Source organism: Talpa europaea, assembly GCF_964194135.1.
Source record: "Talpa europaea genome assembly, chromosome: 3".
In the NCBI taxonomy this organism is placed as follows: domain Eukaryota; kingdom Metazoa; phylum Chordata; class Mammalia; order Eulipotyphla; family Talpidae; genus Talpa; species Talpa europaea.
Genome location: NC_140069.1, coordinates 142,034,202 through 142,154,736, shown reverse-complemented (window position 1 = coordinate 142,154,736; position 120,535 = coordinate 142,034,202). Strand labels below are relative to the sequence as shown.

The following is a 120,535-nucleotide window of genomic DNA, read 5'->3' as shown; positions in this document are numbered from 1 at the left end:
CAGAGGCAGAGTGGGGAGCAGAACAAGCAGATCTACTGAAATACGCCGCTGAGGGGAGCAGCGGGTGAAACAGGAGAGGTCTGCTGCACCATGTGGGTCAGCTCCTTGGCCGGGGATCGAACTCAGGCCTTGGCTGTGATAGCACTGAGATTTTAACCCATAGGCCACCAGAGAGGCCCCAGTTGTAATTTTTAAATAGTCATTACAATGACCCATCTGTGGACAAAAGAAGCAGAGGAAACTTAGACTCTAATTTTTTTAATCTCATGAAATCCCTTCTGTGTTCATCAGAGAAAAATCTAATAGTGGTGATAACCACCGTCTCTGCCACCCTCGTGACTTGCTAGATGCTTTGTGTGGGCTGCCCCTGCAGATGTTTACAGCCACCCTGTCAGATATGTGTTGTTATTACTATTCCCATTTCACAGGTGAGGAAACAGATTTCGAGAAGTTAAGCAACTTGCCCAATGTCACACATTTGACCAATAGTAGAATTAGGATTTAAACCCAAGTCAGATTGGACTCCAATGTCCAGTAGGTCCTTTCATTCCACCATGCTGTCCCCCAAGGAGAACATAAAGTGATTTCTTTCAAACGGTGGTTTTCCATGTTTGTGGTTTGCAACAGGCAGATGACATTTATATCTTGTTCTAGCAAGTTTGTATGACCAGCCAAGGGCAGTAGCCAAGACGCCCTCACTCAGTGTTTGTCTTTCTTGTTCAGGGTCAAGGTGAAAGGTACGGGGGCTGGAGAAGACCCTCGAAGGCAGCCATTTAAATCCTCCATTCCTTTCCGAGAGGCTGATCAGGACTCACCCTCCAGAAGAAGCCCCATAGAAAGCCTCCACAGCCTGATGCTGGAGCCGAGAGTGGACTGTTTCTCGAAGAACATGTTCAGCTCAAACATGATCATCAGCGACCCAGCTTCAGAGCTCAGTGCAAAAGAAGCCAGCAGGGCTGGGAGGAAGCAGCTCGGGGGTCTTCCAAACCCCTGCCCGCCTGCACGAGGTGGGGCCCGGCACAAGTCCCTCAGCATAAAGGACAAGATATCGGAATGGGAAGGGAAAAGGGAGTGGCCGGCTCCTGCGGCTGGCAGGAAAGCGGACGGGCCAGAGGCCTACCTGCCGGCCTGTGTGATGGAGAGAAGGAGGAGCGACGGGGGGAGGACTCGGGTCGCAGAGGCGCAGAATGGAAGCAGGCCAGAAACAGAGAGCCCGGAGAAGGAGAGGAACAAAGGGGTGCTGAGAGTTGGGGGCCAGGATGCGGAGCGGAGGCAGGACCTCAGCCAGCCAGACAGGGAGCTGGCTTCAAGCATGGCCGGGTGCCCCAGGCTCGGCAAACAGCGCCTTCAGCACGACAGCCTTTCCGTGCAGAAGCAGGTCAAGAAACTGGAGCAGGCGCTGAAGGACGGCTCGGCAGGGCTGGATCCCCAGTTACCGGGGACCTGTTACTCCCCACACTGCCTGCCGGACAAGACAGAGGAGGGGCCCTCCCTTTTTGAGACCCGTGGGGCCGGAAGCGGCTCAGAATTCAGGAGCCACCCCTGGGACCTGGAGGCCAGGGCGCCCGCCCAGGAGGCTGTGGAGGAGAGGAAAGGCTGGTGCTGGAGGCCCAGCGACCAGGGCCTGGATGGCGTGTGCCGGGGCTCGGAGGGCAATCCCCCAAAACCCTTCATCAACCCCCTGCCCAAACCCCGGAGAACGTTCAAACACGATGGAGAAGGGGACAAGGATGGGAACCCAGGCATGAGGTTCAGGAAAGAGAAACGGAACCTGCCTCCTCTGCCCTCCTTGCCACCCCCGCCCCTGCCCTCATCTCCGCCCCCCTCGTCTGTGAACAGAAGACTGTGGAACGGGAGGCCCAAGCCCAGTGCCGACCACAGGTAGGTGACCCGTGGCTGCACGCTGCCCGGCAGCCGGCTGTCCTCCCCGTCTCGGATTTATCAATCTGAGAGCTGGGGTACAGACCAGAGGTGCGGGGGGTGAGAGGACTCACCAGAGACAGAGTGGGGAGCAAAACAGGCAGATCCACTGAAATACACTGCTGAGGGGAGCAGCGGGCGAGTCAGGAGAGGTCTGTTGTGCCATGTGGGTAGCTCCCTGGCCGGCCGGGAATCGAACTCATGCTGCAGAAGCTGCAGATAGTTTCACAGTGCTGTGCTCAACCCCTTGCACCACCAGGGAGGCCCAAGGTGGCTTATTGATTAAACCTGGAAATTTGAGAGCTGATGATGCCCTGTCCTCAAAAGAGTATTTGCTTTTTAAGAGTTGCCTTTAGGAGGTGATAAGTGCTTGTCATTCAGATGAAACCCATAGTTGCATGGAAACTTGTGTTGACACTGGCAAGCCCTGATGGTGCTAATTGATTGAGGCCCCTTCTGCCACCTCCCCTGACTAGCAGGTGGTGCTTTTGGAATCTTTCTTGCCTCTTCCTGTGGTGTTTTTCTTGGGATGGGCTCTTGAAGCACACTGCCTGGGGCTGCCGGGCCCTGTCACCCTCTGTCTGTGTGACTTTCAACAAGTCGCTTAACTTCTCAAAGCCTCCGTTTCCTTTTTAATGTATAGGCGTGTAGTTACATAGCTGCACACCCTATTTTATAATACCAAAACCATACCTTTGATAATAGAGCATGGGAGTGCCTGGAAATAAAATCTGTGCTTTGGAAGGAATTTATTTTCTGCCTTGAAATCTAATTTCTTGTCCACGCCTATCATGTGCTAATTGGTTTGACACTCACTTGTCTGGAAATCAGTTTTAGAGCAAAACTCCTCAAAACGCTTGTCTGTACTTATTGTCATCATTTCTTCTTTTCCTTGACTATGGCTCGACTTTGCCCCTTATCCTGGAACTGCCCTTGAACTGTCCTTGACCAAGGCCACCCACCACCTCCATCCTGCCAAATCCAATCGCCAGTTCCCTCTCCTTTTCTTACTTGACCTCTTGGAATTTGAAGAACAAGTTGACTCCCTCCATCTCGAAACACTGTCTGCACTTGGCTTCTAGGACACCTCCTTTCCTGGTCGTTCTCTTCCCTGTTTGCTCCTCCTTGGTTCCATTCTCCTCTCTCTCCATGTGCAGACAACAGCCTCCTCCCCAGTCCATCCCTGTCCCGGGATCAGAGCAGGTTCTTTTCCATCTCCATTCACTCGCCAAATGAGCTGCTCCAGTCCCGGGACTCTAAATCTCAGTTACATGCTCTGGAACCCCAAATCTGTATGTCTGGTCCTAACTCCCTCTCCCAGGTTCAAGTTTGTATCACCATCTCCTGCCTGGGTCTCCATCTGGTTATCTGATAGTTTGAACTTGACATGTTGAAACCTAAACTATCAACCCAGGTCACCACGAACTCTTTCCTCCCAATATATTCAGGAATTACCATCGTATTAAATGGCGCTGCCCTTCATTTTGCTGAGACCAGAAACCTAGGGGTTATCTCTGATTCCTGTCCTTTTCACTGCCCCCCCCCCCACCATCTGATTCCACCTAAGCCCTTTGTTTCTAGTTTTAAACATGATCTTGAATCTGACTATATCTCTTCCACTGCTACCACTTTAGCCGTGTTGAACCCACTCCCTACCCCCAGTGTATTCTTTCCCTAGCAGCCAGAGGAGTCTTCTAGAAATATAGATCCTATCCTGTCAATATGGCCTGTCAGGTAGTGTTCCTTTGCCTGCAAAAAATCATCATTTCCTATATTCTCTTCTAGGGAGAAAGTTGCATGTTATAGAATTGTATATGCAGATAAATTATAACCTTCTAGATAGGCAATTGTGCTATGTATACTGTTTTTTACTTAGTACATCGAGATCTTTCAATGTTACCTTTTTTTCTGCTTTCCTTTTTTAACTGCCACTTTCTCTACATTATGTGGATAAACCACATTTTATTTAGCATTCCTCTACCAATGGATGCTTAAATTACATCCAGTTTACAAATAATGCTATGATGAGTAGTCTGTAGCTTTCAAGAAGACTCTAGAAGTAGAACACTTACTAGTTCTGTTGCTAGCTATGTGACATTGGATAAGCTACTGAATTGGCGTTGGTTTCATTTTGCTTATTTGCAAAATGGTGGTAATTATAGTAACCACTTTATAGGTTTGTGAATATGATTTTAAATATAGGTTATACATAAGTTCAAAAAGAGCGCAGCTATATTGTAAATGCTCAATAAATGTTAACTATAATTTTATTTTCTTGCTCTATTCTGTTTTATTAATTATAGTATCTATTTCTTTCTAATTCCAAACCATTTCAATTATTTTTAACCTCATGTTTTACTATCTAATAGAGTTACAGAAATTTCTTATTGTTGCTAATAATCACAGTTAATTCTCAGTCACTTTATTCTCTTGGACATCTTACATATACTATCATATACACATTTTAAAAATGACCTTCTGAGCTCCTTTTTAATAATTGTAAACCCCTTATTTATTTATTTCCATATTATTTTCCTTTTTCAAAAATGTCTTCACTATTCTTTCATGTACTTTTCCAAATGCTCTATATGTCACTAACAAAATTTTATACACATTTAACATGTGTTAATCCAACTTTTCTTTTTTTTTAAAGAGGCATGCATTATTTATTTATTTATTTGTTTGTTTGTTTATTTGTTTGTTTATACAAGCACTGGGTACAGTCAGAAGCGCGGGAGGGTGAGAGAATTCACCAGAGCCAGAGCGGGGAGCAGAGCAGGCAGAAGGACCGAAGTACACTGCTGAGGGGAGCAGCGGGCGGCAGGAGAGGTCTGCGCGCCATGTGGGACCCTCCTCCGGTGGCCGGGGAGCAGCCGGGGATCGAACCGGCGCCGCAGAGGCCGCGCACAGCTTCGCAACCCAGCGCTCAACCGCTGCGCCACCGGGGAGGCCCTAATCCAACTTCTAATCCAAGTTCTATATATTTGCTAAATTTATTCTTTTGTAATTATTAATATGACCTTTTTTTCTCATTATATGATCCTTGTATTTAATTTATTCTTGTATATTATCCTTTTAAGACTCCTTAAAGAACTGTCTTACTGTTTCTAATAGTTTATCAGTTGGTTCTCTTGAAGTTTCTATGTGCACAACCATAATATCTGTAAAGAATTATCACTTTACTTTTTCCCTTTTTAGCTTATACCTCCAAATTCTTTGGCTTACCAAATCACACTGGAAAATACTTTCAGGACAGTGGTAAATGATACTGCCAGCAGCATCGGGCAGCCTTACCAGTCCTGACTTTCCTAGGTGTCCCACTCCCAAGCGCTGTTATTTGAGATATGATTTTGTTACCAAGGGGATATTTGTTTATTTTTTTTCCAGTAGTCATACTCATTTATTTATTTATTTATTACTACGTTTTACAAATTAGGATTGCGTGCTAGAGGGTTTTTTTTTTTTTAAAGAATTATTCCTTTATTGTAAGATTTATTTTATTTATTTTTTGCATAGAACTGGGATGTAGGCCAGAGGTGCAGGGGATGAGAAGATTCACCAGAGACAGGATGGGGAGCAGAACAGGCAGATCCACTGAAATACACTGCTGAGGGGAGCAGCGGGCGAAACAGGAGAGGTCTGTGCCATGTGGATCAGCTCCCTGGCTGGGGATCCAACTCAGTCTGTCACGGTGGTTAACACTGAGACACTGAGACTCACTCAGCCCCTAGGCCACCATGGAGGCCCTTTTTTTTTCAGCAGGTGGGGAGAGGAAATATTAGATTTTGTCAAATTTTCAGCAACCATGTATGGTCCAATGGTTCTGCTTTGATCTCTTAAAAGTGAATTTGTTCCCTAATTATTAACCCATCTATACATTTTTGGAATGGACTCCCAATTGTTCCTGGTTTATTATTCTTTTACTGCACTGCTGAATTCTCTTTGCTAGTATTTTATTTATATATTTGTCTCAGTATTGCCTACATGGGACTGGCCTATGAGGACTTTATTCTACTAGCTTTATCAGACTCTGGTGTCAGAGTCATGTGAGTTCTATGGAAGAATCCAGAGGCTTCCTTCTTCAGGTTCTGAGGAAGTTTGATTCCATCTTTGACTCTAAATCCTTTTCCAAACCAATGCCAGAGCCCAGGTGCCTAAATGCGCTCGTGACTTTTCTGCTCTGTGCCCAGAGCTTCGGCAGAGCAGCCTCCACGCCCTCTCTGGGCTGTTCCTCCAGAGAGGCTCCTCTCCCAGCATGGTTCTGGGAGATTGGAGTTTCATGTCTGTGTCATCACTGACAGAGAAGACAGTCCAACCTGGTAAAAACAGTTTTCCCCATTATCTTTTTCTCTCCAGGCTGCCATTTGCTCTTTTCAGCCTTCCAGTGTTTTCTTTATAAAACAGCTAAAGATACTTATTTTCAATCCAGAGGTGAATATTTTCTTGGCCAGTTTGAATATGGTTGCATCAGCTGTGTTTTAAGAATTTGGCTTTGCCTTTTCTTTCTGTTGAAAATAGTTCAGTGGGGGTGATTAGGGCAAGATGTTCACTTTGTCCTCTTAGGACAAGCTCGTTCTTGTGGGCCTATCTCTTGAAAAGAAAAGAAAAGGCTCAACTCTGGATCTGGCAGACTGACTGCCCTCTCTGAGGCAGGAAAGCCAAGCCAAGGCTGAAGAAAGAAAAGATTAAGGACTCTGAGGTTAGGAAGGTTTCAAGTTACATGGCCAGGCTGTGCGCTTTAGAGGACACGCTCCCCGGTTTCCACCCGCCAGAGTCCAGCCACGGATTCGGGTCCTCACTTGGAGAAAACGCGTTTTCTTGCTATGCTTATAGGTCCCCCTTTTCTCTCTCCTCTCTGCTTCCTCCTCCTTTCTTCCCTTTTCCGTCTTCATTTCTCTAAAGCCCCAGGAAATGAAATACAAGGACTTAGGTCTTCAATCCTAAAATGGAAAATGAGAAACCCTCAGATGTCGGGAAATTCCAAAGATAAGGCTCCTCCGGCAGCATCAGCTTCGGGCCTGTCTGTTCTATGGCGGACGTTTCATAGCTTTGGCAGGAGCGCCTCAGGGCCGACATTGAACATGGAAAGTTCCTGCTTTTTTAGGGGTAAGCAGCAGAATTCACATGTGTCTGTACATCCAAAATGCTTTCACTTGAATTCAGATTTTTTATTTGCGTTTAATTGGATCAGCTGACAGCGTTTTTAGTTTTTTATGAAACCGAATAACTACATTGACCAAAATTTCAACTTTTTCGCTGATTGTTTTGGCATTGTATAGATTCGACCTCTCTTTGGGGCGTTAGTGTGAGGCTGCAGGACTTGCTGAGGGCACGCAGCCTCTGTCATTCTGCCAGATCACGCTGGGCTGTCATGGATTCCGTCATCTCCATCTTCTGTGTGACGGATCGGGGTCCCCCAGAGCCCTGGCCGGCAGCAGCCCACAGCTGCACTCAGTTTTGTGGTTAAAGTGAAGCACCGGCCAGGCTGTGATCTGTCCCTGTCATTCTGAGTTGTCTTGGTCCACACGACCCCATGGGGCTGCTCTGAGTACTGTGCCTACAAGCTGAATGTTCAAGATCTTCAAAGGGCAGATTGTTGGATTAATTTGGGAGCTAGAGCCAAAGCTACTTTGAAAGTGTCTGAGGAGCTTGAGTTTGTACAATCATTTATTTCAGTAACAGCTGCTTTGGAAAAAAGAAGAGCCGAGTAGGGAGAAAGGAGGCTGCTCTTCAATATAAAAGAGCAATTGTTAAATCTTACTGCTCTTTGGAAGATGGAAATAGTTGGATTTCAGACACAGGGGTGGATAGAGATCGTTTTTCCTCTGACATTTCTGTTTTGTTTTGACGCCAAACGTGGGTAGTCGTGGTGCTCCAGGAAGAGATACTCAACAACAGAGACTCTATGGAGGTGGAGGTGGGTGCGGGCAGCGGGGCACCGCACCCCTGGTTTCTGTCCAGGAGTCGCGTTCTCAGTGGTGGCCAGGTCCAGGGTGTCCAAGGCTGTCTAATTCTGAGCTGAAAATAATTCTGGGAGAAATGTGTTCAAAACAATTGACTAAGAATTGTCAATTCTTAGCAGCTCTAAGAATTCAGCTGCTTTTTTTTTTTTTAAGATTTATTTACGCATGCAAGAACTGGGGTACAAGCCAGAGGTGCAGGGTGTGAGAGGATTCATCAGAGACAGAGTGGGGAACAGAACAGGCAGATTGACTGAAATCTACTGCTGAGGGGAGCAGCAGGGAGATAGGAGAGGTCTGCTGTGCCATGTGAGTAGCTCCCTGGCCGGGGATCGAACTCGTACTGCAGTGGCTATGGATAACTTCATAGTGCTGTGTCTTACCCCCTTACACCACCAGGGAGGCCCTGGTTTTCTTTTGTTTGTTTGTTTGTTCGTTTGTTTTAAAGGGCATCTTAATTTAAACAATTATTTTCTTTTTTTAAAAAAAGATTTATTTATTTATGCATACAAGAGCTGGGGTACAGGCCTGAGGTGTGGGGGGTGTGTGAGAGGATTCACCAGAAACAGAGTAGGGAACAGAACAGACAGATTGAGCGAAGTACAGTGCTGAGGGGAGCAGCGAGTGAGTCAGTAGAGGTCTGCTGTGCCATGTGAGTTGCTCCCTGGTCGGCCGGGGGATCCAGCTCGTGCTACAGAGGCTGCAGAAGTCATAGGTTGCGTCTTAACCCCTTGTGCCACCAGGGAGGCCCGCTTTTTTTTTTTTTTTTTTTTAATGCTAAAGTTGAGATCAGGTATGAGCAATCAATGGTTGTCAAAGCTTGTAAAATTTTCACACACTTTTTCAGCCAACACACATTTACCACGTACCTGTGTAGTGTAGACGTAGGACTATGGTTGTGAAGGAGACAGACTGAGGCCCTGTGGGGAAACTATTTCACTGTAACTGTGCTCAGTGCTGGGAGAAGCTCAGAGTGCAGCTGGAATGTTCCACGGGGCTCTCTAGCCGGTCACTGAAACAGGGCCAGCTCAGCCAGGAAGTCACCATCAGAGGGAGGCCTGAGGTTCCTGGGGAAGGAGAGAGCAGAGATGGGTGTTCAGTGGGCCTGAGCCAGGAGGTGAAACCTTGGGCAAAATGACTGTAGCAGCAGGTGCACCTGAGGCAGAGGTGTAGCCAGAGGGGTCAGAAAGGCTGCAAGCTGAGACCTAGAGTTCCTGAATAGCCAGCCCTGGAAGAACCCTTAGACCAGATAGGATCTCAGCCTGCTCACCTAAGAGAAACAGGACACATTTGAAGGTTTTTGAAAAGACAAACAGGCTTCAATTGCCATTTTAGGAGCTCACCTCTGAAGCAGCATGGAGATTGGAGGGTGATCAGGAGACAGGGTGGGTAGGGAGAGGAGTGTGGGAGGTGGAGGGAGAGGAATAGGCATTGGGGTGACCCTGTGGGGTGGCAGTGGGGGTTGAGAGGTGGGTAGATTCCAAGAACACTTTGCAGGTAGAACTCTTGAAATGGTTCTACTTGGGCGGGAGGAACAGGGAGATTTGGACAGAACCTGCAGGCTTCAGGCATAAACATTTGGATGTCTGGTCATCTGGCCTTTGCTCAGATGACTGTGCTGGAGGAGAAGCTGAGGTGGCAGAGAAATGTGAGTTTAATTTTGAACTTGTCAATACTGAGGTTCCTGGGAATCAGCCAGACAGAAACAGGGAATAAATCTTAAGTCAGAATTTCATTTACAAAAATAGGGAAACATCACAAATAACATACACAATAATACTTGGAATTAGAGTATTTGGCACTGGTTGTAGAAATTTGGCTAAAACAGAATTATAACCCACTTCAGCAAACTTCAATAGACTGCACAGAACATTCCACCATCTGTACAATGAAGATATATTCAAATTACATAGCAATTTGAGGGCTCAGGAAACAAACTCTGGTTGAGAGGAGGTTACACCCCTTCACCATGCTGTGGGATCCTTGAAGGCAGGGACTTCTTGCCTTTGTATCACCCACTGTGAGCCCAGCTCAGCCCCTAGGGGTGCTTAGGAAACTCCGAGGCTGGATATGCAATGAATCTGGAAATGCTGAAATGGCAGGGAAGCCAATTTGAATGTGGTTATCATTCACCCTTTGAAATTGCCATTCTATCCAAGGTCATATGTAAATAAAGGTATTAAAACTTTTTCCAAGTTAAAAAAATATTTGTATAGGAAAGACCTGCTAAGCAGTCGTATGAGTCATTTAACTGTGTTTCTCCTCTCTGAGGAGGCTGAGCAGCTACTTGAGTCCCAGAACCAGAGGGTCAGCTTGTGCAGAACAGTTCTAGAAGCAACCCTGAGGAGAAACGCACAGCCAGTGCTTACAATTGTGGTACCAGCCCGTGGTGAGACGTCAGCCTTGGTCGCTGGAATTCTCTTTTCCCGGTGGCTCTAGAAACTGGGCAAGTTAAAATGTCTGGTTGCCCCTGGATCGTGTGTGGAGCACAGTTTCATGGCATGAAAAAGTTTCTTTGTCCTTTGGGCTTCTTGCCTGGGAATTAGTCACCTGAAAGCCAAGACTTTAATACAGAATTGGAGTTGTTATTCCAGAAGCCTGTCCATGAATTCTCTTGTAAATTAAATAAGAGTTTTGCATTGCACGGGGCTTCTCAAACCATCTGGAGGACTGTGTGTTTCTAATCCTTTGCTGAGCAATACATTTGTAAAACATAACAAAAAAGAAAGACCAGAGAGATTAAATTAACAATTTGCAAGCCTCGGGTTGTATTAGTTGCTTGAAACATTTCTAAACACCTCCAGTGTCTGCTCACATGTCATCCAGGACCTGTGACATTCACCCCACACCCCAGCCTGCAGGTGGCACTTGGGGCCCTGCTGCCAGACAATGTAGAAAGCAGGTGGTGTCATGTAGAGAAAGGACTGAAAGTGGTTAGTTTTTTTTTAAAAAAAGATTTATTTATTTATGCATACAAGAACTGGGGTACAGGCCAGAGGTGTGAGGGGTGAGAGACAGAGACAGAGTGGGGAGCAGAACAGGCAGATTGACCAAAATACACTGCTGAGGGGAACAGTGGGCGAGACAGGAAAGGTCTGCTGCGCCATGTGGGTAGCTCCCTGGCCCGGGATGGAACTCGTGCTGCAGTGGCTGTGGATAGCTTCATAGTGCTGCGTCTTAACCCCTTGCGCCACCAGGGAGACCCCCCTGAAAGTGGTTAGGTTTTACCAGAATGTCCCAGCAACCCACAGAGGGCGATTTTAGAAAACATTTGGGCACGGACTGCAGGCGGGAGGCTCAGGGAAGTGGTGAGCCCTACCACGCCAGTCTCTGTGCCTCCTCCCCACTCCCCAGGTTAAACTTGTGGGCCAGGAAGGTGAGAAACAGTAGAACTAGAAGGATTTTCGAGATAGAGGAACCCGGGCATGTATAAAGAAAGAGGGAAAGAAGATAACGGTGCTGGAAAGAGGGAAAATGCCAGAAGTGTCGTGTCGGGCAACACCACACTGGCAAAGAAACGGGCATCATGGAGCAAGCTGCATAATGCAGGATGCTGCTGAAGAGCAAGATCCTGGCCTTTTCATAGAAGAATCATACAGCATCAGTTATGTGGGGGTAGGAGGACAAGGAGAAAAAGATGGATGAAACTACAGAATGTGCTTTTGTCATCCAGGGCTTTGGGGGGACATGAGTCTGCTGACCAGATGATTGTTATCTGCTTGATGACCAAGTGTTGTCATCGAAACCAGACCCCACACTCCCGGCCAATGTTCTAATCTTAGCAACCAAGCTTTCCACTGATCAGCTTCTGGGGTCCCTTGTCATACAAAGGTCCTCAGCCCCCCTGGTGATCCTGGTCATACCCCGTGATGCAGAGCCTTCCCAGCGTGATCCAGCTTTGTGCTCTTGATTGATTTGACAGGCACCTTGCAAGGTTTGGCTCCTATGACTGATGGACCAGTTTCTGAAGGGCACTTCTGACCTTTGCACAGGAATGCAGAGCTGTGGGTAACAAGGAATGGTGGCCAAACAGGCCGCCTAAGTCTAGCAGACCCACACAGAAGTACCCAAACTGGCAAAGCAGGCAGATGACTGGACTGCTTCCTCCATCTCTCGCAAGGCACTTCCCACCCCTGCTACCTGGTCTTGCTCAGTGTCTGTCTGTCTGTGTCTTCAAACACATCCACTCTCTGTGGCCAGAGGGCCTCCACACACACCCTTCCCTCTTTCTTGAAATGCTCTTCCCACTGCTTCCATCTCACTTGGATAAATGATGTTCTCAGTGCAGCCTTCCCAGGTGGTGTCCCCCTGGATGGTCTTGCTTGTCGCCACCCCTTCTTTCCATTCAGTGGGCGTCACACAAATAGGTTATGATTCTATTTGTGCGCGAGCTGGCGGATGTGTGTCTGCTGGAATAGCAGTTCTTGGAGGAAGGGGGTACCGACTGTTTTGGTCCCCCATTCGCTACGGAAACCTGAGCAGTACGTGTTGGTTGTGAGCAGGCGCTCTTGGCCTCGCTCGTGGCGCTGTGACAGCGCTGGCAGGAGCGGGCATTTGTTGACAGCAGGTGCCAGCGGCTTCACAAACATTCTCTTTCTGTTCCTTGGACAATCCTGTGAGATAAGGACTGTTTTACACGGCAGGGCCCTGAGTTTCAGCCCACTTAAGTGGTTTGTCCAAGGTCAAAGGCTGATGTCAGCATCCAAATGTGTCTAATCCCAGGGCACCTTCCCCAGGGTTGTGAGTGTTCGGAAGTGTGGCTGGAGAAGCAAAGACGTGGTGCGTTCTAAGGAGCTACCCGCGATGTGCCATCTCGCTACACAGAACTTTGTGCTAGACGCCTGCGCAGAGACAAGAGGAGCCTGGTCCCTGGGCCAGAGGCAGCTGTGGTCACCTGGACCCCAAACAAGGAGGGCCAGCTCAGGGGATGTGTCCTTTTTAACGTGGGGGGGTCTGCATGCTCCCTGAATCCTATTCAAGGAAGGCTCAGGTGTGCTCAGCAGAAATTCCTGACAGTCTACTTGGAGGGTAGAAGGTGACCCCATGGAGCCAGAGTGGGCAGGGCTATTGGGCTTTTAAAGGGGTGGGGGACTTTTATAGAGTCGGGGTTCCTATGGAAGGCTGGCAGAGAGAGGAACCTGTGAGGTGTTCTGTGTGTTTCACTCTGTGACCCACCTCATGACCTCCCCAATGTTCAGTAAAGTCACCAAATCAGGGAGACCTGAGGTGACTGTGTGTGTGTGTGTGTGTGTGTGTGTGTGTTGGAGAAGGGGCTGGACTTTGTATCAGCACCAACTCTAGCAGAGCAAGGCTCTCCCATGTGGATGTAGGGGTGCGGTGGGGGTGCTGGGAAGCCACAGAGCGAGCCAGGTCACGCGGGGACCCAGTCTCAGTTGAGCAGATCTCTGAGGAGCGGGTGGGGTGTCTCATTCAGCTCGCCTCTGGGTTTCTTGCTGCTCTTAACCACGTGGTAAAGGCGAGGGAGGCGCCCAGGCCTCCAGTCAGCTCTGAAATGGTTGCCACTGCTTCTTTCTAATGACCTAATGTAAGCCCTGTTGACATCATAGAACACTGGAAACAGACGGAAAAGTGAAAGCGAAGAGGTGCTTGCAGCCGCCCCAGCGTCCTCTGTCATCTGCAGAGACAGCAGCTGCAGATTTCGTTTCCTTCCCTCCTTTCTCTCTTCTGTGTGTGAATGTGCTCACAACGTTGGGATGTAGTTCACATGTACACGTTCCCATCGTTGCTGAACATAGTAGCACAGACATGTCTCGCAAGTAAAAGCCATGTCTCACATTTGAGGATTTTCACACCTTGCAAGAAACAGTAGATTTCAATAATAAACATTTTTGCTTAAAAAAAAAAACAAAAACAAACATTTGGGCTGTGTATTCTCCGAACTAACCTTCTTTGATTCAAATGCCTGGATTTTTTTCTCGTGCAACCCAGAAAGTCCTATGAGTTTGAAGACTTGCTGCAGTCCTCGTCCGAGAGCAGCAGGGTGGACTGGTACGCGCAGACCAAGCTGGGGCTCACACGCACTTTATCGGAAGAGAACGTCTACGAGGACATCCTAGGTGAGAGGCGTGGTGTGTCAGTCTGTCTGTGGGAGGGGAGAGGACATGGTGCTGGCGGCTTGAAGCACACGTGCTGAGACATACTTGTTCTCGAATGAGAGAGCAGGGCAGGTGGGTGGGTGGGAGAGTGACCCGTGGTGGCAGAGAAGATGGGTAGGAGGTGAGGGGGGACTGACTCTTGGCTTTGCTGCTGGCCAGCTGCACGACATGGAGCTGGTGACTTCATTTCTCTGAACTTCCTTTCTCCCACCTGTGGATTAAGAAGAATAATAGCTACCTCCCAGGGTTGTTTGAGGGTTGGAGAAGACAGAAGTAAAGCACCTGGCTCGTAACAAATGCTCGGTGCATCGGGAGGCTCACTGCATGCAAGGTCGAAGACTACCACACCCTTTGGAAACTGCAGGAGGGTAGCAGCAAACGTCAAAATTCAGACTACAACGAACATCTCTTGTTTAAAAAGTAGCTGCAGCCAGCTCGCAGATTCCAAAGGGTGGCTCGGATGCAGTGTGTTTGCATTTGTGTTTGGTGAGTGACATAATCTCCAGGGAAGTTCATAGGTTTCAGTGAAGTGTGAGCTCAGACCGGTGTCTGCCTGTGTTGGAGCTAGGGGAATGGCGAGTTGGGGGGTTGAGAAAGGGGTGAGAGGGGCAAACCCACATGTCCACATGCAAGGGACCAGTAGGGCAGATATGCACATACATCCGTGCACGTGAACGTCAGTCCCACAACCTCCACGGCACCAGGAGACACGAGACTGAGGAGAGGCCTGTGCTTGAGCTGAGCTGTTGAATTGCACCATAGACTGTTCACACGGCAGTAACCAGGTTGCTGGCGTTGCGTCCCTGCCAAAGCAGGTTTCCCAGATCCAGAGTGGATGTGGGACGTGACTTCTCTCAGCCAGGTGTGCTGCCCAGGAGGCTCTCAGTACAGGGAACAGAGACCTGGCTGAACAAGGAAGAGACTTAGTTAGCTCATGGGACCAGGATGGCTTTGTCTCCTAAGTTTCTTATGTCTCACGTTTGCTCCATTCTCAGCAGGGTGCCCATGACCCCACAATGGCTGCCAATGGCTCCCTGGAATGTGCCCCTCCCTGGGGGACAGGGGACCCTGTGTCCTGTGGGTCCCTGCCAGACTCCCAAGGCCCACTCTGACCACAGCGCTCTCCACAGCTTGTTCACCTTGCGCAACAGCACGCCCTGCAGTGACTGGCTTAGCTTGGGAGCTCCCCCCCCCCCCCCCCCCCCCCCCCCCCCGCACAACTGGTCACCACGGAGGCAGGGATTCAGAATACTTTGATTGGCTGAAGCCCTACCAGGGGGAGCGCAGCGAAACTTGCATGTCTGAGAGTAGGGCCACCGGGGTTACCCCAGTAAAAATCAAGACCTGTGACTAAGAGGAAGGGGGTGAGAGCAAGGAAAAGGCCAAGATGTTGGGTATAGATCCCGCGGAAAAGCTCCTCAGTGTCCCTAATTCCTGATCCACTCTCTCTGACCGCAGATCCGCCAATGAAGGAAAACCCTTATGAGGACATTGAGTTACACGGTCGCTGCCTGGGGAAGAAGTGTGTCCTGAACTTTCCTAGTTCTCCCACCTCTTCTATCCCTGACACATCCACCAAGGTATGAACCCTGGGAGCAGTGAGAGAGAGGGGGACCCTGTGCACCCTGGCCTAGAGCAGTCTGGGTTCTGGGCTCCACTGACTCCCACCTTCGTGCCTCGAGTCCTCCTGGAACCCCCTGGGCTCAATAAACTTCCTCCAACATCGTTTTAGCTTCTGCATCAGAAACCTCCCCAAACTGGGTGGTTAAGAAAAATACCCTTTCATAAGCTCTAAGATATAAGACCGAAAGGCACAATTCAGAACCAGTGTTTTTATAGGATTCCATCATTTGTGGGTTTGTAAAAGAAAGACTTTTATACACACACATGTGTAAACATTCATATGTTTGTGTCTGTGGAAAAATACCTCTGTGAGGATATTGGGGGACGAGTAAGTGGGACCTTTGTGGAGTTGTCTGAGGGTCTGAGTACGTGGCGGTCAGGGTTGAAGACTGACATTTGTAACAGAATGTCCCATTGGATTTTACTACTATGTCCATTTAGAAAATATAACTGCGTTTAGGACATGATTAGTTCAACCCACTGCCTGCAGGACTGAGTTCACATTCCTTAGCTTGCCACTCAGTAGCCTTCTGATCTCTGCACACCCATTCCTACCTAATTTCCCACAGTTCCTCTGGCTCCCCTCCAGCCAGAGCCTACAGCTGCCCTTTGGATGTTATAGGCCCAGGATCAGCACACCTTTCCTCTAAAAGGCCAGTGAGTAACTATATAATCTCTGTTGTAACTAACTACTCTGGGCAAAACAGCCATTAACAACACAGACAAATGCATGAAATGAGAATGTTATAAAGAAAAAAAAAGAATGTTATAATAAATCTGTTTAGGGACACTGACATTTGAATTTTATAAAATTGTCATGTGCTGTGAAATATGAATAGCCTTGTTTCAGCCACGTAAAAAATGTTCTTAGCTCTTGGCTTCCTCATCAAAAGGTGGTGGGCCAGATGTAGCCCCTGGGCCATGATTTGCCCTCTCCTATGCTAAGTTATTTCTGCCTCTGCCCTAGGCTTTGCCTGGACCTTCCTCTCCCATCCTTCCAGGCCCAGCTCAGTCATCCTTCCTCAGGGAGTTTCTAGGTCAGCCCGTCACCTCCACTTTCTATAATACTTGGTGGGCTAAGCTTTCATTTCACACCTAATTGGATATACTGCCTTATGACAGCTCCATGAAAATTTGAATTTTGATTTAAGTCATGTGGCATATCTAAAAAAAATATCCCCAGGGCCTCCCTGGTAGTCTAGGGGTTAAGTCTCAGCACTATCACCACAGGGAGCTGACCCACATATGGCACTGCAGACCTCTCCTGTCTTGTCCACTACTCCCCTCAGCAGTGTATTTCAGAAGATCCACCTGTTCTGCTCCCTACTCTGTCTCTGGTGAGTCTTCTACCCACAACCATCCCCGCACTGCACCTCTGGCCTACACCCCAGTTCTTCTACGCAAAAATTAAAAAAAAAATTAATTACATTTTTAAAAATTTAATTTTAAATTTCTGAAGGTTCAAAAGTATATATAGGTGACCCTTCAACCAGGGGGTTTGAATGATAATGGTCCACTTACACATGTTGTTTTTTTTCCTATCCTTGGGTTCCCCGGTCACAGACTCAGCCAACCAGGTGATGCTTGATTGACTGCCTGGATTTGGAACCTGAGTATTCAGGGCTGATTATAAGTTATACCAAATTTTCGCCTCTATGCAGGTAGTCAGCACCCCAATCCCACTGTTCAAGGGTGAAGTACTGTCTTTTGTTTCTCCCACTAGTAGTTATACAATATTTAGTTGTTGATGAAATGAAATGCAGGGAAGCCAGGCTCCTGGTGTCAGTTTAAATCCCCGGGGAAGGATCTGTCTGCAGCCAGGAGGACATGGTCTCCCTCTCTGGGATCCCTTGCAAGGTCAGCGTTGGCTGGTAGGCGGGCTGTCTTTGTGCTTGATGAAGAGTTGCAAAGGGAAATCTTCCTGCAGCGGCCTTCCTGAAGGTGTTGAAGATAGAACCTTCATGAAGGATTGTTCTTACTGACTCAAATCAATTGCTACAGTACTTGTCCAACCCATCAACTGCTGTTTTCTCCTCCTATGGAAAAGCATGTTATCATGAATGATCCATGGCAACCGACAATTAGCAGTTTCTACTTGCCTTGGAAAGGTGTTCATTGTGTTTCCATTGTCAGATGGAGGTCTTTAACTTTTAGGCAATCTTTCAAGAAGGAAGGCTGTCACGCCTGTCTGTCCCCTTCACATCCTCCGCCCGCCCTGCTCTTACTTCTTTCTGGGAGGACAGTGCATTGCCTCTTAGGAACAATGAAAACCAGCTGCCCAGAGCAGTGCTGGGTGCTCCTCCCTAATACCAGAAAATAAGACTTACCAGCCCTTTTCTCCCTCCTTCCTGCCAAGAGAGAAAACCCAGATCCTTTGTTCCCCAAACAGCCAAACACAGTAGGCAATCGTGTCGACGAGAACTTGAGTCCAAAGGTAGCATCCTGCAGGGTTGTCCAGCTGCCCACGCCCATGTCCGATTGCCGCTGACACTTGTAGGCCATTTGCCTTTGCAGATGGTCAGCAGGACTGCCCATGCTCATGCCTCTGCTCTCCCACATCTGGATGTCTGGCTCGTGCCCCTGTTCTGGGGGACAGCTGCAGACTGTCCCACTTCCTCCATTTAGCTCATCAAATATTCATAGAGAATCTGCCCCATCTGGGCTGCATCTGGACCAAAGCCCTTATTGAAGCAGCCCCTCGTGGCGACCTCCTCTTCCGGCCACAGCAAGGCCCTGTGCCGTCTTCTGGGGTGTTCATTTATTAGACTGTGCCTGGTCCCGGTAGACAGGTGAGGGCCGGTGGACAGATTTTCCTCAGAAAGGAGCAGGTGCTGATGCTTACAAACGCACCACACACGCGCCTGAGGGGCTTTACTTGTGTGTTTGCTGCAGACAGAGAATTATACTTTTTAATGTTTTTAAGAAACATACCTTATATTTTAAAACAGAACATTCTCACTATTAAAATTTTCTTTTAAAGCAAAACATTGAAGAAAATGAAACTCATCCATAATTAGGGGGTTTTCCTTTTTCTTTATGATCACCTGTGTTTTTTCTTTTTTTTTTTTTTTAAAGATTTATTTATTTATTTATGCAAGCACTGGGTACAGTCAGAAGCGCAGGAGGGTAAGAGAATTTACTGAGCCAGAGCGGGGAGCAGAGCAGGCAGAAGGACCGAAGTACACTGCTGAGGGGAGCAGCGGGCGGCAGGAGAGGTCTGCGCGCCATGTGGGACCCTCCTCTGGTGGCCGGGGAGCAGCCGGGGATCGAACTGGTGCTGCAGAGGCTGCGGGGAGCTTTGCAACCCAGCGCTCAACCGCTGTGCCACCGGGGAGGCCCCCACCTGTGTTTTTTCTTTTTCTAATAATGCCCAAACATTCACAAAGCTGAAAATAATTACTCTCTGGCCTTTAAGAAAAAGCTTTCTGACCCCTTAAGCCCATGATTTGCACCCTCACTGCCAAGACCTCCTAAGGATGATTCGATGTCTTCCGTCTGCTTCCCAGCCCTCTCTCCAAGTTACAAAGATGCTCCTGGTCTGGTCTCGCTTCCTCACCTCCCCACCTGTCCCCAGAGTGTGCTCTTCACCTGCTCACCTCTCCCCCGGAGCACACCCGGTCTTCTCTTTCATCAGCCCCAGCCCCTCACACAAGCTCCCTAGACATTTGGTGGCTTATTTTGGGTGCTCTAGGACACCCGCCGAGCGCCGTTCTCCAGCTTTGTGAATGTCCGGGCATTGTAGGCCATCCTGTTTCTGTCACAACCACTCGACTCTGGGCATAGTAGCTCAAAGGCCGAGACAGCGACGAAGAGGAGTTGTGGCTGGATTCCGTCAGGTGACCCGCAGCAGGTTACCTGACCTGTCCTATAGTTTAAAGAGGAGGTCACCCCAGGACCCGATGGAGGATGGAGGGTAGCTGCACTGTGGTCCAGAAAACTCTCTGAGCAAAAGCTCAGAAAGTCTCCCCTGACAAGCCTGGAGTAAAGCGCCCAGTGATCCCACTCAGCCTCCACTGGTCTCCACTTGCTTTAGAAAGGGCTGTGCTGTGTCTTGCTTGCTTGCTGCTTTTCTTTCTTCTCAAACCTTTTCACAAGTAACATCTTCGGGTGCACACTCACAATCTAAATCTCTAATAAAAACAAATACCAGCTTGTTGCCAACAAGTGGATATGCGATTCCAAGGCAGCGAAGGAATTAGGGCCATTTCCTTGGAATTCATTGCAGATGGAATTTTCCACAGTTGGACAAGTGTTTATGGGGAGCCCTTATGGGTGTAGCTAACTCCACACACCCCAGATCCCGGGCCAGCTGCGCGGCTCATTTTCTTACTCCTGATCACTGGGATCACGCCATCACTCCCCACCTGGACCCCTCCATTCATTTACCCTTTTCTCCTTTCCCCTCACAGCAGTCATTGTCCAAACCTGCTTTTTTCCGGCAAAATTCCGAGAGGAGGAACTTCAAACTGCTGGACACTAGGAAGCTGAGTCGGGATGGAACTGGGTCACCTTCTAAAACCAGCCCCCCCTCCACCCCCAGCAGCCCTGATGACACTTTCTTTAATCTTGGAGACCCACAGAATGGCAGGAAGAAGAGAAAGATACCCAAGGTAACAAGCTTCATGCTCACCTGTGCTACCTTCCCTCAGAGGAAGGCTCAGAGGGGTCTGGCAGAGAGCAAATCACTGGGCCTTTCTACCCACTGTGTCACAGGCCAGGGGAACTTGGTGAAGTCAGCAGGCTGGGGTGCCAGGGCCTCTGTCATAATCATTCTGGCAGACCGGTCGCCTTCCTCTTAGCCATTCCTCTCTAGGCTTTAGCTGCCCTCCAGATCACGCATATGTGTCTCCAGTGCCCAGCCTCAAAAGCCCACTGCACCCTCCCTCCTGTCCTCGCACGGCAGAGCTCTGTATCCTGTGCTGACCCAGACTCTGTCAAGGTCAAGGTGGCACCGTGTGGAGCCTGTGCACTAAGGCAGCCCTCATCAGAAGGACAGAGATTGTCTATAGTTTTCATCCCATTCTTCAAAGTGGCTCTGGGCCTAGAAGTCCAGCCAGGGGGAACTCAGAATTTTTCTGCTCTTGAAAGGCCTGGGTGGGCCGGAAAGGCCTGGTAGATGGCCCCAGGTTTCAGCCACATGATGGCTGTGCTAGAAGAGGCCTCTACATAGGGAAGTGACTTCTGGGCCCCAGAGAAGTCGCCAGCCTGGAGTGAGTGGGCCTCTGCAGAAAGGACAGAGTCCTGGGTGCAGGGACTGAAGGTGGCTTCACCTTAGGGCTGCTTAGACATTCTTTGGCATGGATCCCACCCAAGGAGTCCTGCCTGGGAACTTTCTGTAGTGGGGAGAGGACAGAAATGCAATTCCAAACCACGGTGACATCACAGTACTAGAGGGAGAGCCAGCATCCCACCCTGCGCTGGTCTGCCTCCCAGCTAGACGCGATGTTGCATTTCAGCCACGCACCCGTACGTCAGTGGGGCTGGCAGTCTCCATTAGTGTCCTTGCAGCTACATTCCTGTCTGGCAGAAAAGAATGATTGAAAGATGCCAGCAGGGCTTTGGGGAGCATCTCCCCCCTCCCGTGTCCCTGGCCCTCCGTCACCCTGGGAGATGGCCAGCCAAGGAGGCCCAGCTGCACACGGGTGGGGCTGCTCACGCTGGCGCCTCTCCTCCGGTGTCTGGCAGCTGGTGGTGCGCATCAATGCCATCTACGAGGCCCGGAGAGGGAAGAAACGGGTGAAGAGGCTGTCGCAGTCCACAGAGAGCAACTCGGGAAAAGGTAGGACCCACCGCCGGGCCTCCTCCCCCAAGGATGCCTCCTGCCTCTTTGTGGGTGGCTCGCAAGGAGGAGTACAAGTGGGTGCTTGATGAATGTCTCCCCGGGACTGACCGCCGAGGAGCCCGGGGCTCAGCCCTGAGGCGCGTCCTCTCTCCATGCCCAGCCGACAAGCAGGGTCAGTGCTGCGTGCTCTGACCGGTCCCGAGGCCTGTTCGTGGCGTCTCTGGCTGTGCTGTTTGATGTCCGTGCTAGAACTAGGGCTGAGTCAGTTTGGAAATCTGTTTAACCAGGCGGGCACAGACATCATTGAGCCGTTCCCTTTATTTATTTATTTATTTATTTTTAAACTGTTGTGGGTGTTTTTTTTTTTTTTTTTTAAAGATTTATTTATTTATTTATTTATACAAGCACTGGGTACAGTCAGAAGCGCGGGAGGGTGAGAGAATTCACCAGAGCCAGAGCGGGGAGCAGAGCAGGCAGAAGGACCAAAGTACACTGCTGAGGGGAGCAGCTGACAGCAGAAAAGGTCTGCGCGCCATGTGGGACCCTTGCCCGGTGGCCGGGGATCGAACCGGTGCTGCAGAGGCTGCGGGCAGCTTCGCAACCCAGCGCTCAACCGCTGCGCCACTGGGGAGGCCCTAGCCATTCCCTTTAAAGAAGCAAGAAGAAAGCCCTCTCTCTGAGCTGTCTTGGACTTGTGCTACCACATATAAAAAGTTTCCTTGGGCCTCCCTGGTGGCGTAAGGGGTTAAGTCTCTGCACTATGAAGCTATCCGCAGCCACTGCAGCACAGGTTCGATCCCCAACTAGGGAGCTACCCACATGGCGCAGCAGACCTCTCCTGTCTCGTCCGCTGCTCCTCTCAGCAGTGTATTTCAGTAGCTCTGTCTGTTCTGTTCCCCACTCCAGCTCTTGTATGCATAAATTTAAAAAAAAAAGTTTCCTGCATCAGAAGAATTCACATTTACAACTTTCTGCCTTTTTTTGGTCTAGTGACAGATGAGAACAGCGAGTCTGACAGTGACACCGAGGAGAAGCTGAAAGGTGAGGGGAGCCGTGGCTGTGCGGGGTGCGGGCGGGTGACTAGAATGCTGCCCACCTCGAGGGACCAGGCAGAATGTCTTTGTGTGAGCTTGTCTGAGCTTGTCGGGAGAGGTGTGAGTGTCTGTCTGTGGGGACAGTGGCATCCACAGGGTGCTCAGAGGAGGTCAGCTGCGTGCCTGGCCAGAATGGGCCTCTGTCACCAAGTCCCTGACTCCAGAGAGCCAGGGCGGCCCCAACAGCAGGGCCCCCGTTTCCAGGTCTTTCCATTATGTCCTAGGTGTTTCCACACCTGTAGAAGGCTCAGCGCTACTGGGACTCCAGAGGCCTGGGGCACTTGACCCCCTTCTGTTAAAATTGCCATGTGATCACGAGAAAATCACTTAACCTTTCAGGACCGCTACTTTTTCATCTGTCGTATGAGGTCGTTGAAGCACCTGGACCTGTGCGTCCCGACTGGGTGATCTGAGTCTGGGCTTCAGTGGGCCTCCTGCCCCGTCAGCCAGCAGATCCATGGCGGAGCAGAGGCCCCACATTCCAGGCCCCTGCACCCCAGTTAGCCTGGTGGCATGTCAAATCTTGCTCTTCCCAGAATTTTGGCAAGGATCCCCAAAAGAAGAGTTTTGTATTAATTTACTAAATGTGGGAACACATTTTTAGATTAGAAAAAGTGCTGAAGCTGAGAATCACGCGCCCTCGTGCAGCGTTGTGCAGGTCCCCCACGTCAGGCTCTCTCTCTCGCCAGCTCACAGCCAACGCCTGGTCAACGTGAAGTCCCGCCTCAAGCAGACCCCGAGATACCCATCCCTTGACCGGGAGCTCGTCGAGTACCAGGAGAGGCAGCTCTTTGAATACTTCGTGGTCGTGTCATTGCACAAGAAGCAGGCCGGGGCCGCCTACGTGCCGGAGCTCACCCAGCAGTTCCCTCTGAAGGTACTGGCGGGCCTGGCCTCTGCAGCCTCCCACCCCATGGTTCCCCACAGGCACTCTCCAGAGGCTTAGACAGCCACATTAAAAGATTTTTTTGAGGGGAAAGTTGCATAATCACTGTTAAAAAGGGAACTAATCCAGAAACATATAAAGACACCTATAATGGCCCTCCACAGAGACCATCACTGTTAGTGTGCTGTTGTGTTTTCTTCCACTCTTTTCTCAGTGTCTTTTTCTTACAACACTGGGATTGTATGTTATTTAATTTTGTGTCATGTTTGCTAAATCTATCATTATTTGCAAATAGTTGACATAAACTCTGAAGCATCATCTTTTAAATGACATAATGCTCTGTTAGCTGGGTAGACCCCAATCGATTTAACCATTGGAAACGTAGCTTGCGGCCAGTGTTTCTTCATGAATTTTTAACATTGTGGTCATCATTCTGTACCTGCTTTTTTGCATGTCCAGCTATTTATATCTCTTTGCCTTCACTCACTTTCTTGGTCAGACCCTTTCCTCCTCCTTTCTTCTTTCTAACTTTTTCTTGAGCTTCACCCCACTCCTGTAGTCTCTTAGTCAAGGTTGACACACCACATGTAAGAGATCATGTCAGCCATGTTCCCTTAAAACGTGTGATGCCTCAGTTACCCTTATGACAATTCACGGACCCTGGGATCTTTCTAGCCATCTGTGGTTGGTTGTATTTGTGAGAGAGATCCCCGCGTACCACTGTTGTCAATGTGCTCAGGTGCATACAAAAACACGTGTGTACACATGTGCCTCGGTCACGCCTGTGTTGACAGCACAGGTGCTCATCTGTGTGGGTCGTACTGGTGATCTTGGGACCAGTGGATGCATCCAAATGGTGACTAGGCCACATGAAAGTGTTGGGACTTGCGTCCCTATCAGACCCACTCTTCAGTTCTCCAATGCTGTTTCCACTTTGGAGAAATGTGTTTGTTTCTTCCCTGTGTGTTCTTTACAGTTTGGGGTCCTTCACTCTGTGGTGAGTAATGACCCTCCCAACAACTACAGCCAGCTAGTGTTTACTGCTCTTCAAGGCTGTCCAAGGGCCCTTCAAAATTATTGCTTTGGCCACAGTCAGAGCTGATGAATCATCAACTCAAAGACTGTTTCAAGACCAGTTGGAATCTTCTAGGTCATGAGTGGAAGAGAGAGGCGTTATATAGAAAAGAAACCACTTATTCTGAAGAGGAAAAGCTGAGGAATAATTAATGATTGGCTTAGAGTCTATAAAGGGAGACGGTGTTTCAGTCATCAATTCATTGAGTTGTCTCAACCAGTAATATTGGTAGCAGTTTCATTAAATTAGTTTTCCTAGGGGGCTCATGCTAGAAGTAGGTTTTCAAGTTGAAAACAATCAGGCAGGTGCTCTGTTCCTTTGAATGTTTTCTTCAGAGACCTCCTTTCTCTGACTGTAGACCTCACAAACTATCTGCCAGTTAATAGCAGAGGCTTAGCGTCCTCCCTGGTGGTCCAGAGTTTAAAGTTTCAGCACTATGAAGCTATCCTCAGCCACTGCAGCATGAGTTTGATCCCTGGCCAGGGAGCTGACCCACATGGCGCAGCAGACCTCTCCTGTCTCCCCGCTGCTCCCCTCAGCAGTGTATTTCAGTAGATCTGACTGTTCTGCTCCCCACTCTGTCTCTGGTAAATCCTCTCACACACACCCCCCGCACCTCTGGCCTGTACCCCAGTTTTTGTATGCGTAAATAAATAATTCTTTAAAATTTTTTTTTAAGAAGCAGAGGTTCAAAGATAGGTTATTAGAAAGAGTGAGACATCAATGGAAAACATTGAAACCATTAAAAACAGAATTTAAATTAGACGTTACTGTTTCCCAACTTCACAAGTTCAGACTCCACTTGCTTCAAATTGGTGATACTTCAAACTACTGAAGGTAACTTTGGCATAATTTATTTTCATTTAATAATTTAAATAAGAAATTTAACCTAGAAACCTATCAACATCAACAACAAAATGTCACCCCTTCTGCCCAACACTTTGGAAGTATTGATTTGTAAGCAAACTGTGCTAAGTATAAATTACTGGCTTTTGTTTCCCAGACTTATACATAGAGCGCCAGCCCCACCCCCTCAGAGAGCAGAATCACCCTCCTGCCCTTTCTCGGTACACAATCCATGTCAGTACAGTATGCTTCCCGGAGGGGTACTTTTAACAAGCCCAGATTCCTGTTCACCCACAAAGTAAGCAAACTTAGGGCTTTGACTATAATCTCTAAGTCAGACTTTATTATTTCATTTTTTTTTTAAACAAGATGATATCCACTCTATGGGATGTCAGATAAACCAAAGAAAGACAAAAACTAGGGATCAAGGTCATTTTTATAATTCACCCAAAACAAACCCAGAAATCTGAAAGCAGAATGGATGTTTCCAGAGGGGGAAGGAGGAGAGAGCAAGGTAGTGAGGGGTCCCATGGGCTATGGTGGAAAATTAGGGGTAATTTGGTGGTGGGAATGGGTAACATATATATGAAGAGGTGGGACTAGTGTTGTAACCTTAGTTACCTTAGTAAAAATAATGCAATTTTAAAAGGAATTAAAATTTTAAAAAAAGCCTTAATGGGAGTTGGGGGGAGAAGGTCACTTTTATTCCTCCACACTGGTGTGTGGTCCTGGGTGAGTCACTTCACATCCCAGGCTTGTTTCCTTATCTCGAAAATAAGACTGTGGGCTGGATGGTGTCAGTTTCCTTCTAGTACTCACATGCAGGACGCTCTGAAATTGGTTGAAGTGTTTTCACTTAACTAGACGTATTTGCTAAAAAAAAAAAAAAAAAAAAAAAAGCAGTCTAAAATTTTTGCCAGGAGGATAGGCAGCTTTGCCGGGTCCACAGCCTGGAAGACCAGATCTGAGGATCTTACAGATACGTGAGTCTTCTGGAAGGGGACTGCTGACTTTCTCCTTATTGATAGTTATATTCCAGAATGTTAGGCAGAGACCGTTTCTCTAAAGCACACTGCGTTTGTTCTCTGCACTTCCCTTTGCTGACTGTAGTTGGGGGTAAAGGCCTCAGCAGACTGAGCTGGAAACTTCCAAGGAAGGAGGTGAAGGTGAGGGCCCCCGGGTGGGAAGGTGGGAGACATGGCCTTCCCCAGCATCTGCCTCATTCTCCAACGCCTCTCACTCTTCTCCCTGCAGCTGGAAAGGTCTTTCAAGTTCATGAGAGAGGCTGAGGACCAACTGAAGGCGATCCCCCAATTCTGTTTCCCTGATGCCAAGGACTGGACTCCTGTCCAGCAGTTTACCAGGTGTGTGCCACATCTCCCCTCCCCCACCCCAAAGACCACAGTGAAAACTAAAGATGTGGTCAGAGTTGGCAGCCCCAGAATTACTGCTGCTGCTAAGCAATGCTGATGGGCCTGTGCCTAGAGATGTCCTTGCCCTGGTGCTTTCAAAACTTTCCTGGGGCCTCCCTGATGGCCTAGGGGTTAAGTCTCAGTGCTGCCACCACCATGACCTGAGTTCGATCCCTGGCCAGGAGCTGACCCACATAGCACAGCAGACCTCTCCTGTCTCTCCCGCTGCTCCCCTCAGCAGTGGATTTCAATCAGTCTGCCTGTTCTGCTCCCCACTCTGTCTCTGGTGAATCCTCTCACACCCACCCCAGCACCTCGGCCTATACCCCAGTTCTTCTATGCAAAAAAAATTAACAAATGAAACTTCTCTGAAGGTATGAATGATCCTGCTGAGTGTATAGATTCCCAGGCTTCCCGCTCAGTTGGGAATGTGTTTTTCAGGTGAGCCTTCGTGAGGGGCACGGAGGTAAGTCTGAGTCTTGGAAACTCCAGGGAAGCACTGCCTGTCACCCTCTCTTGCCCAGCGCTCCGGAAACTTTCCCTCACCAGCCCCCCAGCCATTACTCAGCCTCAGCTAGGCTTGCGCTCTTGCTGCAGCTCATGCTGTCAGCACGATTTTTACTTTCAGGCATCTCACCAGTTGATCAGACTCAGCAGGTGTGTCCGAGGGTCACTGTGTTCCTTGAAGTCAGCCCGAGGTCTTCAAGGACAGTCCAGGCCTCACGGTGGACAGGTCCCCATGAGCGCCTCGCCAGGTGCAGCTCCAGAGTGACACAGATCAGTGCCTGCTTCACCTGCCCCCTCACTGGGTCACGTCCCGGGTCACCCACCACCTCCTCGTGCTCCGGCTGATTGGAGGCAGCGCCGCTAGCACACTCCCAGCACACGGCCGCGGTGTTGTGTGCAGTCCGGGAGGCAATCACATGAGCGTTCAGGGCGCAGGCCGCACCTGCTCCCCGATGCCAACTCCGAAGCCGTGGGTGACCAGAGGCGTAGCATGCCCCGGTCCTGTCTCACTTGGCTCTGTAATGCATTTTGTTTTCCCTCCCGCAGTGAGACCTTCTCATTTGTCTTAACTGGAGAAGACGGGAGCAGAAGGTTCGGTTACTGCCGAAGACTGCTGGTGAGTCTCACAGCTGTCGGCCGGCTCCGGATCTGTGTGGGGCCTGCACGCATCCTTGGCCTCTGGGGCAGGCAGCAGGGAGGCAGCAGGCGGATGCAGGGAGTTAAAGACCTGGAAGGAGATCTGGGGGGCTCTCCTGAGTCTTACTGGTACAGGGGCTAACACCTCCGTCTCCTGGGGGAAGAAGACAGTTACTGTATTGTTTTCCTCACATAATAAAGTACCTTTCTCTCCTTAAGCCAATGTCCTTACTAGTAAATCATGCTAAACAGACCCTGGCAGATCAGAGAGACCTTCGTAATGGTTGCTGAGGCTTCACGTAGGATGATGTTATTGTTGATGACGTAGATAATTCAAGAGTGTCTCCTTCAGAGGGCCTCCCCGGTGGCACAGCGGTTGAGCGCTGGGTTGCAAGGCTGCCTGCAGCCTCTGTGGCTCTGGTTCAATCCCCGGCTGCTCCCTGGCCACCAGAGGAGGGTCCCCCATGGCGCGCAGACCTCTCCTGCCGCCCGCTGCTCCCCTCGGCAGTGTACTTTGGTCCTTCTGCCTGCTCTGCTCCCCGCTCTGGCTCTGGTGGATTCTCTCACCCTCCCGCGCTTCTGACTGTACCCAGTGCTTGTATAAATAAATAAATACATAAAATCTTTTAAAAAATAAAATAAAATAATTAATGGTTAATTAAAAAAAAAGACTTAAAAAAAAAGTGTCTCCTTCAGAGTAATCATCTTTATTTATTTTTTTTTTTTAATTTTCTAGAGGCATGTCTTATTTATTTATCTATTTGTTTGTTTGTTTGGTTGGTTTATACATGCACTGGGTACAGTCAGAAGCCGGGAGGGTGAGAGAATTCACCAGAGCCAGAGCGGGGAGCAGAGCAGGCAGAAGGACCGAAGTACACTGCTGAGGGGAGCAGCGGGCGGCAGGAGAGGTCTGCGCACCATGTGGGACCCTCCTCCGGTGGCCGGGGAGCAGCCGGGGATCGAACCGGCGCCGCAGAGGCCGCGGGCAGCTTCGCAACCCAGCGCTCAACCGCTGCGCCACCTGGGAGGCCCCCAGAGTAATCATCTTTAAAAGTCAGAAAAGTGCTCCAGTGAAACAACCATGCTAAAATAGTTTAGAATTTGTCTTTTTGAAACCCATTCTTTTGAAAATCTTTAGTAGGGGCTAAGCGTTTTCCTCCAAGAGTGTACCTGACTCTTAGCAATCAGCTGATAGATAAGGTCCAGAATAATGCCTGGGCATTCAGTAAATATTTGTTGAATAAATTAGTGAATGAGATAAATAAATTTGTGAATGAAAAGTATGGATAATAATTGTAAAAGTTAAACAGGATAATAATTTCCACTGATAAAATTAAAGTATTAATATAGATTTTTCCTTTGGAATTATCATTAAAATAGGCATGTGGTATCCAGGTAACTCCTTAAGCAGAACTACAGTCATTTGGATAGACAAGTTAAGCCTCCTTGCTTCATGTTCCATTGGCCACGTTGAGCACCTACTGTGTGCACAACATCCTTCGTTTGGTCCTGCCTGCATAATAAAAATATATATGCTAAGTGAAATAAGTCAGAAGAAAAAAGATAAATATCAGAGAGTTTCACTTATACGTAGAATACAGAGAAACCAAACAAAGGGTCAGGAAAAAGACAGAACTTGCAAGCTGACCATATCTGAGGCATCTAGCAGGGGAGGGGGAGAGAGAAGGTCAGAATCAGGGCGGGAAGAGCACAGAGGACTGTGGTGATGGATCACGGGTGCTGTGGTGGTGGGAGAACTACGGGACTACACCGGAGGGATAAATCAAATACTGTCCAGAAATTAACAATGTAAGAAAATAAATATAGGGGTGGAGAGGGAAAAAAAGGAACTAAATACAAAAACCAAATTTATAAAAATATAAATATATATACTACGTGACTAGAAGGGTCACCCAGCTGTAAACTGGGGTATCAGTCACTACTTACCTAATGGGTTTTCAAAAGGTACAGTATGTGGAAATACCTGGTAACCGAGAACCACTCAAACACCAGTGGGTTCTTTCCTCCCCTGAGGGGATCACACTCACCATGTCCTTTGTTTCACTCTCAAAGCCTGGTGGCAAAGGGAAACGTCTTCCCGAAGTCTACTGCATCGTGAGCCGCCTGGGGTGCTTCAGCCTCTTTTCAAAGGTGAGGACTTGGGCCCCAAGGAAGGGAGTGATAGGGGACAAGGCAGGGCCCAGGAGGACATGGTACTTTTATGATCCTACTCCTTGTCTTCTTCTTCCCCTCACCCTACCTCTGTCCTCTATCTTTGGGACAGGAAATAAGAGTTGGTAAAGGTCAGGACCCAGGAGGTGGGAGAAGAGAGATGGTCTCTTCATGGTTGAGATGGGAGGGACAGAGGGTCTTCCCAGAATTTTCTATGTTTTACTTTCCTTCTAAGCATTGTCTTTTGTCTTATTAATGCTTGCTGGACAAAAAGGCCCCCATGATGGCTGGATGGCTGGATGGATGGATGGACGATCGGATGGATGGATGGATATGTATCTGTGTATGTATGTATTGTGTGCATGTGTGTGGGGTTTAATGTAATAGTGCTCTGAATCTATCAAAATCTAACTCTAATTTGGTCCTCTTTTTGGGAAAATGGGCCAATAGATCAAGACAGGAATTGCCATATGGTCACCACAGTCTCTTGTGCTCTCCCCTCCCGTTTTGACCTCTCTCCCTACTTCTCCCCTGCTGGATGTCTCAGATTTATCATTAACCAGCTAGTTTTGTCTTTTTTTTCCTGATTCCTTATTTGGTTCCCATATAATTGTCCTATAAGTGAAACCATTCAATATTTTTCCTTTTCCTTCTGACTTACTTCACTGAGCATAATTCCTTCCAACTCCATCCATGTTGCTGTGAGTGCACGAGTTTATCTTTTTTGATTGCTGAGTAGTATTCCATTCTGTATATGTACCACATCTTCTTGATCTGGTGATCTGTTTTGGGGCATTTAGATTGTATCCATATCATGGCTATTGTAAATAGTGCTGCAGTAAACATAGGAGTGCAGGTTTCCTTTCAAATTAGTGTTTTTGTGTCCTTTGGGTAGATTCCTAGGAGTGGAATTGCTGGGTCTAATGGTAGGTCCACTTTTGATAATTTGAGGGTCCTCCACAGGGCTTTCCGTAGTGGTTGGACCAGTTCGCATCCCCATAAGCAGTGTACAAGGTAAAACATGGATGAACTTTAAGAACATGATGCTCAGTGGCCAAGCCAAGTAATAATCCATTATATGGATATCACAGTTTATTATAAGTGGATCAGTTGATGGGTATTACTGTGTTTCTATTTTTTGACTTAAAAATAATGCTGTTATGAACATTAATATACTATGTTATGAATATTAATATGCTATACTATTAATACACCATATATACATTAATATACTAGTTTTTGCATGAACATGTTTTCACTTCTCTTGGGTAACTAGGAGTGGAATTGCTGAGTTGTAGGGTTACTCTATATTTCACCTTTTGAGGAGCTGCCAGACTGTTTTCCAAAGGGGGTTCACTATTTGACATTCCTACCAGCAGTGTTAAGCGTTCCAGATTCCCTACTTCCTTGCCAACACTTGTTGTTGTTGTCTTTTTATTGTAGACCAGCTTAATGATGTGAGGTGGTATCTCATGTGGTTTGGGTTTGCATTCCTTGATGGTTATCCCCCATAGAGTTTAAATCTGTGGATATACCATATATCTGTTCATCTATTGTGGTCCCTTAAAGGGCTACAAACCATAATGGCTAAGTTTTTTCATCACCACCCCCAAGAACCAATTTTTATCCCATTGGGGTGATGTTGCTTCATTTATGCCTAAAAAGTCATATCACCTACGTCCCCCTTTAGTGGGAGAACTCCAGCCACTTAGCAAAGGAGTGGGTTACAGAGGGGAGAAGGGTTGGGGCAATAACACAGAGAGTGGAAGACTGTGAGTCGGTCTGATGAGGACAGCAGGGCCCCCACGATTCTCTCATCCCCAGGCCCCACAGTGTAGCAGGCCCACCTCACCAAAACAGAGCTCCACCTGGTCCCCTGACCCCAGCATAGCGGACTGCTTTTCTGACCCTCGCAGATCTTGGATGAGGTGGAAAAACGGAGAGGCATCTCTCCTGCCCTGGTCCAGCCCCTCATGAGGAGTGTCATGGAGGCCCCCTTCCCAGCCCTGGGCAAAACCATCATGGTCAAGAACTTCTTGCCAGGCTCAGGAACTGAGGTAAGAGTCCTTTCCTCTCCTAGGGGATTCAGTGGCCCAGACAGCACAGTCCCTGTGACCCCAGGGCCTGGCTTCCGGTGGGCTGTCAAGATGAATTCCACGAATTCATCTTGCCCCTCTACCATCTTAAATTCCACCCCAAGTCCAGCCCCCAGCACAGGACCCAGTCCAGAAGCCACCCCCAGAACCAGGCCATGGGAGCACCTGGCTTTCTTTGTGTTGCGTTGGCCTCACAGGTTAGGGGCCTGTCCTGGGACATCCTTTCTTCTCTCAGTAGCTCGGCTCCCACACAAGATGTAGTCAAGTGCATTTACGCTTTTGTCTGTCCCTCTAACTTTATAAAATAAAACAGGTTCCTTTCAGGGAAGACAAGGTACTACTTCTCATTCATTCTAGACATTGAAGGCTTTCCTCATGTGGCTGGGAGTTGATGAAAGAGTTTGTCTTCATCCTTCCCATCCCTTTATGTGATAGCGTGTGCGCGAGAAGGCAAGTCCCATTCAGCCTTGAGTTCTGAATCCCATCCTTGAGGATGAGGTGCAGACAGGCCAGGCTATTCTGGAACAGTGCAGTTCCCCAGCACAGAGCGCAGCAGTCCCCCTCACCGGTCCCTTGCCAGATGCAAGGGCTGTGTGGGCAGCCCTGGGCAGGTGCAGAGCCAGGAGTCAGAAGCAGTGTCCACTCACCAGGAAGGCATCCACTAGCTCAGGAGAAAGGCGTGCACATGGGTAGCGCCTGGAGATGAATTCAGGAACATTTCAATGAGGAGGGGCCAAGCAGAGATTCCCACTCAGCACACAAGCTGCACACGCACCGGGAAGTGGTCTGATCTGCTGGTCGCCCGCCTGCCTGTGTTTCCACCCCAGCAGGTCACGAGCCTCCCAAGACAGGTGCTTTCCCGTGGGACTCTGAGGGTCGGGCATTTGAGCAGTCCTCTCACCCCCCTGGGGAGTCCAGGTCCTTCACCGCCAGGGGAGCCTTTCTCTTCCCCATCCCTCTGTTTGCCTTTTTTTCCCCTTTCTCTCTCCGCCCCCCACCCAAGCCACTGGGCCACCCCTGCCGAGGCCCTGGGAGCCCCAGGCTGAGGGGGCCAGGCCCCTCCTCATGCCTGTCCCCTTCTCCCTGCAGGTGATTGAACTTTGCCGCCCACTGGACTCCCGGCTTGAACATGTGGATTTCGAGTCTCTCTTCTCCTCGCTTAGCGTCCGCCACCTGCTCTGTGTTTTTGCCTCCCTGCTTCTGGAAAGGAGGGTCATCTTCATCGCTGACAAGCTCAGGTACCACTTGAACTCCTTCCGCTGACATATTTGATGGCGGTCTTGGTCAACTTGAAGTCTGGATGACAGGTGATAGCCTAGGGTTGAAGAGGAAGCTCCTCTCCGGTCAAGGTGCCAGTTGGTGGGCAGCTGAGAGGAGAGGTTTGTGAAGTGCACCGATTGTGTGAGTCGAGGTACTACTTCTCCAGTTCTCAGCCTGCTTCCCACCCATACTGCTTTGTGCCTGGCATTTGCTATATGCTAAGGAAACAGGGATGAGAGACATAGACCTCCAAGAGGATGGTGAGGGGGAGGAGGGAGTATGCAGACCACCTAGTCCCACCTTGCCAAGGCTCACTTGAGGCAGTGAGTGCCACAGACCATAGGGGACTCCCTCTGTGAGCTGCAGAGTTCTGGCAGAGAGCTGCCAAAAAGCACATTCCAGGCAAAATAGTTGTACAAAAGCAAAGGGAGCAGTGGGGATCACCTGCAGGAATCGGTGGGGATCACCTGCAGGAATCGCTGAGCAGAGAGGGCAAAGTAGAGCCGGAGCGAGGAGCTCCAGGTGGGCCCAGCCAGTTCCTGGCAAGCCTGCAAGACCTGCTACAGAGCACAAACTTGTCCTGAAGGGACCTCTTCCTCTTGGTGTTAAGTCAGTCGCACAGAATCACACACACTCATGCCTGGGAGGATGCCACCCACGTCCCAACAGTCACGATCAGTGACTTGCAAAGCCCGTATCACTCATCAAGGAAGATGTGGAAGGAGATGCAAATAGGGATTTGTGTTCATTCTGAACTTAAAAAAAAATTCCTGGCATTTTCATCATTTCAAAATACTGACTCAGAACCTTCTTCCCTCTGGAACTGGGGACACAGAAGCAGGAGCAGTGGCTGCAACTCCAGAAAGGGCTGAGATGCATGTTCCAGCCAGAGACGGCCTGCCGACCAGGAGAAGCAGAGGAGGCTGAGAAGTCCATCTGGGAAGAAGTGCCAGAAATGCAAAAGTCCAAGAACTGGGCTTTGGGGAGGAAATGTGGCTCTCAACTGTGGAAAATGAGGGAGGAAAAGAAGGGAAGGGACAATGTGAATCAGTGAGGAGTTCCTCAGAAGGCCACCACCCATGGGCCCCGCCCTCTGCTCCCCCAGTGGCACGTCCGGCTCCCTCAGGATGCTCTCTGCATGGCAGCCACTATCCCCGCCACGCCACTCGCACCGTTTTTTCAGTTAACTATTAGTTTTGAATGTCGGTGTTGGTCGCTCCCATCAGCTCAGGAAGCAGGCCCTGTCTTCGGCCCTGCAGCTGGTGCTGGGCGCAGGGCGGCTCTCCAAGCTCCTGGGCACTGGGGAATTCGGAGAGAGTTCTCCAGGCTGGGCCCCTGGAAGCTAAGAATGAGTAATAACCCTTCAGTGACCAGGCTTGGATTTCCTCAGCACTCTGGTAACCGCCTGTTTTCTCTGGGCACCCCCTCCCTGCTCCACACCCCTTCCCTCTCTGGCTGTAGCATTCTCTAGCTTGACTTGGGGGAGAAGAGTGTGAGACTTCTCAGAACTGTTAGGCAAGGGGTGAAGGCTGCAAACCTAGGGCCCACCTGGGGTGGAAGTGGGGATACACAGTCCCCAAGGAGTTTGTTCTGGGTTAATAGTGTTAGACAGGGAAGGTCCAGCCTGAGAATATCTGGGAAGAGGAGCAGGCCGGTCAAGCCCCAGCTCCCCACCGGGCTTCCTTCCTGGAGAAGGGGAGCTGAAAGTAGCTTCTATTTTTCTCATCCTCAGGAAGGAGGAGGCACGAACCAAAAGGGGAGGGAGTCAGGCTTCCTATGCTTTCCAAAGTATCCCCTGAGATGACCACCATTTTGCCTGGCTATGAAATGGGGTTCCTTGGCTCAAGTGCTCGCCTTTGATGAATGTTCCTTAAGAAGGGTGGTACTAAAGCCAGACCCCGCCCACCCTCATGTGCTCACCCCCTCCCAGGCCAGTTGATTCATCAGAAATCCTCAGGATTTCAAGTAGGTGTGGGAGTGCCTGCTAGGGCTGCCCACCAAGTCACGGGCACCCGAGCTGGGGAGAAGTCATGTGCTCACTTCATGCGCCTGCACCCTCACGTGGGTGAAAGATAAACACACACCATGCAGTGGATCATCTCACACCCAGATGGCCTTCCCAGGCCACACTGCGGACTGCAGGGAACACCTTCTGCTCCTCTCCTCTTACTCCTTTAACAACACACTTCTAGAAAGCCTCAACTCAGCCTTGTCATTTGGGGTCTCTTGGACCCTTTGTTTATGGATCACATAAGCCAGTATGGCAGGTCCTGAAATATGAGGAAAAAGCAACCTGGCCACCAGTGAAAGGAATGATGTTATTCGAGGACCTGGGTTTGCTATATGTCGTTTTCTTTCTTTTTTTTAAGATTTATTTCATTTTATGCATACAAGAACTGGGGTGTAGGCCAGAGGTGCAGTGCGGGAATGATGGTGGTAAGAGGATTTATCAGAGACAGAATGGGGAACAGAACAGGCGGAGTGAATGAAATACACTGCTGAGGGGAGCAGCCGGCGAGACAGGAGAGGTCTGCTCCGCCATGTGGGTCTGCTTCCTGGCCGGCCGGGGATCGAACTCAGGCTGCAGTGACCAGTGATTGCTTTTGATAGTGCTGAGACTTAACACCTGCACCACCGGGGAGGCCCATGTGTCGTCCTTAACCCTGTTAAGTGAGCACTAACTGGGCTGGAAAGAAAGACAGCACCCAACTCATTAGCAGAACATCACATGTGTGAGGTTCCAGCGTGAGGAGGCCAGAACCCCTCCTCTTCTTGGCTGGCTCAGCTTCCAGAGTGCTCATTCTGGAACAATCACTGTCCACCTAGTCCTGTCTAATTTGTGGGAAAATAGTTGTAGGGAACTGAAGGGCTCTTCGGCCAGGCCATGACAAACAAGGCTTGGGGCTCAGCAGCTGGCTACAAGTTGTCTGATCTGGACACTACCGTGGAGAAGGCCTTCAGCCTACTTCCTCATCACCTGGCATGGTCCTGCACATGCACTGCCTTTCAGCCCTGCTCAGCTAGCAGGGAAGCAAGCCTCCTCATTCTTTGGGTTTCCACCTGTAGCCCCAATCTTTGTGAGACCACAGGACAGTGCATGAGAACAGGACATGCCACACACTCAGAGAGTGACCCTGTGACATTCAGGGTGGACTTGCTTCCCCCACCACACAATCCAGTCCATCATCCCGGCCAGGGAGTCAGCCCATGGCAAGAGGAAGGAGTTGTGGTAAAGAGTGTATGAGTTCTAGAAGGACTTTAAGTGAAGCCAAGAATCTATCAGATTCCGCATAACATTTTTGCTCTGTTTCATCTTCAGGGTGGACATTGAGTGTTTCTTAAGACTCTGTCAAGCCAAAATCTGACAGATGGAAAAGAAAGAATGTTGTTGTGATGGCTTGTTCCGTTGTCATAACAACCCAAAGAAATATTTCCAGTATACCCCTTTCTCCATTCCTTGATCATAAACATTTTGTTTTTTTAGTTTATCAATTTCAATTTCCAAAGGTTAGACTAAATCAACAGGCTGGGCTGAGTCATAAAATCAGATCTGCACATAAATGTGCAAGAGTTTGCAAGGGGGCACAGATTTTAATTTTTAAGAAATTGTTTTCTTTTCCTGGTGCATCAAGAGCATAAGCTGAAAGGCAGGCTACTGCTTAATGACAAGTAGGATCAGGTGCTCAAAATCAACACCTGCTAGAGTTTGAACCTTGGCTTTGATATATGGGGGGACCCATACAAATGAGCTGTGCCCCTTCAACACCTTTTTCTGTGTTCCTTTGGCTCATTTTTAATCAGGTTCCTTAAGCTTAAGTGGGGGTCCCATATCCTCTCTAGCCTCAGTTGTACCCTCCAATGTTTGCATCCTAGAAGAAAGGTTGGGTTTGTGATTATGCCCTCTCCAGGCGGGCATGATCTCATAGATGTGCATAGAATTTGCCCCACGCTGCCAGAAAGTGTGAGTAGCTGCTGCCTTTTTTAAAAAAGATGTATTTATTTATGCATACAAGAACTGGGGTACAGGCCAAAGGTGTGGGGAGGTGAGAGGATTCACCAGAGACAGAATGGGCAACAGAACAGGTGGATTGACTGAAATGCACTGCTGAGGGGAGCAGCAGGTGAGACAGGAGAGGTCTGCTGCCCCATGTGGGTCACCAGCCTGGCCAGCTGGGGATCGAACTCGTGCTACAGAGGCTGCAGACAGCTTCATAGTGCTGTGTCTTAAGCCCTTGTGCCACCAGGGACCAGTTGGAGGACCCAGTAGCTGCTGTCTTGATCAGGCATCCAGAATACTCCTTCGAGGTCATCAGAGTGACTGACAGCCTTAGCAATACATACATTTCATTTTATTTATTTATTTTTTAACTTTATCCTGACTTTATCCTTTGCCTTTTTTGAATTTTAGTAATAATATAGTTTGGAAGTCATTATCTAATTGGTGTTTAAGAAAAAAATGTTTTTTTCTTTTATATATTTTTTACATCATTCTTCATTTTTGTACAACATATGCTTATCATCTCGGGTATAGTCCCTGTGGGTGGAAAAAATACACATTTTAATTCAACAAAGTCCTGTGAAAAGTGCAATTTTAATAACAATAGCATCCATCTAATAAAATATTAACTACCTATTTTTTGGCATGCAAACAGAGAAGCTAACCTCTGGAGCAAGATTTGCGTGTATATGTTTTTAAAACTTTGGCCGGTTTTATTAAAGAAAATCTTTGGCATGACTGACTTTGCCCCAGTCTGTTCTGGCATGCTTCTGACGGCATCAGAGTCACCTGCATCAGAGGATGCCAGCGTGCATACTCCAGCATTTTCCACACGTACTTTCCACTTTCATAACCAGTTGGAGCCTAGAGCTGATCGACTCCAGCGGCCTTTTCCTCTGTGGCTGCCGTCCTCCTGCCTTAGGTGTGGGACGGCCCCCAGCCAAGAGCAGCTGCCAGGATGGCTGGGGAGAGAGGGGAAGCCGGAGCAAAATTTATAGACTATTGCATAGCTATAAATCGTCTGCTGCTGCGGTACCATTCCGCCCAGAACTTGGGCCTGGACACCCCAGTCCTTCCCTGGGAGTCAGGGGTGCTGGCTTTGTGGGCCATCTCTGGGGGCTTGCTGCAGTGCCCTACTCCTCTCTTGCTTTGTTTCTCAGAGTGAGTGTCACCCCTACCTCCTGCCCTGCCCCGCTCGCGAGCACCAACACGACCTTCCTATGACAAACCTGGTTCTTTTCTCTGTCCAGCTGCTTCCAGCTCTTGATTCCCATTTTCTGCTCCTGGCCTTCTAATGCTCTCTCATAGATGTGCAGAGATGGTGCGCTCTCTTGTCGATTTCAGTTTGTCAGGCTGAACGGGTATCAGAAATGATCTGGCTGCTTGTTCTACAGGCGAGCCTAGAGAAGCGAAGGGCTTTACCCGAGGTCACTTGTGCAGTAGCAGAACCAGTTTTCTCGAGGTCCAGTCTGTGTTCCTTACACACTCGGTGACACATGACTTTGGGGTTTGAGGAACAGTCTTGGAAATGTGGCAGCTGCTGCACAGTGACTCCCACCTCCTGCTAGCGCTCACCGGGCAGACCCAGGGTTTGCTTGTCCCCCAGGTGCCCAGGAATGAAGCATTGGTAGGAGAGACACTTTGCTTATGATGCTGGTGGACGCTGATGGCATCATCCTCCAAACCCCTGGGGTGTCTTTCCGGCTCACAAAACCCATCACTTACTTTTCTGGTGGCCTTTGCTCTTGGGAAGTTGGAAGGCTGCTGAGCACGGTAACCCCACGATGGCACAGGAGCTGGGAGCAGCAGAACTGAGGCATCTGCGGGAGGACCTTAGCACTCACCCTGGCTGACACTTCAACCCTCAGCAGCCAGCACCCAACAGCAGCGCATTCTGGGATGCAATCCTTCTAACCAGTGCCCATCTCTTGGCCCAGCCAACTCCCCCCCCCACGCCTCCCTTCCCCACATTTGCACAAATTGATCACAGCTGTGGGCGCTGGCGTTCCTTGCCTGCACACCCGTCCACCCCCCGTAATGCAAGCCAGCTGTGAGAACTCTTCTGTGGCCTTCCTTCAAAAACCCTGCCTCACCCAAGCAGCAGATGCTCAGAAAGCCTCAGGGGAGCAGGCTGCAGCATCATCCCGAGCACCCCCAGAACCAGGACTGTCCTCTGCATGTTCCTGGGCTGGCTGTGCCCAGCCCCACCTTCACAAGTTGGGGACTAAAATCTTATCAGCTCTTGCAGCAGAGACTGAGAAAACTGCTCATGTGACATTCAAAATCACCCCTTCCCCCCTCTTCTACAACTGACTTTAAGGGCAGAGCTGCCACTTACTGTCTTATTTGCAGAGTTTGACCTTCCTTTCTAGGGTTTCAAGAAGCAAAACATTTTAGGATAGTGATGTGGTTGCACAGCAAGTGGAATGAGACACCTGTGGTACTGTCTGCCTGTTGTCACTTTGTCCCTGAGACCCCAGGCCCCATATGCACCAGCCAGCAAAGTGGTAGTGACAACCAGATGTGGGAACATTTGGATCCAGCTGCTGCAGTGAATCAGACTATTTTAAAAACAAAACACAAGCCATGTGTTAGGAGGATTTGTCAACTGTGGCAACACCTACCCACATGCCCACAGGTTACCCGCGAGGTTGCCAGCCTTTGTCCCCATCAATACTGGACATGGCTGTCCTTGGGCTCTTCGTGTCCAGATAAATGAATGAATTTGATCTTCTTGTCACAGCGTTGCACTCCCCCTAGATGCTGGAAATGACTATCCTTGCTTATATTTTTACATCTTTTTTTTTTTTAAAGATTTATTTATTTATGCATACAAGAGCTGGGGTACAGGCCAGAGATGCGGAGGGAGAGAGGATCCACCAGAGACAGAGTAGGGAACAGAACAGGTAGATTGACTGAAGTACACTGCTGAGGGGAGCAGCGGGCAAAACAGTGGAGGTCTGCTGCACCATGTGAATATCTCCCTGGCAGGCTGGGAATCGAACTCGTGCTGCAGAGGCTGCAGATTGCTTCATAGTGCGGTGCTTAACCCCTTGCACCACCAGGGAGGCCCATATTTTCACATCTTTCTAGTCTTCTAAGTCATGACCTCTCAACTGTAGTTCATGCACATATCAGCTCTGGACTTACCCACACATGAACACAAATTAATCCTCAAATTAAAAAAAAATTAGAAAAAATTAATTCAGGGCTTCCCTGTTGGTGCAAGGGGTGAGGTCTCGGCACTATGAAGCTATCTGCGTCACTGCAGCATGAGTTCGATCCCCAGACAGGGAGCTACCCACATGGCACAGCAGACCTCTCCTGTCTCCCTGCTGCTCCCCTCAGCAGTGTATTTCAGTCCATTCACCTATTCTGTTCTCCACTCTGTCTCTAGTGAATCCTCTCACACCACACACACACACACACACACACACACACACGTGCGCACGCGCGCACGCGCCTGGCCTACACCCCAGCTCTTGTATGCATAAAATAAAAAAAAAGTGAATTCAACCCATTTACTGGTCTACAGATCAAGGAAATTAAACACAATTGGCTAACAGCTTGCTAAAGCCTTAACATTCTCAAGTAGTTGGGAGAAAACAATGCTTTAGGCTAGGAAACTTTCTCTGCTTTGAGAGATTCTTTGAAACAGAGGTCACCCCACCTGCTGGCTGAATTATTGATGTTGCTCTCCATGGTCTAAGTCCTAACTTACTCTGCCTCACTCTTACTGATGAGTACATCTAATATATAAGGTATTCTAGTGAGAAGACCTAAATCTTTGGGTAAAAGACCTTTCTCATTCTGGGAGTAATTATTTGAAAGAAAAGGCAAAAAAAAAATGAATTTAAAAAAGAAAGATAAGGACCAAATCTCAGCAAAATGGAGCCACTACGCTACTAAGAGGTAATTTCATGATTCCAGTGATTAGTAGGACAGTGATTATTTGCAAAGAAACAAGGGAGCAAGGTTAGGTGGCTTCAGCTGATAAGCGACCGAGCCTCAATATTACCCTTATAATAAGTTCAAGAGCCCCCAAAGGCAGATGGGATGGAAAAGAAGGCAAATACATAGTTCAAGGATGTTTCTGGGGTGCTGATTCAGAGGAGCTTACTAAGAAGTTAAGTGACTTCTTGCTTTTATTTCACGGTGGCAGAATTCGCAAAGTATAAAACTTAACCATTGGAACCATTTTTAAGTGTGTAATTCAGTGGCATTAAGGACATCACACTGTTTGCAACTATTCCCACAATCGTTTTCCAGAATGTTTTCATTATCTCAAACCGAAATTCTATGTCCATAAAGCATCAACCCATTTTCCTCCCCCATCCCCAGTAACCTCTGTTCCTCCTGGTCTCTGTGAATTTGACTGTTCTAAGACCCTCATGGAAGTGGAATCCTATTTGCCTTTTTCTCTCTGATTTATTTCACTTGCTAACCCAAATTAATACATGCAATTATATAGCCCAAATTAACGTATGTAATATGTATAAATTGATACGTGTAATTTTTATTTGTCAATCATCACTAAAAACTCAAAGCAAATTATCTGTTTTAACCCCCCCCCCCCCCCCCCCGTTGCCAGTGATAAGCTGGTGAAATTTCCTGAGAACAGCATGTAGTCTTTCAGTGGTTGTCTTTAGGGGAGCGATTTATGAGAACCTCCTAATTCCGCCATGTTGTGAGTACACTGTTACTGGCCAGGTTCTTGTAACCCACCTCTTTTCTCCTTAGAGCCAGAGCCAAGTGTTTTCTATGTTTTTGAGCAAGGTCAGGAAAGCTTAATGACAATGAAAGGTTAGGGGTGCCTGACATCCTGGGAACGCAGTAAAGGAGCCTTCATCTGTCCAGAACTCCACTTCCTTGCAACTTGACCCAAGCAGAGCACAGCTAGGAACGAGACAGAGGTTCCGAAGGCATCCTGACCAATGAAATGCGAATTACCTGGCCAGGCCCTGAAGAGGGTGCAGCATACCCACAGGGGACACACAGGACTCCAGGGAGTGTGTGCTGCCTTTTCTTACCAGTGTGCCTTTGGGATGTTGGGGACAGCTGATGTTCAAGGGTAATCCTGAGGGATGCGTCCACTCACTCAACAAACTGGGGGCGCTCAGACCCATGCTGTGCAGAGCTCAGTGGGTGGTGATGAGCGGACTTACTTCTACAAAACAAAACCATATGGAGCTGACTGCTGCCTGTGGACCTCAAAAACTCCATGATTGCCCCTCTGTGGCGCTGCTTGACTGAGAGAAGGCGTGGGAGGGAACAAAGAACCAGTTACTATGTGAGAACAGGAAGCGTTTCCAACAGGAGGGTTGAACGTCCATGCTTGAGAAAAGAGGTGTTGGTTGTTTTAGGGGGAGTTGTTGGGGGGCAGGAGGCGAGGAGAGAGCGTGACCCGGTGACAGTGTGAAGGGACACTTGTGAAAATCAGCCAGAGCTTTCAGGTCATCCCTGACACCACGTCTCAGGCTACCTGTGTCTGTTTTCACCTCTGTTGGGACTGTATGACCTCAAACGTACCTGCCGTCTTTTCTGACCAACTTGACCTCTCCAGGGGCCTTCCCAACCTGGGGGCCTGCACGGGCCCCTCCCTGAATCGGCCTTTCTCCCCTTGTCTCCCAACTGCAGCACGCTGTCCAAGTGCTGCCACGCCATGGTGGCGGTCATCTACCCCTTCGCCTGGCAGCACACCTACATCCCGGTGCTCCCGCCCGCCATGATCGACATTGTGTGCTCACCCACCCCCTTCCTCATCGGGCTGCTCACCAGCTCGCTGCCTCTGCTCAGGGAGCTGCCACTGGAAGAGGTGAGCCCTGCATGTGCCCTGTTCCCTCCTGTGCGGGCAGAGGGCAGAGGGGAGATGCTGGGTAAGGTTGGGCCAGCGAGCAGGGTCAGGGGAGCAGGGGGAGCCTTGGCCTTGTCCATGAGCTAGACAAGTCTGCCTCTGTCCACCCGTAGCTGCAGACTCAGTTTTCCCCTCTAGATGAACCTACTGGCGCGAACACCCATTGAGAAGGGCAGCGATTAACAACTCAACCTGATGTTAAAACACTTAGCCCATCTGCCCTACCCCCTCCCCTCCAGCTGCCCAGCAGGGAGGGAGAAAGCGCACTGAGAGCTAACAAAACCTGGAACTTATATCTGGACTTGTAATGGAGTTGACAAAGACTGCACCTGCAAATAGGTCCTTGTTCATATCGCTTGAGAAGACAACAAACTGTAGTTAGTGTCCGAGTTTTGGCTTTCCAGGTTAGGGGCCAAGCGGGGAAGGTCCTGCTGGCATTTCAGCAGTGATCTCATCCCAGCCCCTTCCTCTGGATGGCCTCTGCCCCTGAGTACTGACTGGTCCCAGCAGTCAGAGGGAACCGTAGGGGGTCAAATGAGGCCCCCAGGCCTGAACCCCAGGGGAGCACCTAGCTCTCAAATTCTCCCGGGTCCCCAGATGTGGTGTGTCTGACCAGAGAACCCTAAATCATTAAATATTAACCAGCAGATGCAGGTCTTCAGGTGCAGGTTGTGAAGTGCACAGTGTCTGTCTGGGTACACTGAGACCCCTAAAATAACTCGGGTCAATCCTGGAAGGGAATGTCTAGGAGGGAAGAGAGAGCCCCTCAGTTCCTCTGCAGGGTGTCTGGGATGTGTTGGGGCCAAATTTTTCCAGCTGTTGGTGGAACCATGGTGGCCACCCACCCAGGCCCCCTGCTCTTCTCCATAGCCAGTGTCCCAGCCATCAAGCCTGGGGGTGGGGGGAGAGGCTCTCACTTCAGGGTCCTGCAGGCCAAATCTCAAGTATGGAGGGGAAGGTGCTTTCCCTGAAGCCTGTGCTACAGACAGCCCACTGCCTGCAGCGTGCTCTGCACCCCAGATGGGCCCCTCCGCCAGGGTGCGCTCCTCCGGTCCCACTAAAGCACAGCTGAAGGGTAACTGGGAAGAAAGAGGGGAAAGCCTTGGGGGGTGGGGCATGGTGGAGTCCAGTGGAATGGGAACCGGTGGGGTCTGTGGCCCTTCTGCCACCTCAGTAGCCCACACACTAAGAGAGCCAGCCCGAGAAGCGCTGCCTCAGACCACCTGGGAACAGGGCAGCGCATCCGCCTGGCACACCCGTTCCCAGCCTGCGGTTTCAGCGCGGAGAGCCTGCAATTCAGGAGGGTCCCGCCCCCCACTTCCCCCCTTCATCATTTGTGGCCACAGCAGCAACATCAGGAAGCCACATGCCCACTCCACCCGCGCCCCAGCCGCCTCTCTGAGTGCTGAGAGTCTGTCGCTCTGTCCCGGCAGCCCTGGTGACAGTGACATCCCTTTCCTTGTCTTGTAGGTCCTTGTGGTCGACCTTGTCAACAATCGGTTCCTCCGGCAGGTAAGTGAGCCACCGCAACCAGCTGCTCTTTGTTGTCTCTTCATTGATGGAGCTCAATTTTCCAGCTCCGGAAAGGTCCTTGGTGCTCCTGGTGGGCCCCAGAGCAGGATGGCGTGCTGGGCAAGCGGCCAGGGTGGACTGTGGAAGTGCCAGATGGCAGGGACCAAAGAGGAGGGGCTTAGTGGTTCTATCACAAAATGGCTTTCTAACAGTTAGAATCTTGGTAGAGGTCTTAACGATAGACACTTGTATTTTTCTACCAGCTTTAAAGAGTCTTTGAAAATAAAGTTCATGATATAATATTAAATTGGAGAAAATCAGGACACAAAGTTATGTACAGATCTTGCTCAGCTGTGCCTGTGACCAGCATTTACTTCTCCATTTCCTCCACCCTCCACCCCAGCAACCACCGTTCTGCTCTCTATTCCTACAAGTTTGACTTTTTTTTTTTTTAATTATTTATACATACAAGAACTGAGGTTTAGACCAGGGGTGTGAGGGCGGGCGTGTTGAGCAGAACAGGCAGATCTACTGAAATCCACTGCTGAGGGGAGCAGCAGGTGAGACAGGAGAGGTCTGCTGCACCATGTGGGTAGCTCCCTGGCTGAGGATTGAACTCATGCTGATTGAGCTCAATTAATAGTGCTCAGATTTCAGCAATCAAAAAAGATAACCTCATGCAATTTGCAGCAACATGGATGGCGCTGGAAGGGATCATGCTCAGCGAAGTAAGCCAGAAAGAAAAAGAAAAATACCGGATGGTCTCACTCATAGCAGGAATCTAGAAAACCTAAATAAGGGAACAGGAAAAAGAATAACTATAAGAAAGAAAAAATCAAAATCAACAAACAACTATGAACCAGAGACACACTATGGGGGGTGGGGGTGGGGAGAGGAGGGATTGAGGTCAAAATAAGGGAGATGCAATTGTATAGGGAATATAAAAAAAAAAAATCTAAAAAAAATAGTGCTGAGATTTAACTACCAGGGAGGCCCCCCTTTGCCTTTTAAAACTGGATTATTGTTTTTTCGCTGCTGAGTTCCTTACATGTTTTGACTATCAACTCATCAGATAAATGGTTTGTAAATATTTTCTCTTCCATTTCATACATTGACTTTTCATTTTGCTGACTCTTTCTTTGGCTGTACAGAAGCTTTTTAGATTGATGTAGTTCCAATTAGTTTACTTTGCTTCTGTTGCTTATGTTTCTGGTATCAAATAGAAAAGAATCATTGCTGAGCCAGAGTCAAGGAGGTTTTTCCCTTATGTTTTCTTCTAGTAGTTTTACAGTTTTACAGTTTATATTTACATCTTGAATCCTACTTTGAGTTTATTTTTTATGAGTGTTGTAGGATAGATGTCCACTTTCATCCTTTTGCAGGTGAATATCCAGTTTTCCCAACACCATTTATTGATCAGATATGCAGGAGTTATTTTCTGGGTTCTCAATTTTGTTCCATTAGTCTGTGTTTGTTTTTATGCCATACCATTTTGATTACTATAGTTTTGTAATAAGGTTTGAAATCAGCAATTGTGATTTCTCCAGCTTTGTTCTTTCTTGGAGTTGCTTTGGCTATTCGCCATCTTTTGTAATCCTATGCAAACTGTATAAGATTATTTTCCTTCTACCTTTTTTTTGAGAGGCAGCTAGGATTGTTTTTTCTACATCTGTAAAAAAATATCATTAAATTTTTGATAGGGACTACATTGAATGGACTTTAGGTAGTATGAATACTCTAACAATATTAATTCTTCCATTCCATGAATGCAGGATAGCTTTCCATTAGTGTCTTCTTTATTTGTTTTAATTGATGTCTTATATATATCATTTAATCTTCACAATGAGATAACACTGGCAGTCGCCCGTTTTATAAATGGGGAATCTGAGGCTTGTACAGAATGTAAAAAGTGGACTGTAGGAAAATGTTCCATGACTTAAATTGCCTTTAAGACATTAACCCTTCCATTATCTTCACTTTGAAATATACTTAAAGATCAAAAATGTTATCTACCAAAGGCTATGGTGCATGTTACAGACATGTATAATTTCATGATATTAGTGGAAACTTTATTATAAATCTATTTAAATGTTTCTATAAATATCATGTTTCTATAAATATCATGTTATGCTCATTGTTCATTTGGAAATGCCAATAAGAATTTTTCTGCAAAAATAAATAAATAAATAAATTACCTTCTCTACCATAAAAAAAAAAAAAAAAAGTGGACTGTAGATTTGATTTTCAGAACTTTTTACTCTAAGTCATGTTCCTTCTGGGAACCAGTTTTAGTTCCCTAAATGGGAACTGTTTCAAGCCTGCCCTGCACTGGTGCCCAGGTGTCCAGCTGGTCGGGATGCAGCCACATTCTCCAGAGCATAGGTCTGATGGCCTGCCTGTTTTTTCTGCCTACAGATGGACGACGAGGATTCCATTCTACCCCGGAAGCTTCAGGTAGCCCTGGAACACATTCTGGAACAAAGGAACGACCTGGCTAGTGACCAGGATGAAGGACCCCTGGACTGCAAGCATGGTAAAGGCCCAGCCACCTCCCACGTTACATCTCCCCCTCCCCCTGTTAAGAGTCAGGTTGCAGGTGAACACTGGGCCTCTGTTCCCCTCGGCATTCATTGGGCGAAGTAGGAAAATGGGCGAGAGATGCACACAAGGGAGGAGCTCAATGTGTGAGCCCTTTCCTGTGTTTCATTCAAACCATAAATTCTGGGAACTCTTTCTCCCACCTCCCTCCTCTGAAATATCTGTTTAAAGGGGCTGACCACTGTGTCAGCCTTTTCCACGGATCATTCCAATTTGCTGTGGAGGGACCGGCAGTCGCTCATCTTACTAACTGGCTTATCCCCGAGGCTCTGCTCAGCCCTGCCCCTCACCAGCTCTGACTCTCCCCACTTTGCTCAGGCCCTGAGTCCAGCCCCTTGAACGAGGTGGTGTCTGAAGCCTTCGTCCGCTTCTTCGTGGAGATCGTGGGCCACTACTCCTTGTTCCTGACGGCCGGAGAGCGCGAGGAGAGGACCCTGCAGCGCGAGGCTTTCCGCAAGGCCGTGTCCTCCAAGAGCCTCCGCCGCTTCCTGGAGGTGTTCATGGAGACCCAGACATTTCGGGGTTTCATCCAGGAGCGAGAGCTGCGCCGGCAGGATGTCAAAGGTTAGGGGGTGCCCACCAGGTTAGGGTGGAGGCAGCTCAAGAAACCCAGACCCCAGGTAACTGATGAGCAGAGAAAAGGTCATGGGCCCAGGGCGTGGTGGGAGCACATTCCAGTCTTTTATTGAGAACATTCTTTGTTTTTAATTAAACTTTTTAAAATTGCAGTAAGATTGGTGGCAACACTATAAATGATTCAGGGGAGCAGATTTGCACCTGTTCAGATGTATGTCACCATACCACCAAGGCACCCATAATCCTCCACTGAAGACAATCAGGGTCCTTTGCCCTCTACCCCCACCCTCCCCATCTATCAATAGTATCCGCAAATCTGCAGTTAGGTTTTCATTTAGTTCTCTCTGTTTCTGTGTTTTGGCTCTCTGTGTTCACCATAAGCATCTGGTATATGTCTTTTTCCTTCTGACTTAGTTCACTTAGCATTATCCAGTCCCTCTTTGCTTCCATGTTGCTAAAAAAAATAGTATCTCTTTTTTACAGTTCAGTACTATTCCATTGTGTATATATGCCACACCTTCCTTATCTGTTGGTGGGCACTTAGGCTGTTGGCTATTAGAAAGAGTGCTGCAGTGAACACAGGCCTGTATATATCCCTTTGATTGAGCGTTTTTGCATTCTGTAGATAAATACCAAGGAGAGGAATTGCTGGGTCATGTGGTACATCTATTTTTAATATGTTGAGGAACCTCCATATTGTTTTCTGGAGGTGCCGGACCCGTCTACAGTCCCACCTGCGGTGTAAAAGGCTCCTTTTTCTCTACACCTTCAGGAACAGTTGTTGTTTCTGGGATTTTTTGATACCGACCATGCTCATGGAATTGAGGGGTTATCTCATTGTGACTTTGACATGCATTTTCCTGAATATAAGTAATATTGAACATTTTTTCATGGGCCTGTTGACCATCTGTACATCTTCTTTGGAGAAATGTCTATGTTACTCTTTTGAGAACATTCTTTCTGGCCACCTCTGAGCTGGTGAATACTTCCCTGATGTTCTGCCTTTCTCCTCCCACATCTCTTTTCCCTCTGTGGGCCTCTCCCAGAACCACATTCCAGTTCTAGTCTACCCAGCTTGAGGAAACATTGAGGACACCTTTCCTTCCTCTCTCAGTAGCCCCTCTTTTCCTTGGGCCTCCTCTCATCCCTGCTGCCCTTCTTTTTTCCCTAACATTAATTTATTTATGCATACAAGAGCTGGGGTGCAGGCCAGAGGCGCGGGGGGTGAGAGGATTCACCAGAGACAGAGTGGGGAACAGAACAGGCAGATTGACTGAAATTCACTGCTGAGAGGAGCAGTGGGCGAGCCAGGAGAGGTCGGCTGTGCCATGTGGGTTGTTCTCTGGCCGGGGGTTGACGTCATGCTGCAGTGCCTGCGGATGGCTTCATAGTGCTGAGACTTAACCCCTTGCACCACCAGGGAGGCCCATGAGAGGATCCTTTTAAATAGGAAACAAGCTGGGTAACAGATGCCTGCTTGCAGATCACTGAGAGGTGGCAGCCATGCCAGCTGCATGGAAGGGGTCTTCTGTCCCTGGGAGATCAGTGAGCGATGCAGACAGACAGGGGTCAGAGCTGCAGGCCTAAGAGGCGGCCCGTCCACCTTCCTGACTCCACAGGTGGCAGATGCCACTTGGCCAGGCTCCCTCGTAGAGAGGAAGGTGAGAGAAGGGGGCTGCAAGAGCTCCTGAGAGCCAGATCTACCTGGTACACCTTTGAAACTGCCTGCCTGGCCCAATGGGGACTCTTGGAAGGTGTTTGTTGAACAAAAAATAGGATTTCATAGACCAGCTCCCTTTACAGATTTCCCAAGACAGTTATTGCACAAGATTGGGCCATTAGAAGGGTAATAAAAACTTTTATAAACCTTATGATTGATGGGGAGCAAGTTTATAGGAGCAGCTTGTCTCCCAAGCAGGGCTTGTCTTTCCCGTGGCGATCGGAGGTGGACTTGTTTCCAGGCACAAGGGACTAAAATAGGAGGGGGTTCTTTTGTCAACAGGGCTGTTTGAGGTCCGAGCCCAGGAGTACCTGGAAACTCTCCCCAGCGGAGAGCACAGTGGAGTCAACAAGTTCCTCAAGGGACTAGGTAAGCCCCAGGCTCACCGTCCTGTCCCAACATGTAAAAAGGGACACGTGTGCCCCCCCTGGGCCCCTGCTGTCTTCGACACTATTACCTCTCCCACTCTTAAATCTTCTGGGGAGTTGAGCTTAGAAAATAAGAGATTTCTGGCAGTAAAGACCTGGACCAGCCTCCATATGCCCCTGAAAGTGGAAATGTCAGGCTTATAAGGACGCTGGCCTAATCAGTAAAAAAAAAACCTTTACTGGAAAAGAGATGATAAAGAAGAAAGCAAAAAAAAGGAAGGAGGGACAGAAGAACCCTGGGAAGATAAACCTGTGGTGATGAGGACCACCACCTGCCCTACACACACATATTACACACATACCACACACATCTCCCCACATACCCCCACATGCACACCACCCCTCACACACACACACACACACACACACACACACACACACACACTGCCAGGTGTTTTCTCCTCACTTGGCTCTTCAGGGATGTCTGTGTTACCATTCCAGACTCAAACCCTCCTCAACAGCTCTGACACTCATCCTGTCAGAATTCCCCTAGATAAGGGAGATCCCTTGCACGAGGAAGGTACACGAGGAGCTGGGGGGAGTGGGAGATTCCAGGAAATGTCTCTCCCCCAACTTCTCCGGAACACTGGGGTGAGGCTCTGGGCGCGTGGGCGCAAGCCACAGCTGTCCACACCACACCTGGGGTGAAGCGGGCTGGATTCAACTCAGTTCTCTGTCCTCCTGGTGAAACCTCCTTTTCTTTTTTTAGGCAATAAAATGAAGTTTCTCCACAAGAAATAACCCTCAGCTCATCCTCAAGGGAAAACTTCCTCTTGGTGCAACCACTGTTTTAGAAACATTTCTGATGGCCCCTCTGAAACGTGGGCCTTGCTGTCCCCGGTGCTGGGTAATGGCCAGATGTTTTCTGGCCACCACTGGGCCCGCCCCAGGCCCGGGCCCCAGAGCCGCCCAGAGGTGCCGCTTCTTCTGAACAGCACTGGAAAGGGGGCCTGAGGCCCACATTCAGATGGATGGTTTTGGCTGTTGGTCTTTGGATTTTTGATATTTTTCATCTTAGATATTAAAAGAAGGAAAAGTATTTGGTTTTTTTTATTATGCCAGGCCTAAGAGAACCCTCCCCTGCCTCTATCATGTTTTCTCGCCTCATCCTGCCTGGCAGCTGGACTGTGGAGCCCAAGGCGAGAGGGGTGGAAAGAGCAGCAGCAGGGACTCGGAGCCAAGTGCTCCTCTGGACAAAACTGGGGACAAGCATGGCTGTTAGGGGAGGAGTGACCCCACCACAGGTGGCGCCCCCAGGTTTCAGGATTGCAGTTGTCTTGGGGAAAAGACTGGCCTGCAGGCCGGTGGAGCCAGATCTGGGCCTGAAGGCGAAAGGGGATCCTGAGGGAGATGGCTTCCTGGGAAGAGTTGGGCCTGCAGGTCGGCCGGTGATGCCATCTGCTGGCCACGGCCGGCTCTTCAGACTTGCCTCTCAGGAGCCACGCTCCATCCGGGGCATGTGCCCAAAGTGGACACCCCATGTTCAGATCTGCTCAAAAATGTTCTTGGGGCCTGAAAGCTTATGGTGCTGCCTAGAACCCCATGAAATACACAAGCCAGGGCCTTGACCCGCTTCCCACATGTAGGAAGTGAAATCTGTCCATCTCCTTGTGGGGGCCCAGAGCAGCGGGAGAGAACCGTGCAAATGCAGGCTAAATGGACTTGCGCTGTGGATATTAACGGGGCGGGGGGGGGAGTGTGTGAACATGGGGGGAGCAGCCTCAGTAGAACTGGTGTGGTGGGCGAGCAGGCACTTGCGTCCCCTGGAGCAAGAGCAGAGAACATGGGTGGGTGGCACAGCCTAGTTCTGGGGCCACCACCTGCATGCCCCACTGAGGATCCCCTCTGGATGGAACCAGCGACCCCAAGACACACAGAAGGAATGTGCTCTGGCCTGGCCCCGCCCAGGCGTCTGCGCTGCCCTGCACGGCTCCTCCTCTCCTGGGACCTGGGAGCAAGGCTGTTTCTGAGGCAAAAAGGAAAATGAGGCAGAGGCTGATCTCCCAGTCTACATTAGGGGTTTTCAACTGAGGCCTGAGGCACCCCCTCGTTGTATCCAGGATTTGTTGTGTCCATTCATTTTTCAGGACAGGGTTCATCGTTTACATCAGATTCTCAAACCAGTGCAAGGCCCCCCCAAAATGGTAGGAACCAGACTGTGCTTACAAAAGAATCCAGGTGGGTGGATGTGGTTGAGGCTTGGGGAGACCACTGAGAATCTCTGAGGGTGGGGGCTCAGGAATTTGTGTCTAACACGCTCCTCAGATTAGTTAACTTTATTAATACCAATATTCTGCATATTTTTCTATTGCCCAGAGATGATCACTTTTAATATTTTGGAATATACTTTCTTTTCTAACTTATTTCATGTTATATTGTTTACTTAACATTCCTAAGTGAATAAATATACATCCTTACCCACATGCCTAGTGACTGTCTAATATTTAATTTGTAGCTGTCTGGAATGTTGTTTGACCAACCCTCTACGCTAATGTCTGCAGGATCGCTCCAGTTTAAACATCATAAAGAACACTGAGAAAAACATCAGTGCCTCTTAGCACATTGCCCCCACTTCCATTTTGGCTTCAAGTAAAATATACAATCGAAAAGTAATCAGATCATCCCTATACAGCCTAAGAAAACTCTACCCGCAGCCACATCCGGGCACCAGCACCCAGGTCAAGAAGATCATCACACCCCAGAAACATCCTCTTTCCCAACATCCCTCCTACCTGACTCAGCCTAGCTTTAAACTAAATCAACTAAAAACATCTTCAAAGTGACAGATCAGGCCAGGGAGGGTCAGAGGCAAGAGAGAAAAGACACGTGCTTCCGGTTCACCATCTAAGGCAGATTCTGGAACGAGGTGGCTGTTTGTGTTCAGAAACAAGTGTGGCTAGAGAGGCGCGGTCTGTGGGACCGGATGACCACCCTGCAACCTTTGTGGCTTGCCTCATCAACCAAGCTGTCCAAGATCCAAGCCCTGTCACGCCAATTAAAAAAAAAAAAAACTCTCATAAAGAAGAGGTTTGTGTTTAGAAGGCTTCATTACTGTGTCTCCAGTGCTAGTGAAACACAGGGTTGTGGCAGAAGTTGGGGCAGAGATGCAGGGTGGACTTTATCGCCATGGAAGATCAAGAGGCCCCGGTGGGCAAGAAGGGGCGAGGGGGAGCAGGTGCAGCTGCCATGTCTTGGTAAGAGGCCACAGACTGCAAGTCTGAGGGAGGAGGCAGCCGTCACTGCTGCTGGGAGGAGGAAGATGAATTCTTAGAAATGGTCACCAGCACCTCACCCGGGTTAGTGAGAAGAGCGGCCATTCATGGAGCCTGCCTGTCGGCCCCTCACCTTGCTGAGTTCATCTTGTGTGTGATTTGAAGACTGGAGCGTAAGCCTCCTGCGGGCAGGGACTGTGTCCATCATGTCCACTGCTGAATTCCCAGAACCCACCACCAGTGCCTGGCTGGAGGAGGCGCTTACTAGATGTTGGCTGACCAAGGTAGCAGTCCCCACCACAGCAGGCTCATCCGACACAGGTGCCTCACCAAGGCAAGGGAACCCTTTAAAGGGGGGAGTCCACCTGTCTTTTCACCCTAACAGATATTCCCGGCTTCTCAAACACTGTTCTTAGCACCCACCACCTACCTAGGAGACCATGTTAGTAATCAGAAGGTTGCTTGGTGAGTAGAGAGAGCAAAGGACATTGGCGAGTCTGGACAGACATCTCCCCAGCTGGGTGGGGAGCTCAGACTTGCCCTGTCCCTTTCTCTGGACAGTGCTGGGCACCCCTGCCCACTCCTTGATCCTTGGCATCTATCCCTATTTCTTACTCCCTCCTCTTTTTATTTGATAGGGTGAAATTTATATAACAAAATTATGTTACATGAACAAATCTGTGACATTGAGTACATACACAAAGTTGTGCAACCACCAGAAACATTTTCACCACCCCAAAAGGTAACCCCGTACCCCCTAAGCAGTCACTGTCATTCCCTCCTCCCGCCAGCCCCAGGCAGCCACCCATCTGCTCGCTATCTCTATCCTGGACATGTCATGGAAGTAGAACCTCACAGCATCACCTTGTGTCACCTGGCACGTGTTTTCAGCAGCAACCAGTGCTTTGTTCCCATCCCTGGCTGAGTGATTTTTCACTGTAGGGGCCCACATTTTGTTCATCCTTCCATCCATCAATGGGCATTTGGGTTGTCTCGACGTCTTGGCTATCGTGAATGGCGCTGCTGTAGAGGCATGTGGGCAGGTATTCACATAAGTCCCTGTCCATTTTCTTGTGTATGTGCACTGAGGGTGGAACTGCTCAGTCATACAGTAGTTTCTTTTTTTTTTTTTTTATTTATGCATACAAGAACTAGGGTATAGGCCAGAGGTGCGGGGGGTGAGAGGATTCAACAGAGACAAAGTAGGGGGCAGAACAGCAGACTGACTGAAATCCACTGCTGAGGGGAGCAGCAGGTGAGACAGGAGAGGTCTGCTGTGCCATGTGGGTAGCTCCCTGGCTTGGGGATCGAACTCATGCTGCAGTGGCTGCAGATAGCTTCATAGTGCTGCAACTTAACCCCTTGCATCCTCAGGGAGGTCCCCATACAGTGGTTTCTACATGTAAAGGCTTGAGGAACCAGCAAAGTCTTTTCCACATCGGCCACAGCATCTTACACTCCCACCTGCAATCCAGGTAGGCAATGTTTCCTCCCTTCCTTTCTGCCCTTCCTTTCTGGACAAGGTAGCAGTCCCCACCACAGCAGGCTCATCCGACACAGGTGCCTCACCAAGGCAAGGGAACCCTTTAAAGGGGGGAGTCCACCTGTCTTTTCACCCTAACAGATATTCCCGGCTTCTCAAACACTGTTCTTAGCACCCACCACCTACCTAGGAGACCATGTTAGCAATCCAGGTAGGCAATGTTTCCTCCCTTCCTTTCTGCCCTTCACCGTCCCCTGCCTCTCAGATTAGAACCCACGTTTCCCCGGGGTGACTGGAACCCCCTGCATCAGATTCATGTGGGCTACTAGTTTGAAAAGCAAATTCTTGGAATCCACCTACCCCAATTGGAGCCCAGGTCGCTAAGTCCTTGGCTACCTGGGAGATCCCCAAATGTCTCCAGTTATGTGCAGGATCTGTCTTCGGTGACTCGCTTCTTAGGATGGCTGATCTCACTGTTATGAACATTCTCTCTGAAGTTCTCCTGACAGAGTGATCTTTGGGCCAGGTTTTGGAAATAAGTCTTTAGCTCCATGCCCCGAGTGAGCGTCTGAAGAATAAAATCAATGAAAAGGGTGTAATCCTGCAAGGGACCGCGAGGGGTCGCACTCCTTCAGCTCCTTAGTCGCTTTCCTTTGGCTTGAAAGCAAATCCAGGGCAGTGATGGCAGGCCCCCAAAATCCTGGTGAGAGTGAGGTGGGGTAATCTGTAGGAGGGCAAAGTGGGCAGCAGGCTCTAATCAGACTTCATGGGAACTGATGTGAGCTCAGGCTTCAGAGCTGGTGATGTGGGGCTGCCCTGGAGCAAAGGTTAGTAAGACAAACTGAGGGCAGGTGAGAGGATCCACTTACCTGCTGGCCCCTGTGATGGCTAATTCCCTTCCTCCCTGACTGTCTACTGACTACACCTCACTCCCACCCAGTCCCAGGGGTGTGGACTGCCAGCCTCTACCTTCTTTCTGGCTACAGTTAACAGAGGCCTGGTTCCTTGGTCACAGGCCAGAGAGCAAACAGCCTCAAATTTGATGGACTCTGGGCTCCTCACCTGTCCTCTTACTCTCCCGCCTACAGCCATCCCCCTCCTCACCCCAATAACAAACTCCTCAGAGCACAGTAAGTTCTGCCACCCACTCCCAGCAGGCTGTCCCTACAGCAGAGTAAACTTCCTCACCCCCAAGGCAGGCAGAATGTGAATGAGGTGTTTTCCTGGCAGACCCACCCTTAGCTCTCTCCCCAGGCCTGGGACCAGGTGAAAGAGCTTATCCTGAGGGGCTCCGGGGGACAGCAAGGCCTGAGCAGGAGGCAGCAGGCCCGAGGTCCAGCAGAGGGCCTTGCCACAGGCAGCTATTGAGTCCAGTGCCCAGCGCCAGAGTTCACGTGAATCTCGTGCAGAGGCCGCTTCTCTTGAAAACCAAAACAGGTGACACTTGCACAACGGTGAGGATGTGCTTCATGCCAACAATGAGCTGTACAGTTAAAAATGGTTTAAATGATACATGTCTCATTATGTACCAATTACCCCCACACACAACTGAAACCCACAGCCATCGTGTTGCAATGTATTTATATGCTAGTGCAGAGATGTTAACCTTGGGCGTGTGTCATTCACTTTTGTGTTTCTATGGGAGAAATGCCAACTTCTTCCTCTGTGCACTTGTTTCCTTCCTTTCCGCAGGCTCTGATCCTGAGAGCACTGTCTAATACGGTCTCGTGCTACGGTCTCTTACAACTCTGTTTTCTTTCCACTCCAGGCCTGGTCTGGGAAATTGTGGGGAATTCTTTCTATTTTTTTTTTAAGATTTATATATATATATATATATATATATATATATATATATATATAAGAACTGGGGTACAGGCCAGATGCGCGGGAGAGTGAGAGGAGTCACCAGAGACAGAGTGGGGAGCAGAACAGGCAGACTTACGAAATACACTGCTGAGCGGGCAAGACAGGAGAGGTCTGCTGCACCTTGTGGGATTCTATCCGGCTGGCCGGGATCGAACCCGTGCTGCAGAGGCTGCGAACAGCTTCACACTGCAGCGCTCAACCGCCTGCACCACCAGGGAGGCCCAAGGGAATTCTTTAATGTATTTCTCAAAGGTTAAGGAAGGGGCCTCCCTGGTGGTGCAAGGGTAGTTAAGCACAGCACTATGAAGCTATCCGCAGCTTCTGCAACACAAATTTGATCCCTGGCCAGGGAGGTACCCACATGGTACAGCAGACCTCTCCTGTCTCCTTGCTGCTCCCCTCAGCAGTGAATTTCAGTAGATCCGCCTGTTCTGCTCCCCGCTCTGTCTCTGCTGAATTCTCTCACACACACACCCCTGCACTTCTGGCCTGTACCCCAGTTCTTGTATGCATAAATAAATAAATAAATCTTTTTTTTTAAAAAAAAAAAGAAAAAGGTTAAGGAAGGACACGGAGGCTTAGGACAGTGCAGTGTGCACTGCTGAAATTTGCTAAAACCCGTGGTCTTACTTCCTTCTCCAGCTCCAAAATCAGCTCCCAAAAGGTCAGCCTGGCTCTCTCCCCTCCCCACTCCTCCCTGGGACCCAGAACACACTCTTCCCTTCCCTCAGGGCCTCTGAGATAAGCTACCTCAAGAACTGGGCTGAGCTGATAAGAATGTGAGGAATCCTCCCTGCAAGACTTTTCTGTTTCAAGGACAGACTCATGAGCTGTAACCCTAGCAGGTGGACTGCAGAATTGAGACTAGAGGTTAGGGGACACTGCCACTGAGTTGGGGCCTGTCCCCTTCCCTGACTTCATCTGCCCCAGCAGGTTTCCTAGGACCCCACCTTGACATTAAGTTTTGGGTTTAAAACCCACACACAGATGATTTTGGGGAGGGGGTGGAAAGGGAACCCAGTGTTCCCCAATCCCAGCTCCTCCACTCCGGCCTTGCCCAAACTGCCACCCACAGCAGTAAAAAAAGAGTGAGACCTTTTTGAAGTGAAGAGATTGTTCTGGAATTAGATAGTGGGCGATAGTGCTGACATTTGTACAACTTTGTACTAAAAAACCACTGAACTATACACTTCAAAAGGGAGACCTTTATAGTAGATGAATTATACTTCAATTACAAATTTAAAATGAGCCATTGGGGATACACTAGGGGAAAGAGAGTGGGGTGTGTGGGATAAGCTGAGCCTGCCGGAAGTTATGGGGTCTAACGAGCTGCAGGAGTTAGAAGCAGCACCCATAACCCAACATCAGGAGAGAAAGGGCCATCTTGGTGTTTGGTTCTAAGCAGCTTCTGTGACTGAGAACCTGAGCACCCCCAAATTGTGCACTTATGGTTCTCTCTGCATAGACCTTGCTCCATAGAAAAGGGTATTATTGGTACCAGATTCTGGGCTCTTGAGTTCTCTGAGAAATAGAAATAACGGAGACCAATCCTACAGGTGCCAAGCAAGAGTTTATTCAAGCTTATGCAATTCAGCACAAGGGAGCCAGTCTCGGGGACAGGGTCTGGCGAGCTCCCTGAGGAACAGGTGGAGGCTCTACTTAAGCAGTGTTAACCCAGCAGCATTATAGGCCTGGGAGAGTGTTACCTGCTCTCTCAGGTCACGCCACCTCTGAACTCGTGATCCCCTCATGCCCATGACCTCTTCATGACGAATGCCATTTCATTAGCCCAGAGAGCTGTTAACCTAACAGCTTGGTTAGGGTTAAAAATTAATTTCAGGGGCCTCCCTGGTGGCACAAGGGGTTAAGTCTCAGCACTATGCAGCTCTCTGCAGCCACTGCAGCACGAGTTCAATCCCCGGCCAGGGAGCGGCCCACATGGTGCAGCAGACCTCTCCCATCTCCCTGCTGTTCCCCTCAGCAGTGTATTTCAGTAGATCTACCTGTTCTGCTCCCCGCTCTGTCTCTGGTGAATCCTCTCACACACACATACCCCCCACACTACACCCCAGTTCTTGTATGCATAAATAAATAAAAATAAACCTTTAAAAAAAAAACCCAAAACTTAATTTCATCTGAAGCCGGTGTGGAGGAGAGGTCCCTCTCAGAGACAGGGAGTCACTCTCAGTGTGGGAAGGGGACCTGGGCTCGCATCTCCAGTGGAGAAAATGCAATTTTCTGCTTTATAATGACTTGGTCGGCCTCAGCCTGAGTTCATGGCCAGTATCTTGGAGTTTCCTGAGACTCCCGGACCCTATCTCCTGCCTAACACATTTTCACTGTGTCAGCTGACAGCCGCATCCCCCCATGGACCCGTGGCTCCTTCCCTTGTGATTACGGTGCCTCTGGACACACAACTGCCTGGAGTAATCAGGAGTTACTGGTGGCCAAATATTTCACTGAATCTTGCATCTCTCCTAGCAGGCGAAACCTGAACCAGCCCAAAGGTTCATTGTCAGCCACGCCCTACCTCTTCTCCCCTGGAAGGCTCCTCCCTATCCCTCCCCTGCAGCCCTCTCTTCCCACTCCAGGGTTTTAGTTCCGTCTCTGAACACTGGACAGTGTTCACCACAAAGGAGACCAGGACGGAAAGTCAAATATATTTTTCTGAAGGAGGAATGTTTTTGTCACATGTTTGCCCCAGTTAAAACCCACGTTAACCCCTGTGTGTCTGGGAGAGAGCATTTTGGGTGCTTTTGTGCTGTATTGTAAAGGAGGACCAGGGCCCAAGACCGGAGAGAGGCCCCCCCATGCCCCTGGGCACTGCCGGGTCCAGGGCAGGAAAGAGGAGGGACTATAGCCTTATACTTGGTCTAGTTGTTTTTTCTTTTTTTTAATGCCGAAAGAGCAATTATTTGTTCTTGAATGGCACTGTCATCTGGTACTGGGGAAGGGTTTTCCCGTAGACTATGCATGCAAATTACTTCCAGGTTTGAACAAAGCCTGTGACTTGTTAGCCTCTGGGGATTCTGTATGGATTCTGGAGACTGCATGGGTTTGAATCCCTTCTCACGCCTGGTGGGACTTGGAAAATGTTACTTAACGCCTCTGTCTCAGTTTCCTCCCCTATAAAATTAAAATAGTAAATAAAACTTTTATGAAGATTGAGTTAGTTAACCCAAGTGCTTAGAATTCCACTCTTAAGAATATATCCAACAAAATGCACGTTTTACACTACAAGACACAGATAGAGTCATAGCAGCATTGTTTATAAAAGCTAAAAACTGAGGGGCCTCCCTGGTGGTGCATGGGCTTAAGACGCAACCTATGAAGCTGTCCGCATCCTCTGCAGCCCGAGTTCAATCCCCAGCCAGCCAGGGAGCTACCCACATGGCGCAGCAGACCTCTCCTGACTTGCCCGCTGCTCCCTTCAGCAGTGTACTTCAGTCAGTCTGCCTGTTCTGTTCCACACTCTGTCTGGTGGATCCTCTCACCACCCCCCAACCTCTGGCCTGTACCCTAGTTCTTGTATGCATAAATAAATAAATCTTTAAAAAAAAAAAAAAAGACAGACCATCAGGTGATAAGGCACATGATTTGAAAAAAAAAATATTGACGTGCATGGGTGTTCACAGAATGAAGTGAAAAGCAAAGAGGTGTGGAGTCAGGGGCCTTGTATACCCCAAAGGAAACATGGTTTGGGTTTCTAGCGCCGATACATTGTTGGGAAGAAACCACTAGGAAATCTAGGGGGAAACTGATGACGGTGGGGGTTCATGTTAGTAGATTTGGCCACGCGGACTCATCCCAATGCCGACTCTCCATCCCTGTGGTTAGGGTTGCTCTGGGCTCTCTGGTGCGGGAGAGGGGGCACCTTTGCTAGGGAAATTGATGCCCTGCCTTTAGGGGGATAAGGAGCAAGAGGGCAGCCAACTCTTCTGCATCTTTGGATTTTCAATTGCTTTCAGTTCAAAATAACCTTAACGCTGAAGCAGTGTATTTGGGAGTGTCCTATCCTGAGCCCCTAAGTGTAGACCATGCACATTGGTTTTACACACTGTTCCTTTTGTTTGCTTACACGCATACCTGCACATGCCAAAAAAAGTTTGTTTCTCTCTGCTTGCTTATCTGAAGTGTCTGCGAATTCCTTTAAAAAAAAAAAAAGATTTATTTAATTATTTATACAAGCACTGGGTACAGTCAGAAGCGCGGGAGGGTGAGAGAACTCACCAGAGCCAGAGCGGGGAACAGAACAGGCAGACTGATGAAATACACTGCTGAGGGGAGCAGTGGGCAGGGCAGGAGAGGTCTGCACCATGTGGGACCCTCGCCGGGGGCCAGGGATTGAACTAGTGCTGCAGAGGCTGCGGGCGCCTCGCAGCCCAGCGCTCAACCACTGCGCCACCAGCGGAGACCCTGAGAATTCCTTTTTACGCCTTCGTGGGACTAGAAACTGTGGTGGTTCGAGGGCTACGTTAACAGCGCCATGCCTTCTACACTGTCTCCTGGAGCACCTGCGGCCACACCCAGGAAGTGGGGCCTGGAAGCCTGGTAAGGGCGGGATCTCAGGGCTGGCAGCTGATGGTGAAATGGGCAGATGCAGCGGTAGGAGGTGCAGTTGCCATGGGCAGAACAGGTGGCCAGGTGGTGCATGAGGAGGGAGGAAGCAGGTGAGCAATTGTCTCCCAGGCAGCTGACAGGGAGCAGATCTCAAATTCAGTTGTGCGCAGCTCCTCTCAGCAGCTATTTATAGCTCAGACGTTTCCCCTCCTTCTTAGGTAGCCAAGGGGAGCCCTGGGTCTTCTCTCCAGTGAAGTCTGCTCCTGGGTGAGGCCTGGCTCCCCGGGCCTGTGCACCGGGTAGGGACTCAGCCCTGTGTGTGCTATCTACTGCAAACGCTCCTCCTCCATCTCTGTTTTTATTTTTTTCTCAAAGATTTATTTATTTATGCATAGAAGAACTGGGGTACAGGCCAGAGTTGTGGGGGTTGAGAGGATTCACCAGAGACAGAGTGGGGAACAGAACAGGTGGATTGACTGAAATGCACTGCTGAGGGGAGCAGCAGGTGAGACAGGAGAGGTCTGCGGCGCCGTGTGGGTAGCTCCCTGGCTGGCTGGGGACAGCTTCATAGTGCTGCCACTTAACCCCTTGTGCCACCAGGGAGGCCCCATCTCTGTTTGTTTGTTTGTTTGTTTGTTTGTTTGTTTGTTTGTTTGTTTGTTTTTGTATGTGTAATTGACCATCTTAACCATTTCTGCTGAGTGGTGTGTGGTGGTAGGGAGTGGGCTGCTCTCCAGACTGACTCTCCATCCCCAGCTGAAACTGTTGCTCCTTCTTTATTTTTTCTTTAAACAAAAGCCCTTTATTTTATTTTTATTTTTTTTAAAGATTTATTTATTTATTATTTATACAAGCACTGGGTACAGTCAGAAGCGGGGGAGGGTGAGAGAATTCACCAGAGCCAGAGCGGGAAGCAGAGCAGGCAGAAGGACGGAAGTACACTGCTGAGGGGAGCAGCGGGCGGCAGGAGAGGTCTGTGCGCCATGTGGGACCCTCCTCCAGTGGCCAGGGAGCAGCCAGAACCCAGTGCTCAACCGCTGCGCCACAGGGGAGGCCCAGTTGCTCCTTCTTAAACAACTCTTCCTTCCCTTCCCCCATCTCCATTCTACTGTCTCTATGGTCTGACTCTAGGTCCTCCAGGAGTGGACTCATACAACATCTGTCCTTTAGTGACCGGCTAATTTCACTGACAATCACGTCCCCAAGGTTCAGCCACCTTGGAGTCCAAGTCAGAATTCCCTTGCTTTTATTTTATTTTATTTATTTATTTTTTTGTGGGACCTTCGCCGGCGGCTGGGGAACGAACCAGCACTGCAGAAGCTGCGGGCAGCCTTGATGCCCAGCGCTCAACCCCTGCGCCACCAGGGGAGGCCCTCCCTTGCTTTAAAAAACTGGATAATATTCATTCCACTGTAAGTCTAAACCACCATGGACATTTGGGTCCAGTCCGCGCTTTCACCCTTCAGGTGCGGTGTTGGACAGCATCCCCACCCCATGCCGGGTACCGCAGATGGAACCGCTGTCCTGTTTAAAGCCTGCATCTCTCACTGTTGGCGCGGAGGAGCAGGTAACCGAGAAAGAAGATTGTATGACCAATGGCATTTCTTGGAGAGGGGTCCTGGCCTCGTGTTTTACCCAGAAACCCCCACCAGACTGGCAGCTCCAAAGGGTAGAAGTAGGTTGTGGCCAGAGATGGCTGTGAGGTTGAACAGCCTGCATGTGAACTCTAGAGAAGGTATCTGGGGAAAAGAAAAAGGTCACTGAGGATGAAGGGGCTGTGGTTAATGTGGCCCCTTGGATTTTACAGACGCCTGGCCCTGTGATCTGGCGTGGGGCAGAGACATTGCAGGGCAGGTGCCAAAGTCCCTGACGAATGATCAGGACTGTTGACTCAGTTAACTGGGTTGATTTGTTTATCAGAACAACTTGTATGCAGAAGCCTGGCCTGGGACTTAGAGGTGTCCCAGTTAGAAAGTAGATAACACTGGCAAAGCTGGCAGCTGCGGGACTCCCAGCTACGTTTTTCCCACAGCTGGAAAGGCTTTGCCCCCACCATGCCCGTCCCTGCCCATGACCTTCCATGGCTTCACATGGCCAACCCCTTGCTGTCCCCACCCTTGCTACCTGCCCCTTCCTGCCAAGGAGTTTGTGCTCCAACAGAGCATGCACAGCTCCTTCCAGCTTCCCTCCTACGCCCTTATATCCCTGGGCTCCAGGTCTGGCCTTCCGGTCAGCCCTAGCTCCATTAAATCTCAGCCTGTGTTGTGTCTTCCCTGCTACCCTCTCACTCCCAACCAGTCTGGCTCAAAGGCTGCTTCTCTGAGTTCTGCTAACACCCTGCAGATGCCTCTACCACTGCAGGCTCCCCAGTAAAATGCTTGCTCCGAGTCTGGTGCTCTCTAAGCTGCCACGTTCCTTGAGGACAGGTGCTTTCTCTTCCCATTTCTGTCTCCCCCTCCATTCACTCGCTTACTCAGTAGATGCATCTTTAGTGAACTGTAATGATGTGCCAGATATTGTTCTAGTCTGAACAAATGCATTGGGATTGGACCTTCTTAACATTCATTCATTCACCCTATATGTATTAAGGGGGATAAACACTGGAGGCACAAAAGTGAATGAGACAGATAGGGCCTCTGTCCTCATGAGTTTAGGGGGCAAAAAAAAAAACACATTCAAACAACAGCACACAAATAGATGTAATGATACCATCACTACCTGTGTTAGGAAGGACGGGGAACTTGAGTGTGAGAGTGGATTAGAGGAGACCGGATACAGTTAGGAACCTAGAGGAAGCTTCAGTAAGAAAGTAGCACTTGAGGGCCTCCCTGGTGGTGCAAGGGTTAAGCACAGCACTGTGAAGCTGTTGGTAGCCTCTGCAGCATGAGTTTGAGCCCTGCTGGCCAGGGAGTTACCCACACGGTACAGCAGACCTCTCCTGTCTCACCCGCTGCTCCCCTCAGCAGTGTATTTCAGTAGATCTGCCTGTTTCCTCCCCACTCTCTGTGGTAAATCCTCTCTCTCTCTCTCTCTCTCTCTCTCACACACACACACACACACACACACACACACATACACATACCCGCACCTCTGGCCTATACCCCAGTTCCTGTATGCATAAATAAATAAATCTTTAAAAAAAAGAAAAGAAAGAAAGTGGCACTTGAGCTGACATGTGACGGTTGTGTTCCTGGAGGAGAACAGTGTATGCAAAACCTTGAGTCTCATTTTGGTCAGAAATGCTTTGGCTCCAAGAAACAGAAAATCTGATAACTGGCTGTTTAAACCAACTGTTTTGTTTGCTTGTTTGTTTCTTTGTTTGTTTGCTTACACAACCAGATATGGAGGGGGTGGCTGCTGGCACTGGCACACCTGCTCCACGTGGTCACGAAGCAGCAGCCTCTTTCTGCCTTCCCCCTGCCGTCTCTTATGCATTGGTTGTTTTTTTTTTTAGATTTATTTATATATGTACACAAGAACTGGGGTGTAGATAAGAGATGCGGGGAGCAAGAGGATTCACCAGAGAGAGTGGGGAGCAGAACAGGCAGATCTACTGAAATACACTGCTGAGGGGAGCAGAGGGCCAGACAGGAGAGGTCTGCTGTGCCATGTGGGTTGCTCCCTGGCCAGCCAGCGAAGGGGGGCTGGATTGAACTTATGCTGCAGTGGCTGGCTATAGCTGGATTGCACTGTCTTTAACCTTTGCACCACCAGGGATGCTCAAATATGCATCAGTTCTTATTTTCAGGCTTGTCCTCTTATCACTCCAGCTCGACATCAGGGAGGACCAAGTAGAACCCAGCAGTGAAGTCCAAGTCAGCGGGAGTCAGTCTCTTATCCCCAAAATCCAGGATCTCTTTCCTATAGGCCCACCTGCCATCTTGCCCTCATGTCTCATTGGCCAGAGCTGTTACATGACCATTCCTTACAGCAGGGAATGTGAGGAAGTCCGCATCTGATGTCTGTAGTGGGAGAGACAAAGGAGAGAAGGTTGGGTATGGCTTGAGATAGCCACATGACAGGAGGGAGTAGGACAAGTTCTAGAAACCAAGAGAAGGGAGCTTTGTAGAGGCATGGAGCTGGAGGGGTGAGTAGGGGCCTCAATTAGTTTATCAAGGCTGAAGTAACAAAGTACCACAGATGAGGTAGCTTAATCCACACAGATTTATTCTCACCATCTGGAGCTTAGAAGGCCAAGGGTCAGTTTCTTCCGCGTTCCCTCTCCTGAAGCTGTCTTCTCCCTGTATCTTCACATCATTTTTACTCTGTGCACACCTGCGCCCTAATATCCTGCCCTTATAAAGGATACGTTCCTGTCCTGACGAGTTTCTTGTCAAGCCATGCAACATTTTTGTTTTCATAAATATAATCACCCTAGTCAGGAACCGACTGGCTCTCTGCCACATTGTGACGTGGATCCCCCACCCCCTCTTTTCATTAACCACCCCCTTTCTCTCCTTCTCTCGCTTCTGCCAAGTACCGTTCAGTTGGCCTTGATGGCCAATCAGCGTGGGTTGGTGAGGTGAGTCCTCCTCAGCACACGGGCACCCCTGAAAAGGCCTCAGTGCTCAGAGAAGATTCCTGGGTGCTCACATCACACCACTCAGGCAGCCCTTCACCCCACCTGCCCCAGGGAACCTCACTTGGTGGGTGGGGACAGCAGAGTCACTAGTGAAGATTCCTTGAGCAGAGAATTGTATCCATCATCCTTTTGCCAAATCTTCCCCTCCTAACCCTGAGATCTAAATCAGAAAATCTGTTTTGTTTATTTTGCTTCCCTATACTACCAAACATTCTTTTTTTAAAAAAAAGATTTATTTTTATTGATTTTTTATTGATGCATACAAGAACTGGGGTGTAGGTCAGGGTGGGGTGGGTGAGAGGATTTACCAGAGAGAGTGGGGAGCAGAACAGGCAGATTGACTGAAATACACTGCTAAGGGAAGCAGCGGGCGAGACAGGAAAGGTCTGCTGTGCCATGTGGTCAGCTCCCTGGCCAGCATTGAACTCAGGCCATAGTGGTGATAGCTTGATAGCACTGAGACTTAACCTTTGTGCCACCAGTGAGGCCTCTAACACCAAATGTTCTTAGTCCTAGTTGGTATGGATGGTGAGGCAAGGTGTAGCGCTGATGGGTAACTTTATCACATCAGGACACTCTATGCATTCTCAGATACTATTCAGCACCTATGATATGCCAGATGGTGCCAGACACTGTTCTACGCACTTGGCATAGCAAACAGTGAAGATCCCTGGCTCATAGAACTTATATATTCTAGCCAGGAGAGACACATAAAAACTTAAGAAACAGACACATTCTATAGTAAATTAGAAGGTAAATACTATGCAGTGATGAAAAAGGTAGAGCAGAGTTGGTGGACGAGGAAACCATAGGGTGGGAGGTGGGGAGGGGGCATGTGGAAACATCGCAATATTTTATTTTTTAAAATTTTTTTATTATTTTTTTTATAGAGGCATGTTTTTTACTTATTTATTTATTTCTTTGTTTGTTTGCCTGTCTACACATGCACTGGGCACAGTCAGAAGCGCGGGAAGGTGAGAGAATTCACCAGAGCCAGAGCGGGGAGCAGAGCAGGCAGAAGGACCGAAGTACACTGCTGAGGGGAGCAGCGGGCGGCAGGAGAGGTCTGCGCGCCATGTGGGACCCTCCTCCGGTGGCCGGGGAGCAGCCAGGGATCGAACCACAGAGGCCACGGGCAGCTTCTCAACCCAGCGTTCAACCGCTGTGCCACTGGGGAGGCCCCACATCGCAATATTTTAAAAGGCCATCAGAGGAGAACTTGAAATTTAGGATTTCTTGTTGAGATTTGGTAAAAGCTTTGAGGAGCCAGTGTTGGGGTGAGGGGGCGAAATTTAACCACCCTTCTGGGTGTTTCTCAGGCTGGCAGGACAAACACATGTACAGCAGACAGGTTAGCAGGAGAAAAAGACCAAATGTAACTACATGTGCATGGAGGATGTACAGGACTAAATTCCCTCAGGATGGACTGAGAGTTTCTATCTTGAGCTAAGGGACGGGATGAGGGCCTCAAGGAGCCGGATACCATAGAAGAAAGAAGAGGGAATGATTTCAAGTTTACTCAGCAAACAAACATGGGTTTCTCAGATAGACACAGTGTTTCTATGGATAATACTATGCTGGATGATACCTGCCCCCTTCCCCCACATCTTCATTCTTCCAGGTAATGGTAACAGTTTCTCTTGAAACCCCCAGAGTCTCCACAGACCCCCCCCCCCCCTGCTCACATGCCCAGGAGACACACATTGGACAGAGCCTGCTCTGGGCATCTTGGCAAGAGCTCATCTCAATCATCTGAATGTTTTTGGGAAGGCCCTTCTTCACTAGCCAAGGAAATTCCTGGGTGAAGAGGGTCACCCCCACAAAGGGAACAGCTCATGCAAAGGCCCTTTGAGAGTCTGGTGTGTTTGGATGGGTACGAGGTCAGAGTTTCTGGAGAAATATGGGAAAGGAGAAGAGACGAGACTGGATTGCATTCTGAAGTTCAGGGACAGCGCCTTTCCAGACCTGAGGCCTTTTAGGATCTTCTGAGATCTCACTGAGAGCTTGGCAGGAGGGTGGGACCCAGTAGCAATACACCTGCTGCCCAGCAAAGTTAAATCTATTAACTCACACCAGCAGGGGAGACCAGGGAGCAGAGGCCTGGCGGTTCCAGTGGAAAGCAGGTAGGGAGGCCTCTAGCTGGGTGAGCGTGTGGGAGGGACCACTCCTGGGCAAGTGCTACCATGACCCTATTTAGAAACTGGGTGTCTCAGCAATCTTTGGGACATCACAGGGAGAAATCGAGTGAGGCTGGGAAAATCATTAGTTAAAAGCCGTGATTACTCAAGAGAAAGGGATTGTGGGTCATCTGCTGTCACGGTGTGGCCTTGGGAGAAACATTGTTTTTGATTTTGCCATTGTCCTTGCTGGACATTGTTAAGTACGTTGTGGTCTGATGACCAGTGTGGTAGATTTTCACTTTCTCAGGGTGGAGAGACTACAGAAATACAAATGAAAAAAAAAAGAACACAACCTAATATATGGCATCTGAGTGGGCAGTGGGCATTCATGGGGATATAGGCTGAAATGCATTTTAATTTTCATAGTTTCAGAAATGACTCTTAGGAGCTGGGATATTCCAGATACCTTTTGTTATTCATCATCAAAACTGTAGTATGAAGTGCGTGCTACGGGTTTTACATGCAATTTGATTTAATTTTCACAACCACCTCTGGGATAGGTACTGTCATCATTTTCAAAAAATAATAATAACAACATGATGATGATATGGATGGTGAAAGCAGGAGCACTAGGAGATAGAGCACATAGCTCCGGAAGGGAGAAGCCCGAGATAAGAGAGACCAGCTGACGCCAGAACCTTTGCTCAAGCACCACATTATTCCTTCTGGGGTAGAGGAATGAGAACTTTTTAAGTGTTTACTGTGTACCGGGCACTAAGCTCAGTGATTGTCACACATATTATGTGAGCCTTTCCTTTTTTTTTTAGATTTGTTTTATTTATTTATGCATACAAGAACTGGGGTGTAGGCCAGAGGTGTGTTGGGGGGAGGGTGAGAGGTGTGGGTGATAGGTGTGGGGAGGGTGATAGATGTGTGTGGAGATAAGAGGTGTAGGGGGTTGAGAGGATTCACCAGAGCAGAGTGGGGAGCAGAACAGGCAGATTGAAATACACTGCTGAGGGGAGCAGAGGGTGAGATAGGAGAGGTCTGCTGGGCCAGGGGAGTTAGCTCTGCTGTGCCAGGGGGTGAGCTCTGCTGTGCCAGGGGGGTTAGCTCTGCTGCTGCACCAGTGGGGTGAGCTCTGCTGTGCCAGGCGGATTAGCTCTGCTGCTCCAGGTGGGTTAGCTCTGCCAGGTGGTTAGCTCTGCTGTGCCAGGGGGGGTTAGCTCTGCTGCACCAGTGGGGTGAGCTCTGCCAGGTGGGTGAGCTCTGCTGCGCCAGGTGGGTTAGCTCCCTGGCCTGGGATCGAACTTGGGTTAGCTCCCTGGCCTGGAAGCGAACGCTTGCATGCCGCAGTGGCCGGCGATTGACAGCGCTGAGCCTTTAACCCCTGTGCCACCCAGAGCCCCGTGTAACCCTTTCTTGCGGCAGCCCTGGGAGGCAGCGCCGATTCTCATTCCCACCCGAGAGGTGAGGCTCAGGGACCGCTGGGGATGGCGCTCAGGTTCACAGCGCGAGTAACTTGTAGTGGAACCAGAAAACGGGAACACCGGGGTTCAAGCCCCGCTCCCCGGCGCCCCGCACCCCCCCAGGAGGTGCGCCCCCGGGTCTGCGCCGCCCAGGAGTCGCGGGGGGCGGGGCGGGGCGGAGCTGCGCAGGCCCCGCCCCTGCGCAGGCCCCGCCCCCTGCGCCGGCGGCCCGTCCGCCAATCAGCGGGCGCGGGGGGCGGGCCGGCGCGGGCGGCCCCGCAGCGTGCGCGGCGGCCGCGCTGGGCGACGCGACGCGGGCGGCGAGCGGGCGGCGAGCGGGCGCCGCGGTCCCCCCTCCGCCCTCCGCCCGCCCTGCCGGCCGCCTCCTCCCGCCGCCGGGCCGGAACTATGTGATCCCGGAAGTTCCGGCGCCCCTGCCGTGTGGGATAAACAGTAATGGCGGAGGCTGCGGCTCCCGGAACAACAGCCACAACATCAGGAGCCGGAGCGGCAGCGGCGGCGGCGGCCTCCCCCTCCCCGAGCCCCACGGCCGCGTCCCCGCCCGCGGGCGCGGGGGCCGGGGGGGCCGGCGGCGGCGGCTGCTGGACCAAGCAGGTCACCTGCAGGTGAGCGCGGCGGGCGGGGCCGCGGCCGCGGGGGGCGCCGGGCGGGCGGGCCGGGCCGGGCGGCGGGGCCGGCGCCGGCGTTTGGCGGGGCCCGCGGCCTCCCCGCCCGCGCCAACCCCCGCCGGCCTCGCCGGGCGCGCGCGCGGGGCCGCCCCCGCCGCCCTCCCGGCCCGGGCGGCGGGCGCGCAGCGGAGGTCGCCGGGCCGGGCGCCCCTGCCCCGGCGCGGCCCGCGGGCTCGGAGGGCGGGCGGGGAGCCGGGCCCGGCGGCCGCGCTGTCATCCGTTCGTAACGTCTCCCCGCGGCCCCCGCCCCGCCCTCCGGCCCTCCCCTCCCCTCCCCCCTCCCCTCCCCCCCCAGGGTCGCTCTCCGCCGCTGCCTCTTTGTATGTCTGTCGCGGCGGCCCCGAGCTTTGTCTCCGGCCCGAGGGCCGCGCGGAGGTCGGCTCCGGCCCGGGGCCACGGCTGCCCCTCCCCGCCCGCCGGGGGGTCTCCCGGGCGCGCCGGCCGCCGGCGGGCGGGGGTCCCCGGGGCCGCGGTCCCCGCGGGAGCCGGGCCGGGGGGCGCCCGGGGGGTCCGGGGAGAACGTGCCGAGAAATGCGGCGAGTCGTGGCCGGCGGCCCCGCGGGCGCTCGCGGGTGGACGCGGCCGCAGGGTCCGGGGAAGGTCGGGCGTGGACCTGGACGCCCCGCTGGGGGTTAAGAAGCCGTCCGTTGGCGACCGGCTTTTGCTTTTCTGTAGGTTGGGGGGAAATGCAGCTGGAGCGCCGGCTCTCACCTGAGTCGGGTGGTTCATATTTGTAAAGACGCAAAAATAGTCCCGGTGTGCGGACCGCAGGGCCCTCGTGGTAACAAGCGAGATCGGCGCTTGCTCGGGCTGCTCCTATGAGCCATTTCAGGCATAATACGCCTAAATGAGTAATAAGCTTCATTAAGTTTATTTTCCGGAATGGAGGTGGAGAAAGCATGAAAGCTCTTTTAGGTAGATCAGTCATTTGTAGATCCTAAGAATGGAATCGAGTGCGATACAGCAGGGGAGGACAATTTAACAATCCTGCTCCAGGGACCTGGGATCCTCTTCTCTGCAGTGCTGCAGTTGGTTTGTATTTTGAATCTTTCAAAATAAAAGCGCTCTTGTAACCTGAAGGTTAAATTCCTGAACTTTGTAGCCTGCCTGCATGTACTGCAAATAATCTTCCTTGAATTATGTGAGCTCCTTAAGAACTGTCCTCCACATGCCTCAGTGTCCCCACCGTCTGCAGTCTCGGGAGAGGCTAGTCTGGCGTCAAATCTGACATTTCTACAGTCGTCTCATTAGCATCCTATGTCTCTGCAACTTGAGCCTAAATACATCTCTGCAGAGACGTCACTGTCATTTCCTACTTACTTTCTCTTCTGGTGGGTACTGTTTCCCCTTTTCTAGTCCACACAAATATCAGAACTCAGAACAGCTTACCAGACTAATCCTTCCTCTTTGCTTTCCTTTAGGATCTTTGAGTTAATGAAATCTCCTTGATTGTTCCTAGACCAGAGGGAGTTGTTTGCCTCGAATTAATTGATTTATGTATTTAAGAAATTACATAGCTGAATAATCTAATAGTTTGAAAAAGGATTATATAAAAGATACAGGCTTTCATTGTGGAGGGGTTTGTTTTGTTTTTATATAGATCTGTCTAGTTTTTGCCTCAGGAAGTTATCTTAAAAAGTGCCGGTTGCTGTGTCTTGAGTTTTAATACTCAATACTGTTTTCATGATCTTTTTTTTTTAAAGATTATTTATGCATACAAGAGCTGGGGTACAGGCCAGAGGTGCAAGGGGTGAGAGGATTCACCAGAGACAAAGTGGGGAACAGAACAGGCAGACTGAGGAAATACACTGCTGAGGGGAGCAGCGGGCGAGTCAGGAGAGGTCTCCTGCACCATTTGAGTTGCTCCCTGGTCGGTCAGGGTTCGAATTGGTGCTGCTGAGGCTGCAGACAGCTTCATAGGTTGCATCTTACCCCCTTGCACCACCAGGGAGGCCCTCATGATCTATTTTTTAAAATTTTTCCTTGGAATAGAGAATATCAAGTATGATGTTTTCATTTATTCTGAGAACAGGAGCCCTATTGTGGTTATCATTGTAAATGTAGGGCTTTACTCGGCTCCAATATATTTAGTAAATGCCTGAATTGATGATAACCTGCACCTAACCCTACTACGTTAGTATGTGCTTGTGTGACTCCTAGTGCTTGCGGGTATTCAGAAACAGAGGACTTAATGGAAGATGAATGCACCTAGAGACGTAGTGCTAGATGTAAGGAATGCAGAAATGGTCTTTACTATAAATAAATATTTTCAAGGTGTTAATAGCGAAACCTCCTTTGGATGGGAATTCAAGACGGGTGTATTCTGGTGTTTGTGCCTATTTCCCCCTCATAACTAGGAATATGTGAAGGCTGTTTTCTTCACATAGGGTGTGATCTTAGTGGAGTTGCTTGGATGATGGATTTTTTTTAATTGCTGAGTTGCCTGTATTTTCTTTTTTTTTTTTAATAGAGGCATGTTTTATTTATTTGTTTGTTTTTTGTTTATACATGCACTGGGTACAGTCAGAAGCACGGGAGGGTGAGAGAATTCACCAGAGCCAGAGCAGGGAGCAGAGCAGGCAGAAGGACGGAAGCACACTGCTGAGGGGAGCAGCGGGCGGCAGGAGAGGTCTGCCCTGCGGGACCCTCCTCTGGTGGCCGGGGAGCAGCCGGGGATCAAACCCAGAGCTGCAGAGGCTGCGGGCAGCTTTGCAACCCAGCGCTCAACCGCTGCGCCACCGGGGAGGCCCGCCTGTATTTTCTTATTGGATACTATTTTCTTAATATTTCTCTCAAAATTCTATTTCATTGTGTTTTATTTCAGCTGCTTAGAGGAAAACCTGTAACCTAAGTATGCTTTTCCCAAGAAACTGTGTTATGCTGCCCCCACCAGGCTGGTTTTCACACCTTTTACTAGAGAAATGCTATGAAAGAGAAATGCTGTTGCTTCTCTTTCTCTGAGTGTGTGGAGCTAAACAATACCTCAAGAAGAGTTATAATACACAAACGGTAATTTTGAATTTAGGCACTACTTCTACAATGTAGATGAGTGTTCTGGCGCTTGAAATAATATGCAAATCTCAAGGTATTTTTTCATTTTGGTATTTCAAACTTGAAGTGTAGTTAATAGAACTTGAAAATGAAGGGACTCTTTCCAGAAATTCTTCATCCAAGTGCTGCGATTTCCATCGTAAAATAGTACGACTTGCAAGCTATTTAGTGTTCTTTCTCTTTTTAAAAAAAGATTTATTTTAGGACCGCCCCTGGTTCGTTCCCCGGCCGCTGGCAAGGGTCCCACAAAAAAAAAGATTAATTTTATTTATTTATGCATAGAAGAGTTGGTGTGGTTGGGGATGGGGGCGGTGAGAGGATTCAGCAGAGACAGAGTGGGGAGCAGAACAGACAGACTGACTGAAATACACTGCTGAGGGGAGCAGCGGGTGAGACAGGAGAGGTCTGCTGTGTCATATGAGTTGCTCCCTGGCCAGCTGGGGGATCCAGTTCGTGCTGCAGAGGCTGCAGGTTGCTTCATAGTATGGTGCTTTACCCCTTGCGCCACCAGGGAGCCCCTCTCTGTGTTTTCCTGTTGACGGTTTTCTTGGCAGTATTTGGTTCTCTTGTACCCTTGTAGGCTGTTACTGGTTCCTTGTAATGTACGTTGATGACCCTGCTTAGGTTTCCAAGCAGTACAGCAGTGAGGCTCCGGTCAGCTGTCTGCTTGGAGTCATAAATGTTCAAGGTGGAAGGAACTTTCGAAATCATACAGCCTGGCCTTTCACTGAAGATAGTTCACCGGGTGGTGGTATCAAGGTGAATGAGGATGGTGGCTTTTAGGTACTGGCACTGAAAAACAAAAGCACTTTTTTATTGGTTTTGTTTTGGGGAGAAGTCATTGAGAGAGGGTTGCCTCTTTGTGTCTGTTACTTATACTAACATGCCCTCTTGTTAGATGAACTGGCGAGAAGGGATTTCACTGAGGAGGGTTTGTAGTTCTGGGTTTGCCAACAGTGTGAGCATCACTGAGAGACAAAGGCAAGTAAAACAATCCAAAAACCCAGGCCATGCATACCAAACAACCGTGTTAAATAATTCTTGGTATTTGGCAGTAACTAATTAGAACTTTTATTCTAGTGTTTCTGTTGATTCTGTAGTATCAGGTGATTTTGTGTCTACTTGAATTCCTTCAGGGATGATAGTTGGTTCTGGGGCTCAGGAATATATTTCATTGCTGGGTAGTTCCCTGTCTCAGTCCTGACGTTGAGCCGGTATGTGATACTTTCCTGCGTGTAGTCTCTGTGTCAGGAACAGTGCTGGGAAAGGTGGAGACTTTATCTTCTCTGGGCTAACCTGCTCCTATGGTGGAAAATTTCCTTGTGGTTTGTCTTTTGCCTTACTGGTTGCCTTACTCTTGACTGATTTGTTCATCTCCCTCTTAAACACATGGTCAGAAACAGACGTGGCCAAGGTCTGGTTTAACAGGCACCCAGAGGTGTGGAAGGAGAGCTGTGAGAACGGCCTAGAATGGCAGCAGAGACACTGCACAGTGACTTCGCACATGCAGACCTTTATTACTGTTACTGTTTTTTTCAGTTTTTAAATATAAAAGGGTGGTGAAACAGATAAAATAGCTTACTTTGTCACAAAGCTAGTGACAGAGCTGGAATCCAAGCTTTCTAATTCTGAGCCCGTGCTCTTTAGTACTGCTTAGAGCCAACCACTGTACTTCTGATGCAGCCTGATTGTGGTGGCTGGGTGGTGGCTGTGTTCACCGCCGGCCCTGAAAGTTGGGATCAACAGAAGTGTCTTAATGCAGATGTAATCAGCTGGCCAAGGCAGGCTCCCTGGATGGCAGTTTGATGTAGTATTACTACATTTCAATCCAATGCGTCAGTTCCTTAGCTGTCCAGCCCCATCTCCCCCCACCCCCAAATTTTTGTCCATGTTCTCTTGACTCTTGGTCACAGTGCTGTATTAGGCTCTAGGGCAAAAAGTGCTAATAGGCCAGTGCCACGGCCAGCCTAGGGCAGCCAGTCTATTTGTATTCGTTTTGGATTCTAGAGAACAGTTTTTACTCATAAGGTGATAGCGTGTTGCAAAGACCTGAGGGAGAGTGTCATGCTGAAGGTGACAGTGCAGGTGTTAGGGAGGGAAGCTCTTTCAAGCAAATGGTTGTGGAAACAAGGTTCAAGTTAGCAATGTCAGGTGTTATGATTCGGGGCATACATGATTTTTCGTGGGGTGGGTCAGACATGATCAGATAGAATGCAGAGCATCATAAATCCAAGGGCCACCACTGAATGAGTGAGAGCAAAGCACAAAGTAGGATTTAAGGACAAAACCTAAAATCTCAAATATTGTGCCTGAGATTTAAGAGCTGCCTGGCTATCAGGCTTGAGATGTCTAGGTAGATACTTGATCAGGACTAAAACCATCAATGTTTGTATCTTTGAGGTCAAACTGACACCAAAGAAATACAGTTTTAGTTCAAAATGTGAGAATGAGAGAACAGTAAACAACTGTATCCAAACAGTGACACTGATTTCAAAGCTGTCAACCGTGGCTGCTTTTATAGATACTTTGAAGCATGTTTGTGCTGTAATGGTGATTACAGTGTAATCATTTATGAAATCATCTATTGGTGTAGGGTATATATATGTCTTAGACAGTTTCAGAGTTTGCAGAATGAAGCCCTACTTAAAGTTCAAATCTGAGTTAGATTAAGTTCAACCTAGTAACAGCTGAAATTAGGTAAATTATAATTATAACATGACTTCCTACTGTGTTTTTATATTTTGTTATGGATCATAATTGGATTACTTTAGGATCCTGATATAATTGCAGCTTTTCCACCAAGACAGTATATACTTTCTTTCCATGTTGTCTGTTGTCCCAAGGAAACATCACTTCCTAGTACTCTCTGTATGAAACCTTTTTCGTGTCAATGGGGGCCACCATCTTCAAGGTTCCTTAGGCAAATATGAGTATGCTCAAATCTGTGGGCAAGTGGAATATACTTAGAGCTATCTTGTTTACTTTCTAGGTAATCGTGTGACATGCTTGGTTATAGCAGTGCCCCCTACAAGGTCAGCCACATTCACAACCCCTAAATGGGCACTTTTTCCGTACTGTTTACTTCGGTGTATATTTGGGGAGTTGTGGTTTACCAAAATTAAGTCTTCATAACCATGCTTAAGAGAAGAGCCTAGGCTCTCCCTCTTTGCCTAGGGGCTAAATCTCAGTGCTGTCATCCCTGGGGCCTGAGTTCAGTCACCAGACTGGGAGCTAACCCACCTGGTGCAGCAGACCTCTCCTGTCTTGCCTGCTGCTCCCCTCAGCAGTGTATTTTAATAGCTCTGCCTGTTCTGTTCCCCGCTGTGTCTCTGGTGCATCCTCTCACCCATTGCCCCTCACCTCTGGCCTACAGCTCAGTTCTTCTGTGCACAAATAAATAAATAAATAAATCTTTGAGAGAGACAAGAGAGACTGACTAGGAAACCACCAGAGTTTAAAAAAAAAAAAAAAAGGAGCCCTGAAGGAAGTTAGTGAGAGGATGGAAGGGGTGATGCTATTTCTGCATCCTCTACAAGATTAGGGTTGCTTACAACTTTATCACTTCCCTAATCCCCACATGATTACTAGTAGAAAAACAGATTGCAGCTTGCCCCATACTCCTCCCCCCAGGTCTGAGATAAGGGTCCACATTTGCATTTCTGGTTAAATACTGGCTTTGGTCTACTTAAAAACTGCTGACTCACACCCTGATACCTACCTGGTTTTTGGTGTAGGGGACGAAACTTTTCCTTCTGTGCTTCTATGTTATTTGACTGATGTAATAATTAAAGTCATATAAGACAGATTTAAGGGGAAAACATATTTAATGCCACGAGAACCCCACAAAGACTGGGGCTCCCTCACAGGCAGTTAGTTGGGTTTTATCTGCCATCTTGAGCTAGGATGGGAGGAGGGTCTTGGGGACCTCACCGGAAAGGAAGACAATTCACAGAAGAGAGGAAGAGCAAATGGTGAGAGCAAATGCTTGCTGATACAGCAGAAACAGTGGGACCTGAACATGAATTTTGAACCACAGATCTTGCTAGGTCCCTCGCTGCCTGGTTATTACCCTTAGTTATCTGTGGTGAGGGCGCCCTTCCTGGAACAGGTCCTCTATCGAAACTCTTTGAGGCAGTAAGGGGAAGGTCGAAGGTTCCTCCTGAATCTTTTAGACCTTGATTGAGCTTAAGGCGATCCACAAGTCAAAGTGCATTTGTGGGCAGCCTGTGTAGCCTCCTCGGCATTGGAAATGGCTATGCACTTAGTCGTTTAAGGCAGAGGAATGAGTCTGCTCTTCCGAGGACATAAAATGATTCCTTCGTCTCTGTTTTTACTTGTATTTTCACATGTGGTGTTTAAAAAAAGTGAAACATAACAATAGTCCAACCAGTTGATTCTTGCTTCTTTAGCTTTGATTTTTTTTTTTTTTACAGCGAGAACTGCCCTTATGGCTAACGTTAGTGGAAAACAGACTATCTCCTTTAGACTGTAAAATGAGAATAGAGGTCAGACTTAATGAGAACCTCAAAAGTTTAAATTGCCACCTATATCTGTACGCAGCCTTCCTCTGTGCCACAGGGGAGGCCTTCTTGGTCCTGTGGGTCTAGTTCTGCTTTTTTTGTATTGTTAAAAAACAATATTCAAATTAATTTATTAAGCAATTCGTGAATCTGCAGCACGCCGAGCAAGTCAAAGATACATCATCAGTTTTACAAAATGGTAGGGTTGTTTTTTTTTTTTTTTTTTTAGTCAGAAATAGGGTCGAACAAGGTTATTAGCAAAAGAAAAGATTCTTTCAAGCAGTCTTTTTCCCTGCAGGAAGGGAGGGGGGTCTTATGCAGATTACCTCACTCTGCAGATCCGGAAACTCCAATTGATTGGTTTAAATTTCCACCTTTGGGAGAGGCTGAAACTGCCTTAGGTTAGTCTTAAATTCAGGGACTTGGCCTGAAGACTTCCTTTTGGGCCTGTTGTTAAAACAATAGGGTCTGTTGTTAGTATATGGTACCAATATATTACTGGTAGGAAATGTAGGTCACAATTTCTGTGAATGTTGGCTTTAGTCTTTTTTAATCCAACTTTGTGGTTCTTTGCCTCACAGGTACTTCATGCATGGGGTTTGTAAGGAAGGAGATAACTGTCGCTACTCGCACGACCTTTCTGACAGCCCGTATGGTGTAGTGTGCAAGTATTTTCAGCGAGGATACTGTATTTACGGAGACCGCTGCAGGTAAAGATTTGTTTACAAGTAGTTTTGCTTGGGGGAGGACTGGAAGAGGATGGGAGAAAAAGAGTAGAATATGTGATGGCTTCATAAATAATAAAGTCTAGTGTTTTGGAAATTTTTGTTTAATAATGTTAATTTACCGATAGAAAATTCTCAGAGGTAATATTAGATTTAAAAAAGGAGTTTGCTCTTCCAGCATTAAATTTAGGATGATTTACAAGCTCATTTATTGCAGCTTTTGCAAATCTAGGGGCAGGGTGTGGTGAAAGCAGGTTTGTGTATGCCATTTCCTTTTCAAAACCAAGAATGAGGTATATAATTGACCGAATAGGGCTTGTTTCCATCATGCTTTGTTAATAAGTGAATTATAGTGAAGGAGAGCTTAGTCATCTGGCGTTATGGCTAAACCATTACAGAACCCCTGAGTTTGCAGGGCAAATTATAAGCTAAGATTTAGGGAAATTGTTTCAGGAATGTCGTAGATACTAGGACATTTCAGAATGTTTGAAGACCAAGAGGGATTAGTTATTAATTTCTATGATAGGAGCCAAAGAAAGCCACCCCAAACTCCCTGGGTTCTTGTAGGCTGGTAGATAAACAAATATCAGGCATTGATAAGAGAAAAAGCCTAGAAAAATACAGTGGTGATACCCACGTGGCTCAGACACCATCTTGAATGACCTTCTAACGACAAAGGAATTTAGAGGGAGTGGGGAAGGTCATTGAGGGGAAGTTACCTGGGAAGCCACAGTAAACAAAGGGACTGTGCTGCTATGCAGATCTAAGTTCTGCCTTTGAAAAGATGGGGTCTTCCAAAGCTGCCTTGGAGAGCTTCCTTATGTATGTAAATAACTATGCTGTAAAGGCTGAACTCTACCCAGCTTTCTCAGCCTTGCCTATAAAATAAACCTCTGTCAGACACATTTTGGGGTGGTAAATTTTTGCTCTGCACTATCATCAGTCCTTGAATTGGCATAGTTATGTTAAAGGGCAATTTGAGCAGCAGTGCATTCTGCTTAGAAATTGGATAGTTTTTTATCTTCCCAACTCATATATTTAGATGCTAACTACCTCTTGGCATTCACAAATAACTTGGAAAATCTAAAAGCTTGAAAACTGAACGTTTATCTGAGTGGCTTAGATTGCTCTAAAGGTTTTTCTAGGTCTGCCCTCTGAAGTCTTGGCAGGTCTGGACAGTTAACTCAGTGTTGGGGAAGGAGGCTCTGAATGTTCTCCACCAACGTGGGTTTCATGGACCCCGGGCCAGAGATCCAAGGACTGCAAATCACACAATGCCTTCGCCACTGAAGGGAGGATGCTGGGAACCAAGGGCAGAATTAAGCAGCCAGGCTGGGTACATAACCAGATACGTGGGACTTGGGTCCTTGGTTTCCACCAGCCTGCTGGGTGTTCTTGGGGTCCCAGCTCAGCGGAACCGGTAGGGCACATTCACCAATTTATCTTTCTCCTCTCTTCATTTCCCCTTTTTGTGTGTGTGCCCTTTTAAGCCCACGGGTGAAGATCCCGGCTTAGCCAACTCCTTTCACATTGGGGTTACCCTGTAACAATAGGAGACATAGTTCCTCACCATGTGGCCTTTTCCCTGGGACTGCCATGGTGTTTTCACACTTAAAACCTTTCCTCAGCATCGGCAACAGATGAAGCCACAATGCCTGTTGTGACCTAAGCTTGGTTACACAGACACTTCCACTTTACTCTTGCTTACTACAGTCACGTCACCAAGTCCTAGCCCATGTTCAAGGGAGAGATTGAGCTCCACCTTTTTGAAGCAAGGCGTGTTAAGAGCTTTTGACGTGTTTTAAACCATCATGATAGGTAATAATTGGGCAGTACCATAGCCAGTTTTAGTTTTGCTATTCAAGATTTTGTTGTGCTGGGTTCAAATGGTTTGATTTAAAAAGACTGGAATTGACTGGCAATTAATACAGTCATCCCGCACCTATTTTATTAGGATACCTATAAAGGGATAGAGAAAAGGAATCCCCTTCACGTGATTGTAGCTCAGAAAGGGATCCCCTGATAATCGGGAGTTTATTAGTCATTTTGGTTTTTGCTTTTCTTTTTCCCACTTCAATTTGGCAGAAAAGGAAAAACAATACTCAAACTAAAGACATCTTGTGCAGTCACAGTATTAAAGGGAGGGGAAATTGTCAAGGTTTTCTTTGCCAGATATGAAAGAAAAGCTATTTCTTTGTTGCCTTGCAATACTTAATTGTTTAAAATTTGCTGACTAATTAGTGATTCTCTGATAATTATAGGGCAAATTTAATAACAGCCACCCTAAAAGACTTTGTGAGTCCAATAAATAGTATAAGACAGAGCAGGGAACAGAACAGGCAGACTGAAGAAATAGACTGCTGAGAGGAGCAGCAGGTGAGAAGGGAGAGGTCTGCAGCGCCATGTGGGATTCTGCCAGCCAGTTCAGCCAGGATTGAGCCAGCGCTGCAGAGGCTGTGTTATAGGGCAGCCCCGTTATTTTTCCGCCTAATAGCTGCACCACCAGGGAGCTCTGCTTCCCGGATTATCTTGTTAAATTAATTGCTTCTAGGGTGTGACTAGGTGGATTTCTTTCTCTACAATGACCCTCAATCTCCATATCCCCACCTCTGGTCTGCCCCCTCCTGATATACTTTCTATAGCAGTGAGTCCCTTCTTAAAGGAGTCTTTAAAGATTTTCCTTTCTAGAGCTGATTTAGCAACTATGTTAATCGTCTCTACCCCCACCTATGTTTTCTAGTCTTGTGGTGCTTTCATTCTCAATTTTTCCACCATCAGGTAATACTAAGCTAATAGAGGTGATTGTATGTCATCAAAACTTGATTTAGGGGCACAAACTTGAATTTAGTATAATCTTTTGTGTTACAAAGTGATCTCTTCAACCATTTAAAAATGCCAAAACCCTTTTTTCACTAGCTAGATTCAGCCCAAGGGCTATAGTTAGTTACCTTCCCTGCTTCACTAGCTATATTTTCTTAGTAAACACTTTCAAAATGGAAGACTAGTAGTGTTTTGTATTATATACTTTTTGGTAATTACTGGCAAATTTATATAGGTCTGCTTCGCACAAAGCGGGGAGTTACTTCACCTGATTAGGTTATTCGAGAATATATGTGCTTTTCTGTTTTCCCTAGATGTGAATTCTCTATTTCCTCCCTGATATAATCCTTTTATTATAAATTTTTTTTTTAAGTTTTTGTGTTTTTTTTAAATGTTTTTTTTTTATTTATGCATGCAAGAGCTGGGGCACAGGCCAGAGGTGTGGGGGGTGAGAGGATTCACCAGAGACAGTGGGGCACAGAACAGGCAGACTGACTGAAATACACTGCTGAGGGGAGCCACAGGTGAGGCAGGAAAGGTCTGCTACACCATGTGGGTCAACTCCCAGGCCAGGGATTGAACTGGTGCTTCAGTGGCTGCCCCCTAGAGGCTTAATCTGCAAAGAACGGGTTTGAGGCTAGATTTCTAAAGTTTATTAAGGCTCTAAAATAAACTTCAAAGCAGTGCTGTGCAATGAACTTCAGAAATACATGGCTGTCCTTGCGTCCAGTATAAGTAATAGCTACATGAAGCTAGTGCAGGGACCGGTCCTCCCCGGTGGCTCAGCGGTTGAGCGCTGGGTTGCGAAGCTGCCCGCGGCCTCTGTAGTGCCAGTTTGATCCCCGGCTGCTCCCCGACCACCGGAGGAGGGTCCCACATGGCGCGCAGACCTCTCCTGCGGCCCACTGCTCCCCTCAGCAGTGTGCTTCGGTCCTTCTGCCTGCTCTGCTCCTCGCTCTGGCTCTGGTGAATTCTCTCACCCTCCCACACTTCTGACTGTACCCAGTGCATGTATAAAAACAAACAAACAAATAAATAAATAAAACATGCCTTAAAAAAAAAAAAAAAAGCTAGTGCAGGGACCAAGGGACTGAGTTTTTAAGTCTAGCATAACAGCTCCCGTAGTGTACAAAACAACTTTAGATCATGTTTTAGAATTAGAACCACCACTTAACAATTACATCTGCATCACCTCTAAGATAACATGCTCACAGTTCTTGGCAGGAGCTGGTCCAGGTGAAGGACTGCATTTGTGAGTTACATTTATTCTTGGGCTTTGGATTCTGTTAGGGGGAAAGGATGTCCTGAGTTAATCCCATATAGGCTTTGTGGACCCCACCCCCACTCCAGACTAAAGCCATCAAGACATTGGGAAAGGCAAATCCCATCACCACCAAAGGGAAGGAGGCTGGACCTGAGGGTGGAGTTGGGCAGCCAGGTTGGCTATAAAAACCAAACACGTGGGCCTTGGGGTCTCTCGCGATCGCTTCCTGGCTTCACGGCTCCTGGCTGGCGGCCAGCTCTCAGTGCCATTGGGATTACTGATAAGCGGATCGGGTAGGACTCATTTAAAACTTTGTCCCCCACTTTTCTCCCTGAGCTGTACATTTCCTCATTTCCCCTTCCCTTGTAAATAAACCTTTTATTAACCTTTTGCGTGTGCCTGCAGTAGAGCATTGATAAGTCCTTTTAAGCACATGGGTGAGGACCCACAGTCAGGCACCCCGTTTTGTATCGGGGTTACTCTACAACAATTTCACTTAATATGGAATAAAATGCATTGAGTATTTCGTGTGCTGATAGCAGGGTGCTCAGTTGTCTATACTGCAGGATAGAGTAGGTTACTAGTGCTAACAAGTAGAAGTAAGATTTGAAATACTATAAAATGGTGAACCAGCTCTGTGTTTGCCATATGCCAAGGGGGGGGGGCCTTTAATTTTACCTTCTTAGATAAAAGTGTAGATACCTGTAATGCAGATAAACTGGTTACTATTGCTTTGCTGGTTGCAAGAATAGCTAGCCCTAGGTACATGCACAGGCTCTAGCACAGCTTAGGTTAGTTACACAACTTATCATCTTTGAATGAATCAGCATAAAATGCTCAAAGAATTACGGAATTTTCTGAGGCAGAACAAAGCTTCTTGCAGGGGGAATTTTTTCCTCAGTTTGGAGGTGAGATGATAATTTCTGTAGATGAAAATAAGGGAGGAAAGGTAAATGGCGCAAATTTGGAAAGGGAAGCAATGAGGTAAATGAATGGGAACAAGAAAATACTTGTTGCATATTTTGTAAATACTATCTTAATAGGAGCATTGTAGTTCGTTGGTAAAGTGTTTCACATTTTTGTTGAATTTGAGTATTAAAGTTGGCTCAGTTTAACCAGGTCAGTTTTGACTGCATAGTATCTATTTTTTAGTAGCTACTGTGGAAACTGTCGAGCTTCCACTGTCTGAAACCACAAATTAGATTGGACTTTGAAGGGTGAATAGTCTACAGGGGGGAGAGCAAACTGATCTATAAGCCAAATTCAGCTACGCTGTTCCTAGTTTTTTTTTTTTTTAATAGAGGCATGTTTTATTTATTTGTTTGTTTTGTTTATACATGCACTGGGTACAGTCAGAAGCGCGGGAGGGTGAGACAATTCACCAGAGCCAGAGCGGGGAGCAGAGCAGGCAGAAGGACCGAAGTACACTGCTGAGGGGAGCAGCGGGCGGCAGGAGAGGTCTGCGCGCCATGTGGGACCCTCCTCCGGTGACTGGGGAGTAGCCGGGGATCGAACCGGCGCCGCAGAGGTCACAGGCCACTGGGGAGGCCCCTGTTCCTAGTTTTTAACATAACATGGCCACACATTCATTTAAGTAATGTCTGTGACTGCTTTTGAACTACAGTTGGCAGAATTGAATAACAGACCTTGACTGTGACCTGCAGGGCCTAAAATATTTGACTCTTTAAAGATTCCTGCACTGTGATTTACAACCTTGCTGCTCCAAGTGTATTCCCTGAAGCAACAGTATGGACATCTGGGGGGGGGGGGGGCTGGTTTAGTGAATCATGGGCTCTGCTCCAGACTAGGCATCAGCCTTTTATCAATTTTCCAGGTAATTCATATGCACAGTAGTTTGAAAAAAACCAAGGGTAGTATCTAGAACACCTCTGTTATTTCCACCCAGAGGCTTACGTTAGACAGTAACTGGCTTTTTAACGTTTCTAGATATGAACACAGCAAGCCATTGAAACAGGAAGAAGCGACTGCTGCAGATCTAAGTGCAGAATCCTCTCTTGCTGCTTCAAGTCTCTCATCAGTAGTTGGACCAGTTGCTGAAATGAATACGGGCGAGGCTGAGTCAAGAAATTCAAACTTTGCAACTGTAGGAGCAGGCTCAGAAGACTGGGTGAATGCCATTGAGTTTGTTCCTGGGCAGCCCTACTGTGGCCGTAGTGAGTATTTTGAAGAATAAAAACAAGTTAAGAGACTATGTCAGCTCTAAAGTTAGCTGAGGTCTCACATTTCCCTGCTTCCGATTTTCATATTTAGCCTAATCTTAAATTATCTAAGTTAATGTGTTAAGATTTAGAGATGGAGTGAAAAGGACTTTAGTGAGTACAATTAATGGAAAAAATACATGAGAAACTTTACAAGCTTCCTTTTGGGAAGTATCAGAATTAGAAAAAAATGCAGTAGTTCCGTATAGACTGAGGTTTAATGAATCAAAGTTCTTTTCAGTTAGGTTCACAGTTATATTACAGTTGTATCTGCCTTATCCATTTTGGACCTTTACCACCCTCTTAACCATTTTCAGCGGCCCCTTCCTGCACTGAAGCGCCCCTGCAGGGCTCAGTGACCAAGGAGGAACCCGAGAAAGAGCAACCAGCAGGGGAAACAAAGAAGCAACTTTGCCCCTATGCTGCAGTGGGAGAATGCCGGTATGGGGAGAACTGTGTGTATCTCCACGGAGACTCCTGTGACATGTGTGGTCTGCAGGTCCTCCATCCAATGGATGCTGCTCAGAGATCCCAGCACATAAAAGTAAGTCTGGGAAGATGTGTGCGAATATGTGAGGAGCAGTAGTCACCCGTCACAGCATGTGGGTTCATTTCAGGGGAACATTTGCTGAATTGAATGATTATCACTAAGACAGGTGTGCTGCTTCCTGGGCTGCTTTAATGAATGCTTTATGAAAGAACTGGGGCTTTCAGAACCTAACCATTCCTGAGGTTCACACTCCATACATTTTATTTTGCTCTGAGATGCACCTCTCCTTGGCTTTAGTATATTTAGAGTTGTGCAACCATTAAACCCTGTTCTAATATTAGGATATTTTGTTTACTAGATCCATTACTCTACCTTCCTCCAGATCCTGGTGACAACCAGTCTGCTTTGTCTGTGTGTTTGTCTGTTCTCATATTTCCTGAGTGGAATCATATAATACATGGCCTTTTGAGACTAGCCTGTTCACATAGTATAACAAAGTTCCCTTTTATGACTCAATCCATTATGTGGCGATACCATTTATTAGTTGATGGACATTTGGCTTATGTCATAAACATTCATGTGTAAGTTTTTGTGACCTGTTATATTTATCTTGAAAAGTGGAGTTTCTGAGTCATGTGGTAGCTCTGCTTAGCAAAGGAATTGCTGCTGCACTTGGCCCACTGAGGCTGTGACGGTGCACTCCATCCAGCAGCACAGAAGGGCCTCTGACATGCTGTTTTGCGCTGTGATCTTTTCTCTTGAGATAAAGTATTGCAAAGCTTACATTTATTGGAGAAATTTTAGTGTGTAATCATTTTCTATTAATAAAAATTAATTTGGGGGCCTCCCCGGTGGCGCAGCGATTGAGCGCTGAGTTGCGAAGCTGCCCGCGGCCTCTGCGGCGCCGGTTTGCTCCCCAGTCACCGGAGGAGGGTCCTGCATGGCGCGCAGACCTCTCCTGCCGCCCGCTGCTCCCCCTCAGCAGTGTACTTGGGTCCTTCTGCCTGCTCTGCTCCTGCTCTGGCTCTGGTGAATTCTCTCACCCTTCCGTGCTTCTGACTGTACCCAGTGCTTGTGTAAATAAATAAATAAATCTTTTTTAAAAATTTAATTTGGTTGGAGCAGGTGAAACTTGGTTAAAATTAGACATTTGAATCCTAATTTCATAACATTGGCAGAATGAATTTAGGCAGGTTAAATCCACACAGATCTTTCACCTGTGAAGTGGGGATGCAGTTGTGCCTGCAGGAATTATTTAAGGGTTTGGGAAAAGACAAGAAAATAGGGTTTTGTGGGATTATGGAGGGCTTGCTTTTTTGCATTTATCTATTGTGTAATTAATATTTCTTTTTAAAGATTATTTTATGTATACAAGAGCTGGGGTGCAGACCAGAGATACAGGGGGGTGAGAGGATTCACCAGAGACAGAGCGGGTAGCTGAACATGCACACAGACCAAGGACACTGCTGAGGGGAGCAGCGGGCAAGGCAGGAGAGGTCTGCCGAGCCATATGGGAATCTCCCTGACCTGTTGGGAATCAAACCCATGCTGCAGAGGCTGGAGACAGCTTCACGGCACGGTGCTCAACCCCACCGTGCCACCAGGAAGGCCTTAACACAGGTCCAGATTAGTGGTTGCCTGGGACTGGAAGGTTTGGAAGAAGTGTCTATTGAGTGTATGGGTTTTCTTTGAGAGGGATTTAAGGATGATGCTCTAATTGAATATGGTGATGTTTGCACAACTGGGCATAGAAAAAGAACCATCTAAGTGAGTTATGCGGTGTGAAATTATCTCAATAAAGCTTTTGTTAAAAAATATGATAATTTAATGCCTGGCACATAATTGTCACCTAATGTTGGTTTTATTCATCCTTATTTTCTGTCATGTTGTGAATTAGAGCCTTTATCCTAGTTAAAATTTACATGTAGAAAACCAGTACTGGATAACAGCAAAGGGGGTCAGCTATGGGATAGAAAAAAAACTGGGTAGTTTTTCAGGTCCTGAAGTTGGTTTCTCATTGTTTGACTTTATAATAAACAGCACAAAATCCCCAGATGTCAGTGTACTTGTATTTACTTGTGATTTATTTTGATATAATATCAAATTGGGAGTGTTAACTTTTTATAGTTGACTAATGGATTTTCTGAACGTGCTGTCAAATTTGAACCTTTCTGTGTGCAGTGACTTTATTCCCCTTCTCCACCCTTTTTCTAGTCTTGCATCGAGGCCCATGAGAAGGACATGGAGCTCTCGTTCGCCGTGCAGCGCAGTAAGGACATGGTGTGTGGGATCTGCATGGAGGTGGTCTATGAGAAGGCCAACCCCAGTGAGCGCCGCTTTGGGATTCTTTCCAACTGCAACCACACCTACTGTCTGAAGTGTATTCGCAAGTGGAGGAGTGCTAAGCAATTTGAGAGCAAGATCATAAAGTGAGACTCCTCCCCAATCTACGTTTGTGCTTTCTATTTTGGGGAAGAATTTAGTATCTTGTGCCAACTTCCAACCAGATGGACCGCATTTAAATGCATGTATTTTATCTTGAAACTGGGGTGTTCTTCTAATTGGGATTTTTTTCCTTTGTATTTCAGCTAGCTTCTAGGTTAGTTGGTTTATCTACTTTTATTTGAACGAGGAAACCCTATGTATCAGTTAGAATCTTCGTGCTTTTTCTGAGGAGATTGTGTTTAATGGATTAGCCGGTTTAGGCTCAGTGAACAAATTTATCTAGCTCTGAATGTATGTTTCCTGACGTTTTACATTTTCCACTTTCCTATTCCATCCATTAAGCTAGCCAATAATCCACCATCCTTTAAAGATTGTTCTCATAACTGAACAAAAACTACATAATCTAAACAGAGCAAAGTTACAAGAAATAAATTTATTTAAACGAAAGAAAAAGGAGTCTGTGTGAAATGTCTTTTGTTGTTGTTTTTGTTTTGTTTTGTTTTTTTCCTTTTTTTTTTTTTAAATGAACTGGCTAGCCTTTGAGTTGAATTTATAAAGGAGTTTGCCTTACCTCAGAAGAAATGGTCAGTTATGTGGCAGTGTGTGGAGCCCTTTCAGGAAATGCCTTCCAGTTAAGTCTAAATCTGGAGGTGACACACCGGGTGTGTCCTTGAAGAGTGGGCCTGTGACGGGGAATTTGCATTGCAGCCTGTTCATTGTTTCCCAGGTCCTGCCCAGAATGCCGGATCACATCTAACTTTGTCATTCCAAGTGAGTACTGGGTGGAGGAGAAAGAAGAGAAGCAGAAACTCATTCAGAAATACAAGGAGGCAATGAGGTATGAGCACTGCAGCCTTTTCTCAAGCTAAGATCCCAACGTGGCTTGGGTTCACTTTGAAAAGAACAGTGCTGCATTATATACTCCTACCTCCTTCCTACCCTTTCTTTGACTTCCCAGTACAGTTTATTTTGTCCGTCCTGATCACAGCACCTGTTACGTATCTTGCTATAACACAGTCCTTGGGGTGCATGCCACGGGACTGTGTTATAATGAAATGTGTATTGCCAATAGAGCCCAGTGAATGGGCTTCTTTATTCTGAACCCATGTTCTAGTTGTCCTGTATTCTCGTGGGGGCTTTCTAGAAGATTTCTCTGCTGGAGCCGCGATTTTAAGAGCTGTTCAAGCAGCTTAGACGTGAACACTTAGTGTCTCATGCGTTAGCACACACATGTTGTAGAGCACACCTTGGGGAGGGCTGTAAACAGACCTACTGGTTTCTAACCTTTGTTTTAAAGAAACCCTGGATGATAGTCAGATACAGATCTGAAATCCACTGTGAATAAGGGTTGCGATATTTTCCTTTCCAGCAACAAGGCGTGCAGGTATTTTGATGAAGGACGTGGGAGCTGCCCATTTGGAGGGAACTGTTTTTACAAGCATGCGTACCCTGATGGCCGTAGAGAGGAGCCACAGAGACAGAAAGTGGGAACATCAAGCAGATACCGGGTAACTCTCACTGTTTTTTTAAAGGAGGGGAATTCCACGCTGGCAGTTGAGCCCCGAGCAGATTGGGGTAGGGGAAGGAGAAGAGGAACGCTCAGGTCTGGGAGCGAGACTAGAGTGTTAGAGGAGAGCCGAGCCTCAGCAACCTGGGAGGGATGTGAAAGGAAAAGTAGGTGCTTAAGACGCTAGACTAAACTTTCCGTCGCGTAACCAGAGGGGAGGAATTGGTAAAGTGGAAACCCTAATGAGAAGTCTGTTCGCCATGCCCCCTGGTGTGCTGGACGTTTTGCCTTAGAAACCGCAGGATAGAAGATACCACTCGACAGTGCCATCCCTATCACGGCCTTGTTTTTTACAGGCCCAACGAAGGAACCACTTCTGGGAGCTCATTGAGGAAAGAGAGAACAGCAACCCCTTTGACAACGATGAAGAAGAGGTTGTGACCTTTGAGCTGGGCGAGATGTTGCTTATGCTTTTGGCTGCAGGTGGGGACGACGACCTGACAGACTCTGAAGACGAGTGGGACTTGTTTCACGACGAGCTGGAAGATTTCTATGACTTGGATCTATAGCAGCTTCGCGTGGCGTGCGAGCTGGGCCGCGAGCCCGACAGTGGCTGTCCCCTGTGCTGGTGTGGCAGTGCCCGTGGCTCTCTCCTAGGCAGGCCTATCAACTCCAGGTGCTGTCGTAATAATTTTTACCCAGGGCCTGTCTCCTCAATTCCTCACCTTTCCCCAAGGAGTGTGTTGTTTTCTCTGTTTAAAAAAGTTACAAAAATAAATCTTAAAGTTAGTGTTTTTGTAACACGAATTTAACTGTCAGACAGTTAGTGTAGGTTTGTCACGTCATCTGTTTGCCACCAGATTCACACAGGAGGGTAGTGCTTCTGGACTCCCACACTCACGTTGGACCCCAGGTTCATATGGAGCAGCGTGGACCCTGCTCTGGGGTAGTAGGGTGATGGGTCAAGGCTCTGGACTGGCAAGTCCCCTTCGGCTGCAGGCAGAAGAGGTGGCTACTGGAGGTCTCTGGTGAAATCTGCACATCTGTGTTTTTATATCTGTTCCTCTCCCTGTAACCCCCACCCTGTGCACTTGTTCTGTGGTTTTGGTCTCTTGTTTAATTGCACACAAGTAATACTACTGGGTAACCAGAACCAGGTGCGAATGTGTTGAGAGATTTTTACCAGGTTAAATGATAGGAAAAGTTGTGAAAGACAGCACGAGCTGGTGGCCTGAAGGCGGCGCAGAGCTGGAAGTCCGCTCCTCCGGACTGGCAGGCGTGGTGAGCGAGTGAAGAGTGTGGTGAGCTTCTTGCCCTGCCTAGATGCAGTGTTCTTAGCCTTAGTGGTAAAACTCGGTTTAGTGGTTTCAGCCTAGTGTGGCCAATAGATCTTAAAGGACAAAGCAGTACATTGGTAGTTCATAGAGCAGTGCTAGCTCGGTCTGTCTATACATAAATGGGCTTAGCCATAGCGGTGGATTCTGGTTATCCCATATATTGACACAAACTGGGTTGCGGATACAGTTGTTTGTCTCATAATCCCCCAGCCTTTCCAGCCCAGGCACTTTTTGAGAAACCTTTTGTCCTTATTTGAAGGATTTTGTTGTTGGGTTTTTGTGTGTTTGTTTTTGTGGCTATTTGCCTCTTTCCATCCCTGAGCGTTGCAGGTAGACAGGTGTGAGGCAAAACTAGGTTCTCAGGTGTTCCTTGTAGTGGAGTAATTGGTTTGCAGTAATGAGTCACGCTTTCCCACTGAGGTGGGCAGGGGGTTGGTCATCCACGAGACAAGCTAAATTTCAGTCGTTAGATCCCTTGATGGGGAAAGTTTAGCTTTACGTTTTATTGCTGTTTCCTCCTGAAAATAACTTGGAGATGCTCCTGATTTGTCCACCTACTGCTTTGCTCCCTTGGATCCCACCCATTCTTCCACTTGGAGAAAAAAGTCATTGTTGCAGAGGTCTCTGTATTTTGCAGCTGCCCTTTTGTAAGAAGCACTTTTCCCAAATAAAACAATAAAAACCGTAAACCGCCTCTCTGTCTTGTGTGGCGAGCTGCCCTGAAGAGCGCAGGTGCCCAAGCAGACTCCTGTCTCTGCTGACCAGTTCCTCAAGTAGTCTGGGTAACCTTGCATCGAGAGGGGACAGGGGCGGGGGGCTCCATTTCAAGACATCCAGCTTGCTGAGAAATGATTGCTATACAGAGGGAAACCATCAGCTGGGGTCATCCAACTATTCCTTCCATACTAGGGTTTGCAAGACTGCCCCCTGGGCTGCCTTTCACCGAAAGGCCTGCCAGTTTGCACTTGTAGTGGGACTCACTTCCTCAAATAATGGTGGCGGGAGGGAGTGGTCACTACCTGCTGTATTTCCAAAGGGTATTTTTCATCATCTGATTTTTTTAAGTAAAAACTATTCCGCCACTCCTGGAAGACCTTTGGTGAGCTTTTTGCAGCGCTTATTTGTAAAAATAATGCTTGTGTTAACAGCCAAGAATTTATTAAAAATGCTTCCACAACTAAGGCTTGTGCATCAATGTGATTATTGTAGCAGCTCATATACCGGTTGCTCCCTTGCAGAAGTGGCAAGAAGCCACCTTCAGCTGCTAAACAGGCCATGGGGAGCCCACTCTTACCCAGAAGGGGCACATGGCACAGTTTGGGGACATGAGCAAATAACTGCTTTGGTATCGAAGTAGGAAAAGGTTTCCTCACTAGCTGCCCAGTTGGGGTCTCTGAAGCTGTGGTGGGGAGAATGACCCAGGCAATCAAGGTGTAATGACCAGTCACCTCAAGTTCATGTAGCTTTATTCTAGGAGCAGCTCCCCCTGCCTTTTGGAAAAGACAGTGGATTGTCCTGAGACATCTGTCGTGTTGCTGCCTGCACTGAACTCTTCAAGAGCTGTTGTCTAGAGCTGTTGTCTAGGCTAAAAAGTGGGGGGCCATCTGTGATGGGGGAAGCATCTCACTTCCTCATTTACACAATCTTCAACCTGCCACCAAACATCAAGTGAGGTTGACATCTATCACTAGTAACTGGGGCTGTTTAAAAAGGATTGGGGGTAGGGTGGGGGAGGAAGCAAAAATTGCCAAAGATGGTCAGTGCTGTGTTTCCAGTTTCCAGGCTTAAGGGCCAGTGCATGGTGTACCTTGTCCCCTTCCCATGGCAATGGCACCCCAACTGGCACCTCTAGGGAGAGATGGAACAGCACTCCTCTGACCTGTGGGGGAGATCTGCCTGTTCTGCTCCCCACTCTGTCTCTGATGTATCCTCTCACCCTCGCACCTCTGGCCTATATCGCAGCTCTTGTATGCATAAATAAATATTTAAAGATTATTTTTTTAAAATCTTTAAATCTTTATTTAAAGATTTATTTATACATATAAGAACTGGGGTACAGGCCAGAGGTGTTGGGGGTGAGGATTCACCAGAGACAGAGTGGGGAACAACAGGCAGATTGAAATACAGTGAGTGCTGAGAGGAGCAGCGGGCAGGTGGAAGAGGTCTGCTGCGCCATGTTGGTAGTTCCTTGGCCTGGGATCGACTGGTGCTGCAGAGGCTGTGGATAGTTTCAAATGTGTCTTAACCCCTTGCGCCACCAGGGAGGCCCTAAAGTAAATTAAAAAAAAAAAAAAAAAAAAGACATTCTCTTAAAAAAAAAACTAATAGTAAATCTTAAATGTTTTATCTGAAATGACTCAGGATGTCACCGTCTCCTCCATGTGTTACTGATTTTATAGTGTCTGGAACTTTAAAATCCTTTAAGGGCCTCCCTGGTGGCACAGTGATTGAGGGCTGGGTTGCGAAGCTGCCCACAGCCTCAGCAGCACCAGTTCGATCCCTGGCCACTGGGCGAGGGTCCCACATGGTGCGCAGACCTCTTCTGCCGCCCACTGTTCCCCTCAGCAGTGTACGTCAGTCTGCCTGCTCTGCTCCCCGCTCTGGCTCTGGTGAATTCTCTCACCCCTCCCGTGCTTCTGACTGTACCCAGTGCTTGTATAAATAAATAAATAAATCTTTTAAAAATTAAATAAAATCCTTTAAACCTACATTTTGGATAAAAGAAGTGCTCTAGAGTTAAGTCGTCCTCACAGGACAGTGCTTGTCTGGAAGGAAGGGACCTGAGATCTTGCAGTCCTCATCACTACCTAATTGCAAAACATTTTCATCGTCCCTGTTATTCACTACCCATTTCCTTCTTACCTCAGCCCTGGCAACCACTGTCCGCTGCAGTCAAGCCACAGAGATTGGTATCTGTGTCTGCATTTGGCTGTTCTGGGCGCTTCATAGAAGTGGGATCATTGCATAGGTGCCCTCTTGTCACTGACTGATTTTTCATGTCTTCAGGTTTACCCGTGTTGCAGCATGTATCAGAGCTTCATTTCTTTTTACTGCTGAATAGGATTCCGCTGTATGACTACACCGCCTTGTGTTTATCCATCAGTTGATGGCTGTTTGGGTTTTCTTTGGGGGCTATTCTAAATAATGCTGCAGTGAACACTCATGTTGCATATTCTTGTGTGGACATATGGTTCAGCTTCTCTTGCATATGTATGTGGGTCATGTGGAAACTATGTCTTCACTTTTTGAGGAAACCACCCAACTGTTTTCTAAAGTGGGGCATTCCCACCAATGATGTATGAGGATTCCAATTTCCGCACATTCTCACTAACACTTGTAATTGTCCATCTTTTTTTATTGCCTTCCTAGTGTTTGTGAAGTAGTATCTTGTGGGTTTGGTTTTGTTTTGCATAGAAGAACTGGGTTATAGACCAGAGTTGGGGCGGGAAGAGGATTCACCAGAGACTGGGGAGCCGAACAGGTTGATCTACTGAAATATACTGCAGAGGGGAGCAGCAGGTGAGACAGGAGAGGTCTGGACCATATGGGTTAGATCCTTGGCCGGGGATCCAACTCAGGCCATAGGGGTGAGAGCACTGAGACTTAATCCCTAGATCACCAGGGAGGGCTGCTCTTGTGGGTTTTTTTTAATATTTATTTTATGCATACAAGAACTGGGGTACAGGCCAGATGTGTGAGGGGTGAGAGGATTCACCAGAGACAGAGTGGGGATTGAACAGGAAGATTGACTGAAATACACTGCTGAGGGAAGCAGCAGGCGTAACAGGAGAAGTCTGCTGTGCTATGTTGATCACCTCCCTGGCCAGGGATCGAACTTGTGCTGCAGTGGCTGCAGGTAGCTTCATAGTGCTGTGTCTTAACCCTTGTGCCACCAGGGAGGCCCCCCGCTCTTCTGTTGCTTTTTTCCCCCCAAGATTTATTTATGCATACGAGAACTGTGGTACAGGCCAGAAGTGGGGTGGGGGGAGGTGAGAGGATTCAACAGAGACAGAGTGGGGAACAGAACAGGCAGAGTGACTGAAATACACTGCCGAGGGGAGCAGCAGGTGAGACAGGAGAGGCCTGCTGTGCCATTTGGGTCAGCTCCCTGGCCGGGGATCGAACTTGTGCTGCAGTGGCTGCGGATTGCTTCATAGGTTGCATCTTAACCCCTTGCCCCACCAGGGAGGCCCACTCTTGTGGTTTTGATGGTGCCATTTTTCTCTGTTCTTGGCCTAAATGGAAATTAACTCTCCTCTGAGGTCATTGTGCCCTCAGAATCCTATCCCAAAGAGACCTGGACTATCATTCTTCTGTTGGATTCTTCTTTTATATTGGACCACTTGTGCCATAATTTGAAGTCCATGCCACCTACCTATAACACTCTTCAAATAACTCATAAAGCCTAGTGCTTTATAAAGCACATCCACAGCTCCTTTAATGGATCCTCAGGAGTCTGTAAGGAAGTTTAGGCAGGTACTCAGCTCATTTTAGCAAATGAAGATACCAGATTCAGAAGTTAACTGCTCCAGTGACTAAGGAGTAGACCAATGACTTTGGACCCCACAGCTGGGTTTCTTTATACAGATGTGCTGTTTGCTTTCTCTCTGGACCTGGCTCACTTTTCTAGGTGACCTTAACAAGATTTACGTTCTTCACCATACTACAGTTCTTTGTGACTTCAACATGTTTTCTCTCTCTTTTTAAAAAAATATTTATGCATACAAGAGCTGGGGTACAGGCCAGAGAGGTGTGGGGGGTGAGATGATTCACCAGAGACAGAGTAGGGAGAACAGGTGGATTAACTGAAATACACTGCTGAGGGGAACAGCGGGTGAGACAGGAGAGGTCTGCTGCACCATCAACATGTTGTCTCATGACCCTGTAAAGTCCTACACCTCAAGACTTAGGATGATGATTTCTCTGTTTTTGATTATGAAGTTTATTTGCATCAAGAGACTCATATAAGACTTGTAGCTTTTTGTACAATATATGCTTAGTTCAAGTCCTGCAGAGTACAGGGCCTCCCCTGGTGGTGCAGGCAGTTGAGCACTGCACTGCAAAGCTGTCTGCCACCTCTGTAGTGTGGGTTTGATCCCGGCTGGCCGGCGAGGGTCCCACATGGCACGACAGACTTCTCCTGCCGCACCCGCTGCTCCCCTCAGCAGTGTATTTCGTCAGTCTGTCTGTTCTGTTCCCCGCTCTGTCTCTGGTGAATCCTCTCACCCTCCCGCGCATCTGGCCTGTACCCTGGTTCTTGTATAAAATAAATAAATCTTTAAAAAAAAAAAACAAATCCTGCAGATTACAAATATAGGCAGAACATAACCCTTACGACCCTCTCAATCACAGCCAAGTCTAAGTGAGATCATCAATGTCTTCTTGGATGGCTTGTTAATCATACTGCTAGGGAGTATGTACTAGTAGTTAGTTACGATTTAATTCTTACATCAATCTGAGGTTAGTGGCATCTCTTTTACAACAGAGGAAACTAAAACAGGCTAAATCATTTGCCTGTGGTTTCACAGTTGATAACCCATGAAGCAGCCTTCAGACTGGGGTCCTACTGACTAGAGACCAGAAACAAGAAGATTGTGCCTCATGCCACCGGCTTCCTCCTCATCCTACCAGAGCACGTTGCCAAATGTGCAATGTGCACATTCTTCCCTAGGTTTCTTACAGCAATAGAAGGAATTGATGACCATCTTCCCTAGCCCTTAATGTTATTTTATACCAAGCTTTTCATGTAAAGGACTGGTTATCTTTTATTTTTTTCCCCAATTCTGTACTGTACAATGGGCCAATACTCTTGTAAAAGACAATAAACATGAATTCTTAGAAAAATGCAACCAAAAAAATCCTTCGCAGTACAACCCTAAAGTTGTTATTGTTGGATTTGACAGACATTAAATTGGATGTTGCGGCAATGCACATCCCCCTCATTACATTCTAACCATTGACCACACGTTTTTTTTTTTTTTATCCCAATACCCACATCCCAACCACACACCATTTAGCTTCAAATCTGCAAACTTTGTTGCAGCTCGACACTGAATTTTTTTTTTTTATATCAGAGAATTCTTTATTTCCACCCTTCTTTTTTACCCCAGGACAAAGTATAGAGTGATGCTTGAATTGAACTCATGAACTCAATTGAACTGTGTTTCATGAGCAAAAACTGGCAGTAACTCAAATGCGTTGATGATCGGTTCAAGGTAGTTTTCATAAGGTTACTTCATTCAATGTAGTTTTTTTTAATAATTTATTTATTCATGCATACAAGAACCTGGGTACAGGCCAGAGGTGCGGGAGGGTGAGAGGATCTACCAGAGACAAAGTGGGGAACAGAACAGGCAGACTGACCAAAATACACTGCTGAGGGAAGCAGCGGGCGAGGCAGGAGAGATCTGCTCTGCCATGTGGGTATCTCCCCGCTGTGCTCAACCACCTGTGCCACCAGGAAGGCCCTCAATGTAGTTTTGTTGTAATGTTGATGAGAAATAAAAGAACCCAGCTGACATCCAATGAAACAACATTGTTTGAGGACCTGCTTTTGTTCTGTATTGTTCCTTTAAGTCCCAGTTTCCAAGAACCCATCCAGGACACCCAGTGAGGGCTGACTCACCAGCACATCACAGCCAGGATCAACACACTCTCTAGTCCAGCTGCCTTTTTCTGGTGGAGACCAAAGTGCCCAAGTGGAAGTGACTTGCCAGGTTCATATTGAAAATGGCCGGGGCAGGACTTCAACCTTACAGGGCTACGTGAGTAATAGCTGTATCCCGGTGATCGTCAGGAAGTTAGGGGAAGTAAATATACAGAGAAGGAACCCTGTAGAAGAGTGTACTGAATCACTCTGCATGGGATCCCAGGTGATCTTAATGTTTTTTTTTTAAAGATTTATTTATGCATGCAAGAATTGGGGTACAGGTCAGAAGTGTGGGGGGGGTGAGAGAGGATTCACCAGAGTCAGAGCAGGGAACAGAACAGGCAGACTGACTGAAATACACTGCTGAGGGGAGCAGCGGGTGAGTCAGGAGCGGTCTGCTGTGCCATGTGGGTATCTCCCTGGCCGGGGATCAAACTCAGGCTGCGGTGGCTGTGGATAGCTTCATAGGTTGCATATTAACCCCTTGTGCCACCTGATGTTAATATTCTTAAGCTTTTCTGTAATTTTTCTTCAATGTGTAGCAGAAGAAAAAAGTTGTTAAAATGCTACATTGGGGAAAAAATTAGTTTTTCTAAAACCAGTGTTCCCATCCTTTTCCCCCCAAAAGACAACTGAGAAAAAAGACAAAAAAAGAAGAAAGACAAATGAGAAATTCTCTTCTCATTTGTTTTAAGTGAAAAACAATGTTAGTAACTTCTTCAAAGACCCAAAAAATAGTTTCAGTGTTTTTGCAGTAAGGGTAAAAAGAAAATGCCCGGCTGATATATTATTATTATTGTTATTATTTTGTAAAATTCATTTAAAATGCATTTTTTTCTCCTTTTGCCCTTTGAGCTCATTAAAAAAAATTCTAAAGGCTTTAGTGGGATGTAATTTACGTATTGTGCAGTTCGCTCATTTAAAATGCACAATGCCTGGTTTTGGGAATATTACATCATTAATTTTTTATCAATCGTGGTATAATAATGTAACACAATTTGACATGTTAACCATTTTAAATGGACAATTTAGTGCATTAGTTGCATTCATAATATGTGATTATTACCAGGAGAGCAATTCTTTTATTTGTATTTAGATATACTGAGTTTTTCCCACTAGAATTATGTTCCCTGGTTAAGTTATTTTTATTTAACAGTAAACTGTAGATCAGCAACTGTAACACAGACACCTGTTGGGATATGTTGAGTGACTGTATACCCGAGGTTTTAAAAAAAGCAACTGGTTTGATATTTTGACAAATGATTTAGCTTGTGTTTCTGTAATTGGGAGTTTTATTTCTAAATTAGGTGAGAAGGCTTCAGGCTGCTATTTGCAAGCAACTTTTGAAAAAGTAACACATTATGAATGGATCACTTTTATTCCCCCAAAGTGAAAAAACAAATTGAATATAATCTTTCCTCTGTGTTCTCTTAACTGTTGGTTTCTCAAGTTCTAAAGTTCTTAATACACGATTTAAAATTAGTAAATGTAAGAAATAATGATAAGTAAATGCTACATATATCAGATGAAAGGTAAGTAATCTTTGGATGATATTGCAGAATTATCACCTATTCTGTGCTCCTTTTTTTTTTTTTTTTGCATAGAAGAACTGGGGTGTAGGTTAAAGGTGATGCGAGGATTCACCAGAGACACAGTGGGGAACAGAAAAGGCAGATCTACTGCAATACACTGCTGAGGGGAGCAGTGGGTGACACAGGAGAGGTCTGCTGAGCCATGTGGGTAGCTCCCTGGCTGGGAATCAAACTCATGCCATAGTGGCTGCCAATAGCTTGATAGCACTGAGACTTTAACCCCTGCACCACTGGGGAGGCCCCAAGGGCCAGATTCTTGCCAAGGGAACTCACGTTGGTGGTGAGCCAGCCCAGCACTCTCAGGGCTGAGATGATTCCTGAAATGTGTGAAAGAAAATGATCAGGAAAGGGGCCTCCCTAGTGGCTCAAGCGCTAAGGTGCCACACTATGAAGCAATCTGCAGCCTCTGCAGCACGAGTTCTATCCCCAGCCAGCCAGGGAGCAGCCCACACAGTGCAGCGAACCTCTCCTGTCGTACCAGCTGCTCCCCTCAGCAGAGTGTTTCATCAATCTGCCTGTTCTGTTCCCCTCTCCGTCCCTGGTGAATCCTCTCACCCCCCACAGCTCTGGCCTGTACCCCACCTCTTGTATGCATAAATAAATAAATCTTAAAAAAAAGAAAAAGAAAAAAAGGATCAGGAAAAAAGGATCCAAAGCGAAATGTCCTCGGTGTCAACTGAAATGCCAGCTTCACCCTCCTCCCCCCAGAAACTCACTGTGGAAGAACCTGGGGAGAGCCCCAGCTGCTGGCCTTGACTTCAGGGCATGATGGGTGTGGGGAGAAAATGAAAGGTATTAAAAAAGTAAAAAGAAACAGGTGAAATTTTAGTAATATATTTTATTTAACCTAGTATATGTAAAATATTACTTAAACATAATCAACATAAAAATGGTTAGTAAGATCCGTGACATTCTTTTTTTTTGTACTGTGTTGTGTTGAAAACCTGAAGTGTATCTTACACCTAGAGCTCCTCTCAAATTTGAATTAGCCACATTTCAAGCACTCCAAGTGGTTGGTGGCCATTTGTTAGCTGCCAGTCTCAGTGATACTATGGGCTAGAGAGGCCAGGGAGCTGTCACCTGGGCCAGAGGCCAGAGGTGACCCCCCCACCAAGATATCGCCCCTTTCAGAGCCAATGTGTGGCTGGACCAGGCCTTCTGGTCCTTACATGATAGAGGACACACCTCAGCAACTATGACTAGGGAATTTTTTTTTTAAAGATTTATTTATTTATGCATACAAGAGCTGGGGTACAGGCCAGAGATGCTGGGGGGTGGGGGTGAGAGGATTCTCCAGAGACAGAGCGGGGAACAGAACAGGCAGATTGAAATACACTGCTGAGGGGAGCAGCGGGAGAGTCAGCAGAGGTCTGCTGCACCTCGGGTTGCTCCCTGGAAAGCTGGGGCTTGAACCTGTGCTGCAGAGGCTGCAGATTGCTTCCTAGTGCGGTGCTTAACCCCTTGCGCCACCAGGGAGGCCCTATCAGGGAACTTTGAAAAAACAAGATTTATTAAGTTTCCAGAAGCTTTACGGGCACCCAGGGTGACACAGCAAGGTCAACACTGGTTTGATTTTCATCTGAGTCAATTTAATTTCAACTCAGAAATGACTGCTGATCCAGCAGATAATTGGGTGTTTTAGAGATTGGTGGCCTCTCCCACCTCCTAGACGGCGGTCAAGTCCAAGTGGGAAAAAGTGAGGGCCAATTCTCTCTCCATCACATGGCTCCCGACCATATGGCAAGACGGTATTTATGGTCTTTATGTCAAAAGGCTTTGCCCCCCAAGCTAAAGACCGGAGGTGTGACTGTCAGGAAGATAAAGATCACAGCATTGCAAGCTTTCCCCCTGCTCCCAGCCCTGAGCCATTCCAGACATCCTCTTCTCTCTCTCGATTTTTCTCTTTTCTTCTTTCCTTCACTACCTCCTTCAAGACAAATGAGTAGAAAAGGCTGAAGCAGTGGGGAGACAGAAGAGGGGACGATGAAAAAGGGCAAAACTTGTCCTCCTGCCCAGGCTTGAGTCCTGATTTCGCTAGGCAAAGTGAAGAAAAATCTCTGTCCTCAGAGTCAGCGGTTGTGGCCTCTGGTGTGACCTGAGGCGGACACGCTACCGACACAGCAGGGAGGATTCAGCGCGGCGAGTCTACACTTTGCTGATAAAGCTATTCAGTGGACTAGGCTATCAGGCGACTTTGGTTTCAGAGATGGCCCCTGGGGGGTGTCACAGGCCTTGCCACATTCAGCAAGTGCAGTGGGTCTTTTCACTGGGGGCCTGGGCCATAAGCACCGGGCTAGAGTCCAGTGGGAGGCTGCTGAGGGCGCTCCCCCCGTACAGGTGCAGGCTGTTGCGGGCCATCAGCTCCCTGGCCATCAGCAAGAAGACTTCGTCTATGTTCTTGGACTCCTTGGCAGACGTCTCCAAAACAGCAAGGAGACCGTATTTCTCGGCCAGGGTGCAGGCATCCTCAAACAGAACGTGCCTTTTTTCCCACAAGTCAGATTTGTTCCCTGGGAGTAAGAGAGAGATCAGTATTCTATTGAGTAATGTCACCTTAAAATGAACTTTAAAAACAACATTTTCGGGGGCCTCCCTGGAGGCCTAGGGCTTACATCTCAGCGCTATCTCCGCGATGGCCTGAGTTCGATCCTGGCCAGGGAGCAACCCACATGGCGCAGCAGACCTCTCCTGTCTCGCCTGCTGCTCCCCTCAGCAGTGTATTTCAGTAGATCCGCCTGTTCTGCTCCCCACTCTGTCTCTAGTGAATCCTCTCACACACCCCCACCCCACACCTCTGATCTACACCCCAGTTCTTATATGCATAAATAAATAAAAATAAATCTAAAAAAAAAAAAACAAGTGCTAGAGAGGATGCCGAGAAAGAGGAATACTCTTACAGTGTTAGTGGGAACGTGAATGGGCAAAGTCATTTCGGAAAGCCATCTGGGTTTACCTCGAACAACTAAAAATGGAAATGCTATATGACTCAGCCATCTTACCCTTGGGCATCTAGCCAAAGAACACGAAACCATCAGCTCAAAGAAAACGTAGGCTCTACAGCACTATTGCAGCATTATTTACAATAGCTAGAACATAAAAACAACCCAAGGGCCTGCTGATAGAGGACTGGGTTAAGAAGACATGGTCTAGGGCCTTCCTGGTGGTGCAAGGGGTTAAGTCTCAGCACTATCAAGCTATCCGCAGCCACTGCAGCATGAGTCCGATCTCCAGGCAGGGAGCTGACCCACATGGAGCAGCAGACCTCTCCTGTCTCACCCGCTGCTCCTCAGCAGTGAATTTCACTAGATCTGCCTGTTCTGCTCCCCACTCTGTAGCTGGTGAATCCTCTCACCCCCTGCACCTCTGGCGTGCACACCAGCTCTTTTATGCATAAATAAATCTTTTTAAAAAAAAGACTATATGGTCTAATCACATAATGGAGAAAACCATTCAGTCATAAGGAAAGAGGAAATGTTGTCATTTTCTGCAACATGGAAGGAGTTGGAGGGAACAGTGTGTAGTAAAGTAAGTTAGAATGACAGATACTGGATATCCGTGTACTAGACGATTTGGCAAGGCAAAAAGCCAGTGGACACTGATAAACCAAGTGAGGCTTCCAACCTTAAGGGGGATGACAAGGGGAAAAGGGTCAGTGGGGTGTAAGGGAGCTGCATGGGCCCAACCCTTACGGAGGGGGGTCTTCATCTTGTTAGGGAGGCAAGAGAAACACATGGAGAATTAAATAGTTATGCAAGAATTTACAGTCCTAGAACACAGGAGCATGAACAGAAAACTAGGCCACAAAATACTATATGCCAGGGAGCAGGCAAATGAATGGCCCAGTTGCTAACAGCACAGGTACACAATCCATGGGACCAAAGAGCTGTGAACCCCGATGTTTTTTGGTAACTGATCTCATAGTAAGATCTGCCTTAAGCTGGCCATTTGAAGTTTTGATTCCTCCTGCTTTGTATGGCTGGTCATCCATTTCGCAGTGTAAATATTAACACATCTGACCTGACTAGGCTGTTGGCCCAGACTCTGATGAGGGTGTCAGGTAACACATAGGTGCCCTTCTAAGCTCTGGACCTCAAGGTTCTTGCTGAGAGACTGTGGCCTGTGACTATAACAGCAGCCTTAGTGAAAGGTCCGCCTGACATCTCAGGGGGACGAAAAGCAGATGCTCAGCCCAGAAGGTTCAGACAGAACATCCAGTGCAACCTACAGAAGGAAATTGGGTTCCTAAACCCCTACTCTGAGGAGAGTCTAAGGAGTTAAGGTGCCAGAAATAGAGCAGAGGGGGATGAGGAAAGAGAGGATTATGAATCAACACCACAAAGACGTAGAAAAGAAATGGTTTGAAAATAACAAGTCCTGGGGGCCTCCCTGGTGGCACAAGGGGTTAAGTCTCAGCACTATCAAGCTATGGCCAGCCACTGAGCATTAGTATGATCCCCAGCCAGGCCCTCAGCAGTGTATTTCAGTAGATCTGCCTGTTCTGCTCCCCACGCTCTCTCTGGTGAATCCTCTTACCCACCAGCACCTCTAGCCTGCTCCCCAGCTCTTGTATGCATAAATAAATCTTTCAAAAAAAGAAACAAAAACAAGTCCTTTCTGGAATTGTGATAGCAAAAATGCAAAGGTGGTTGCCCAAGAATCTCTCTAGGATTCTGTAAAAATGAAGATTCCGCTCCAGTGAGATCTTGCACCTTTTTTAAAAGATTTATTTTATTTATTTATGCATACAAGAGCTGGGTACAGGTCAGAGGTGTGGGGGCTGAGAGGATTCACCGGAGACAAAGTGGGGAGCAAAACAGGCGGTCTACTGAAATACACTGCTGAGGGGAGCAGCGGGTGAGACAGGAGAGGTCTGCTGCACCATGTGGGTAGCTCCCTGGCCACAGTGGCTGCTGATAGCTTCATAGTGCCAAGACTTAACCCCTTGCACCACCAGGGAGACCCCAAGATCTTGCACTTTTAGCACCTGATGCTGCAGGTGCGTGGAACACACGAGTGGCAGGGTCTGAAACAACTTGCCCAACTGAAGCAGCTGCTTGCTAAACAGTGCCCGGAAGAGGAAAGAAAAGCAGCTCTTCTTGCAAAACTAAAACTATACACGCTTTCCTGAATGTACAGTTGGGCCCCTCACACGCCACGCTGGGAGTTCCCTTCACGTGACTGAAGTTGCTGCTCATTTTGACACCTTGGTAGGACTGACTTAGGATCCGAGTCAGTGTTAGAAGGCATTTGAGAGTGTCGCACTGCAGTTCACGCCAGCGCTCCCCCTGGGAACCTCAGAGTACAGATACTTCCTGTGTGGCTGACACAGATACAGAGAATCAGCTGGGCGTGCCTTCCACTAGATGCCCTGGGCTCCACCCCAGGTCTCAGGAAAAAGAAACTCTAGGCCGGGCCTTGGGATCTGCATTCCCAACAGGTGCTTCCTCCCTCACCTCCCAATTCTCTTTCTCAAGTGGATCTGATGGGCATTTCTGGACCAGACGCTTTCTGAGGTCCTGTTCACCCCGCACACATTAACGAGTTTATGTTCCATTGCCACCAGGAACACACAGAGCATCAGGAGAGGGGGCCGGTGAAGAAAAGTTGAACGCCATACCTATCAGCATGATGACCAGGTTCGCCGCGCCGTATTTTTCTATCTCGTGAATCCAGTGGGGAACAGACTCGAAGGTGGACCGCCGGGTGAGGTCGTAGGCGATGATGGCCGCGTGTGCACTGCGGTAGTAGCTCTGGGTGATGGTCCGGAAGCGCTCCTGGCCTGCTGTGTCCCACACCTGCATCTGGAGGAGGGACGGGCATCAGGAGCCTGAGGGAACTTGCTCACCTGAGTCAGCTGAAAAATAGTTTCCCTGGCTTCATTTCTTTCTTTTTTTTGGGGGGGTACCCTCGCCGGTGGCCGGGGAACGAACCAGCGCTGCAGAGGCTGCAGGCAGCCTCACAGCTCAGCGCTCAACCGCTGCGCCACCAGGGCAGGCCCATTCTCTGGCTTCATTTCTCCAGACCCTGATTCGGTAGTCTGGGGTGGGGTCTAGGAGTGGGCTTCTTCAGCTGCTCACCAGGGGGATTTGGATGGGCAGTCGGGACTGGGAGGTGACTCTACTGTCCGGGGATCTATGTTCTTTTTGGTTTCAATCGACCCTCTAACCAAATCACTGCTAATAAACTTCAGTAGCTCGTGGTATCATCTGATAGCCAGACCACAGTAAAATTTCCTGGACTGTCTCCAAAATGTCCTTGCACTATCGTTCCTATTTAATCAGGATCCTAAACAGGATCCACCTGTTACATTTCACCAATGCTTTTCGATCTTTTTCTAATCAAGTAGGTAAAAGAGTAAGTTCCTCACCGCTATTTTAATTTGCACTTCTTTAGTCAGGAGTGAGGATTTACACCTTCACAGAAATTCTTATAAAATTTGTGAAATAGCAATTCTGGGCAATCTGTGAAGTTCCTGCTTTTTGGATTTGGTTGCTGTTCTTAGATACACCTCAGGGCTCTTATCATTTGTCAAGTTCTGTATCTGCTAACATTTCTTTCCAGTTTGACATACATTTTTTTTCACGTGTTTATGGTCTTTGAGGGTGTGGAAATTTGACCTTTGTCTAGTTATATAGAAGTGTATACATTTGACCTTTAGATCATTAGATGGAGCAATATTTTCCTTTATGGCTTCCCCTGGTTCTAAACACACCTTTTTTTTTTCCCTAGTCCGTTTATTATTTAATGTTTTTTTTAAATGATTTTATTTATTTTTGCATAGAACAACTGGGGTGTAGGTCAGAGGTGTGGGTGGGGGGTGGTGTGAGAGGATTCACCAGAGAGAGTGGGGAGCAGAACAGGCAGATCTACTGAAATCCACTGCTGAGGTCTGCTGTGCCCTGTGGGTCACCTCCCTGACCGGGGATCACACTCAGGCCTCAGGGGTGATAGCGCTGAGACTTAATCATAGGCCACCAGGAAGGCCCCTGATTTCATGTTTTAGAGTGAAACTGTCCCTCCTCTCCCACGTTTCTGTGTCGGGAGCGCTGAAGCCATCCCCGGGCCCCGCTGACCTTCACTTTCTTGCCATCGATGTTGAGGGAGCGCACAGTGAAGTCCACCCCGATGGTGTTCTGCTGGGTCTCTGTGAAGACCCCGGATCGGAAGTGCTGCACCACACACGTCTTCCCCACGTTGGAATCCCCGATGAGGATGATCTTGAACAAATAGTCGAAGTTCTCATCTGCTGCCCTGGCTGAGCCGGAGAACTGCATGGTCCCGTCTGGGTGGTCAGACCTAGAAGAGAAAGGAATTCAGTGTCTCTTGAGTGAGCCTGTGGCGCCAGACTCAACTCCAGGTACCATGGATCAGGGCGGGATAAGACGGGTGGCATCACCTTCACGGCACTCACATCCTGGTGGGGGAGACATGGTTCCTGAGCTCTGCCCCCAGCGCTGCCCCCAGAGCCCTCACCTCTGCGGTGGGCCGGCCTGATCTCAGGGCACACTCAGGCTGCAGAGGCTCTGCCGCCGGGCCCAGCTGGTTCCAGCACACAGCCGATGCTGTTGGGTGACAACCCTGACAGAATCCTAGTCATGGAGACCGGGGCTCCAGGCACTGCTAGAATGCCCAGGGCGCAGGAGGATGGCAGAGGAGATGCCACGTGGTCTCAGCTCCACGGAGGCAGGGACCCATGGCCCAGGACACTGTCCTTCCAGGCAGCCAGCAACCAGGATGGAGCAGAGTTGACAGCGAAAGCAGTTTAGGGAAAAGTGATGCAGCCTTTTCCTTCTAATGGGCACTGGAATCTTCTGAACCAGGAACTGAGGATTTGGAGATTATTCAAAATGAATATTGTGGTCTGAATGTAATTTCTATGACAGTGCTTTTCCAAATTAATCATTATCACATTATCACAATCATTATTGTTACACAATTGTCTGGGGGATATAATTACAATTATATATTCCTGGAGCCCACCAGAGATCTGGTAAATATAGTTATGAGATTTATTTTTATTTATTTATGCATACAGGAGCTGGGGTATAGGCCAGAGGTGCAGGGGGTTGGGGGGAGGTCACAAGATTCACCAGAGACAGAGTGGGGAGCAGAACAGGCAGATCCACTGAAATACACTCCTGAGGGGAGCAGCGGGCGAGACAGGAGAGGTCTGCTGTGCCATGTGGGTCAGCTCCCTGGCTGGGGATTGAACCCTTGTCGCAGTGGCTGGTGATAGCTTGACAGCACTGAGACTTAACCCCTGCGCCTCCAAGGAGGCCCCTGGTAAATATATTTAAAGACACACACGCACACGTACATGTTCCTTGGTAACTCTGATGACCAGTCAGGCTGAGGAAACATTGGTCACACAATCACCCCCCTGAAGCTTTAGTCCCACTACCCACATCTTGGTCTAAATATTCACCTATATGTCAATAACTTGGATCATGAGAAACTCACTACCTCCTGAAAAAATCCATTTTGTGGGTGCAGCTCTAACACCCATGGGTGAAGTCTGTCTCCCTGGATTTTCATCTGTTGACTCTCCTGCGTCCTCCTGAGGCCGGGACTCTGCAAATCTCAGTTCCACACATGGCAGCCCATCAGACATTTGAAGCAAAGAGCATAACCCTTGAAGGCAAACGTCCCTGTGCCCTTCAGCTGTTCTTCATACGATATTGTGTTAGGTCTCTTTGTCAAATGACTCATAAAAATACGTGAAACCTCATTCCATGTGATTACATTTGATGTGCTGTGAATTGTTCCTGCCTCTCGCCTGACACCCCTTCTTCATTTCCCCAGTTTTATTCTCTGGTATTCTCTGTAGTCATAGAAAAGGACAAGTCTCTGTCATCACACAAATTAAAATGCACATAATATCCAGTCTGTATGGAGCCCCCCAAGCTTTAAATGCAGGAAGAAGGTTCTCCTCTCTCTCTTTCTCTCTTATTTCTCTCTCTCTCTCATTTCTTTCTCTCTCTCTCATGCCTCTGAAGTCACCTATGGCTAAATGACCTCGCAGACAAGAGACACAAGCAACACCTCCCCTTCCCTTTCTAACTTTTCAAAAAAGAAAGTCGTTCCACTTCCGGTGACTTATCACTGTAACTTGAGCTTAAGACTTACTTCCATGTCGTCCCCCACCCCAACCCCCAACAAAGCCCTTAGGATTTCTACACAGCCCGTCTACCTTAACCTCAGCACCCCCCACCCCAAGGAGGAAGGAGCCATGGTCCCCCAGAGCCCTCCATCCCCCCTCCGCAGCCCTCACCTGTGGCACACCTCTCACTCTCTCCTCTGCGAGCAGCTGAGGTTTGCTTTCTCTCCTGTTTCCCCCTTCGGCTCTTAGGGCTCCTTCTTCCTCCTGCCTCGCTGCGTGGTGGGAACTGTAGTTCTGTCCTCAGGTGGCAGGTTTGGCGACCTGAGAAAGTGAAAGGAAAATGCTAGCCCTCCCACCTCCCCTGAGCCCACGCAGCCTTTGGGGAGGAGGCGCTGGGGAGCACCGGCCAGGAAGGAGGCGCGGCGAGGCGCTGGCCAGCACGCACACAGCCAGCTTTCCCCCAGCCGCACGGAGCCCACCCGGAGGACTGAGCAGTTAACTCAGCCCCTGCATCGGAAGCCACCTTGTTCCTGCTTTCCCTGCACCTTCTCCCTGGCACCCCTTGTTAGCTTGCTGGAGGGAGTTCTGCACAGCTCTGGCTTTTGAGCCATTTCATTGCTTTGTGGACGTCAGTCGTTTTTTTTCAGGAGCCACTGACAGAAAGGAGGAAATACAAAAACTAAAAACTGCATTTGCATGGGAAGAAAGAGCTGGAAAAAAAAGTCTGTATTCCCCCCACCCCCCAAAAAACTACCATAAAGAAAGAAGGTTAATTTCTAGCTCTGAGAAAACCTCTTGAGTCCCCAGTGCTGGCAGTAGAAGCCTAAAGCGGAGGCGATTTTTCCTTTTTTTTTCCCCCAGAGTCCAGAAGAGTCTGCAGATAAAACATACAGTCACCACCCTCCGCCCCCACTTTTAACAGACTTTTCAAATAAAGAAAGAATTTCACCTCCCCGTGGCTTATCACTGTAACTTGAGAGGTAACGGCTCATCTCCTAGGGACTAGCTTTTCTCCACTACATAGTCTGTAACATTTGGACAGTGAAGCTCTAGACACAACGAGCAAAGGAGAGAGATCCGCACTGATAAAATATTTAAATTGGCCTGGTATTTTCTAACTGTGGGCTGAGACCTATTCATGAGTCATGAAATCAATTTTAGTGGGTTGCAATCAGCATTTTTACAAAAGTGATGAGCAAAACATTTCAGATTGTATCCCGTGTAGAGAGCGTAAGTTGTTTTATGAAAAGTCTGGATCGGTTTTACCTAGGCGTGTGCCTACTGGGGGAGGAGTAAAATGTAATTCTTGCTCCTGGGTGGATGTTTAAAAAGATTGAGAAACACTAACATACAGGACAATTTCTTCACTCCCCAAGATGATTTTCTCAGCTAGCCTTTAAAATGTGACTATTCTTTTTTTTTTTTTTTAAGATTTATATATTTATGCATACAAGATGGGGTACAGGCCAGAGGTGTAGGGGGTTGAGAGGATTCACCAGAGACAGAGTGGGGAACAGAACAGCCAGACAGACTGAAATACACTGCTGAGGGGAGCAGCGGGGAGAGAGGAGAGGCCTGCTGTGTCATGTGGGTAGCTCCCTGGCCTGCCAGGGATCAAACTCGTGTTGCAGAGGCTGCGGATAGCTTCATAGTTCTGTGCTTAACCCCTTGCGCCAACGGGGAGGCCCAAAATGTGACTATTTTTACCCCAAATTTTATTTATATATCGCCTTTCAGGAATCTCTCTTTTGGGTAAAATAAACCCAATCTGGTGGGTAGAACAAAAGAATAAAAAACACTGTCCTGTGCTCTGTTGCAGATCGTGGCTGAGAGAGCCCAGCCCCATGTCTATGATTTGGAAAAGAAATGTAGCTTAAGATCCACCACAAATGCTTGGGCAGGGCACCGGAAATAATACCCACCAGATGGCAATGTCAACCAGGTTAGGTGTCAAATGGCTCCTTCTTCTTTGTAACGGTGACTTTGAAAGAAAAAAAAAATATATCAGCTACTCAGACCTGGCAACTGGAGAGCATCTAGTAGTAGGAATTAAATGACAAAATGTCTACATGGCTATGGAAGTCAAGGAGAGAAAGGTTCTGGCCCTCCCAGGCCCTTTCCCCCAAGGGGACGATCATACAAAGTGTAGCTCGGGTGATGGGGAGAGAGGTATTCTTAACCTGGGTGGTGGTGATACAGGTTATAGACTAAAATTATATACACTTAACGCACACACAAACACACACATGCCCACTTACTATTTCAACCATGTTAATTAAGTGTACTATTCAATGGCATGAAATATATTCAAACTGTTGTGCCAGCATCTTTTCTAAAATCTTTTGTCATCCCATCTGAAGCTCTTTGCCCGTTAATCAATAACTGCATTCCCATCTCCCCCTGTCCTATGAATTTCTGTCCCTATGAATTTGATCAGTCCAGGGGCCTCATCTAAATGGAATCCTACAGCATTTGTCCCTCTGTGTCTGGTTCATTTCATTCAGCATAATATTTTCAAGGTTGTCCATGTGGTAGGTATCAGAAATTCATTCCTTTTTTAAGGCTGAATAATATTCCACAAAGGATTTTTAAAAATTAAAGTGAAATGTTAGGCTGATTTTTTTTAAAGATTCATTTTATTTATTTTATGCATACAAGAGCTGGGGTGCAGGCCAGAGGTTGGGTGTGTGTGAGAGGATTCACCAGAGACAGAGAGGGTGCAGAGGTCTGCTGCACCATGTGGGCCAGCTCCCTGGCTGGGGATTAAACTCGTGTCATAGTGGTTGCAGACAGCTTCATAGTGCTGAGACCTAACCCCTTGCGCCACCAGAGAGCCCCCAGGCTGATTTCTTTTTGCTCACCCTGACATCACTATCCACCTCCCACACACCATCAGATGACTAGAAACCAAACTACCACTGCGTTGTGTGAAGAAGATAAATACCAATGAAATATAAGGGGCTTCATTCCCCCACTTGAAAATAAGGGAGGAGACACCCCCCTCCCTTTTCTTTTAAGATTTCTTTCTCTGTGCAAATATGTCGATCTTTATAACGGCAAAATAACCTCTGATCAGTCTCATATCAGGAAGGGTGCTTCCAGGTTCCAATAGCCATCTTTGAATGCAAGGATCAAGGGGGTAGTGTCCCCAAGTCTATAACCTGGGTGGCCGCCACCCCAACCCAACTTCTGCAGGTGACTTGCTCCAATTTGCAAAACTGTCTCATGTCCCAAAGGCATGAGAAGTTGGTTTCTTCTCTGGATAAAACAACACTGGTGGTGTCCCAGGCACCAAGATAAAGTTAGGAAGAACTGGGCCTCCCTGGTGGTGAAGCACAGCATTGTGAACCTGTCCACCGCTACCACAGCATGACATGAGTTCCATCCATAGTCAGCCAGGGAGCTGACCCACATGGCGCAGCAGACCTCTCCTGACTCACCTGCTACTCCCCTCAGGAGTGTATTTCAGTTAGATCTGCCTGTTCTGCTCCCCACTCTGTCTCTGGTAGGTCCTCTCACCTCCCCCATCTCTGGCCTATACCCCAGTTCTTCTATGCATGAATAAATAAATCTTTATTTATTTATTTATTTATTTATTTAAGCACTGGGTACAGTCAGAAGCGCGGGAGGGTGAGAGAATTCACCAGAGCCAGAGCGGGGAGCAGAGCAGGCAGAAGGACCGAAGTACACTGCTGAGGGGAGCAGCGGGCGGCAGGAGAAGTCTGCACGTCGTGTGGGACCCTCCTTTGGTGGCCGGGGAGCAGCCGGGGATCGAACCAGTGCTGCAGAGGCTGAGGACAGCTTCGCAACTCAGCGCTCAATCGCTGCGCCACCAGGGGAGGCCCCATAAATAAATCTTAAAAAAAAAAAAAAAAAAAAGGAAGAACTATGTGGGACAAAAGGTCAAGTCTTCTTATTTGAGAACTAGTGATTGCTTATGTTGAAAACGCCCAGTAATGGCTTCGGCTTGCATGTGCCAGGCTATAGAAGGGGGAGATCCCTTTCTGTCTACATTTCTCAGCGAGTTGCTTTTAATGCACCCCACATTCTGGTTTAATGCTTAGTCAGCAAAAAACTGTTTCTTCTTCTTCTCCTTCTCCTTCTCCTCCTTCTCCTCCTTCTCCTCCTTCTCCTCCTTCTCCTCCTTCTCCTCCTTCTCCTCCTTCTCCTCCTTCTCCTCCTTCTCCTTCTTCTTCTTCTTCTTCTTCTTCTTCTTCTTCTTTCTTTGTGGAGAGGTTTCTCTGGACTGGGACTATATGTTTTTTGAACATTGTATTTCCCCAACAATTGAAACAGAGTGCAAGAGCACAGAGCCCTGTATCTCCTTTAATTTTTGCCTGAGGCAGCCAGGATCTTAACATTCATTTATTTCTTCGGGGGGTGGGGTGGGGTGCAGAGAAGTGATTGATACTGATCTTGCCTGCATGGCAGCTGCGTTCAATGAACTTAAACAAAAACCTAGACCTTATGCCCGCCCTGATAGCACACTTAGAACCTTCTCTCTATACAAATAAAGAGCGGATTAAAGCTTTTTTGAAAAAAAAAAAAAAAAAAAACAACAAAAAACCAAAAAACCCAACACGCTCTCTGCAGCATTTGTCCCAGGTTATGTTTTATCTGTCCCTCACGCTCTTTTTCCAACTACCATACCTGGCCGGTGCTCCCCCGGCCCAGCAGCGGGGCTCAGGGAGGCGTCCGCTCTCGGCTGGCAACAGCCCCGCCCCCCGCGCCCGCCCCGCCCCGCCCCGCCCCGCCCCGCCCCCGCCCCCCCGCATCCCCGCGGCCGCAGGTGAAGCCGCGCGGCCGGACTACAACTCCCGGCATGCCCTGGGAAGGGCGGGTCACGTGAGCGCCCGGAAGCCCTGGCCGCGGCGCGGGGGGTGAGCTGGCGGCGGGGGCGGCGGGCAGCGGAGCGCGTCGGAGTGGAGCGGACCGGGCGGGCCGAGCGGACGAGCCTGGCGGCGGCCGGAGCGCGGCGATCCCTGCGGGTCTCGGGTGCGCGGGGCGGGGGGCCCGAGCGTCGAGGGGTCGAGTCCGGCTTGGGGCGGGAGGAGGGGGCGCCGCTCGCGAGGGTCGGCGGGGCTCCCGGGGCGGCCGGCGGGCTGCTCGCCCCCACCCTGCGCCCGGGCCTGCGCCCTGGCCGGGGCCGAGGGGCCGGGGCTGAGGGGCCGAGGGGCCGGGGCTGAGGGGCTGAGGGGCCGAGGGGCCGGGGCTGAGGGGCTGAGGGGCCGAGGGGCCGGGGCTGAGGGGCTGAGGGGCCGGGGCTGAGGGGCTGAGGGGCCGGGGCTGAGGGGCTGAGGGGCTGAGGGGCCGAGGGGCCGGGGCTGAGGGGCCGAGGGGCCGGGGCTGAGGGGCTGAGGGGCCGAGGGGCCGGGGCTGAGGGGCTGAGGGGCCGAGGGGCCGGGGCTGAGGGGCCGAGGGGCCGGGACTGGGGCCGGGGCTGAGGGGCTGAGGGGCTGAGGGGCCGGGACTGAGGGGCCGGGACTGGGGCTGAGGGGCCGGGGCCGAGGGGCCGGGGCTGAGGGGCCGGGGTGGGGCGGGCGGGCCCTCGGCGAGGGGAGGGCGGGGAGCCGCGGCCCGGCCCGCGCCCGCCCGGCGGGGTCTCTCCCGCTAGACCCGGCCTTGCAGTTTAGCCCCGCGGAGGGTCGTGCGCAGGTGGGGCGGGGACGCGCTCGGAAAGGATGTGCAGAGGCCAGGGGGGGAGAAGGGTCTCAGTGGAACATCTGGGTTTTATTGTTTTGTAACTGCCGTGGTCTCGGGAAGGAATGTGTTCTGATTTCTTCTCCATCCTTCATTTGGCGAATGGGGTCTGTTTATACTCATTTTTGACAGGGGATAAAGGGAGTGTGTCCCCAGGGGTTTTGGTGTTTCTTTTACTGTAAGACCGTAGGCGATCTCCTCGCAGCTTTCACTGAAATGTTTGTAGGGAGAAGAATGTGTTCCCGGGGTAAGCAAAATCTGATTGTCCTTTTCACTGTTTTGGTGCCCAAATTTCTTTCCCATTTGTTGGCTGTTTACTGTGGGAAATTGATGCTTACCTGGCAAGGTACTATGCTAAGAACGCTCCGAAAGTGATCTCATTTAATCCTTAAGTGAGGACTTTGAGGCTCAGAGAAGTGGAGAGTCTTGGATTCCAGCTGGAACTTTAATGCCTTTTTTTTGTGGGCCACAGGTGGCTTCAGAGAACATCATTCTGTTACTGTCCTGTGTTGACTTTTCCGTCTCTGCATCAGAAGATGAGCGTGAAACAACACTTTCATACAGTTAAAGTCAGTGGTGTGTCTTAATGCTTTTTCCATGTCAGGAGCAGATATATTAGTCATTGTTTCAGGTTCTGAATTGTCCCTGTTCATTGGTGATAAAGAAATGTCACATTAGTGACCCTTAAGTTGAGGATAGGTCCTTTAATATAGAAAAGATTTTAATCTTGAAAACTAGTTGTCTTTGGAATGTGCTTGGAATAGCTAGGAAGAATGTGGTTTTGGGAACCCTTAATGAGAGCATTTTACAGATAAGTGCTAGGCATTTTACATGTGGTAATGAAACAATTTAAGAAGATAGGAAAATTGCAGGAAGGCTTTAGTATTGAATAAGAGGATTTATGTCGTACAGGTAAATGACTTCAGATGAGATAATGTAGGATAAAAAAGACTTGTATAAGCGTCAGCATTGGGGTGGTAAGTTACAGCATACCCAGTAATAGAACTGTCGGTGACCAGAACTATCCAGTTAATACTTCCCTCACTTCAGTATATTTTGAGTGCACAGAATCCTTTTACTTTGCAAATGTAAAAACTGAGATCTGGGAAGTAAGTCTTTGCCTATCTAATGCCCTTGTCTTTTGCATAAGAAAACTGTGGTTATTAATCAACTGCGTATTTTCCCACCTTAGATTCAGACCTCTAAGTTTAAGGTGGGATAATTCTGAGTACAGCTTGAGATAGTCTATATTTTAACTTTTCGCCTATACAGTCTAGCATAGGGTGCAGGGTGAGGTCTGGGTTTGAATGTTTGCTTCATTTCTAAATCAGGTTTCTGAAATCTGTTTTCCCCAGTGTCTGATGCTGAGAGAAGAACGGGTGATCTCGCTGGGCAGGTGCTAGCACAGTTCCTGGCATCTTGAAAGCACTCAGGACCACCATCCATCAGTCAGATCATTCATTCATTCATTCATTCATTCATTCCCCAAATCCTTATCGCTTGTTCTTTTTTGTTTTCTTTTTAAAGATTTATTTATTTATGCAGACAAGAGCTGGGGTACAGGCCAGAGATGGCGGGGTGGGGTGAGAGGATTCACCAGAGACAGAGTGGGGAACAGAACAGGTATTTCAGAACTGACTGAAATACACTGCTGAGGGGAGCAGCGGGAGAGACAGGAGAGGTCTGCTGTGCCATGTGGGTTGCTCCCTGGCGGCCGGGGGTCAGACTCATGCTGCAGAGGCTGTGGATGGCTTCATAGTGGTGGTGCTCCTTGCACCACCAGGGAGGCCCTTATGACTTGTTCTTAATGCTCTGCCTGGTGCTGGACTTGTGACATAAAAGGCCATTGCGTCTGTGGAACTTACAAATCAACGATAAGCATGTAAACAGTTAAAGCAGCTCATCCAATTGGGGAAATGCTCTGTAGGGAAGAAACAGATGAGAGCAGTAGTAGCTGAGGGACTGCATTTTAGACTGCATTCTAGACTGCATTCTAGACTGCATTTTAGACGGGGCTATCAGGACAGCCCCCTCCAGGATAAGCTCGGAAAAGGAAAGAGCAAGCAATTTGTAAAGACCCAGGAGAAAGGCATTTCAGGTGGTAGCACAGCAGGCAGTCCCCTCTTTAGCCTCCTGACAACCCCAGCTGTCACCTCCACTGCTCCCTTCGCCTTCCTACTTGACTCCAGGACACTGGGGCAGCAGGCTTTGAGGGCTGTGGGAAGAGTCGTGTCTTTGGTCTGGGTCTTGGGAAGCCATCAAAGTGTGCTGAGCAGAGGTGTGACAGCTGGTTTATGTCTTAAGATGTATTTCTGGCTGGTGTGCTCAGAGCGAGCCTGGGGTGGGCTGGATGTGCAGATACGAAACCCAGCTGGGACTCTTGTCTTGGCGTTGGCGGAAGGCGGGCAGTTCATCGTGGAGATGACCGTGGCAGGAGACGAAGGATTGGGATGTGTTTTGGAGCTAATAAGGACTGGACTTAGTAGGGGCTGGATTTGGAAGTTGAAAGGGAGAAACTCAGGGATGGTGCTAGTTCCCACTGGCAACTTTGAGAATTGGTGGCGCCATTGGCTGAGGTGGAGACACCAGGGAGAGGATGTGGGGGGAGGAGAGGAAGACCCTTCAGATACTGGAGGGAGGCGTGGGGGGGGGGGCTGTACTGCAGGGCGCCGCATGGGACTGAGCTGGAGCCTTAGCTCTCGGAGAAAGTCCTGGTCCCGGATGGAGGAGGCGAGAGAGATGTTGGAAGTCAGGGAAGTGCAAATGCTGGTCTTCGAGGTTGAGGAAACAGAATGATTGGGGAAGTTGCACACGCCTGGCAGCCTTGCATACCCATTGAGGTTTGTGGTTTTGAATCTAAAGTGAAACTGGCAGCTTGTGTGATTTTTTTCTTTGGCAAAACTCAGCTGCTTGGGTGCAGGGAACGGGGGCCGGCCGAGCGAGAAGAAAAGGGGGGTAAGGGAGAGAGCATTGCTGGTAAGTTGGTAGAGAAAGAAACAGAACAGGGATGGTCACAGGCCGCGGGGACCATGGTGAGGTGACCGATTATGAGCCAGGCTGAGGCAGGAGGACCATCGATGGGGGAGCATGAAAGTCAGCAGTCTGGAAGGGAGAGGGCTGAAGCGGTTGGAGATGGAGGATCGATGGCATGGTGTGGCGGGACGGGCACAGGATGGGCACGGAAACTATGGTCCTTCCTAGGTTTCCCCTTTGCACTCAGTCTCCTCCAAAGTGTTCCTAATGTAACTTTACATCTTCTATATTTAGTCCAGAATGGGTGCTACTATATATAGAAAATGACATTTTTGGAATATTTTGTATTCTAAGACAGTCTCTTATAAGGGGGAGCAGCTACCTGGACGTGTTTCATGTGACACCATCTTTTATTCAGCCTTGATCTCAATATGGAATGTTCCAAACTGGAAAGAACCTTGTACAGATGATTTAAGACAAATCAGAGGAGTTAGTGAACTTGGTTTGAAAAGCAGGCCAAGGCTCCAGGGTGCTAATCCTTTTTGAAGGCAAGGATTTTATTTTGAATTTTTTTTTTTTAAAAAAAGATTTATTTATTTATTTATTTATACAAGTACTGGGTACAGTCAGAAGTGTGGGAGGGTGAGAGAATTCACCAGAGCCAGAGCGGAGAGCAGAACAGGCAGACTGATGAAGTACACTGCTGAGGGGAGCAGCGGGCGTGGCAGGAGAGGTCTGCGTGCCATGTGGGACCCTCGCCAGCAGCTGGGGAGTGAACCAGCACTGCAGAGGCTGCAGGCAGCTTCGTAGCCCAGCGCTCAACCGCTGCGCTACAGGGGAGGCCCTACTTTTAATAAGTTTTTTAAAAAACGAAACATTTCAAAATGTAAATGGCACTAAATGCATGCACATTAATAACATTTAGAATTTATCTTTTTTGCAGAGGACCGCATCATAATATAGCATCTGCCACAGAAAATACACACTTTGTTTTAAAAAAAAATCACATTTTCAAGTGATAATTGTATAGTCAGTATCCATTGATTGAGAAAATATTAAATGACAAGCTGTGAATTCAGAAACACATGAAGTTTGTTTTCTTTAGAGCAGCATTTATGTACATTTGAAAAACGTTAGGCCGTTGTTCAGTCTATATTTAGAGCAGTAAAGAAAATGGTCTTGGGAAAGAAGGATGTGCTTGATGGGTTCAGACTTGGCAAAAACTCTCTGTGCTTCCCCAGGGGCCCTGAACTCACTGAGACTAGAAGTTGCTTCTGGAATGTAGGAGATGCGTAAGTGCAAGGTATTATTATTATTAATTACTATGATTACATAGGATCAGATGTTATAATGGTATTCATTTAAAATGGCATTCTGCCAACAGCAGGTGAATGTTTAAAACTATTTTCCCAATGTACTTATTAAGCCTTTTCTGCCCCCTACACTGTAGCTAAGGAAAAGGTGGTTTATTCAGAAACTAGATCCAGATGACCCCAGTGTGGTAGTCATTTAAAGCTACTGTTGTAACTACTGGGCTCGAACACAGCTACTACAGCTGAGGCAGTGAGACCCCAGTCTCTTGGAAAATACATTGCTGGAATTATTGTCTTTTTTGTTTATTAAAGATTTATTTATTTATGCATTCAATAGCTGGGGTACAGGCCAGAGGTGTGGGGGGTGAGAGGATTCACTAGAGACAGAGCAGGGAACAGACAGGCAGACCGACTGAAATACACTGCGGAGGGGAGCAGCGGGCGAGGCAGGAGAGGTCTGCTGTGCCATGTGGGTTGCTCCCTGGCCAGGAATTGAACTTGTGCTGCAGTGGCTGCGGCTTGCTTCATAGGTTGCGTCTTAACTCTTGCGCTACCGGGGAGGCCTGGAATTATTGTCTTACCTTATAAATTAGAGAATCTCGTAACCCATACCCTTTCTGAAGCACTCAGTACAGTCGTGTGAATGTCTTCACTGCAAAGAGCTTAGAAAGAATGGTTTGAGCTTGGAGCTGTTCTAGTGGAGTTTTGTGTTTAATTTTGGGGATGGAGGTCAACGTAGCATTAATAGTTCTCTGGTTTTTAACTTCCTGGAACTAGGAAGGTTACTTATGTTCTGGATGGATTTGGGAGGTTCTTTGAGGCTAATAAGGACTGAGTAATAGGCTGAGTGTGGGCTGCATATGAATGGGGGTTTATTTATTTTTTATTTTATTTATATTTTTAAAAGATTTATTTTTATTTATTTATGCATACAAGAGCTGGGATGTAGGCCAGAGGTGTGGGGTGAGAGGATTCACCAGAGACAGAGTGGGGAGCAGAGCAGGCGGATCCACTGAAATACACTGCTGAGGGGAGCAGCGGGCAAGACAGGAGAGGTCTACTGCGCCATGTGGGTTGCTCCCTGGCCAGCTGGGGATCAAACTCGTGCTGCAGAGACTGTGGATTGCTTCATAGTGTGGTGCTTAACCCCTTGCACCACCAGGGAGGCCCTTTGCTAACATTCTGTAGGGAGAATAATTGAATGAAATTAGCTACATTCTACTGATGTTATTCATCCTGGACAGATCAGTGTCTAAAACAATGACCGTAGTACCTTCCATACACCATTTACCTTATTCTCACAACTCTGAGGGGAGGTAAGCTTTTTTACAGATGACTGAGTCACAGAGGTGAGTCAAGCTTTCACAGCCAGTGAAACAGCTGTAATGTTAATAGACATTTGAAACTGTCTCCCTTACTGTTCCTTTTATCCGAAAGTTTTCACAAATGGCCTTTTAGCTGGGCCTGCCCTTATGGCTTGGGTTAATCTGAGTTACGGCCAGTGAAAACAAGTAGAATTCCAGCAGTGACGGGTTAGTTGGGCCCTGTACTTCACCAGTCTTACCATTAGGGGCTCTAGAGTTTGTCTCTTCCTTGACTACAGTAGTATGTTCATCATGCACGTTATTTTGTCACTTCAGTTAAATTTTTTCTCTAAAATGCAGATAAATTACAGGAATTTTTCAATGCTGTGGACATTTTGCCTCCTGATAATAAAAAGTTTATATGTGTTTATTGTAGAATTTTTAGGAAACATAGGAAATTAAGATTACCTATAATCCTTTTACCTAGAGAAAGAACTAGTCTGTTTCCTTTTTATTTGTCCCACTTTCTTCACTTGATATTTTCTCGTGTTATTAAACAGCCTTAATTCATAGGATTCAGCCATGTTTAGGCTGTTTCTATAGACTCATAGCTGGAGATACTACACTTAGATGCTTACTTTATATTTAATTACTCTGGGATATCAGAGCATGGCAGCCGCTGTTACTATGAGGAGCGGTAAGAGAAGTAGTGGGAAGCGGGTCTGGGGGGGTGGGCGTAATCCTCTCCCCTTCTGACAAAGCTCCCAGGACACTTTGTGAGGAACTGCTTTGTTCATAGACCTGAATGCGCCTTGTATTTCTTTAGGAATGGGTCCCTGAAAATTGAATTTTTTTGTCTGAGTTTCTTGGTGAACACAGCCAGATGTCTTCCTGTAACACTGTACTGATATTCACTTCTGGCAGCAGCAGAGAAGAGTTCTGGAGTCTTCACACTTCAAGTTGCCTTGAACTTGAGGCTTTTTTGAGCTATGCAGACATTTTCTTGCCATCATTAGCATTTCTTGTATTATTAGTGAGAGTGAAACTTTTTTTTTTTTTAAAGATTTATTTATTTATTTATACAAGCACTGGGTACAGTCAGAAGCGCGGGAGGGTGAGAGAATTCACCAGAGCCAGAGCGGGGAGCAGAGCAGGCAGAGGGACCGAAGGACACTGCTGAGGGGAGCAGCGGGCGGCAGGAGAGGTCTGCGCGCCATGTGGGACCCTTGCCCGGTGGCCGGGGAGCAGCCGGGGATCGAACCGGGTGCTGCAGAGGCTGTGGGCAGCTTCACAACCCAGCGCTCAACCGCTGCGCCACTGGGGAGGCCTGTGAGAGTGAAACACTTATTTGATAAGTTTAATAGCCATTTCACTTCTGCTGAGTTGTCTATTCATTTCCTTTACTCATTTTTCTGTCAAAACTAGTGGTTTTTCAGTCAGTTTGTATGAGAGTTCTTTCTCTCAGGATGTAATTT

General features: G+C 48.2%; 3 protein-coding genes across 5 annotated transcripts; 2 read left to right on the top strand and 1 right to left on the bottom strand.

Annotated features, from left to right (window-relative positions):
* Nucleotides 1–838: 838 nt before the first annotated feature.
* DENND2A (DENN domain containing 2A) lies at nt 839–50,811 on the top strand (the record flags this gene model as incomplete). 2 transcript variants are annotated; one of them, XM_084229961.1, is made up of 18 exons in its annotated part: nt 839–1,881; nt 13,830–13,957; nt 15,455–15,576; nt 20,032–20,229; nt 21,305–21,398; nt 22,392–22,442; nt 23,185–23,372; nt 26,557–26,666; nt 27,768–27,837; nt 29,931–30,008; nt 31,946–32,086; nt 33,215–33,363; nt 43,020–43,197; nt 44,707–44,748; nt 47,164–47,281; nt 47,665–47,910; nt 49,925–50,011; nt 50,780–50,811. In XM_084229961.1, the coding sequence occupies exons 1-18, from the start codon at nt 854–856 to the stop codon at nt 50,809–50,811; spliced, it is 3,060 nt and encodes a 1,019-aa protein (XP_084086087.1). In that variant the 5' UTR covers nt 839–853. The 2 variants fall into 2 exon arrangements, with proteins under 2 accessions (XP_084086087.1, XP_084086086.1); XM_084229960.1 differs by having other exon boundaries at nt 20,029–20,229.
* Nucleotides 50,812–69,818: 19,007 nt separating this feature from the next.
* Nucleotides 69,819–89,661, top strand: MKRN1 (makorin ring finger protein 1; the record flags this gene model as incomplete). Of its 2 annotated transcripts, none has more annotated exons than XM_084229988.1 (8): nt 69,819–69,988; nt 78,204–78,332; nt 84,379–84,605; nt 84,968–85,194; nt 87,355–87,569; nt 88,313–88,423; nt 88,955–89,093; nt 89,449–89,661. In XM_084229988.1, 8 exons carry the CDS (start codon nt 69,819–69,821, stop codon nt 89,659–89,661), a joined length of 1,431 nt encoding a protein of 476 aa, XP_084086114.1. The 2 variants fall into 2 exon arrangements, with proteins under 2 accessions (XP_084086114.1, XP_084086115.1); XM_084229989.1 differs by having other exon boundaries at nt 88,313–88,356; nt 89,449–89,533.
* Nucleotides 89,662–100,911: 11,250 nt separating this feature from the next.
* On the bottom strand, nt 100,912–105,944 carry RAB19 (RAB19, member RAS oncogene family; the record flags this gene model as incomplete). The annotated part of the gene is made up of 3 exons (XM_084229987.1): nt 100,912–101,180; nt 104,288–104,471; nt 105,744–105,944. The coding sequence occupies 3 exons, from the start codon at nt 105,942–105,944 to the stop codon at nt 100,912–100,914; spliced, it is 654 nt and encodes a 217-aa protein (XP_084086113.1).
* Between the last annotated feature and the right edge of the window lie 14,591 nt (nt 105,945–120,535).